Here is a 144,179-nt window from a genome sequence, read left to right as displayed (position 1 = left end):
TTTTTAAAATCCCTAATGTCTTTGCTTCTCTGCTGTGGGACATCAAGTTTGGATTCATTTATTCATTCATTCAACAAACATTTATTCAGTGCCTAACATATGCTGGATGTTATATATAAAAGATGGAAAAAATAGACAAATCTCTTTCCTTGTAGAATGTATATTCTAGTGAATGGGGACAGATAATAACTAAATATGAAACAGTGACAACGCTAGAAAGAAAATAAAGTGAAGTAGAGGATGGGCGTGCTGAGTGTGCGTGCACTCATTTAAAGAAGCTGGTGGGGGCCGGCCAGGTGGCACCGCAGTTCAGCGCCTGAGCTCCACTTTGGCAGCCCGGGGTTCACAGGTTCGGATCCCGGGCGCGCACCGACGCACCGCTTGTGAGGCCATGCTGTGGCAGTGTCCCATATAAAAGGGAGGAAGATGTGCATGGATGTTAGCTCAGGGCTGATCTTCCTCACACACACACACAAAAAAGAAGCTGGTGGAGAAAGTGGGCTGATAATCCACCCCTTGAGTAGACCCGAAGGAGGAGGAGGGAGCCATGCGGATATTTGAAGGAAGACCATTTCAGGCAGAGGGAACCACCGAGTACAAAGGCATGAGGTAGGAGCACGCTGCTTTTGTCAAAGGAATGTCAGAGATAGTGTAGCTGGCATGGAGTGGGGGTGGGGGTGTTAGGATATGAAACAGGAAGCATGGGGGAGGCGGGTTTATTCAGGGCTTCGTAGGTGATGGATAGCTCTTTGAATTTTACTCTGAGTGAGATGGGAAGCCAGTGGATGTGTTGAGTAAAGAGGTAACATGATCTTAAGTTTTTGCAAAGATCTTTCTGGCTGCCGTGGGAAGAGACTGTACCAGGGGCAAGGGAGAGCATGAGACCATTCACTAACCCAGGCGAGAGATGAGGCTGGCTTGGCTAGGACGGTAGTGGTGCACATAATGAGGAGTGGTTGGGTTCTGGATATATCTTAAAATAGATTCAAAAGAATTTGATTATGGATGAATTTGAGTGTGAGAGAGGGAGAGATGTCAAAGATAACATCAAGGTTTTGCCATTATTTTTTAAACACCATAGAAGATCACCAGCGATTGCTAAAGTATCAGCCTTTATAAATAACCCTGAATTAGTCATTTTACCTCTCTAATCTTAGTTTCCTAATTAGAAAACATTTTGTCATTGGTCCAGAGGAACTTCAGCATCCCTTCCCTCCCACATCTCTTCACTTCAGCATCCTTTCATGCCAGCCAATTTAATTTGAGGATGGTGTTTCCTCTTCCCAATTCCGAGTTCCTCTTCCTCTCCCTCTCCATGCATTATTCTATTTCCCTCTTATTTTCTTCTTCTTCACTTCCCTTTTCCTGTTCTATCTTCCTTTTCCTGAGTAAATGGTTGCTGAGGAGACACAGTCACATCTTGGAAGAGAAGCGTTCCTCTTCCTCTGGATTATGCTGGCCACGCCCTCTCAATCCATCAAGGGCTAAGTCTTGAACATCTACAATTAATTGGGTATCCTAGGAAGACAGCCCATGTCCTCAGGAACCAGTTGCTTCTCCTTGCATTAATATCTTCTTGTGGATCCTCCGAAAGAAAGTAAAGGAAACAGAGAGCTGAACCTTAAATCTGATAAGTTTGAGTCTAGCTACAAAGCTTGATATTTCAGTTTTGCCTGTTGCCTCCCTCAAACCTATTCCCAGCAGCACTCCTAAAGTGTAGACACTCAACTGATTTGAAAGCTAGACAAGTAGACATTCTACTGGACGAGTAGAAATTCCTCCTATGTGCTTAGCACTGATTGGCTTAACGAGCCCTCTCATATTCCCTCCTCCTTTAATCCTTCAGACAGCCCTATGAGAAAGGAAGGCAGGACAGGAATTATTTCCCCCATTTTACTGGTAAGGAAATTGAAATTCAAGTGATTATTATTTGCCCAAGGAAACAGCTGTTAAATGCAAGATCTACTCTAAAATCACTAGAATGTGGGTCTTCTGGTTTCTAAACATAATGCTATTTCACAATAATAGCTGCCCTTTATTGAGCACCGTATACCTAGTATTCTCTGAATAGTTTACATAAATTATCTTATTCAATGTTTACAAATGCCTATGAGTGCCTGTATTGCCTCTATTTTACAAATGAGGAAACTAACACTCAGAGAGTTTGAATCATTCAATTATACCTTAATAAAGCCGAAATTTAAAAAATAATAAAGTTCCTATACTGATTTCAAAAAAGAAAAAGGTTAAATAAATTTCACCTCTGACCCTCGTAAGATATTTAGTCAAGATCAACCTCGCCCCGAGGGGTGTTGTTGACCATCATATAAAGAAGTTTGGGGTTACAAATGGATTTTGACACAGTTGACTACTCCTTCATTCCTACATCACTTACATCTCCTAGGTTTTTTATTTCCTACAGTCATGACTTTTGATTTTCTTTCTACCTCACGGTCACAGCTTTTTGGTTTCCTCTTCTAATTCCTTTCCCTCTACAATCGTCTTAATTTTGGAGTCCCCAAGGGCGGATCCTGGGCCCTGTTTTCTTCTTCCTCTCCCTATAGATTTTATCCATCCCCTTGGATTCAAATACAAAGCAATTTTTGAAGATTGTCAAACTTCTGTCTCCAGCTTAGCAGTCTCCTCTGAGCTTAGACTTTCTTCTGTATCCAACTGACTTTTTGACATATCTGCTTGCCTGTCTAGCTGACATCTCAAACTTAATATTTCCAAAGAGGGAACATGTAATTCCCTCACCCAACTCCTAAGCTGATCATATCACAGTCCTCCCTTTCTCTGAAAATGACAGAACCACCTGAACAGTTGTTAAAGCCAGAAACCATGATTCTTTCCTTCCTCTTACTCCTCACAACCTATCAGCAAGTCCTGTTGGCTCTGCCTCCAAAATATATCCCGAAGCTCTCTGGTCCTCTCTGTTCTCCGCCTCCGTCCGTTTCCCTCTCTGCCTCCTCACAGCTGCCCCACTGTACTCACTCTCACCCCTCTCCCATCAGCCCTCTCTACAGTGATTTTTTTTGAAAACATAAACCAGCTGGAGTCACTCCTCTCCTTCAACGCCCTCAATGGGAAATCTTCAAATACTTTATCGCGATTACAAAGGCCTGTGTGATGTGGTTTCTGCCGTCCTTTCTTCTTCTTTCCTTCATTAGACTCCAGTCATGCTGGCTTTCTAGAAGTTCTTAGAACTTTCCCAGCTGTTTTCCAACTCAGGCCCTTGCTGTTGCCTCTGTCTGCAAAGCTCCTCTCTTGACTCTCCACCTGGCTGGCATTTGGTCTCACCTTGAACTCCTCCTCCTGTGAGAAGCCTTCTCTAACTCCTGCTGTTAGTCTGTCACAGCACCGTACTTACTTTCTTCATCACACTTATTTATTTATGTATTTATTTATCGTCTGACCTCACATGAGGGCAGAGTCTTGTCTGTCTTGTCATTGTCACGATACAGTGTCGGTACATATGTATTCTCGGTACACAGAGCTCAGTAAATACTTAGCAAATGAATGAATGAATCTCAGTTTCAATTATGCAGACTCCCATTTCCATAAATATGACGTCCTGGTTATGTTTATCCTCTGTGTTCTGTGCTCTGCAAACTCAGGGAGGTGTCCCAGTGATGAAGTAATGTAGAAATGAGCTGTGGTCAGGACCTAACTTCTATTGAATAACAACAAAGAGGACAAACTATATCGATGCAAAAGAATCCAGGCCGTTAGGCCAGGTGCCAGAAATGTTTGGCTTTTTCATTTTCTTAGGTGCATAACAGACTTGAATTTCTGAGAGTCATCCAAAGTATAGCCATGTATTGCAAAATCCATTTCATTTAGCCCTTAAACACATGACATGCTCCATTTCAATATCAGCCAGACCTCTCATCAGCATTTATAGGGTTGGAGGCATATCTGACCCAGGTCATCATCTTATTGTGTGTGTGTGTGTGTGTATGAGGAAGACTAGCCCTGAGCTAACATCCAATGCCAATCCCCCTCTTTTTTGCTAAGGAAGACTGGCCCTGGGCTAACATCTGTGCCCATCTTCCTCCACTTTATATAGGACACCGCCACAGCATGGCTTGACAAGTGGTGCGTCATTGTGCACCTGGGATCCGAACCTGTGAACCTCGGACCGCCGCAGCAGAGCGCACGCACTTAACCGCTACGCCACCGGGCTGGCCCCCAGGCCTTCATCTTTGTCACCAAAAGTAGGCCAATGTATAAACATGATAACTATCTGTCTTATGTTAAGAGCCTGCTGTATGACACGTACTGCCAGGTACCGGGTGCTCTGCATGTTATTTCTATTCAATCTGTACAACAAACCTACAAGGAAGATTTTATGCCCAACTAATAGATGAAGAACCTGGGGCTCAGAGAAGTTACATTACTCTTCTGTCAGGCTTGTAGCTGGTAAGACGTAGAGCAGAGACTGAACTCAAGTTTTCCGATTCCAAAGTGAGCATTACTTAAACTACATTACATTGCCTTCTGAAAAAAATCACACCAATTTTTTTTATTAAATTATTTAAACTAAGAGATATATCATATTTTCTGATCAACTAATGAAATGTGATGCTCTTTAAAAAGCAATCTGTGTAAGCTCTCTGGCTCTCTGCTATTCCTTTAGGGTAGAATCCTATCAGAGATCCTGTCACAGGGAATAATCTTAATTTGCCTTCTCTGGGAAAACAACTGGCTCATAGACATTAGAGATTTCTCTTCCCTGATGTCTCCTCAAAGAGGAAATGAATCCACTTCAGTACTGATTTGTGGAGCCCTAGAATTTCATGCAGTTGCTACTGCGGTCCCCACAAAGCGAAAGGAAGGGTACCATTACTCCATTGTGTATTTTCTCTTTGAGACTTTAACTTAAAATTTCATTTGAGGTTTGAAAACCACTGCCCTTAAGAAAGGGACAAAAAAAGGAAGGAAGGAAGAGAGAGAGAGAGAAGGAAGGAAGGAAGGAAGAGAGAGAAAAGGAAGGAAGAGAGAGAGAAGGAAGAAAGGAAAAAAGAGAGGGAAGGACGGAAAGAAAAGAAGGAAGGAAGGAAAGAAGGAAGGACACAAAGAAAGAAAGAAGGACGGGAAAGAAAGAAAGAAGGAAGGAAGGGGAAGAAAGAGAGAGAGAAGAAAGGAAGGGGAAGGAAGGAAGGAAGAAAGAAAGAAGGGAGGGGAAGGAAGGAAGGAAGGAAGGAAGGAAGGAAGGAAGGAAGGAAGGAAGGAAGGAAGAGAGTGAAGAGTCTTCTGTTTCTCAGAAATGCTTACCCAGTTAAGACATCCTGCCTGGAAGAAAGCGAGATGGAAGACCAAGGTTGGAGTGTTCTCACCAAGGAAGGTGAAAACAGATGTGTTCCAGAGCCAGAAAGAAAAGCTAGATTGAATGAGAACAGACTCCTTCAGCTAGAACATCTAACATAGATGTGAGAAAGAGCATTGCTTTATTTTTTTTTTTTAAGATTTATTTATTTATTTTCCCCCCAAAGCCCCAGTAGACAGTTGTATGTCATAGCTGCACATCCTTCTAGTTGCTGTATGTGGGACGCGGCTTCAGCATGGCCGGAGAAGTGGTGCGTCGGTGCGCACCCGGGATCCGAACCCGGGCGCCAGCAGTGGAGCGCGCGCACTTAACCGCTAAGCCACGCGGCCGGCCCAAGAGCATTGCTTTAAATAGAGTCAAAGAATAAGTTCTCCTACACAGACAGTCTCCCACTTTTGTAAAGAACTCCTAAATAAATGGCACGAAAGTTCTGCAGGTCAAAGTTCAACAGAAGGTCATGCAAACAATGGGAGAGGTGTTCTATCCCCAGAAAGTTAAATATACTATAAAATTCCTAATTATACTTTAGGTGATTCACCGCCAGCATTTCACATATACTCTTAGATTTAGTTTTTCTTCTGTAATTTAACACACAGTTGTCCACCTTAAGTCCAACAGATGATTACTTGAGACTTTCAGTGTATCTAATGATTTTTCATATTCCATTCTGTTTCAGGAAGCACCAATTTCAGAATAGAAGGACCCACCGCACTATTAGACCTATTAACGTTGGTGTGGTCCAGAAAGTGGTCCTAAGCCTACCGCTCTTCTCTAGACACACACTCTCTCTAGGTAAATACCTGCAATCCCACAGCTTTAAATAATATCCTTGTGCCACCACCACTTATAGCTTCATGCCAGCCCTGATCTTCCACCAAAGCTCCCTTACTAACTCTATCCCTTGTGTAACTCCCTACCTAACATCTTCAATAAGATACGTAGTGAATAGAGGTATCCTGAACTGGAACAATGTACCCATTCCCCAAAACTTGATCGTCACCCAATTTTTCATCTCAGCAAATGACTACACCAGTCATTGCTAAAAACCAACAAACAACCAACTCTTGGAGTCCTCCTTGCCTCCTCTCTCTTCTTCATACCCCACATCCAATGCTGGCATTACCTTCAAAATGTATAGTATTCGTGCACTTCTCTCAACCTCTCTGCTACTGCTCTATTCCCAGCCACCATCATTTCACCTCCAGAAGAAATGCAACAGCTCCTTAGCTGGTCTCCCCAGGCTGCTCTCACCACTCTCATGCGATTTGCTCTTAGACAGCAGTCCAAGTGAGTTTTTAAAAAGGTAAATCAGATCATGTTACTCCTCTGCTTACAACTTTCTGAAGGTTTCCAATTATACTGAAAATAAAATCCAAACTCCTTAACTATGGTTGGGGACAGACCTTCCCAAACCAAGCCATTTACTAGGTTGTGAAATCAATGCACTAGGTAAGGATTAGCATTTTAAAATAAAATAAAATAAAAATATCAGAGTTAATTGTATGTAATAAAGATAGGGATTATTTCCCGAAACTTCTCTTTCAGATGTGTGTGCAAGTCATGAAAATGCAGATGTGCTGACATTGAGCATCGGATAGTTAGGCCATGCTGAAACCACTGTCATGGTTTTTGCCTAGTGCCCTGGGGGTCCTGGCAACAAAAACACATAAAAACCAAAGTGTTCATCTTGAACGCCCTTCGGATATTGTAGAACCAGAAGTAAAATCAGCATCTAACGCCTTCCGTCTGAAGGGAGGAAGGGGGACCCAGGAAGGCAAGCAGATAGTGACAACTGCCCAGAGTGAGAAGATGGGAGTGGGTCAGAGTGGAAACTGCCCTCAGGGAGCCAGGCCCAGAAGTAGACCCCAGAGGCCAGGAGAAAGGGGCCCTGGTTCCCTTCACAGCCCTTCCAGCACACTACTCAAAGGGGTCGTTGGGATTATCGCCTCCATCTTTCTTTAATTCTTTCCAGGTGCCTGACCATAAAGAGGCTTGTGTGCTAAGCTGAGGAGTCTGAACTTGCTTCTAAGTGCTGTGGGGAACCTCTGATGTCCTGAAGCAGAGCAGAGATGGGCTGGGGCTTCTCTCAGAGAGATCCCCCTGGGTGCAGGGTGGAGGGGGTGAGGGTCTGCCAGTGGGAGGCAGGAAGCTGTGTGGCAGCCGCTCCTGGTGAGAAGCAACACGAGCTGAACAAAGGCAGGGGCTGTGGGAGCCAGAGGTTGTGTGAGGGAGAGACTCTCCTCGGGATCCGACTCCAGCTACTGACCAGTCACCACTTCCGGTCTGTAACCCCAGGCCGGGCCTTAGGAAAGCCTAAGTCCCTCAGTCCTCTCTGTAAACAAAGTTGAGGATGGCCCCTACTCCCGATCACCGTGAGAATTAAAAGTGAGGATGCACATAAACTCTCAGTGCCTAGAACACAGCGAGTGCTCAGCAAACACTAGTTATGCGTTTTGAGTGGGGCACTACGGGAGGCACTGAAGTGGGCCGAGACAGACCCACAGCCAGCAACACAGAACACACGCTGCATTGTCACGAATGCTTTGACATGGAGGAGCCACAGTGTATTCTTGCTGGTGGGGAAGGCTTCGCAGAGGTGAACCTGGAGCTGTGCATGGAAAATAAACAGCGTTTTGAGAGGCAGTGGTCTTAGACTGAAAACCGCAATTCTGTCGCATGCAAACACCGAGCTGAACCCTGGTCGCGACTGGAGTGAGCCTGTGATGAGGCCAGGCCGGGGTTAGAATCCCGCCTCCGTCACCTCTGCGTCTCGGACAGTGGTCTCGGGCGCCTCCTTTCCGAGACGAGGCTCCGAATCTTAAACCAGTGGGAGAGGCGGCAGCGATCCGGGCACAAAGGGTCTGGGGTTGAGGGCCCCTCAGCACTGCTTTTTGTCTGCAAACCCAGTTTCCGAGGTGCCTAAAAGTGTACAAATAGTGCAGCCAGGCCCAGCCGCGCCAATTCATCACCTCGCCTCCGCCTGCACGCTGATTATTTGCTCTCCATATCACCTCTCCACAGGGGCTCAAAGGAATCAGCAAATCCCCCGCATCAGAGCCACGAATCCCCAGCACAACCCATTCACGCACAGCGGGGCGGCTGGGGATTAATTGGAGGGGGAATGCTGTGAATTCCAGAGAGTTCTTTCTCTCTGCCTCACAGCCGGTGGCCGGGGATATTGCTACATGAAAGCTCCCCTGTCAGTATCAATCATCATTGCCGGGCTGCTACATTCCAGAGAATGAATTGGCCTCATTTGGTAACTCAACTGGGGTGGGGGCGGGGGTCATTCCTGAAGGGTCCACATTTGTGGGCCCCACTTCTTGCTCCATAAGTGGTTTCCAAAGACAAACAGAAAGCCAAGCCGGAGGGCCCAGCGTTCCTTTTCTGGGTTCCCTACTTGAGTGACGTTCGGATGGGAGAGGATCTGGAAGAAAGGTGGGAAAGGGCTGGGGCCCGGGCGGGAGATTAGTCGGGGCAAAGCCTTGGCTGAGAGGAGGCGGCAGCGCCGTAGGCCCAGGGTTCTCTTATTGCTTTGCTGTGCGGCGACTTGCCCCTTCCCGTCCTGGGCTTCTCGGCAGGAGGCCTGCGGCCCCCCACCTCCGCCGAAGGAGCCCAGACTCCTCGTGGCTCAGGGGCCGGTGCTGCAGCCAGGCAGAGGAGGAGAGCAGCCGACGCCGAACCTTCCCCTCGAGGAAGAGTTACTGGGAGCCCCGAGAAAGGGCAACAGGGAGCCTCCTCCTGGGATTTCACCCCTGAAGTCTGCAGACTCAACCCTTTCACTAATTCTTACCTTTTTAAATGCAACACTTGCCGACCGCCTTCCCCTCCCCGGCGCCTTCTGAGCATTTCCCTCCGATTCCCCCAGTCCCTCCCTCTGCCTTTTGCAGAATTTCCTGAAACTCGCACAAGTCGCGAGTTCAGAAGATGTACCCGGGGGAATCCATCAGTGAGGGCTCTGCTGCCGTGAGAGGTGCCGACCTGACGGTCCCGGGGCTGAAGCCCGAGCCGGCCCTGTCCGCTGCCCCGCGGCCGCGCGCTCTCTGCCGCGCTCGGGGCATCCCTGAGACGGACCGTGGTCGTAACCGCTCTATCTCCTCACGGGAATGCGTCGGGAGAGGGAGGAAGACATTAGAAAGTGCTTTGTGATTTGTAAAGCGCTCAATGTCAGGTATTATGATGATAAGTTCTTTCATTGGGCGCAGTATTGGGTGCATTAGTGATCTTAATAAAAACCTCATTCTGCACCTACCTGCCCCGTCCAGGAGAGTCTTGGTGAGTGTGCCCTGGGAGGGACAGAGATGAAAAGATAAACCAAGATACACAAAGAGAAACCAAAACAAACAGCAGGATCGTTATTATTATTTTCAAACGTAGAAACAATAGTGATTTCCTTGCAGCATTTCAAACTACAGAGCCCAGAAGGTCATGTGAGCTCATGGGGGCACTATTCTAGGCCAGGTGTCCATTTTCTGGGGGCTCTTGGGCATGGCAACAGGCGACCCCGCTGGCTTGAAAAGCAGAAGACTCTGTGTAATATCCAGCAAGTCTCTTTGGGCCTCAGTTTCCCCATCTCTGAAGTAAGTGCGTAGGACTGGACTCCTTTAAGATCTTACCCAGCCCCCTGTAAGGATCCCCGGGGCCTCGTCAGGCATTCTAACTTAGCGACAGCTGGGGCTCCAAGGTCATTTCATACTTGATAGAATATCAGAGAGTTTTACTAATCCTCATCCTGGGATGAGGGACTGAGTGAGGGAACAATCCAAAATCATGCCAGCCACTTAGGGACCCTTAATTCTATCTAATCATAATGAGAATTTTTCAACATTTGGGAATTAATATGGGGAGAAGCATGACATCATGCCTTAGAACACTCCAGAGCAACTGGCACAGGATCTCCATCGCAATTAGCAGTTTCCCCACCCGCAAATGCTTTAATACTAAAAGTGCCTGCCTTGCTTAGTAAATGCACTCTAAAACTGACACCTGAAAACCCGGACCCTGGCGATGCAAGAATCCTGAAGCACACAAGGTCAGCATTCCATCTCACCTTTGCGTCTGGCCCCATCTGAGCTCCCGTCTGGTTTCCCACCCAGGGTCTTTATCTCCCAGCTGCACATGGCTGCCTAGAGAGACGCTTTTCTTTTCTTCCCAGCTGCTGTCAGCTGGCCCGGCTGTCCTCAGTGGGAGCCTTCAGGTTCAAGGCTCCGTCTGGGGAGTTCACATACAGCCTTGACTATTATTCTGATGGGTCGTTTTAATTCTCCCCACTTTGATCATGTCAGTTTCCACAACAAACAAGGCTCGCCAGCAGCGTTCCTGGGCTCACAAAGGCAAACACGCTTGGCTTTGCATCACACACCAGAGGCCAGGATTCTTCTTTGGCTTTCACTTCAAGGCTATTTTAACCCTTGGTTGCAAAGTTTCGCAGTTAACACTTTTTACCTTCTTTCCCTGCAACCGTAGGCACGTTAGGCTCCTCCGGAGAAATGCGGTGGTTTCTAGCCTTTAATTAAGGATCCAAGTGGCAGATGCAGTTCACACACACTGGAGCCAAGCCCTGGCTGAGAAGATTCGTTTGCTCCAAATGCTCTGCAGTTCACTAAGAGTAACTTCAGCTAATAAAAATAGCTGTCTGTTGAGTGCCAGGAGCCATTTTAAACCATTTAAAATATTATCTCATTTAACACTGGCAAAATATTAAGATGAAATAGGGATTATGTCAATTTCATAAATGAAGAAACTGAGGAGATAGAAGCTAAGCAGTCTGCCCAAGATGGCAGGGGGAGCCCGAAACGGCGCAGGGATTGTAACATGGATGTGTCTGGCTTCGGGGGCAGGTCCTAACGCTGAAATGTGAAATGTGAGACATTAGCACCCAGTATGCTCTTCATGGAGAGTCAGGAGGCCAGAGTCTGAGGCTCTGACTGTGGCTGCCTCAAGCAAGTCAATTTTTTCTATGCCTTGATTTCCCTACCTATAAACTTAGCATAGAATTAAATGAATTTTTTTCCAAACCTCCGTCACTTGCTTTATTACTCATATCATTCATATTATTATTTAACAACTATTTAAATCAATAAACTTTTAAAAAATCAGATGTTTTAAAATCCAACTTTATTAAATGAAAAACCAAAATGACTTACTCTAAATAGATGGTAATGAAAAAAATAAGATGATAAAAATAGTATCATTAAATTCTAGCTAGAAACTCTTGCCTGCCTAAGGCACTAAGACAGGCTAACCTTATGTTAAATTGGAAAACATGCAAGTTAGTTAAAGACACCCAAGTTAGTCAAGGTATACTGAATTCCTACTGGCAAACACAAGCTGAGACTTTCTCCTCCATGTAACCAGGTAGGAAGAGACTCCGACAGGAAGCAGCTGTCTCCCTACCTTCCTCCATGTTACTTAGCATCCTAGCTGTGCACTACCTGAAGTTAGCTCACCTAAAATGATTTTGTATACAACCGGTGGCCCGCATCTCATAGCTGACCAGATGATATTATGGGTCTCTCTTTCAGCATTTCCAACTCTAAAATACTTCGATTCTAATTAGAAAAGTTAATATTAATGACTATTACATTTGAAACTTAATTCACTAGCATCCAGTGAGAATTTCCTGACCTGAAGAGAAAGTAAAATACAGAGAGACCTTGACAATAAATAATCACCATTATCAGTTTCTGTGATCAGCAAAATCAATGAAGACTCTTCTCTGGGAAGGGTCTTTGAGAACTGCAGACCACGTTGCCCTAGAGTCATGTGATAATTTTGCACACTTACCGTGGTGTGCACCAGTGGGTTTTCTAAGTGTGGTTGAAGCCCCTGGGGATAATCAATACCCTTTCGGGTCAAAACTATTTTTGTGATGACACTAAGATGTTCATGCCTTTTTTACTCAGTTTTCCAGAGACAGCGTGAAGTGAGATACTTCTGCAACAGATGGAATGCAGAAGTAGGTATGGGAATCCAGCTGTCTTCCATTGACACAGACATGAAAGAGATTTGCAAAATGTTAAACAATGCCGCTCTTCTCACTAATTTTTTTTTTATTTGGGAAAATATAGTTATTTTCCGTAAAAATTATGTTAACATAAAATGAATTTGTTATTGTTATTTTAAAACAAATATTTTTTAAATGTCTCAGTTTAACTTCTAATGTGGTAAATATTGGTAGGTATAATCCACATAAGCAAAAGCTCTTTAGATCCTCTATAATTCTTAAGAGTATAAAAATGTCCAGCAGCAAAATGTTTGAGAATGTCTGAGGCATTATAAACAGCAGGTCTAGAGAACATCAGCTGGTATCTGAAGTGAGTGAAGTCAAAAGTAGTTCATTATAGAACTACCTAAAATGAGAGGAGCAGAAAAAAGTTCACAGTTAGTGATAATGTATTATTACAGTTAGTAATAATGAACAGTTAGCATTTCTGAAATGATCATCAACTCAGTAACATCATTTGTGATCATGACAAAGGAAAATCAAGAAATTAAGAAGAAATGTAGTAACCAGAAAATGTTTACATTATATATATTTAAAAAGCAGAAGCAGAACATTGAATTCCAAACATGGTGACTGAGGCAACATAAAACATGTCTGCCCGTGCACAGGCCTAGAACGGAATGTGGAAAACGGAGACTTTTCTTGGGAAGTTCACTTAGGAAAATTTATTCTTTTACAAATTATTTTTAATGATGTCCCCAAATTGCTTATATAATCACTATAGAGTGGTAGTTGAAGTTTAATTTCTTATGTGGTCAAGAAACTGCTGGAAGGTTAAGACAGTATAGCAATGGTTCTCTGATTACACACTTGATTAAATCAGCAGGTTGGGCCAACGTGTCTTAGCTCTTTTACTAGCTGAATCCCAGCAACTATATGGCCATAAATTGATTGTGACTATCAGCTGAGACAATGGCCAAAAAAATTATAATTGTCCGTTAGTGTGTTTCATGTAGATAAGGCCAAAGTGTATTTGCACCTACACTAAATGTCTCACTCTCATTTTGATTCTGGGAGATTAGTTTACGAAGAGAATTAATATTTCTCTTTATTTTAAGTGGTTTCTATGGATACCTTCTATGAAGCATTTCATTCACATCTATCCAATTTAAGCTTCTCATTTTAATTTAAATACATTTTCCATTCCTCCAGAATCTGTATGATATCCATAGTTAATTTTCTGAAAATAACCTATGGAAAGCATCTATGCACACAAAATTTTATATTAATATATTTAAAGGTTTAAAAAGAGAGAGAGGGGCCCAGCCCAGTGGCACAAGCGGATAAGTGTGCGCGCTCCACTGCGGCGGCCCAGGGTTTACCTGTTCTGACCCCGGGCGTGCACGGACACACCGTTTGTCAAGCCATGCTGTGGCGGCATCCCATATAAAGTGGAGGAAGGTGGGCATGGATGTTAGCCCAGGGCCAGTTTTCCTCAGCAAAAAGAGGAGGATTGGAAGATGTTAGCTCAGGGCCAATCTTCCTCACAAAAAATAAAAATAATAAATAAATAAATAAATAAAAAGAGAGAGAAACTCCTATGATACGGAAATTCATAATCTCAGAGTTGGAAATCTATTTTCATTTGCCTCATACTCACTCAAAACCTGACCTGCAATCTAGAGAATCATGTTTTCTGATTTCAATATTTTTGGTTATTTTTGGGTGAGTTTTTTCCCCCCTTTCTCTATCTTATTTACTGTTATGTTGTAGTTTTCTTACTTAGCAGAGTTGGGATTGAAACTTTTTAGATTCTAATGCTGTTAAATTTCAATAATAATTTAATTAATAACTTTTAGGTTTCTACTGAGTGTCGAAAAATTGAAAAAAAAATGTTTTTTTTAAAGAACACAACCTGAGATAACTGTTATAATATTGCTAGCATTTGCTAATCTAATAAGCACTTTTATTTTTTTAAAGTTCCTTTTTCCAAGAAAAACTATAATAAACTTGTTAGAGATGAGATCTGATGTCATCTCCAGCTACAATCTTTCATTTTTTTATCTACTATGCAAACTTTATTTGCCTCAGCCTAGAAACCAAGGTCTTCCACATTGTGACTCCAGACTCCTGCCAACTTTACCCATCACCCTTCCCTGCGCAGACCCACTGTGCCACACAGGCCTACCGACTTCCCCAGGGGGGCAGTGCCCTTGCTAACCTCTGGCCTTTGCTCTCACCATTCTGTCTCCCCTTGGAATGTTCCTCACCATCTGTTAACTGAAATCCTATTCAGGCCCCAAGACAGATGACCAATGCCGCTTCCCTTAGAACACCTTTCCTGATCCTCCCAGAGCGGCCACTCTTCTCTGAACGGCCGAAGCACTCTCATCACCCTATACGGGACACTGTGTTTTTTAAGATACACTTGTATACATTTGTGCGTTTGCTTTCTCCTCTACTTCAAAGTAAAAACTCCTTTAAATTTTTTATTTTATTTTTAGTAAGTAATGCACACATACAATAATTATACAATTCGGAAAGCACCAAAGGATATTCAAGGAAACATGTCTGCTTCTCACCCTCCTCACCCAGATCTCCTCGCCAGAGGCACCCAATGTTACCAATTCCTTGCACATCTTTTCAGAGATAGTCTACGCATGTGTGTGCGTGTGTGTGTGTACACAAATGGCAGCGTATTTTCATGTTATTCTGCAGGGTGGGCACACAATGTTGGGCAGATTGTGCATTATACAAGGGCGCCCAGTGGAGAGAATATGAGGCCAGCCCATGATTCTCTTGCCAAGCTGTATGCTCTGTGGCCTTGCCATGTACATCCTGAAGAAAAAGGGCTTTCTTCAAATTTCCACAAATGCTCCTTAGACTCTTACAGTGGTCCTACTGTGTATTTTTATTTCATTTTTAATTTTCACTTTATTGTAAAATATCTTTGTTGTTTTCTTCATTTTGCCCTATTACAAGACAGGACTTGTGTTACAAATTCATGTTTAAACACCGTCATCGGGAAAAAGATTAATTTGCAAAACCTATTTTCAAGCACTGGCCTATTTCTTTAGACTTGCCAATTTACAAATCACCAGTGGATATACTAAGTTCATGTTGTTGTTTTCAAATTAAATATCCATGAAAAGACTTTTCAGAAGTCATGAAAACATCAATAATGGTTATTATTTGAAGTAAGAATTTTAAGAACATTTAATAGGCTAGGTTATTTGGAGGTTATTAAAACTAAAAACAACTTTTTAATGTAATAATTATGCCATTTTCTTTTTCCCAAATTAGTCTAAGATACTTAAAAAAATAAAGTACTGTTTCCATACCCTGAGGGCGTTGGGTGTCAGTTGCAGAACATGTCAAAATCCAAGGCTCTTATAATTCCAGAAAAAATTTATCTTTAATGCCTCTCACTCCAGGGGTCCTCTTTTGATGTGATTCTGCCCTCATTTTCCACTAGTTAAATCTAAACCTGTGTGTCTTCTTAGAAAATTCATCATTGCTCTGAGGAGCCTGAGATGGACAAGCCAGAACCACGGCTCCTGGAGATGAGAACTCCAAGATTGCTTCTTACCTCCAACCACCTATTTGTATTTTATAAACATGTCTAGATTACAAGCCTTAGATTCATCCCTCTAAGAATTTTATTTTAAGTGGCCCTGACCCTCTGCTGGGGCATATTACATTGAGTTCAGAATCTCTGGAAGACAATGAGACATTTCCCCATGGCCCATAAAGTGGGTACCTGCATATTTTTAATGCTGTAGATATTTAGTACTTACTCCTATTTTATGACCTTAAAAAACTAATCTTTTTGATTTTTAACATAGAAATCAAGTAATGTGCCAATCAGCATTTGCAATCCCATGCTGACCTTTATGCCTCTTCCTCTCACTCAGTTCACCTCTGACTTCAGGCTCAGGGAAGAGTGAGCAAGATGATGATGAGGAAGGTAATGGACAGAAGGAGAAGGAGAAGCTATAAGCTGCATGGTTGGCTTTTTGGGTCTCCAAATGCCAGGGAGTCAAAAGTACCCTATCCAAATGTCCTGCTTCATTTAGGTAAGGTATATTCCTAGAATATTTTTCACAAATCAGTAATGCATATTAAGACATCATCTCCTTTCTCTGCATTGAAGGGACCCAGAATACTCTACTGTGGCATTAAAAATTATGATGACCTGAAGGCATTTGAAAAGGCTTTTTTCCTTAACTTCCTCGTCTGCCTAAGAGCATAGCCTCCCCAAAAGAGCTCAAGAGAACTCCCCAGGAGCAACCAGGAAAGCTTGACTCTTATCACTGGTGAATAGAAATCAGCACCGCACCTAAACAGACGTTGTCACGAAACTATCATGTCTCCTATCTATTCCCTATTCTCCTACGGGTCTATTTCTCTCTCCTAAAAGTCATTTGTTTTCCAATAAGTGTCTTTCTCCCCTTCCCCTTCTCCTATTAGTACATAAGCCCCAAATTCTGACCACCTCCTTAAGTCACATTTTTTTGTCAACTCTCATATACGTTGTATGTATGTGAATAAAAATCTGTCTTTACTCTTGCTAATCTGTCTTTTGTCAGTTTACCTTGCAGACCTCCAATAATACAATATAAGAGGAGAGAGGAGAAGGTTTTTCTCCTTGATGGTTTGGCAACAAGGATCGGCTGGTGGGGACTCCCCTCCCTGTTTGCTCCAGAGACTGAAGCTGAGACCTCAGGACCTCTCATGAAGCTGGCAATGGTAAGCTTTCCGTACCAGTCTGTCTCCCAGATCTCTGCTTGGAGCCTAGTTGAACAAGAGTGGTAAGACCTTCTTTTGGTCTTTTCTTTGTAAATGTAGATCGGCAGGAGAAAACACTTGAAGGAACTAATTTTTAGAAATTATGACTCTTGGGTGACTCTCAGTTTTGACTACTCTTGGCCATAGACCCTTTCCCTCCCAGGGATAGCCATTGCATCCTGTTTGTCTCACTTTGTGTCCTGAGAGCTCAGCTAGGATTCAGTGACAACATCTCTCTGAGTTTCCACCTGCCAGGGGTGCAGATTGTTGGGCCTGCATCTGCAGACAGTCAACCATCAGCTGGGGTCTTTGGGAATCTGTAGTCTGCTGAACAGAAATGTGGGAGCCTGGGTACCCCATTTGCGGCCTGCACCCTACTGACCACTGCCAGCTCTCATGGGGTTTATCTATCTTTCCTCATTGCCTTGCTAGTGCTGAGATTGCCTGTGGCAATGAAGTTCTTTCCTTTCTTTCTCTTTGGCTATTGTTGGGGTGACTTTGGATCATGGGGGCTGCATCTTCTGTACCCTTTTTGGGGATACCTCTTGCATCCATGGTTAAGCCATTGGTTTTGAGTCACATTTTTCTGTGAACTCCCATGTATACGTATGTGAATAAAAATCTGTTTTTTCTTATGCTCATCTGTCTTTTGCCAGTTCAATTCACAGGCCTCCAATTACTGAACATAAGAGGGCAGAAGAAAAGTTCTTCCTCGCTGACAGCATCATGCCATCCTTGAGAAATAATACCCTTTCAGGCCCAGCTCAAATGCTGCATTTTTCTGCAATAGGGAGTGTTCTCTCCTTCTGACTTTCCCAGAAATTTGGTTATACTTCTTGTAGAGCATTTCTGCAGGTGTCATAATGATGTATGTACTTGTATTACTCCCTCATGTTCTAATATATGTGTTCTAAAGGCAAAGAGTGGATCTACTCTATCTTTGGATTCCCAGTGACACTAAGGACAGTATTTTGTGTATGTAATAGATATGAGGTAAGAAAGAAAACTTATCCAGTGGCCCATCGTTATAAATCCGCATAGTTCCTAAGGTGGTCGGTTCTTAACTGTTAGCCTAGGGCAAGTCCCTTTCTATTCTCAGGCTTGGCTTCCTCAGCTGCAAAATGAGAATTATAGCACCTCTGTGGAAACTTTCATTTTCGTGGTGATTAGATGAATGTCTAGGACATCAGAGACACCCTGTAAGGTTGGTTCCTCAGCTCCCTCACACCTTCCTGCATGCACACCTGCACACCGAGGAAGCTGGGCGGTCTTCACTTCTGGATCCTGAGTCTCTCAGGAGCCCACCGCCCTCTCTCCCGCCCAGGTGAAAAGCCCCCAAGTAAGAGTTTCTCCTAATAGAGAATAAATGCTGGGCAAAATCCCTTCCATGGCCACATAGAGTCAAATTGCTAGGACTTCTGGAAGCTGCCGTGGTCTTGTTCCAGGCAGATTGTTAGATTAGCTTGCCTAACCTCTTAGATAAGCTTAGTGTGTCCTGTGTCAGCTGAGAGGGAGAGGTCTGGATGGTGGTGGTGTGAGGGGATGGAGCTGGCAGAACTGGGCTTGGAAGAGGAGTGGGATGGAAGAAGTGGCCACACGAGATGGTGGGCCAGCGAAGGGAGGATGTCGGTCACGAGAACAGTGTTCCTCTCTCTGGGAACCTATATGAGTGTGTGGGATTTGGTCCTCTCTGTGAATCTGTTTGTCCACACTTATGTGTGTAGAAGAATCACCCAAGAGGAATCCATGCATCCATTTGTTCATTCATCTGTTTATTTTAATCAAATTAAATGAGCTTTTTAAAATACTCCAGGTACTGGAGAAAAAGGATAAATAAGAGACCCTCCACCTCGAAGGAGTCTGACTACATTCGTCTACAGTCTGCTGGAGATGGATAGGGAAGCGCTTTCCGAGGGCTCTTCTGTGATGGGTTCCAGGAAGCACTAGGACACAGGAAAGAGCAGTGGGAAGAGGACAGAAGCGCTGAGCTGGAGTTTCTCCTCCGCAGGGTCTACAAACACATTCAGCTTCATATATTCTCTGTCCGGTCCCTCCCGCTCCAGGAGCTTGTTTGGAAATAGAAACAGATTTCGTAAGACTTTTTTTTATTTCTTTTGACATGAGCTGAAAAGCCAGTACTAGGCAGCGTTTCCTCTCTGGTTCAGGGGCCACCCTTTTCCTCCACGGATTTCACGTGAGCAGAAGGAAAATGTGACTTTTAGCTGTAGCGTTTCCCCTTGTGAGTTGCGGTGGATTGTAAACTCGCTGAGGGACCAGCACAGGGCCCAGCACGTAGAAAGGGCTCCGCAAATGTTCTCCGACTGGTGAGGAGTCAATGGGGAGCCTCCTCCTGACTCCTCTGCTGATGTGAGAGCAGCCTGACACTGGGCCTGGCCCTGGGGAAGCACTTAATACGTGGTAGGTAGTATTGTTATTATTATTAATATCAATAATTACAGTTTAGTGGATTATACCAAAACATTTAAAATATTTATTTTTGCTTTTAAAGTAAAGAGAGAGAGAGAGAAAGAAAAAATATTCAGGACATAATTAAAATCACGTGGGCCCTCCACTGCTGTTTTCCAGACCTCTGCAAGAGCACCACATATTGCTTCCTCTGTTAACCAAATTCCAAGATCTGAGAGTTACCCCCTGGAGGGAGGGAACATGCCATTCCAGCAGTGGCCATTATCTTGCAACCTCTGTTATCTAAACAAATTGTCTCCTTGGCTCCACTGGATGAGTAGATAACCACACCTGAGGACAGTCCCCCTGCTGTCTGCACCTGCCATCTACATAAGATTCCAGTCCCTCGGGACACAGCCTCAGGCCTGGGGATCCAAGCGATGCCGGCTTCCAAGGGCTGCCTCACTTGGGGCTCAAGATTTTCACTCCTTTGTCTCCTGGGCATTTGCCAACCACAGAATTCTCCACTGCCAGGACACTTGGCCAGTGTGCAAACCAGTGTGGTTCCCAGGTCTGATCCTAAACCAGCAGCTCACACCTTCCTTCGCTGAGATCTGTATTCTAAAGATGAAAGGACTGAGTCATCTGCAAATGGCACCACTGGATTTGCTATTAGCAGGGAAAGTGGGTTATTCATTAGTATTTGTGAGAAACATCTGGAATGCCACCTCAGGCATGGAGACTGACACCAGAACTCTTTCACAAAGGGGGTAGTGGCATCTGCTGACTCTTTAAAAACATAGGCAGGGTGCTACATCTCTCAAAACAGCCTTAGTGTCAGGTATTGCAATACTCAATTTACAAATGAAAAAAAAGTGAGGCATAGAGAGCTTCCTTAACTAGCTCAAGATCACACAGCTGTATAGGGTTGAACTGGGCTGCAAACGAAGCAGCCTGTCTTCAGAGCCCTTCTCTTGGCCCGCTGTCAGGGTGAACTGGAGCCACTTCTCTAGGGGAGCAGCAGGAATAGTCCCAGCCCCTGTCTTCTTCCCGGAGTCAAAAACTGAGCTGGACAACTTTATATGCTCTCTAAGGCAGTGTTTCTCAACCTCTTTTCTTCTGCATTATTACTTCCCTTAATGAGCCTTTTTAGACATTGGTTTTCCTAATCGCCCCCTCCCCATCAACTTTTAATACCACAGATAGACTGTACATCAATTTAGGTTCTGTGAAGGGCCCCCAAAAACCATTAGAGTGTGGTTTTTCTCACCCTCTAATAACCGATTCTCGCCTCCTTGGTGGTAATATTGTCCTCCGTGAAGAATGCATGTTCTAAAGAAGCCAATATCAAGGATTTCTATAAGACCTTTTATACTGCCATTGTTTATCCACACATTACAAAAATATGGTCTGAAACAAAAGCTCCCACAATCACAGGAAATATAGTAATGGAAGAATTTCAGTTCTTTCTCCCCAACTTCTGAGGTTGTGTGTATGAGGGGTGGCCATTGGTGGGTTTGAGAGAATGGGGAGTGAGTAACCCCAGAGACTGCCTCCGAGCTGGGCCTTGCAGTGGTCCTTCTTATCCAGAGTAAGTTTTCAACTCCGTGCGATAATGAGGTCCAGCAGTAGGAGGGCTCACTGAAAGCCACAAAAAATTCATTCAGAAAACTATTTCAAGCTGCTTCTTGAGGCTGTGAACATGAAGAGCCAGACTGGGATAACTGTTCATTTTCTTCTATTGTTTCCAGCCTCGGATGGAGCGGGAATAACAGTTATTCCGTGTTCCACCTGTATTCGTTTACTCAGCCCTACTCTTTACCAGAACTTCATGTGTCTCATTCCCCGAAGTGTCTAGTTCAATCCCATAGGCTCCACAAGTGGTAGGTATCATCCTTTCTATTTCAAAGATGTGAAAACTGACTTGCTCCAAGTGCTGCCAGTAGGAAATGCAGATCAGGGTTCAAACTCAGGTATTTCTAATTCCAAGAACACTCTTTTGTGGTACCTTCAAAGCCTTATGAAAAAGCTAAAAAGACCTGGAAAATGTTCAATTCAGTTGAGTTCTGTGCTTTTTGACTCAATTCAAATGTTAATTCTTTGAGCTCTAAAGTTAGACAAACTGTATTTATTTCTTTCTAAGCATGTGTCCATAAGCAAGCTTCTTAACGGCTCTTGTGTTTCACTCCTCATTCTGATCAGTAAGACTGTTGTAGGGAGGATTCAAGAAGACTGTTTTCAAGCACCTAGTACCTCACCTGCATCAAAACATCCTGCCTCCTGCCCCATCCATTCATTTAGTCCTCATGTCATTTATTTCCCTTTTGTCCTATGCTGCCCTGTATTGTTCCCTGCCATTTTACAGGATCTGTCTGGCCTTCTTAGCTGAATTGTAAGAACTTCAGGTTCACAAGCTGTTCTCATAAAGGTGGTTCTCAATTTTTCATATTTGAATCCTTTTAATGTACAAAACTGTATACACTGCACATTGACGCTCCTAAAATGGCAGTTCTCAGCTAATTTTAGACTTGTACACATCACCCAGTGAGCAAGAATTTGAGCTCTCAAATGGTAGTCCTCCTGCCAGGAGGGCAACAATTTTGTTTGTTCTATTATGTGAATAGTTTATTGCATCTGCCCTTCTAATTTTATGATGAGTGAAAAACAGTAACAGAAAAGTGATAGATAAAATTGTGAGATGATAGAAGATATCCCCTAAATGGCAGATCTATAGCTTCAAATGAATGTTTACTGGACTTCAGCCTGTATCTGTGTTCAGCTTTGAAGGGTAAGAAGAAAATGAAAAGTCATCCATGAAACATTGGGAGATCCAATGTTTCAATGGGATCCAATGGGATCTCGCACAGATCCCTCACTCGGGGAGAGTGCCAGGGTTCAATTGCCTTTGACAAAAATTTCAAAACACCCCCTGATAATACTATAAAATCATTATAAGCTCTTGCTCAATCTCCATAATCGCATTTGCAAATCCTTTTTTCCACAATGAAGTGATCTGTTTTTTCTGTTTACAAGATGCTGTTTTCAGAAAGCAAGCTCTTCACCGGCAGGAACAAGTGTTCTGTTCACTGGGGTGCTCGGGGCACACAGGTCAGTACCTGGCACAGGGTCATCACTTCGCAAATGTTTACTGAACTTAATTCAAGTAAACTGAAGTTGAAATGAGATATTACTTCATAACATTATTTGCTATATTCAACGTCTCTGTGTTTAATAATCATGTGAGCCTTGTGTAACCCACGAGTTTAAGAAAACCTAAAATGGAGACTACAATTAGGACTTTATTATTTTAGCTCTCTCAGGTCCAGAGAAGTTAAGTATTTGGTTAGTTTCTGTCTTGCAGTAAGTGCATAATATTGATCAAGTCACTAAACCTCCCCAAATCTGATTTAAATTAGGTAAATAGTAACATATTTATGTGGCAAACTATTTATCTATATATCCACTTCATAGAATTATGACAGCTTATAAGAATACACACAATGAACAAAACTAAATAAATAAATTGAATAAAGAAATATACAAATATGTATAAGTTCCAAAGAAAATATTGGTTAAATGAGAAGAAGATATGGCAAAGAAAAAAGCCTCAGCTTTTTCAGCTGTAAGTGAAGAAATAGCACCAACCTTGCAGGTTGATGCATCGAATGATTTAATGTGATATTAACTTGTTAAGGTTGACACATTTTAGACCTTTTAGCTGTGGAATTGTTGTAATCATAATCTTAAAGGTGAGTGGGGTAACTTCATGTTTCCTACCTGCACAGCCTTTGTGGCAATAATCTACCCCCTCACTGTAATCTTCACGATGGTGTGGATGCTCACACGTGTCACTAAGGGTGACACGCAGTGTGTGACATATCATATGCAAAGATGGCCACCGACAACCCTCCTCGTCCCACACGTCTGTTGGCCTCTCGTCTGGAAATGGTATCTATCTTCCTTTCCCTTAAAGCTGGGATGGCCTTGTGACTTGTTTTGACCAAGAGAATGGAGCAGAAATAACACTGTACCAAGCTTTGTGAAGCATTGACACGTATTTTCACTCTGTTGGGAGCCTTTTGGAGACACCGTATAAAGGAGTCCATCTACCCTGCTGGACAGAGTGGCCATATGGAGTGAAACAGGCCCCGTCATCCCCAGCCATTCCAGCCACCTCCTCTGGAGCTCCAGACATGGCGTGAAGCCATCTGAGATCCTCCGGCCCAGGTGAGCCACCCCAGCCAAGACCATATGGAGCAAAGAGCTGCCCCCACCAAGCCCTGCCCAAAGTGAAGAATCGTGGGCAAAAATATGGCTGTTGTTGTTTTAAGCCACTAATTTTGGGGATGGTTCCTTATGTAGCAATAGACCAACAGTGTGGTTTTCCTGGGCAGAACCCCACCCAATAGCAGTTTGTGTTGTTTGCCTTGCCTTTTATATCACTCCACTGTCTGATCTATCCACTGTTCGTGGATTTTCAAGGAAGATCAGTGATGGTGTGAAAAAGGCCGTGACCTTTGATTGATGCCCTCAGAGAAGACTACCAGGTGTGAGTACTAGATGAAGATAATATATAAAACTCAGAGTTGTTTGGCAATAGAGAAATGGAAATCTGGGCCCTCTATAGACCAAATACCAGAAGTTGGATGTTGCAGTGGCTTGTTTGCATTAGGCAGGCAGGAAGGAAAATGATATCAGTCAGTCCCAGTGGACCCCAATGAGATATTGGTATTGCGCAGGAAATGCAACCTCACTTCCCTTATAAAGTGATAAAGAAGATCACCACACACCCAAACATGCCCTTTTTATTCCCAATTTTAATGCGTTGTACAATCAATATTTTAATGACAAGGAAAAGAATAAAATAAGCCACAATCTTACCACCAAATGCAACTATTTTCATTTTGCCAAGTTCCAGTCATTTTCCGTGTGCATTAACTGTAAGCCCTTATTTTTAGCTGATTAATTATCCAGCTTCTCTTGGACAAGAACAAAGACCAATGTGAACCCAAGGCAATGAAGGAGGCAGGAAAGGGAAAATAAGGGAACTGTGCTCCTATCTCCATGGAGGCTTAGAGAGGTGTTAATGGTTAATTTATTTCTTCATTTATTCAGTCAAAGAGCATTATTGCAAGTATTTAAAGTACTTTTCATTTCTTAACAATCTTCAGCTGTGTAATTACTTGTTCATTGGTCTTCTGACCAACTAGACTGTAAGCTGTATATGGACAGATCTGTTTTATCTTATTCACTACTATTTTTCTAGCATTTAATATAATGCCTAGCACTTCAGAGGCATTAAGTAAACATTTGTTGAATTGAAGCAGGGGAATTACAAGTGCAGAGAATACATTTACCAAACTAGAGATGGAAAGGAAGAAGTAAGGAGAAATGGTTCTTATTAAATTAAATCATGGGTGAGAGTCTATACATTAAAAGAAGAACGTGCATGCCCTAATGTACTTTAAAATAAATGTGATCTATTTGATTAATGTTGCCAGTTAGGATTTGGGTCTTCTGGAAAAAGAAATGATGAAACCATCTCTGGAGACATTGTGTCTTCAGCTCATTTAATATTTATATCCAGCTTCTTAACTCAGCATCCTCATGGAGACCAAAAACCATCGTTGGAATGTGCAGAGTGATACTCAACAGGAATGGGCAAGAGCACTCCCCACTCTCACAGCCCCAGATAAATCGATACAGTTTGGGTTAAATTAGGTTCTCTCCTAAAAGGTGGAGGGAATACTCCAGAATATTCAGAAAGAAAATATCCTTTCTAGTCTTTCTCCACAAGACTCTGGCAGAGATTTTAAAATTACGTTTGCTATTACAAGGCATAAAAACCTTTAAGTTAGGGTAGAGGTCAAAAAGAGACACCAAAATTCAATGGATTAAATAAGATAAAATTGCATTGTGCTCTCTTATAATTGTCTACAGATGGGCAGACCAGGCTGGCAGACAGCTCTGCTCGACAGAATAATTGAGACCTGGATTACTTCCATTCTATTGATCCATCATCCCCTACAAAGGCAGCACTTCTCAAATGTTAGTGTGCATTCAGATCGGCTGAAGATCTTGCTAAAATGTGGATTCCGGTTCAGTGGGCTTAGAATGGGACCCAAGAGTCTATATGTCTAAAAAGCATCCCAAGGATGCTGATGCTCCTGGTCCCAGGACCGCACTCCGCACAGCAAGGCCTAGGGCATGGTCATTATCTGCACGGTCAGAGCTAGGGGCTGGCAGATCTTGATTCCAGTCCTCAGGAAGGGAAAAGAGAACAAGTCAAGGGCAGGAAGTTTCCTTTAAGCAAATGTAGAAATAATGTTCACATTCAAAAGTCAAAGATGTAATAAGATGGCTGTGCCTGGCTTCCAGGGGGCTGGCAAATGTGCTTAGTCTCTAGCTGGCAACCATGTTACCAGCAGAAAAGTATGGAATAGAGGGGAAAAGCACTATTATCATAGGAAAAGAGAGAATGGATGTTGGAGAACAGTTAGCAGTCTGCACCACAAAAGCTAGGGAGGCAGGAGCTTATAATTAGGCAACAGAGATGAAATGAAACACCAAGAAGTAGGAAGTATGAGCTAGATATTACTCTGAAACCTTTGAAGACAGCTTTAGCAAAAAGCTGTTGGATAGCATTCCATTTTCAGTTTCAACCCCGGCATGCTTTGCTTGCATGTCCTCTGTGACTTGTTCTTGGGGGGTGCTGACAATGTGACAGGTGACTGAGAATGACTCAGAGACTATTTTAGAGACACTGAATGGGCTCTGACATCTGCTTATGGTTTGAGAAAGTAAATGTAAACAAAAATCAAGAACATAGCTAAGATTTCATTAAAGATGTTAGGCCAAATATTAAGATAATCTCAGCATAAATTAGAAACTTGTGGACGTATTTAACAGAATTTATATCGCTGTGACCATCAGTTTACCCAGGACATATTTTGAAATTTGTGTGTTTCTGATGGTATCAGAAACAAAATTGGTTGTCCATCCCCTTGGATGTGGACACATTTTCTTAGAACATTTAGTTGAGTAATAAATTTTAGGAGCTTCCAGCAAAGAAAATTGCATAACTTTTTCTGGTATCCCCACCCCCTTTCAGTGTTTAATTATCCTACACCTTGCATAAGATCCCTTTTGCAACTAATTTGGTTAGAGTGACCATATTGGAATACTTCTGAGATTGAAAGGGGCTTTGTTGATTATGCCAGGACAATAGGTGTAGAGCAGGACTATCCTGGTAACCCAAAGGATATGTAACTAAGTCTAGGTAATACTTGTCATATTTTCTCTCTTTATATACATATATTTTTATATAAAATAATATATTACATAATATTTTATATAAAATAATATTACAATTTATATTTTATATAAAATAATATTACATTTTATATAAAATAATATTACAATATTACAATAAATTACAATATTATATAAAATATATTATTTATATAAAATAATATTATATAAAATAATATCAAGTATGCATAATATATATGTTATTTCTTAGGTAGAAGTAGGGAACATCAACTGTACTAGGAAGGCTCTTTAAGATTGCAATGAATAGTCAGTTGCAGATTTCCTTGGGTAATGAGAGTTTGTTCCAAGTATTTTGGGTAATAAAAGTAACATGGAGTTATGACTAGAGAGCTGGGCAATTGGTCACTGTGAAGTCTAATCCTGTACTGTCAAGAACGGGAGGCACAACAGGTTAGAGTTCAACATCATTCAAGATGTAGTCTGGGTTCCACTGTCTCCCCCTCCCCCTGTGCCCTTGTTGGGCAGAGACATTGCCAAGTCCTCTCAAGGCACTTAGCCTCCCTCACATCCAGCCCATTCATATTTGCCTTGTTGCATCAGCAGTACCCAGGGAACAAGGATGGTTTACCTCATTGAAAATGTCGTGAACCTTATGTAAACTCTTTGTAGGGGAGAAAAAACTTCTTGAGGATCATTTGCTCTGAAGTCACAGCATGCACATAGAGTGTTGTGGGCATTTCTCTAGTGAAACAAACTTGGTACGTTGTATATCTCCCCTTGTGCTTTTTGCTTTAAATGAAGGAAGCATACAATTGATTGAGATATTCAGAAAGGAAATAACATCCTTTCTTATCTCTTTCTCCACATGACTCTGGCAGAGGTTAAAAAAGTAGATTGTGGATTGTGGTCCATTATGACCATAAAACTTATTTGGTCATTTGATTATTCTTATGTAGGATTCTGTTACCAGAAGAAGGGGGGAGAGTGAGTGTGATGGGCAGACAAAAATACAAATACTATCACACTGGACAAGAGATAAAAACTGATAGAGTGATGGAGAATGTTTGTGGAACTCACCCCTGTGATCCTGGCAGTCTGAGCAGGAGCTGCTCTCCGAGATGTGAGTTTGGGTTGTGCCTGGAAAGGAATGTTACATGGAAGGTGTTGACTCAGAATCACATAGCCTAGAGAAGTATCAAAGAAAGCCTTAGGTAGGAAAGAGAGCTAACATGGATAGACCTGGAGGGTACTATGCTGAGCAAAATAATTCAGACAGAGAAAGACAAATACCTATATTTCAGTCATATGTGGAAGATAAACAAACACATAGATAAGGAGAACAGATTAGTGGTTACCAGAGAAGGGGGTGTAGGGAGGGTGAAAGGGGTAAAGGGGCACACATGTATGGTGACAGATAAAAACTGGACTGTTGTTGGTGAGCACAGTGCAGTCTACACAGAACCTGAAATATAGTGATGTACACTTGAAATTTCCACAACGTTGTAAGCCAATATGACCCCAATAAAGTAATTTTTTAAAAAATCAAATGCTGGGGGCCGGCCCCGTGGCTTAGCGGTTAAGTGCGCTCGCTCCACTACTGGCGGCCAGGTTCGGATCCCTGGCGCGCACCCACGCACCGCTTCTCCGGCCATGCTGAGGCCTCGTCCCACATACAGCAACTAGAAGGATGTGCAGCTATGACATACAACTGTCTACTGGGGCTTTGGGGGGGAAAAAATCAAATGCTGCCTTAAGCCACAGAGACTCAAATGGAGGTGTAAACATGGTGACCCATGAGATAAAGACAGTGGAGTGAGGCATGTGGGGCTGGGTGGTCAAGGGCAGGCATTTCTGCATATGACTTCTCCAATATTGCATATCTGGTAGAGGATTTTTATTTTAAATATGAGTCCTGGCATGTTTCACCATAGAAGGAAATAATCCTTAAACAAGTTGAAAGGAACCAAATAAGATAAATTTCTCATTTCAAGGAAGAACAAAGCACGTCTTGAGACAGGAGGTCCTTCCATCGCCTCCTCACTGCCTGGGCAAGAGGCATGAAGCCAGCAAGGAGGCCACAAGCAGGCAAGAGTGGTGGTAGTTTGGAGTAGTTGACTATCCGGCCCTTTCCTTGCCACACCAAGTGCTCTAACGCTGTCGATAGCGTTTAAACGTGCTGCTCCCCAGTAGAGTGGAGACATGCAATAAGGCTTTGAAGGATGGATGGAGGATTGGTGTTTTTCTATCCTTTTCCCCCTCCAAATGCAAACACAGCCTGAAAGTTCAACCACTCTCTTACCCCTGTGAAGAAACCAAGCCTAGAAGTACAAGCAAACCTAAGGAACTCCTTTCAGTATTTTCCACAAGCAAAGTGAACTTTCGTCTATTCAACTTGCTAATGTCTAGACCCAACGAGTTCTCTTAATTGTAACCCTTTCAGGGCCAACAGCACCAGTTGCTGGGACATAAGAAGGAGCACATGTAGTTAACCAACTTGAATCAGGGATACAGAACTCAGCTCCGAAGCGTGGGTCAAGGGCTTATGATGGCAGAGACTGAGTAGCTATTCACCAGATCTATTTTTCCTTCTTCCTGGAACATATTCCAGTCTTGTTTGCAATTAATGTGATCATGTTTTAGCTAAAAGAGTGTGAAGAAAAGTGATATATACTCATTGTAGACCTGCTCAAAAACCTTCTATCCCTCCGTAACATGCAATCTTCATTTTCTTTTCTATTCTCCTGGCTTAGCAACAATAAGCATGGTGACCTGGGAGGCCACAGGTTGAAAATAGCATAATCATGAGATAAAAGAAGCCATAAATCTTCACTTGGAGGAAAGCCACCTGCCAATCAGATACCTATTGTGGACTTTATATGAGAGAAATAAACATCTTTTCTATTATGTCACTGAGATGCTGGTATCTATCTGCTACAGCAACTAGCACTACCTTAACTGACTCATATACTCATGAAGAGAGAATCAAGGAAATTAGAGCTGGAAAGGGCCTTAGAAATCATCAAATCCAATTCTCTTAACATTCAGAATTGTCCCAGAGAGGTGAAATGATTCCCCAAGACTAACGATCTAGTGCTAGAACCCATGTGTTATTTATTAGTCAGGATAAACTGAACCATACTAAACAAAAAAGAGTAATGTATTGGCTCACTTAACTGAAAAAGTCATGAGTAGGGCTAGATCCAGAGGCTGAGACATGTCATCAGAATTTGGCCTTGCCGTCTCTCTGCTGTTCCTTCCACTAGGTGTTCTCAGAAAGGCCCTCCACTTCTGGGAGCAGAATGTCTGCTGGCACCTCCAAGACACAACCCCAACAGAATGTTCTTTACCTACACTTCAAACAAAAATCCTGCAATAATTGCTTCTGACTGACCTAGCCTTAGTCACATGCCCATCTCGGAACTAATTGCTGTGGCTGCTACCCTGACTGACTAGCTAGGTGGCGTCAACCCCAATCATAAGATCTGTGAAAGCCAGAGGTCAGGATTCTTACCTTACTTAGCTAGATACGCCATCTCTCTCTCACCAGAGCGTTGACCACGCATTTCTTCACTGGACATTTGCAATATGCCAGGCTCTGTGCGGGATGCTGTTGTGAATAAAAAGATCAACAAGACACAGATTCTTCTCTCAAAACACTCTTAGCCCTGTGTATTTGATAAAATATGTATGCAAATAATTACCTGGCCACCAAACAACCTTAGGAGCAAGCTGAGTATCAGTCATGATATGCTTAGAGTTTATGATTGTGATTTCCTACTATGGGACCACATCGTGTTTAAATCCCCAGAGAATTAAAGAAAGGCCAATAAAAACAGAGTTGGGGAAAGTAGAATAAACCTGGTCCTCCTTTGCAATTCCAAATTCCAACTTCAATTGTTAAAACAAAAGCTCAACTTATCAAAGGTAGTTTAAACAAGGTAGAAGTATATTTGTCTCTCATAGAACATTCTAGCAATAAGGGATAATAAGGCAGCTTCATAGTGTAAAGGTCCAAGTTCCTTCTCTCTCTGCCGTGCTCGATGGTGTTGCCCTCTCCTTGTGGTTGAAGGTGGATTACCAGTACATCTCTGGTCAGCATCCAGCAAGCAGAAAGGGGGAAAGGTTCAGGGGAAAGACATGCTTTTTTCTTCTAAGGGTGCAACCCAGAAGTTGCAAACATCACTTCTGCTCAGCTCCCATTGATAACAAGGGAGGCTGGGAGTTCTAGTAAAGGGCAAATAGAATGGACATCAAGGGACTACTAGCAACCATGCCACACAATAGAAATGATGGTTTAATCTATCAATGAATGATTAGGGAGAACATGTAGGCATTATCTAGTCAAGTTGTATTAGAGGAAACCAAGATTCAGAGAGGTTGAGTGTTTTACCTAAGGTCATACAGCAAGTTATTGAGGGAGCCTGGACAGAATTCCGTGTCAGTTGACTTCAGATGGTAGACTGTTCCCATACCCTGTGCTGCCTTTCAAAGTGCTTTTTCGCATAAACTTGCAAAAAGGGAAGTAATAGTAGAAGATGTCAATGAGAGTTTTTACAAGAAATATCAAAAGGCAGAAATACTGATTTTTTTCATTGTGTAATTGATAGAGTTTATATAGATTTTAAGGTATTTACTTGTGTTATTTAACACAAACTGATATACAATTGTAAAAATTGAAATACTGCAAAAGTGTTTAAAAGTGAAAATCTTCCTCTTCCCAGGAGTAACCACTGCCAACAGTTTGTGCAGATTTTCCTATTTAGATTTTCAGAGGTTCTTTTGTCCATTCTCAAAGTGATGGGGTTCCCACAACATTTTTTCAGTAGGACCCAGATAAGAGGAAAGGCAAGTAGAGCAGCAGAAACATCCTCAGCGACTGCAAACGGGGGGATTCTTTGGTGAGAACTTTGAGGGCACCTGGGGCCAGCAGCAGAGAGTAAGGAAGGAGCCAGCTCTGGATAAGAGGTGGACACACCTATACTTGTCATCCTACCAAGCCCAGGACTGGCTGCTTGGGACCAATTCCTTCTCCACCTCCACAGCCCGACTCCCCCACCCAAGCTGATATTATCCCTAATGCACGGCCTTATTTCCTCCCAAAGACTGGCTTCCACGGTCAAGTTCACCAGGTAGAAATGCTAAAGGTGGGGACATGGGGAGAGAAGGAGCATGATTTCCTACCGATGCAGAGCCAATGGCCCCAGGAGGTTCCCTGTGTTCCCGGTTCACTCTGCCTCCCCATGAGATGGTGTGTGCTGAAAGGCAGGAGAGCTGAGTTCGAGCCCTTGCGCCACCATTTAGTACATGTGCCTTGTAACAAGTCACATAGCTCTCTGAGCTTAAACTTCTTCATGGTGACTGGGGACAATTCATCTCATAGGGTTTAGAAATTAGTGCAATGCTGCGTATGAACACGATTGTAACTACGAGCCTATGTGGAAGAGAGGGTTTAAGGCCCTGCTATCAGTGGGCTAGAATACCTTTTATTCTTGATTCAAGCGATTCCTAGAATAAAAAAAAAGAGTAAACAAATTCATACACCATTAACATTAGTGCTGACAATCCCATAAATTCTGATTTATAAAAAGATCTTGAGAAATGAGGACAGAACAACAAATAATACTTCACCAAAGCCTAATATTCATAATTCTTTAGGGACTTAGCAAGCCCCAGGTTATAGATTTGAAGTGCCCTGGATATTTTTAGCATGAATAATAGGATTCTTCTTCATGAGGAGGCAATGATTCTATAACGTTATCTTGATCTCAGATCCAGTTCAGAGGGGCTAGTCCTTTTGTTTTTTGTTTTTATTATGACTTCTATTATTATTTCTATTTTAAGTTCTGAACTTCATATGAAGATTCTCTTGACCGTTACTATGTTGGCAAAAAGAGAAAAGGATGGAGGAAGCCTAACAGGTAAAGAGAAATGCATGGAGGAAGCCTAACAGGTAAAGAGAAATGCATGGAGGAAGCCTAACAGGTAAAGAGAAATGCATGGAGGAAGCCTAACAGGTAGGGCTGATAGTCAGCAGGTACGGTTAATTTAGCCTACAGGCTGGCCTCTTTTCTGATAGATGGATACCTGTACAGTGCTAACAGGAAACTTTGCATTAAAAAAGCAAATGTCAACTTGGAAAACCAACTCATTCTTGAGGAGGGTAGGGTAAATTTAAAACATCTTCATTTTATTTTGGTGAGAGTTTCAAATCAAAGGCAGATATGTTTTTCAACTCCCCAAACGAACGTCATTTACAAGTTGACTAAATTGCATAGACTTCCCCTTGAGTTTTGGTGATGTTTTAAGTATAGTTTGGGGTCGCTTATAAAACAAACAAACAAATGAATCAAGCTCCTCCACTGCTCCCCTCCCCACAAAGGAATCCAACAAACAAACCCAGTGGGTGTCATGAATGCACTAACTCTGTCGCTCACAGACTTAGGTGGCGTGTATCTCTCTTCCCAAGGTCCATTTTCAACGGAGAATCCAAACAGATGTATACACCTAATCCCTTCCATTCCTTTGAAGATATTTCTGAATCTACACTGTCTGTTTAGATATGAAAAGCTCTAAACAGAGACAATATGTATATATTGACCCCAAAGTGTTTGAAGAAAGCAATTTGTGAACTGGTATATTAGTTTTCTTTTTTGGGATTTTGAAACATTTTAAGCTAGTGACTAATAAAACTAAAATTTTCCAGCTTTTTCAGCCAAACATTAGACACCCTGCCCATTTCCTGGCCTCTGATAATTTCCCTTCCGTTTATAGGACACAAGGAAAAGACAGCATGGAGAAAGCAGCTAGTTCAGAAATTATTTCTCTGTCATTTGTATATATAGAAACCAGATATACAGAAACATAGAAACCAAATTGTGAGGAAAACAAGACATTCAGAGAACTCAACCATTTTTATCACGACTGAATCAAAACAATAAACCGTTTAAGTCACTATGTCTTTCAAGTGTAGGCATAACTTAAAGGAAGAATAAAGTTTGATTTCCTCCACACAATCAGGTTATTCTCCTATTGATGTTTTCCTACAATACACTGAAATATTGACTTCTTATATTTCAGACGTAAGATTTTGGGTGATCAATTGCTTTCTTTTTACTTCAAAAAAATTTCTGACTCACATATACTGCTAAGATTGGTATTACTTTTTTAATTAGAAAAATTAATAAAATATTACAATCATTTTTTATCATTAGACTGCTCATTTATATACTAAAATGTTGATTCCACTACTTTGCAAATTTCAAAGAAATATGAAATGTAAGAATAAATAGTTGTTGACTTTGCTGTTGTCCTCTACTGTTCAATTCAATCAATCTTAGAACTTTTTGATGGAATCTATTTTTGTTGGCAAGATACCATAATTCTGAAATCAGTGTACTTTCCTAAAATTGGATATTTCTCTTATGCCTCTCAAGTCTCAGGGAGGTAAAAAGAGCCAAATTATTCAACCTAGAAAGAACCTGAATCACCTCTAGTGGAAGCTAAAATTCATAATTTTGTTTAATTTTTGTATAAAAGTCATAATTTTTCTTTAATTTTGCTTATTTTATGCACTCTCTTTCCACCTAAAGAAGAGTCAGGTACCTGACTCTGGCCAAGAAATGAAACAAAGACTTAGGCACATTTGCTTTAAACAACATAAAGTTTCAAATTTCTGACAGTAGTATAGCCATTAATATAATTTATTATTTTTGATATTTAACAACCAGATAATTTCTAAAAAAGATTGACTAATGACTAACATTATTCAGAGGAAATCTAATAGTCAATGAGCATCCCCAAAAGGAAATACCACAACAGTCTTCCTCAGTTTAATTCATGAAATCAATCGATGAGACTGACATCAAAATCTGCCTTCATGAAAGAGATGGGTGGTTTATTGTGAACTCTGAATATTAACAGTCAATCCCTAGCAACATTAGACAAGAAACAGTTAAAACGTGTTAGCTTTCAGAGATTTAATTTATTTCCACCATTGAAATGATTATTTCAAACTAGCATTCCTGCTAATGTTTCAATCTCTTAGAGAAAAAAGCCTGTATTGACTAACTCACAAATGTAAAATGTTCATGATTTTTTTCCCAAGAATTGAGGGCAGAAGTTATTAGAAAATTTTTAACAGTAAAAATAATAGGCATGACTGCGATGAAATCATGGTTTTTGTGTGTTGCATGTTTTTACTAGAAATTAGTACCATCGGTGAAAAACAGAATAGTCTAAGGTTTGAGAATATAGTCCTGTGTCCAAATCCAGAAATCAAATCTTGGCTCTTCCAATTACTACTGGTAAAACCTTCAACAAGTTATAAACTCATTTGAGACTCAGTTTCCTTATCTGTTAAATGGGACTACCTCATTAGAGTGTTGTAAGAATTATATAAAATGCAAACCTCCAATTTCTTATCCAAAACAAGGCCTAATATGTTTCAAAATTTAGAGAGCATGTTTACAAAGGAAATATTGTGTACATACTGTATATTATGCAACACCCCCAACAGAGAGAGTCTGGGGTAGTTCTCCAAAATCAAATACGTTGTATTAGTCAGCTATTGCTTCAATAATCCCTCAGAGCAAAACACTCCAGAACTCAACAAAAGCAAACATATCTTCTTCTTACTTATAGGTCTGTGGGTCAGCTGGGCTCGGCTAGAATTGGCTGGGTTTGCTCTAGATTGTAGTTTGGGGAGGCTGGTCTGCACTTCTCATTCCTCTTGGATCAGCGGTTTCTGGGGGCAGGCTTTCTCAGGGTGAATCAGAGGAAGGCCAGAGGCAAGCACAACTCATACCTCACAAGCACATTTAAAGCCGCTGCTCCCATCACCTCCATTCACATTCCATCAGCCAAAGCAGGTCATATGGCAAGTCCAAAGTTAGGGAAACATACTTCAGGAGGAAGTACGTGAATTACTTCTGGAAAAGACTCAAATCTGTTGTAGATATTAACATTTCTTCAGTAAAATATATGAATATATTCATATTAAGTGGGATAAGCACAAATTATAAATAACCACATGATAGCTTGGCTTTCAGAACTTTTTGAATTTCACATTTGAAGATGAGACATTGTGGATCAGTGATGTAGGCAAAGCCCTCAGCACAGTGCTTGGTAATAGTCTTTTTCTGTGCTCAGGGATGTTTTACAATCTTTATGGTACCTAGAGGTTTAACTATTAGAAGCTTTTCCCCATGTCATGCCAAACGTATTAAAATGCATCTCTATTCTCTCTTGAGTATGTGAATGAAATCTAATTGCAATTGACTAGATGACATAATTCTAGATTGTAATGATGCCTAATTTTAATTAATTCATTTTACAGTTTTCTTTTTGAATGTTGAAGCTGGTAATATTTCTTTAAATTTGAAATACATAAATGTAAATATAACACAGTCCTTACTATCAGCCAGGCACTATTAAACTTCACATGCGTAGCCAATTTAATCCTCATAACCATTCTGTGAATTAAGCCCTATCGTTCTCCTCAGTTTGATACCCTCAGATAAAGAAACTGGAGCACAGACGGTCTAAAATTTTAATCACATTCACATACCTAAGAAGCTGCAGAATTGGGATTCGAATCCAGGGGGCCCCCACTCTCTTCTCCTTTCTCTTCACCTTGTGCTAAGCATTTTTGTAAACACAAAGAAGCTCATAGTTTCTCAACAATGGACCAAGAATCCATTGTGGATTAAAAAAAAATTCCCTGTTGTGTATAAATCTAGGACTTCTCCAGCCACATTTTAAGATTTGGAAAACCTAGTCAGTACCTTACTTTTTGTCAATGCCCTTTATTCGTGAGCTCTTGAAAGTCAGGAAGGCCATGTGATATATCATTATACTCCAAGTGTCTGGCATAATGCCTGGCATATAATAGGAGCCAAATAAATATTTGTTGAACAAAATAAATGACCAAATGAGGAAGCTACTCATAAGTATCTAACGCATCCTAAACATGGATCTTTAAGGTAATAGTTTGTAAAATTTCCATCAAGTCCATGGTAATTCCTCTCTTGGCCTTTTACTCTGCAATTCCTACTTCTGAGACCAAGGGCTGCAGTAAAGATGGCCTCCGCTCTGCTCAAGGCAAGCGAAAGCTTCTGCTGGTGCTTGATTCCTAATGCTCTCCATGATGCCTTGGCTGTTTCAGATTTCATCTACTTCTTTTGCTGCCCTCACAGGAGGTAACAGAAGCTCCAGCCCCATAGGAGGCCCATAAGAAAAAATGCTTATTCAATTAGATCGTAACATCAGTGAAGTCCCTAGACCGATGCCAGCCAATTGTGAGAAGGCTTGAGGAGTTAAGCCCCAAGGACTTTCCTGCCATTCAGTTAGTGCCTCTCATCCACTCCTACTCTGTAATCTCTGCTTAAAGAATATCCGAAGTGGGCCGGCCCCGTGGCTTAGCGGTTAAGTGCGTGCGCTCCGCTGCTGGAGGCGGGGGTTCAGATCCCGGGCGCGCACCGACGCACCGCTTCTTCGGCCATGCTGAGGCTGTGTCCCACATACAGCAACTAGAAGGATGTGCAGCTATGACATACAACTATCTACTGGGGCTTTGGGGGAATAAATAAATAAATTAATTAAATTAAAAAAAAAAGAATATCCGAACAATTTTCAGGTGTGTTAATTAAACTTCATATTCTCCATTTATCAACTAATTCATATTACCATGTTTTTAACCAAAGTGAGATACTTAGATTTCAATAATATTCTCTAAAATAAAAAAAAAAATGTTGGCATTAGAGTTATACTAACATCTAAGGCCAACTAATAATTAGTGACTGTGCCATTTTTCTGTTCCCTTAGTTATCTAAGAATCACGTTTCTAAGGAGATTTGAAGTAGGGCTGTGGACTTGTGTTTAAAGTGAAATATTGCCCAATAACAGTGCTGTCTCCTGTGTATTTAGCCCTAACCCTTCTGGCCTGGATTGTAATTAAAAGAGAAGATTATTACATCTGCCTGGTTATTACTTGTCTCATGTTACAGTACGTTGACTGATGTCTTCTTGAAAAATAAAAAACTCAACTTTAAGCTGAGGGATTTTTCTAAATACCCCAGTGCAATTCTTGAGTGCACAAAATTATAATTTCTCAAGTTTTGGAAGAATATGAAATCAATCCAAAGATTTATGAAAGAAAAACAATAGAAAACAATACTACTAAATTACTAGCAATTGAACCAAAGAGTCAAAATGAATTGCATTTATTTTTAAACTATACCATGAAGAAATAGCAAATCAAAAATGAATAAAATGAGAAACTTTTTATGCTCTCCAAGGAGATTTCTTGGCATTTTTCTGGGACTTTAAAAACTGACACACACACATACATACAAAATTGACACAAATTCTCCATTGCTTTTAAAAATTAACTATTTTATTATAACGGTGATACAAATTCAATATCTAAAAAATTGACGAAATAGAAAGGTATAAGGTAAAACAAGATTTACCTGCCTTCTATCCCCCCACTTTGTAATCCCACTTTCTGGAGATAACCACTGGGAACTCTGTCTTCTTTTTATAGCCAATGGAAAAGATCTCACATTTACTATCTGCATTGGTTGGCTCAGGCTGCCATAACACAAGACCACAGACTGGGTGGCTTAAACAACAGAAATTCATTTTCTCACAGTTCTGGAAGCCAGAAGCCAGAGAGCAAGGTGTTCTTAGGGTTGGTTTCTCCTGAGGCCTCTTTCCTTGGGTTATAGGTGTCTGTTTTCTCCCTCTGTCTTCATGTGGTCTTTCCTCTGTGCATCTCTCTTGTCCTCATCTCCTCTTCTTATGGGGATACCAGTCAGATCGGATTAGGGGCCACCCTAACAGCCTCATCTTAACTTAATCACCTCTTTAAAATATCTCCAAATCCAGTCACATTCTAGGGTACTGAATGTGCCCTAGATTTTGTGGAAATCTACAGATTTTGTGGAAACACAATTTAGCCCATAACACTATTAAAAGCAATACTACAACAACATTGTGGAATTCCTGTACATATATCTCTGAAAACTTTTTCAGGTATGAGTTGGAAAAATTTGAATTTCTTACATACATTTTTCATACGAATTTTAGCATCATTTAGTTCAAGTTTCAAAAAACTCCAAAAGCCTTGTTCATAGTTTTGATTGATTCAAAGATAACTGATGTCTTTTTACATATTGAGCCTTCTATTCAAATTAAGGATGTCTTTTCATTTATTTAACTCTTCTTTTATGTACCTCAGAGAAATTTTAAATTTCTGTGCTTTCTTCTTACATTCATTCCTAGAATTTCAACTTTTCCTAGTAATTGTGAATGAGACTTTTCCTTCCATTCTAATTTCTGACAGATGATCATTATTCTAAAGTAAAGTAATTGCCTTTTACATTAAATTTGTGATTAGCCATATTAATGAATTCTTTTATTGCTTGAAATAGTTTTTTATTTGAATTGTTTGTATTTTTAGGTTTATAATTATATCAATTACAAATAATTGCAAGTTTGTTTCCTTCTTGCTTCTCTTTTTATTCTCTTGTCCAATTGCACTGGCTAGCATTTCCAAAATAAATATCAAATAATAATGGTGACTTTTCAATTCCACATTATACTGGAGGAACTAGCCATTACAACAAGGCAAGAAAACAAAATAAAAGCAACAAAGTTTGGAAAGCAAGAAGTAACATTATCATTACATGTGACATGATTGTTCATGTAAAAAAATCAAAAGAATCTACAAACAAATTATAAGAATAAATTAATTTTGCAAGGTCACTGGAGAGAATCCAATATAGAAAATCAATTGTGTTTCTATATGTCAGTACCAAACTAGAAAATAAAATTTTTAAAATTACCATTTATAATAGCACAAAAAAATCTAAATATTTAGGAATAATTTAACAAAAGAAGTGCAAGGCTTCTCTCCTAAAAATTATAAAATATGACTGAGAGGATCTAAAGAAGACCCAAATCAGTAGAAGAAATCCTACGTTTATTGATTGGAAAGCTTAATATATTAAAATGTCAATTCTTGCCAAAGAATAATAAATAGATAGATTGATAAATAAATAAATCAAAAATCTTCTTCTGGCAAACAACCCAACTTATCCCCAACACATCCATCCTACTCCTCATCACAAACCTGTCTCATAGTTCATCCAACATTTTCTGCATGGCCCATGGCTATTTCCAATTGTCTTTAACTACACCCTAGCCTTTTCGGCTACAGCATTTTGCTCTATTTTTCCATGACACGGAGAGAAACGGGGAGGGTGTGGAATTAGTGTGATCTTGTTATTTTGGACACTTCGGTGAGCTGTAAATTAGAGTCCCATTTCTAGATCCACCAGTACCTTTCCGAGCTACCCCAGATTTCTGCCTTCCCTTCCTTTTACTTCTGCTTTCCCATATGGAAAATGGCAGCAATTATAATTGACCAGACCTCCAAGGTTGGGAAGATTACTGAGATATTATCTCACAATTGTACAGAATTGGGGCTATACAAACACAGGAGAAGGTGTTATCATTCCCAGTCTGGTGATAAACATGGTTTCAAATGATAGCTTTCAAAGATCTATAATCATAATGAGAACATCACTTCTCCATCCTTGCTTTATTCCTATCTCCCACAGCTACAGGTCTCCAGAATAATATGCTGAAGACAAAATGACCTATCATACCACCTCTTTGGCCAGATGTATGAGCTTCTGGAGTTACTGTTCCCTGATTTTAACCTTGCCCATCTATATTTTTCCTTTTTATCTACCTAGAGAACACTGACTCATCTTTTAAAGCATCTAGAGGTGTCTTTTTCTCTAAAGACTTATCTGAACTCCTTTCTTTCTCCGATATAAAATAAGCACTCTCTCTTTGTCTCTGCTTTGCCATGCCAGTGTACCCTTTTGTGGTAACATGATGACAACGACAAATTCTACCACTGCTAACTATAGCTTCCCTTTCCTTAGAGTTATCATGTTCCAGGCACTGGAACAGATCAAAGTCCTTTGTATATGAAAACTTAAAATCTTGATGGCAATCATATAATGTTGGTACTATGAAAGAAAATGAGGCATAAATAGTTTAAATGAATTTCCTAAGGTCACACGGAAGTAAGTGGCAAAGCCAGGCTTTGAACAAAGTCTGTCTGGCTCTAGAGTCTGTTCTCTTAACCTCTCTGCTATTCTACCTGTCACACTTTGTACTCATTTGTTTTAATGTCCTTTTCATTTTCTGAATTTTTATTTTCTTGAGAGAAGAAATATTCTCTGAAGTGTTTAGTGTCTTGCACACAGTAGGTGCTCGGTAAATGTTTGCTGAATGAGTGGATGATTGAATGAATAAAGAGACCCTCATTCTTGTACTGGAATGGTACCTGAAAGTTTGTGTTAAATAATCTGAGAAATCTAAAATTTCAAAGAGTTCTGAAACAAGGCTTTTTGAAGAGTAAATGCATACTCTTTTGAGGTGAGTATTCACTTCCAGATTTTTCTGGGTTTCCAGTTTCAATTTGTATTTGGCTTTCTTTAAGCAAGGTTTATTTGCATAGGTAATCAAGGAGAAAAATAGCACCTACCTCTTAGAGGGTGTTGTGAAGACTGAATGAGGTAATACATGTAATATATTCAGAGCAGTGCTTGCTACATAGAAAACCTTCCGGGATGTTACTGTTCATGCTATTTGAATCAAACACAGAAGAGAGTAACTTAAGTGCATGGACTTCGGTGCTGCACTGAGTGGGTCAAAGCCCAGCTCCAGAGTTTATTAGCTGTGTGATCTTGGGTAAATTACTAACTCTCTCTAAACCAAAGTTCCCCAGTATCTAAAATAGAAGGATAGTCTGTAGCTCAAATGATTGTGGTGAGGAGAAAATGTTCTAAGTGATGTATACAAGAGTACATTTAGAACAGTTAATCCACATCACGACTATTTGAGGTACATATTTTTATTTTACTATTTTAGTTCCATGTGTTATATATTTATATATTCTATCTGTCTATCTATCTCATTTAAACAGTGCCTGTCACATAGTAAGTATAAGTGTTTGGTGCTATCATGATGATGTATTATTTATGATGTCTGGCAGATAATATTCTCAGTATCTATTGACGACGTTTATAAAGGAGAAGTCTAGGGGGCTTTCTAGATTCCATTTGGGTCCTGGAGAGCCAGAACTTTGAAATAGGTAGTACAAGAGGAGGAATACCTCAGAGTCACAGCTTGGTGACACCACCTTAGGGGTCAACTGGTCTAATCCAATGATTATGTTACAAGGAGAAAGACATGGGCTAGACTGTGAATTATACACAATGAGGTACAAAGAAGTGCCTTGGTGAGTCTGGGAACAAAAGGTAGTCCAAAGCAGCTAGATCTTAGAGTACTCAGTGAGATTTTGCTAGATATGGGCTTAAAAAGATAGGCTTTATTTGTAGGCAGTGGGAAGATATAGCACTTATATTCAGAAAGTGAGGACAAACAGACCTGTGTTTTATAATGATCACGCTTTGGAAACTGTGTGCAGACTGGATTATCTATAGTAAGAAACCTTAGATTAGAGACTTGATTGGGAAGCTCTTCAACTGTCCAAGTTGGAGAGGTGATGAGGGTCTGGACTTGCAGAGCGGTGGGGAGGATGGAGAGGAGAGGCTAGCTCATTATGAACAAGGGAGGTAGAATCTGGTCTGGATAACTGGTTGGATGTATGGATAATGAATCAAGAATCAAGGATGGCTTTGAGATATGTAACCTGGGAAGGTAACTAATAATAATAGGTAACATTTACTGAGTGTATACCATGTGCTAAGTACTCTATCTAGTAGGTACTTTTCACATGCTAACTCATTTCATCATTATTCTCACCCTGGGGGCAGGGGCTAAACAGAACACATGTTCTTAACCATTAGGCTGTGCTGGCCAGCTCTCTGAAGTAGGTCTGAGAGCGTAAGTAAAGGCGGATGTGCACAAGCAAGTGTACACTTTGCTCAGGAGGCGGCTCACTGCTTCCTTGGAGATCAGGCATAGGAACGTGTTGATCTGTTGGGAGACTGAAAATGTTTATACCTGATGTCTCCTTCCTCTAACTTCTCCAACAAAATAGAACACCCGTTTTGAGAGGGAGATGAAGAAACAAAGATCTAGAAGAATCACTACAGAGCCTGAGATACTACTAGAATTAAATAAATAGACTTCTGAGGAAAACACAATCTTTATGTCTTAAAGAATTTGTGATCTACTGGAGTAGATATGACAAGTGCCCAAGTAACTGCAATATCGGGTAGCATGTGAAGGGACATAACAGACATAGCTGTATGAGGGTTCACCCAAGGGAGACACTGTGTCTGCTTATGAGGCAGGAGAACCAAAAAGTATCTCAAAGTGTTTGTGATACTCACAGTGTGTGTGATACCTGAAAGACAGAGTTTCAACCGGCAGTCCTGGAGGCTTAATATCCCGGGTTGTTCAGTGAGAGAGAGTTGTCAAGAAGGATTACAGGAAACTGGAGTTGAGGGGAACATGGCATAGAGGAGGGGGCAGAATGGGAAGGCAGGGATTGAGGGCATCGAACCTCATTTTTCTAACTAAATAATGGCAGCCGCCTCTAAGATTATCCCACTCCTTTTTCTCCTCTAGTCCCCCGTTATTGAATGCTTATCAAATGCCTGACACTTTGCTAAGCTCTTTATTCATTGTTTTTGTTAGAGCTAGAGCCCCCTGTGTACGGCAGGGCTGAACCCTGCTTGGTCTCTTTGTGCCAACTCTTTGGGTCACCTTCTATACCAGACAATGCTCCACTGCTATTCATGGGGTTTTCATGGCCAATTTTTTTGGAAATGGATGGCCGGGTCCTTCTTCCTAGTCTGTCTTAGTCTGGAAGCTCCACTGAAAAATGTCCACCGTGAGTGACCCTGCTGGTGTGTGAAATACTGGTCACATCGCTTGCAGCATCACAGCAACACGTAGCCACCACAGTATGACAACTGACAGATGGTGGTGTGGTTCCCTGACCGGGAATCGAACCAGGGCCATGGTGGTGAGAGCACCAAATCTTAACCACTAGACCACCAGGGCTACCGAGCCTCTTTATACATTGAATGTATCAATCTTCACCACAGTTTTTGTGAAGTTGCCATCATCTCCATTTTAAGGAGACTTAGCTCAGGCTCTGAGAGGTCAAGTTACTTGTCCAAGGTCCCAGAATTCCACCCAGATCTCTTTGATCCTTATCTTGCTTCTCACACTGCCTCCAATAATTATAACAGCACCTGGCATATAGGAGATGCCCAATAAATTAATAATAGATAATAATAAAATAGAAATTGCTAATGGATAGATATCCAAGAACAGGTGGTGCTTTGGGGATTTATCAAGATGTTTAAAGTGAACAGAATCCAAGGGACCCTTGTGGGAGTGATAGAAGAGGAAAAAACTTTTTTTTTTTTTTTAGCAAACACATTGACTTACTGTGTTTCAGGCACTGTTTGAAATACTTTACACAGATTATCGCATTTAATCTTCATATTTAGGGAGGGTATTATTATTTCCATTTTGCAGATGAGGATACTATGTGATGAAGCAGTTGCCCTAACTGGCCCGGGCACGCTAGAAGCAAGTAGGGAAGCCAGGATTCAGACCCCGTGGAGTCTGGCTCCAGGGCCCAGGCTCTTCACCAGCAGGTCAACGGAGCCGGACTGCGGAGGGCGTGTGGCACACCCAGCCGAGGAGAGCACTGCCGTCCTTCCCCTTTCTCAGATCTGAGGTCTCTTCTGTGCCTCCTAACCGGTGATTCTTTAGGGCTTACGATCTTGGCTAATACAGTCATTGCATCACCAAGACCCTTTTACACACCTGAGATTATGAGCTTTGTGAGAGCAAGGATGTGTCTGTCCTTTTGTGTTTGTATCTCAGCACGTGCCGGACACCTGGCATATGGTAAACACGTAATAAATATTTACGAAGTAAATGAAGGAAAGCGTCATTGAATCATTCAGGTTTCAGGTATCAGATTTCTTAGAAAGGTAACACATATATCAGAAATTGGGAAATTTTACCCTCATAAATTGTTACATTAAAATGAATAATAGTGATGAAGCAACTTGAAATCTTTGGTAAAGAGAGTCTATTAGGGATTCATATCATGACAACAAAATTAACAATCACAGATATTTTAGGAATCCAATTTGCAGGCTGGCTAAGCCAAAATTAATTTGTGCACTGAATGTCTTTTGCTAACGTGTGTTATTCAAGAATGTCCTCCAAACACTCTGAAATAATACTTGACAATTACTTTCATGAGTCATTTGACTTGAAAATTGATCTTGAACTTGGAAAAGCCTTAGTGGCAAATGCCAGCAGAGGAGGAAGTGCAAAGATTTAAGGCTTCACTGGAGGGAGTTTGATCTGAGTAGGAGTAAGGTGCTTGGGAAGGAAACAGTTGAATGCAGGAACAAAGGAGCAGGCAGACAACACTGACACAGCGCTGTCTCAGAACTGGGGAGAAGGGGCTTCTGAAAGAACGTCCCTGAGGGCTGCTGGGAAAGCAGGAGTGAGGCCCCTCAGCACACCAAGGACTTGGTGTCTACTGGCTCCCACAGCTGTGCGGGGGGTCTTTCTTTGGTGAGTTCAAAGGGCACAGCTGACATAGGGGAGATAGGAACCAAGGCTCTGAGTGAGCTTTCTAAGTAGGCTGCATGAGGGCAAGCCCATGTGGAGCCCACTGCTCTTCCCCACATCTAGATAAGTTCCTGGTACTTACAGGAGCTCAATATATACTTGGTGATTCAATGAACGGTGTATTGCATCTACTTTAGAATCTCAGATCCCCGGTTTACCAGCAGTGTGGCCAAGGGAATACTCCTTAACCTCTTTGAACCAGCTTTCCTCTTTTTAAAATGATGAAAACAGTACCTACCTCATGGGACTTTGGTGTGGATTAGTGGTGACAATACAGGTGAAGCATTTAGCAGAGTGTTTGGTACATAGGAAGCAATCAGTATAAGATCTTGTTGTTGTTGTTGTAATTATTGACATTATTATCAGGGCTATCAGCTGCCATTGGATCTGATGTCTGGGGGATTACCTGCCCTGCCTCACTCCCAGCCATCCCAGTTTTCTTTGGCTAATGCAAAGAAGAAATATTAGAGATTCTTGACTTGCGTGAATTTTATCCTCATATGAACTTTCCTTTCCCGCGTCACATAGAGACACTTGGAGGTGTTTTTATTGGAGATCATCCTTCATGCCGAGCTACTTAGTGATGATTCTGAGCTAATTTGCAATTAGCATGGGGTAAGGATTGGGTTGGGCCCATGTCAGGGCCTATTCTCACCCCAGAGTGTCTAGGACTGAGGTTAAATTTGAGCCACCTTTCCTGCCATTGGCCATCTGTGGGGGTCTTCCTGAACCTCAGGACAGCCAGGGACAGGAACGTGTTCATTCCTCAGTCATTCATTCATTTATTCAACAGAATGTGTGTGCTGACTCTGTGCCACGGTGTTGAGGGTTGTGTACGTACCACAGGGTCACTGTCCAGGGCAGGTGTGTCTTGGTCTGTCTGGGCTCTCCTTGCACTGCCACTCTCCACGAGGAGGGGCAGATGGAGAGGAGCTTGTGAGCTGACAGAGTACATAGTGAGATGGGGAGGGAGAGCAGGCACGAGGGAGGGCAGGGAGTGGGGGAGCAGTCAGCTCAGACCCCATGAGGCTTATGCTATGGAACCTGGAGAGGAGAAACAGCCCATTCCCCCACCTCTGCTCCAGAAACCCAGCACACACCATCTCAGAAGTTGAAATGCTGGAGGCATCCCAGCCCTCAGCTGTAGCCTCTGTCAGCCTGGGAGACAACAGGAGGCCAGCTGCTGCTTCCAGTTGTCAGCTGCCTCCCACCAGAGGCCTCTGGAAACCTATCAAGTTTTTACCTGCCCCTTCCAAATCGCCTGGGTTCAAAGAGGCAATTTCATGAGAGATAATAATTAGGGGTTTTATAGTTTTTTGTTTTGTTTGGTGTTTTTTGCTATCTTGGAACAGAAACCTCCTCCCTTATAACATGCAAAAATATTTGTCAAGTGTCCACTTGTGTCAGGCTCTGTGCTGGGCGCTTGGTAACATTCTTTTGTTTAATGCTCACCACAACCTATGAGGTTGGTATTATCTTTTTATATTTTTTTTTAAGAAATAAGGAAAGCAAATCTCAAAAAGGTAAGTAATTTTCTCAAGTTTATTACACAGCTAGTAAGACTGAAAGCTGGAACTGAATAAGCCTAATGTCTGAAATGTTCAGCGAATGTAAAATAAAAGGAGAAATGGAGATTTTCACGGGAGCGCTGATGGGTAAAAAGAGAGAGGCTGGTGGGGTGTTTATTAAACAATTTTATCTAATGATCAGGGTGAAGTATGGTCTTCTGAATTGTTCCTACCCAAGGTCAGAGTGTGGAAGGAGATGCTAGAAAAGGTCTTGTATTTACATACAAAACAAGACGACCGGGGCTCTTAGACAAAGACGGGAAGGGTGGTTCTGTTTGAAAAAAAAAAAAAAGAAGAAACATTTTCAAAGAAGCTGTGAATATATATATCAGCTATATATATGAATATATATATACACTGAGTGAAAAGTAACACTGAATAATAGAGTGTGAGCCCAAAGTGCCTGCTCACAGTCACAGGCAATAACTATGAGCAAATACCAACAACAGAAGAGCCACAGGGACGCCCTTTATGAGCATGAGAAGCCTCCGAGTGGGATTCTTATTCTTACTAGGTCCCTCTGGGAAGTAAATTAGGTGTTTGAGGAGGTATATGCAATTCTTTTAAATCTCTACATTACATTTACTGCAATGACAATAATAATATGCTGCCCTTGGCTTCCGAAGGGGGCTTTCTCAACTCCGAGAACGGAGCTCTCCTCTCTGCAAGGTGCAGTACTGAGGCTGAGAGAGAGACAAAGGCTCAGGTCACACTCTCCTTGTTTTCAAGCAGCTTACAAGCCAGGGATGACAACACAGCACATACATAGATATATGTGCCAGATAGCCTAGGATATACGTGCCAGACAGGCATTTAGTCAGTGAATGCTAGACGGAAATTGGCGGGGCGGGGGGAAGGGGGAGTTACAGATAATCCACCTTCAGTTAGACATTCATTTATTCATTTATTCATCCATTCAATAAATATGCATTGAACATCAATATGACCTTCTATATGCCAAATCCTTCAAACAAAACGATGGATAACTCAGGATCTCCAACTTAAAGTCTAGTGAAATGAGCTGGAATGATCGATTTCTGTTGGCAGAGTTGGATTGCACCTCTGGGTTACCCCAGTCTCTGGGACGAACTACCTAATGACCCCAAACAAGTGTTTTATTGTGATTGGGAGCAGTTTTTAGAATAGAATGTTTCTGTGTTTAAAGTTCACTGAATGTCGCTCAGAGTTCAATACTAGATGTTGGCCTTATCAGCACCCCTGTCAAGTAGAGTTAATCACCCAGACTGCTCCTAAAATATGCTTCAAGAACTCATTACAACGTGACAAAATTTTAGAGCTGAGAAAGAACTAATTAATGATCAGTTTTACTAGTTTTTAGCACAAGGTTATTGATTTCCCTTAAGGGTTCCTAAATATAATCACTATCGTCACCATCATCCTATCTTGCAAGAATACCACGAGATAGATACTATTATTATCTCCATTTTACAGATGAGAAAACTAAGCCTCAGCATGGGTAGGTGACTGAGTGATGGCCCACAATCACATACAGCAAGGGGTAGAGCTGGGACCTGGGCTCCATCCCAGATCTGACCAACTCAAACCCTCATGCTCTTTCCTACTTGTCTGTGATATTGTTTTGGGGAATAAGGATCCAACAATCCCTTCTAATATTTAAGAAGACATAATAGAAACTGTAAATTTTTAAAAGTAGTTCATGGTAATGAATACTGCAGGTGTCTGCCCCACACTCAGTTTGGCAATATTGGTAATCTCATGCAAGTTAGAAGCATTGATTAGTAATTAGAAATATCTCTTTTTAATTAAAATGGTTATATAACAAGTGCCCTTTCAAAATAGGGGATCACCTTGGTGGAGGACTAGCATTTTTTCCCAAGCTTCTCATTTCCAGATGAGGAAACTGGAACCTTAGGAGTTAGGCCTGAAGTTACTTAAAGTCAGTTACGCTGAAGAGGTGCATTTGGAAGCCGAGGGGGTAGGGTGTGTATAGCAGTTGATAGGAAAATGAGTTGAGGAGCTCACTAATCTTAAATAAACCAAATCAACTAGCCAAGAATTTCTTGTGGATCCAATTCATATTTAAAGAGAATGGGACACCATTTCTTTCTTCTTAAATAGTGAAACGTAGTATCAAATGGAGAGTAAATCTTGATATTGAATACTATCAACCTCATTAAAAAAAAATCCCTTGGTATTAAAAAAGAAATTCTAACCCAAAGGCATCATTATTATTCAAATGTGTGGTAGTTGGCAGCTTGCTGAGATGAGAACACAGAATGTGGAGTTAACTAGCCACAGAGGTGAGAAGGGCATTCTTACTCCTTTTAAGATGTCTTGGAACTTACTCAGGAAAAAAAAAATGAGGTAAGCTTCTGAAAGGTAAAGAAGGAAGGAAATAACCCACACTGGTCTATGTATGTTTGGGGACCAGTCAAACACTTCTGACCACCACTGTTGCCAACAATTCTGCCTGCTTCTTCCCACCTGATCTAGTGTTCTCCCAGGTAAAGGTCGTTAACCACTACACACTGAATATCAGCTAGACCAGGGCTCCTCAGGGACAGGGGCCAGTGTCCTCACACCTTGGTACCCTCAAGTGCTGAGAAAGAAAGCCTGGAACGGGTTAAGGGCTCAGTACGTAACTACTGGTTAGAGGGTTGAAGGAAAGAAGAGATAGACAGCAACTACACCCTCAGAATTAAGATCTGTTAGACTCCAAGGAGTTTTATATACATAAAGTTTGGTACCTGTCTTTAAGGAGTGTCTGGTCTAGTTGGAGATGAGAAGTGAACACCTCTATTAAGTGTAACTTGCATGGAATCTTCCAGAAGGGCACTGAAAGTTTAGGAACAGAGTAGAGGAGGAGACAGGACTTGGGCTATTCCCTTGGCGTGAAGAGAGTGTAGGTGGAGGGGAGAGCAAGAAACCCGGTGCGTAAGGTGTGGTGGGTGGTGGAAACTGTGTATGTGTGAAAGTGGGGGTCTACTGGGCAATGTAAGTTGTGCTGGCCAAGTGACCAGTTTATGAAACATGAAGAAACCAGGCCCAGGAATGCAAGGTTTCCTAGAGCAGGACATCTCTAATGAGTCCCACATGCCTTTCCCCTTGGAAGGTAAGTACTAATATAAACATATCCTCACAAAGGGCCCACAAACACTGCAACTGAATATGTGCACCACTGAAATCACATAAGGTCTCTTCCAGGCTTTTGAAATGCAAACCGCGGGCTTGCTTTCACATTCACTTATTTACTCATTCCACAAAAGTTTACCAGGACCTGCTAGAGCTGGAATTTTGTTAGGCACCAGCGGAGACACAAAGATGAATAAAACTCGGTCCCTATCCCCCCCACCCAGCCCCCCGGAGTTTACGGCTCGATGGTGGAGACAAACCTGTACACACGAGTCCCTACAGTTGGAGGTAAGAATGTAAACACAGGAATCGTAGGGGCTCAGTTCCCGGAGATATTACATGGAGGTGGTTTGGAAAATTAGAAACGTTTTTCAGACAAGTTGATTTTTAAATAAGGTTTAAAACTCCCATGGAGTAGAATATATTTTCTTTTAAGGCAAGAGCCAGGTCAAGGCTCTGGAAACCTTCGAGTGGGCAATAACGTGATAACGCACAATGGTCTGATCTGGCTGGAGCGCAGGGTTCCTCCAGGGGCGCAGAGGGGATTTAGCAGGTACATGCCCAGTAACCGAGGCTGGGATCGGCAGAAGGAAGCAGAGCTGAGACTTTATTCCGCATCTGTGTGCTTTGACTTAAGCATCTATTGGGTCCCTTTAAAAATTCTCCTCTTTCCTAAAGAGAGCTCTAGCTTTTGGGGTTGGGGACCATTTCCTAAAGTCAACGCGTAAGTTAAAGGTCTGCAAAGCTGCCCACGGGTGATTTTAAATCTCGCACCAGAAAAGGAAACGTGTGCGAGGCGGAGTAGGGGGAACCGACTTGACAACATCAGCCCCCAAAGGACACCAGCCTTGGCGGGACAGGCTGCCTGCCAGCCCCGGGAGCGGGACGCCAGCCCCGCCAGAGCTCCGAGCCCCGCACGCGCGGGCCAGGGGGAGAGGAAGAGAGGGAGGTGGGGAGGGAGGGAGGAAGCGCGAGAGGGAGGGAGGAAGAAAGGGAGGGAGGCGGCGTCATGTGATCCGCTTCCCTGCTCCTTTAAGCGTCCACAGGCGGCGGAGCGGCCACAATCACAGCTCCGGGCATTGGGGGAGCCCGAGCCGGCTGCGCCGGGGGAATCCGTGCGGGCGCCTGGCGTCCGGGTCCGTCCCGTCCTCGCCGCGCTCCCGCACCCCTGAAGTTTTGCAGCGCCCAGAAAGGAGGCGAGGGAGGAGGGAGCGTGAGAGGAGAAGCAGCAAAAAGCCCACCATAAAACATTTATTTCAAGGAGGAAAGAAAAAGGGGGGCGCAAAAATGGCTGGGGCAATTATAGAAAACATGAGCACCAAGAAGCTGTGCATTGTTGGTGGGATTCTGCTCGTGTTCCAAATCATCGCCTTTCTGGTGGGAGGCTTGATTGGTAAGTGCGAGAGCTGCAAACTTTTCCCCCTTTCTCTCTTTTCGGGCCCCTTCCCTCCTTGCCTCTCGGGCTACTTGTTACAGTATCACTGCCTTGCTTCTATGATCTAATTAGTCCGGCTATTGTGCTTAAGAAAGCAGAGCTCCACGGGGCTCCGTGGGGCACAATCCAGTCTAGTGGCTAAGAGAAAAGGAGGGGAAAAAGTTTTGGCCTAGTTTCAGTATCCACTTGAAAGGAAGGAGGGGGGTGGCGGGGGTGGGAATCTTAAGCATGGCGACGGATCGCGCGAGGAAGCGCTGGGTTACAAAGTTGATTGCTGCTTCCCCCCGCTTTTTCCCGCGTTCCCCCCTTTTCCTCTCCGTTCCCTCCCAATCAGCTCCCGGAGGGCAAAGCAGTCGACTTTATTAGGAACAAGAGAAGAGTCGGGGAGCTGCGCCCGGCGCAAAGCCGAGCCCTGTTACCGGGCTGCGATCGCCGCCTGTGCAAACGCCTTTGGTCGTCTCAGCTGGGGGGGTGCGAGTTTGCATTTTGGGTCCCGAGCTTCGCGCCCTCTGCTTCCGCGCCGCACGCCCCCTCTCCCCGCCGTTTTGGTCGCCAGGTCCGAGCGGTGGGCCGGGAGGCGGGACGGGGTGTGGTGGGAGAAAGTCCTTGGCTGGCGCTGCGGCAAGTTGGAGAGGTCGGAGGGGAAAAGCGTATCCGAAAGGTGTTGCTTTTGGCCTTCTGCCCTCTCGAGAATCTCCCCTCCCCCACATCTTAGAGCCCCGACAGCCGGAAAGTCTGGAGCCCCCGGTCCTCCCGCGGCGCCTAGGAGAGCGGCCCCCGCCCCCGCGCCGCCCCCCGCAGGTGACAGCTCCGGCCCCCAGGCGACGGCGCCCGCCCTGGGAGACCTTCCCTGGCGTGCAGCGCCCGGACCTCTCGGAGCCAAACAGGCTTCCGGGTGAAGAAGATGGTCTCACGGACCTTCCACTCGGAAAAACTCCCTTCCTCTCGCTGTCGCCCCATCTCCGTCCGTCCTCCCGTCTCTCCGCACACTCGTGTTCCCCTCCCCCTCGAGATTTAGGACCTCCCGGCACAAACTTCAGCGCCAACTTTGCAAGGCGCGCGGATGGGAGGTTTTGCTTCCTTATTTCACCGATTCGTAGAACTTTGCGGAGTGAAGAGAACGCGGAGGGGCTTTCTCCGCCCGTCCCTTTGCCAGAGCCGGCGCCGCGCGCGCATCGTCGTGTTCGTGGTGGTGGTGAGAGCTGCACAGGCTTGGGCACCTCGAGTCTTCTGTGTGGCGTTTTGTCTCCTGACTCGGGTTTGATGGGAACAAATTAAAGGGAGTCTGGTTCTGTAAATCACTGTAACATCGAAGCTGATTGTTTAAACAAAGGAGAGTGGGTGAAGCTTCACCGAGGAGAGAAATTTCTGGAGGAGCTCATGCCTTTCTCTGTGTATGTATCCATAAAGCAGAAAGAGGTTCAGAGTTTTCCAAGCTCATATCCTCAATTTGGGCCAAACACTTGCATCTTTTTCTTCCTGGCAGCCTCACGCGCCCAAAGACACACACGCACACACACTCCGGTTGGGCTTTCCTGCTATGAGCTCCTGTTTGGCTCTGTGCATTCTCCATGTTTCCCTGTATTGAATTTTTCGAGGCTCTTAATACATTGTCTGCTGGGAGCTGAAGGCAGCCTTCCCTGCGCCCTCACAGTGATTATGCAGCGGTTACAATTACACCTCTTGTCTCCCTTGATGAGCAGTTGCAGTTAGATGCCATTGGATCTTGTGTGATTTCGGTGGCAGACCATAATTAAAATTTCTTGCACCTTGTGCTTTCAGAATTAAATTGGCCTATTATCCCTGTCTGACCTTCATCCTCTTTGAGGTTTTTGCACAAGCAGCGAATCATTACACATAGTTCCCTGGTGTTTTTGGTGTATGTTTCTTTTTGTTTTCTAAAGCTGATCTGCTAGCCTTGAAGAGCCCATTATCCACTGCTGCAGGTTTCTTAGGGCACTTCTGGAACTAGTATAATTTCTGGATTCTTAGTACTGTGGAGAAGGTCAGAGGGCACTGGTGAGTGGCTGCTGGAGGTTAGAGTTGCTGTAGGATCAGGACAGTTATATGTTCAAAGAGGGGTTTGTCTGCAATAAGTGGTGCCCGGGGTTGTTTTTCCCAGAGAACTTGGTTCGTGACCATACTGGATAACAATCTCTAAAAGTTAGTGATAGGGCCTAACTGCAACTAGATTTCCTTCAATCAATAAACTGCTTTAGTTCCAACTTTCCTGGAAAAAGAAAATGTCTATGTATAACACTTTTTGGGGGAAATTGTTGTAAAAGTTTACAGGTTAGCTCCCCTCCTTCCTCCCATGCCAAGGCTGTGTCCCGGGTTCCAGCCAGAAGACCGAAAAGAGCAGATCCAGTCCACATTAAACACTTTGAACAGCGACTTAGCCTTTATCTCGTCCATTTAGAGAATAAATTTTTTTTGCGGTTAAAGAACTCCAGGAATGTGGGTATGCTACAAGCCCCAAACATGGGAAATAAAGGTCAACAAAAGGTAAGTGATATGTTTTCCCACCAAACTTCCCTAAATTGGAAGTAGATGAAACTGAGCAAAAAATAGAACTTCCACAGAGTAGGCGAGTGGAGTCAGGAGGGGAAGGAGCAGTTTGTAGGCTGGGAAGTCGAAATCAAGTTCAGCAAGTCCTCTCCTGCCCTTCCCAGCGAGAAGAGGACTCCTCCACTGGTCAGTTCCACTGCTGCTTAAGAAGTAACGAGTGCTGGGTATGAAGTTCTTCCTAATACATCTGCAGAGGCCGAGTGAGAAAGTGTAATCTTCACTGTGAATTGGCCATAGTATATGTTCCTTTTTGATCACTTTGTCCTGGATGAAAGAAAATATGGCTTCCTAGGAAGGGGAGGATCTGCATGGCAAAACTCCTGGTTATAAGGACATGGGTACTGCACACACGTATACACAAAACAAAAATACTCGACCCCCCCAACAAGAGACCTACCATGCGCCCCCAAGTGACCTGGCAAAGCAGCTAACCCCAGGCCTCAGTCTCCTCATTGGTAGATCCATGAGCTTAAAGTCCCTTACAGTGAAAAAATTGTATGAATTTTCACTACTTAAAGAGTTTTATATGATGTTAAGACTGATGTTTGGTTACAGCCTTCTAGAATTGATGGGGAAAATTTAAACAGATAGCAAAGCAAATAGGAGGGATTGGGTTTTGGTTTAGTCAGCTTAAATACTCCCCTACCCCAATGGCCTTCTTAGAACCAAGTTTTTTTGTGTGTGCTTGTTTTGTTTGTTTGTTTGTTTGTTTTTCTGTGCCAGTGTCTGCTAAACTTTTAATGAGATCTGGAAAGCAATATCTTATACGCTAGAACTTGGGGTATTTAAAAATTCACTGAATTATGCCATGCTTTTGTAAAAACTTTCAGCCATTATAAAAGCATGCATCTGATTGTTTTCTTATGTCTTGAGAAGGTTTCTCAAGTGGCTAGCTTCTTTAGTATTTAGAATTCATTTAAAAGTTTAAGAACCCCTGAAGGAAAAGAAAATATTTTTAAAGATACAGCTTAATCTTTATCCTCCTTAAAAATAAGCCTGCAGAAAATTTAAAAAATAATTTTCCTTTGATTTCACGTTTGGTGAATTTAGTTCATGGAGAGGCAGCTGCAGGGGTGGTGGAAGGAGGGGGGAGGAGACCATGTGCCCTGAAACAAGAGTGCAGCCGACTCAAAATCATGAACTTGAATCCCTGGCCCATTATGTGCAATTTGCTCAGCTTCAAATTAGTCATGTCTGGGAGAGATAATGGTTGAAAAAGCAGGTCACTGTTCCCACCTGTTCTAAAACTGTTAAGAGTATGAAGATCAGGACCGGATGAAGGGGAAATTATTGCATTGTTTTGAGCATACCCGTGAATGAGAATATTCCACCCATAAACTCCGAATAAGTTTCGACAAATTGCCAATTATTATTTCTTTAGGCAGGATTGCTCTTTCTTTCAAAAGCTCACTATGTGAGCAGCCTATTTTTGATTTTTTAATGCTGAGCATATTGTGTGTGTATAAATATAATACATATAGACATACACACATATGTAATCAGTTTTCTCAATTTTTATATGGCCTTATTTACTGCCTTTCAATGGTATAGCCCATACTATTGTGCTATTATTGTTTAAATGGGAACTAGTGATGGTTTTGATTGTGGTCCATTCGTGTGAGTTTTTGTTTCTGCTACTATAGTTTATTTGGAAGTTGCAGGGTTTTAAGGAATTAAATAGAATTACAGGCATGCAGAGTACATAAGGGTTTGCTTCATAGTACGTTAGGTTTTAAGCTTGTTGTGGTATTTATTATATTTTAGCATATATTAATAATGCAATACTTATAATCCTGCAGTGTTTGGATATCTGGTGAGAATCTTGAAAAGAACTAATTAATTGGCTTTTGGTTGATGTTAGCCACATTTTTCTGTATTTGATTCTGCTTTTTATTTTGTAAAATTTCGTATCTGACTAAACCATGGCATTTTTTTCTCTTTGTTAACTACCAGAGTATATGATGTGGTCGGTAGGAGTACTGTGCAACCTCAGAAGTTCTTCTCGAGAATTTTTGTGAAGGGTGGGAAATCTTTTATAATTGAAATTACATTATATGACTTTTAGAAAACTAAACTGTCTACTTGGTTATTGCAACAAAATCACACTTGTGCTAGCAATGTCTTATCATGTTTTCATCTAATTGTTCAGTACAGCCTGTCTCACCTTCTATTGGAACTTTCCCTTTTCCCTGTTCAAAGTAAGAAATATTTCCTTGAGATCATACGGTGATGTGAGGCTCTGTAAGGTTTTCAAGTCTCCTGCCTGGAACCCAGATCTAGATGGAAAGCCTTTCCTAGCTAGTTGACATTTTGCAATAATTTGGCCTTTAAAATTTTTTTTAAATCCATGTACACTGAGGAGAGATTCTTAACTTATCTTCTCCTCATAAAGGTGTTTCTATGGAGATTTAGAATTTGAGATTGTATGAAGGTCCTTAGCTCAGAGCTCGTGTGTGTCACCTGCCTGATGTGCACAATATTGATTAGAGCCGATGGTGCGCCCAGGATAGGGAAGCCTGAGTGACCTTGGGAAGCCAGAGGTAGAAAAGAGCCCCTCTTCATCCAAGTTCACCAGCAAAAGACTTCTTATGATGAGGTTTCTAGCATCAAGATGATGCTCACTCATTTACTGGGAATTTGAGCACATGTGAAATGAGAAGCCCTGTTATATACCATCAAATCTAATAAAAATCTAGTAAAAAAAATAATATCTCATGTTGAAATAAATATATTAATAAAATAATATCAATAATGTTTAACATGTGTTAAGTGTGTACTGCGTGCCAGACCTTATCTAATTTAATCCGCGCAAAGGCTTGCCAAGTTGGTACTGTTGTACCCATTTTACACGTAAGTAACCCGAGGTGCAGAAAGGTCTAGTAAAATTGCTGAAGATACCTAGCTAGCCAGGGTCAAAGCTGGGATTGGACTCCAGTCAATCTGAGATTAGAGCCAGAATTCTCAGCCGTTAGGTAATCCTGCCCCACGTCCCAAAGCTGTGACTTTTAGGACCAAATAAAAATGATTTGAATGCAGAAAGACATGGTGAGGAACACTACAAATGCATTTTCTCATTTTTAATCATTGGGTAACATATCAAAAGGAAAAACCATCGAATAGTCTGATAAAGGAAATGGAGCTCAGCTCTACGTAGCAGAGCAGTGCCCTACCCAGGCTAAGAGAGGATGCCTTTCGAGAAGACTGCACATGCCAGTCCAACCAATGTCGTACAAGGTCAACCCAGTCCTTGTAATTGGAGGAATCGTTCAATTGGCCGAGCAGCCAAGTTCATTACCCATAATGTGTTTGACTTCTGCTACTTTAAGGAAGGCTACTCGATTTTGTTTTCTCTAGTTTGTGGTTTTAACGTATTTATATAGTTATATGAGCCTGGACTTTTTCAAAGGAAGAGGAGAGAAGCAATCAGCCGAAGTTGGAGAGGATTTTAGAGGGTGTGGATTGTCAGTGACGGGAGAGCAATTGAAAGGAGAACCTTTGTTGAAAGTTGAAAATCCTGTTCCCCAAAGGATAACTTTTGTTTTATAAACACACCCATGCATAATAATGAAGGCATTTCAAACTGGAGGCTTCCGTGCTGATGCTGTGAATAGGTACATTTGGTTCTTTGGAAAAAATGCTGATAGACTTTCTCTCTTGAAAGATTTGCTGCCCTCAATTTTGATAGACTGTAAGAAATGGTGGGAGATGACAGCATCAAGACATGAAATGATCATGTGTGTATGATTTAGGTCTTACATCTTCTCTGAGGTGCTAGTGGTGGCCTGATAGACAAATGTGCTAGATATGGTGCCCACATGAGGATGGAGATGGGACTGGAGAGGAGGAACTTTAGGCATTGAAGTTCTCAAACTTGACGAAATGTTTTGTTAGTTCCCTCTTCATAATAGGGCTAATCTAAAACGATTGCTAAATAACTGAAAAGAGCACCTCATATGTTTTAGAATAAAAAAGTACTAAGGTTCTTTAGCCTTGTACCACCTCTCCCTCCCACCCCCCAACACCTCTAATGAAATCTTGTAGGGGAGCAATAGCAGTACTCAGATTGTCATCTGACCCCTAGGGAGAGAGTTGGTTTATCATGATTGGTTGCTTTTTGAGGATTTCCTGGTTGACTGTGGAAAGCATTTTACATGTATTGATCCGTTTAATGATCATAACAACTTAGAGAAGCAGGCACTTTCTCCAGTTTTCAGATGAATCTGAGGCTCACTGAAGGAACTTTTCAGAGGTCACAGAGATAGTAAATGAGAGGGCTGGCACTCAAGCCCACGATCCTTGACTGAGCGCTAAGCCATGCTCTGTAGTCTAAGCCTCTTTCCTCCTATTATCCCTTCAATTTCTACGGGAAGCAAAGGGTTGAGTTTGATGAAACTGATTTTACATGATTCTGATTCTATGTAGATTCAATAGAAAATGAAAGCTCGGTCTCCACTTTTTCTGCTTTTCCCCCTTTCCCAAACCACATACCCCTATCACTGCATGGGCACTAATCCGTGACCTCGTTACTTCATGAACAAATGATCCCAATTCTGAATATGTATTAACTGCTTACACTAGCCATTGTAAAGGTTGACCAGTGCTTGCGGGACATGCTGGGGAGGGCTGAACCTGAGAAAATTATACCCCAGCTCCCTGCAAAAAGAAGTTATTACACACAGTGAAGAGTGACTGAAAGTTGTAATTGAAAACGTGTCAAAATAACCGACCTCCTGAATGGTGCCTGGACGTGGCCTACACAATAGGTCCTGAATATAGCTGTGAGCACAGGAGAGGGGAATGTGGGTGTGCAGAAGGGAGGTGGGAGTAGAATATGGACTCAGGAAAGAAAAACTAAGGCCTTTGTAAGCATATGAGACCGTCTGTTTGAGACACAGCTTGTACCTGGATTTCTAAAACCTATTTCTGATGCCGTCCACCTCCCCCAGCCTGAGATATGCCTGTTTAAATCCTGGGCCTTCAAGTATAATTTTCTGCTCCGTCTTTTTCTTCCCTACTCTGTTCTCTTAATATTCCCTGGTAAAGGAGTGTTCTTTCTTTGCTGGCCCACAGGAATTATAGGGCCTTCTTAAACGTCTGTTAATTCTCTGGGTTAACTCAGAGGCTTTATCCACAAAACACATTTCCAAGAAAGCAGAGGTAATTGAAAGAAGGGGCCAAGTTATTACATTTGTTTTGGCAAGGCATTGTGATTTTTCTTTAGAAAGAAGGTCTCTAAATGATTGGCTCAGTTTTTTTTCAAGCCCTAGATTCATAAGGCTAAGCTCATGAGAGCTGGTTAGGGGGCAGTCAACTGCTGCCTAGTCCTGGCTGAGCCCCTCCCAAAGAGAGAGCTCCCGGTCCCAAGGCTGCATCATGTAGTGGAGAGAAAGTTGACGACTGCCGATGACTTGTGCTCTCAGTGATTCAAATAAGTCACAAAAGCTCCTTGGCTCCCGCCCTCGACTGGGATGTGGGACAGAGCCCCGCCGGGTCACGGATGATGGTTGTGAGGAATCCACTATCTTGAGGAGATGGCACCTGTTGAGGCATGTCGTTGAACCAGGCCCACCAGAGATGCGATTCCCAGAGGACTTTTCCCTGAAACTATCTGCTTAACCCCATATCCATCTTTCCTACTCTTCCTTCCCTGTCTCTCTCTGTTCTTAGATCTGGGGGAACTTAACCATGACGTTGTTTATTTTCTATTCATTTTCTTTCTTGAGTCACCACCACTTTGTCGAACACCTCCAGATTCATGGGCCTGTTGAGCCAGAAGGAATGGGAATGACCCAAAGCACTACTCAGTTTGGGTTTGAAAGTGCACAGAAAAGTCATCCTGCTTTCTGACATTGATTCTCATGTTATAAACGCATGTGTCATAATGTGCTTTCCTCAAATAGTAGATATTAATATTGTTGCTGAGAACTAGTAAATAAGAACGCAAGTCTAAATCATTCTCCCAAGGCAGGCACATTTTGCTCCCAAGAAAATCCTTCAAGCTTTTACTCAAGGTCTATCTATTACTTTTGCTTTATACACACTTTTACTAGAGCTTGGTGATGCCATTTTCTAAGTCTACAACAGTTGGGCCGATTTACCACAGAAACTCACTGGCAGTAGAGAGATGTAGGAGTGTGGTAGGTAACATGAGGACAAGGAAGAGAAAGGGAAGAATGCCCAGGATTCTGGGGTCTCTGTGCTATAGATGGGTATTTTCCCATCTCAGCAGCCTCCTTGGCACCATTGTGACATGATAGGCTGACAAGATAATTGATTCCACTCTGCAGCTCTGTGATCTTTTTACTTGTCGTGAGCATGGCTTTTTGAGTCCACTGTATCCAGACGCTTTGGTGTGGTTTGGCCTGAATGGAAGTGTGGAGCTTGTTGCTATTAAATTGTAAAGATGCAAGGGCCTTGGAGACATCCTGTCCTCCCTCCTTTGAGGAGGAATCAGAGGCCCAGGAAAGGGAAGGGACTCAGTTTACACAATTAGAGGCAGAGCCGTGGCTTGCACTCAGGTTCTGATGCCAGTCAGCACTCCAAACATGTTATCTCCTCTGAGTTTCAGCATGAAGATCATCTGATTTCTCTCCGAGGCCGTGGAGTTAATGTGCAGAAAATTCCCAACGTGTGGTTCCTATAGCTCTATTGACTTTTCTCTTAAAAATAAAATACCAATAACTTTGTCTTCTCCTTCTTGCCTTTGTATACTTAATATTCTTAGCTACTTTCTTGTGGAACAATAGAATTATATACGGTGTCAAGAAGCTGTTCTATGTGGAAGAACACCACAGAATTAAAAAAACACACACACAACTAAATTCCTTCTTTGCTTGCTGAGGGTGTGGTACATTCTCTTCCTCTTGCTTGAGAAAACTGTTGTAAATTTAAAACTTAAAAAAAAAAAAAATTCCTAGACTGTGGTCCTTATAATCCAACCAAAGTACCATCCTCATGTTTAGTTTTAAGACGTCATCAATCTGAGGCGTCTTTGACTCAAATTCTGAAACTTTTGAGCTTTCAGGGGCTGTTTGTGGCAAGCATAATTCCGAAGTTGTAGTGAGTTTAAGGGAAATGACATGCCTTATATTTTTTTGGTCTGATTTACATACAAAAGAAGCAATAGCATTGCTCATCCTTCGTTTCTACCATTTCTTCACTCTGAGGGTAATTGCAAACAGAAAATTCAAATCGCCAAAATAGGACTTAAAACGTTGAGGGCCCCATGCGGTTGTGACTCAAAAGCATGTTTTTGTGATTCCAGAGGTGCAGATATTACACTGTAAATTCTTTCTCCTCTGGCTTTCTTTTTGTTGAAACTACGCAGAGTCATGAAGCACGATGTTTTTCTGCATTCTCTGATTTAGCCGTCACGAATCTGGACTTTTAAGTCGCTGTTAAACATGCTTGCCTTTGGGTGATCACAACCAAAAAGTTGGATTCCATGTTTATTAAATCCGGCCTCTCTCAAGGTGGATCAGGTCTTTTTGAGGCCCTGTTCCTTTAACTCTGGGTTCTTATATATTTTATCTGTTCTCATTTAGGGTGTAACTCGCCCGAGAACGGAATGCCTCAAATGTAGAAAAGACACGTCCGTCCCACATTCCTTTCTTTTCTCTGTTCTGTTGAGCTAGTTCTGGCTTGTGTGAAATGGGCTCCAACTTTAGTCGCTGCGTGCCTGGGCTGAGGGGAATTGTAGATAAAATTTTTACTGCACCAGGGGTCTTGTGTCACTGTAACCTGCCTCTACTTAGAGAGGATCAGCTTCCTCAGGATTGTGAGGTGGGGTGGGCGGAGTAGGGGGGTGTTGGCTGTGCTGGGTAACTCTGGGGCCTTAGAAATCCTTCTAGCCCCCATTCCTCCTAATTTTACAGAATTGGCAGGTATCGAGAGAGGCCATGTTAAATCCCCAGCACCATTCATTGAACATGCCCAGACAGAACAGAGTTTTGCTCTATGAGTACGTGGTGTTTCTGGATAATACTTGATGAAAGAGAAAGAAACAGGATAATTTGTAGACACCCAAGATTTGTAATCTAAAAGGATACTAAGGTCACCTTTCAATTCGCATTTGTTTCTTTTTTTTACAGATATCGAAAGAATTCCCCCAATCCACACCTTGGGAGAAGGATAACCAGCGTGTTTGGGATTTGAGCAAAATCAGCATTAGTATAGATTTGAGGCAACAATATTTCTGGGTCGAGACTTGGGTTAGGTGCTGATATCAGCTCTGCTCAGGGAAGCCGTCCGTTCTCCCCTCAGCTCACTTTAGAATAACTCTGCTAGCTAAGCAGAACTGCTACAGGAGTTTTGAAAGTTGCTTTGATGATTTGGGCTTCTTAGAGGATTCTTAGGAAGCAGTCACACTGTAAAACAACATGGTGCTGGCTCAAGGTTCTCCATACGATGTTTCTGTTCAATGATAAACTTACTGATCCTTCCATGCAAAACAATCAGATTTCTAACTGATGACGTGTGGTTTTATGGTTGATCAAGGGATGGGATATGGTTTGTTACCAAACTTGCTTTGTAACCTGGACAAACCATTTACACATTGTGAGCCTCAGTTTCCTCATCTGAAAATTTCTCTTTTACGGGGAGTTGTGGGATGTAAATGAAAGAACGTAAGTGACCTGCACATACGTTGTAGGTCAGCCAATATGTGTTAGCCATTTCCGTGAATTTGAAGTTGTCACTAATTAATTTTTTGAGTTTTTTTTTTTTTTTTTTGTCATCTATGTCTGGTTAGGCCTATAGCAGGTTATTTCTGCCTCTTAGTGGATTACATAAAATTAGAAATCCAGCCACTCTGGCTGATAGCCTTCTGTTAGACATAATCCCTGCTAGCCCAGAGTTCAAGAATCATGTCATTTACACATTTGATGAATTAGAGCGATTAATTTACTTTTTAATCCAGTTAGTGATGTTTGTCACTAATTTTCACAGATTTTAATTTGAATCTTAAATTTTGCTTTTTACAATGCTGGGCCAGTATTCATGGCTCTGTATAGCAGAGGTAAGCCCAGGTAGCAGGACTGTTAAATGGATCTCTCTCAGTACGTGGAAGAGAGAGAGTCCGTCCGTACTTGTTGCAAAGTGAATCCCAGTGGTTCTTCTGTTTTACATTATAGAATTGAAGCCATCATCCCTTGGAAAATTTTGTTTGCTTCTAGATATAATGTAAATGACAAAGAGCTTTGCAAGTCAAGCTTTGAGGAAAAAAATGATGATGTTTTATAAAATATTAACTACTTCTGAAACATTAGCTAGAATTGTAGTGCTTTATTATAAGAAATTATAAATAAAAGATGAAGATGAAAATATAACCCCTATAAGACTCTAAGCTACATGAGAGCAAGGATGGTCTAATCTGCTCACCCTTATCTCCCATGGTTACCACAGGGTGGTGCAATATGGGGGCCCAGTTATACTTCTTGAAGAAATAGGTAGATAAATGCCTTGCATTTTGGACCTAGTGCAGAGGTAGCTAAAATGCTTCAACTTTAAGGTTTGCCCCAAGACTTGTAGCATTAATTCTGGGCTATTCTTTTATAATTTATGTTCATTACTTCCTAAGAGGTTTTATCTTTTTTGAGGAAGATTGGCCCTGAGCTAACATCTGTTGCCGACCTTCCTCTTTTTCTTTTTTCTCCCCAAAGCCTCAGTACATAGTTGTATATCCTAGTTGTAGGTCCTTCTAGTTCTTTTATGTGGGGCACCACCTCAGTGTGGCTTGATGAGCAATGAGTAGGTCCCCGCCCGGGATCTGAACCAGCGAGCCCCGGGCCACCAAAGAGGAAGATGCGAACTTAACCATTATGCCACTGGGCCGGCCCTGTATTCTTTTATAATTTAAATGAGAGGAGATTTCTTACTATTCACTTGAACTTAAAAGATTGTGCACCTTCATGGTTTGTATGCTTATAAAAGTGTATAATTTTTGGAGTTTTGGAAAGGTACCCTCTCCTACTGTATTGTGGAAACTAAGGCTCAGAAAAGTTCACAGTGAGAGAATAAGGTTTGAACCACGTTTCCTGACCACTGGTGGAGTGTTTCATTACCTCTGCCTACCATTCACTGATTACTATTACTTCTAATCTATATATTTCGTCTTTATTTAGCCATAAAGGCAGAGAATTGACTGTGACTAGTTGTCTACACTGGTTGATAAAGTTTGCTGGGAGGAAGGGGACACACGTTAATATATGTATTTCCAAATTTGGAATATGCAAATGAGAATGTTGAATGATAATTGAAATTTTATGACTTGTCTTTAAGAAATAAATGTGTGTCTTCTGCTTCATGAGGTCTATTTTTTAGGGGCTTCTTTGGGAAAGTCACATAGTTTGCTTAATTTTCTCTATACTTTTAAAGATGGAAAATTTGTCTTTTAAAATTTCACTTCTAAGAATTTTGCAGATGTATTTATGGTTCCTTTAGAGATCAATAATTTATTTATGATGCCAACGTTTATAACTACCCTGACAAGAAAGCATAATACGTTCTAATAACCACCTCTGCGTTCCGTTGTGTTCAGCTTGTGGATCCGGTGGGTGGGAATGAGTGCATCCACACATTCTTCCAGGTTCTGGAAGGTACTGCAGCATGCTGTGCTGAGTATGTGCCTGCAGGCCAAGAGGAACCTGGGCACGCTGACTGCCTAGTGGAGCCAGGTGGAGACGCGGGAACAGAGATTTAAGAAGCAGATGTAAGCTCAAACGGAAGGAAGCAAAAGCCAAGGAGGAAGCCACACAAAGGCTGGCCTTGGACTTCTCTAGGCCAGACCTTCCAGCTAGAGGTGGGAGTATTGGAGGGAGGGGACACCGAGCTGGCGTTGAGTAAGGGGAGAGGGCGTGGTGTTAGAGAGAAACAGGGGCTTGGAAGAAAGGCGAGGGGCTGGCCCCATGGCTTAGCGGTTAAGTGCGCGCACTGCTACTGGTGGCCCGGTGGGATCCCAGGCGCCCACCAGACGCACCGCTTGTCGGGCCATGCTGAGGCCGCATCCCACATACAGCAACTAGAAGGTTGTGCAGCTATGACATACAACTATCTACTGGGGCTTTGGGGAAAAAAGGAGGAGGATTGGCAATAGATGTTAGCTCAGAGCTGGTCTTCCTCAGCAAAAAGAGGAGGATTAGCTCAGGGCTGATCTTCCTCACAAAAAAAAAAAAAAAGAAAGGCGAGAGGGGGTCCTCCTCGGCAGGGTCATCACGTCATCGTATACTCCCTCCCTGTACAATAATGACACTTTTTTTTTTTTTTTTTTACTGTTCTAAATGTAAGCAAGAGCTTTGGGGTCAGAAGGACTGGATACAAATCCAGGCTCCACCACTTGCTGGCTGTGTGATCTCGAACAAATGACTTAATCTCAGAGTTCATCTTAACGTCATCTCTGAGTCTCTTCATCTCTCAGATGGGTAAAGTGGAGTCATGATGCTCATCTCCTGACCTTGCTGTGAGGATTAAATGACATAATATGTGAAGAGATTAAACAAGATAATATGTGTACAGTGCCTGGCATATGGTAAACACTCTGAATATGCTAGGTACTATTTTATTATTAGTCTTATCCTTTTAGCCCAGGAATGAGTTCCTTGAGTTAAATCCCCACCCAGAGTCCTTTGAGAAGCTGGCCTATGAGGTTTTCTGCCTGCTCTGAACCTGGCTAACTGGTTCAGAGAGCTGTAGATGGTGCTAGAATCAGGTTTAGATTGCTTCTGTGAATTTAAAATCTAGTGACTAGAAACATGAATTTTGTCCCCTCCCAATTTTTATTTATATTTTTGAACAAGAATACAATGATGTTAAAAGAATTAAAAACAAAGAAAAAAATCCTCCTGAAATCCACCATTTTAGTACAATTCTGTGTTAGTTTTTTATTCTTTCACCTTCTGTGACTGAATATTTCCAATGTTATGTAAAAGAAACGTAAAAGCCTTGTTATCAGAGGCTCAGAAGTTTACTGTTTGTGCCTCTACCAACTGTGTATTTACTCTGGAAATTCAGCAGTCAGTGCCCCCTCCCCTCCTTCTAAACTCTTCTCTCACACTGAACTCAAGACTGCTTGTTGAGCCATTGAACCATGGGAAATTCATTTTCAAAATCTGCTTAATTGCTGTGAGACTTTTAATTTGTTCTGGATGATGGTGCTAATGTCTGGGAACTGGGACTGAAGCCCTCCAAAGTTGTTAATTCAATCAGCGCTGTGCCCCTGCCATGCCGAATGAAGGGGGGCGTCCAGATCCCTCTCACAAAGAGGGTGGGTCCCTCCTGACCACCTCGTCAAAGATGAATGAGAGGGGCCCCACAGTTAGGTCGAACACTTGGGGCAAATTACCAGGGTGTCAGTCCACATTATCCAAAGCTCTGGGTTGTGCTTCCCCAAATAATTATTCAGTAGGTTTTATGTAGGACCCCAGAGTTTTGTGCATGTTGTTCACACCTGCTAATCTGCAAAATTCTTTAATCACCGCGGTTCTGTTGCGGCTCTGTCTATAATCTGTAAGATCATAAACATCACCCTCAGACTATTGATATTCACGTTAACCAGTGAAGTTTTCCATGGCGAGACTGGTGAAAGCTTGCTCTGTCCTCATGATAAATTAGCTTGTTTATTCCTCTTCTGCTTATTTCTATCCTGCTGTTGGTTAGTGTAATGAAGCAGAAGTCCATTGTGTGTGTTCATTGGGTAGCGATCCTCTGGCACCAAAGGGGGTAATTGAGTAGAAAGGCAGAATGCTGTTGGTGCATGGGAGAAGTTAACACCACATGAGGTCACCAGGCTTCAAGCTTTAATCAATGTGGACACAATGCAATTGAGATTTTGAAAAGGGTTTGTTTATAGTGTGAGAGTAAGGGTCAGTAGTTAATTTGAAATGCTGTAGGTGTGTTTTCCTTGAACCAAGAAGGTACAGAGCATGTGTCATAGAGGATTGTAAATATCCTCAAGGGAGGGATGTAATTGGGATGGGGGTTTAAAAAGAAGAAGGGCATTTAAGAACTTTAATGTACTTGTTATTGACCCATCCATGTTTAAACTTTTACCATTCTTCAAAATGAGAAGACTGTAGAAGAAACACATAGTATAGAGGCACAGCCCTGCCAAGAAATAACCTTTTTATTTTAAAATAGGGATTTCCTTTGGGAAGATATTTGGAATGCAACGAAATATTGCTAATAGTAGTACTGTGTGCTAATTCTAAAAGAATTCTCACTCTCAGAAGTTCACATCTTCTAGGAGTTTTAATTGCCATGGCTTGAATGAGATATTAGGAAAACCATTAACCCCCTCCCTGTTCATTCTGCTGCCCTTTTCCATTTCAGCCTTAGGCTATACCAGGCATGTCTGTCTGCTTTTTGGATTATCTTTGGCGTTTTCCCCCATTATTTAATTACCTAAATTTCAGCAGCTAGAAATACCACGCTTTTATAATCACTCTTCGTTCAGCCAATTTAAAAGTAGAGAAGGTCCTGCCCTTTTGTTGCATGGAAACTTTGCTGGCCAACATCTGGTTTTCAGAAATGACTGCGGGAAACGAACGCGAAGGTTATGGCGGAGCCAAGGCTTGACATGGACTCTGAGATGCTTTGTCGAGTGTATATTAAATTTAGATGATGAGTTCATACTCTTGATTCCACACGTAGTGCTTTTATCCTTCTTCAAAGCACTTGCATAGAAATCATCTCACTTGATCTTACCAACAACCCCCTAAGACAGGCCAGTCCACTAAGGATATTCACATTTTAAAGTTTTGGAAACTGAGATGGAGAATAACTGTGTTTGTGGTGAGTTTTCTTTGAGAAGATTTGATTTGGTGACACTTAGTTATGGTAGGAATTACTCTAGGTATTTGAAGATTAATTGTTATGTGATGATAGGACGAAGAACAGGAAAAAAGCTTAGTTTTTTTATATAGAGAATTGTTTGTTATAGAAGTCACTGTATATTAACCAAACATTACTTTCCAACCTATCTTCCGGGACAAGTATATGCCATCTGTGGTTCATCTTCTTCACCTTCCCCCATGTAGCACTAAACAATTGTTAAACAAATATGTAAAGAATATCTCTTTGAAAGAAAAACAAATTTTAGCTTGCTGAGGGTGTCCAGATGTTTCGATCTTTCCCTAGGAAGAATCTGGGTCATCTTAAAGAAGAAGTCAGGGAGTGCCTAGGAGATGAGGGTGAAACTTGTTCACTAGTTTTAGCTAGTGAATGGTGCTGTGGTGTGGTCGCCTACTGCGTGAGCTCTTCTGTGGTGTGCCTTTCTCCCTTATTTAAGTCATGCCAGTAAATTTGCATTGAAAGGCCATTTTTGGTGTCGGTATGATATCCCATAGAATGGATGTACCATAATTAAATTACCCAATCTCGTATTTGTTGGACATTGACCATATTTCCGGTTTGGGGGCTATGTAATAGCAATACTGGGAAAACCTTCCTTGTAGTTAAATACTTATTCATACTCTTAATTTCCTTAGCGCTTTCACTTTGTGAATTTATCTTAGGTCAAAAGGCACGTCCATTTTTAAAGATTTTGATAATAATTGCCAACTTGCCCTTCAGTCATCAGTGATGACCACCATATAACCTATTAGTCAAGTCTGGAAGTGTCCATCTGCCTACATCTTGGCCAGTACTGGGCATTACTTTTATTAAAAATTTTTTGCCAGTGTGCCAAGAATATCTTTTCTTTTAGTGTACATTTCTTTAATTACTAGTGAGGGTGAACCTATTATCATATGCTTATGGGCTATTTATATTCTTTGGTGACTTGCCTGGTTATTTCCTTCCTTTAGTATGCTATTTTCAAAGTTGATCATCCCTATAATACAACTTCTTAGAGATTAGGGGAAGAGGGAAGACTTATTGGGGAGGATGGTTCAGCTGGATTCTGTTGATAAGAGAACCTGAGTTTCCTCTGTGGCGCTTTCCTTTTGCCACTCTCAGTCCATGTGGTTTAAGAGAATCTTCACCTCTGACTCCAGTGATGGGCATGTGACAAGCCACAGTGGACTGCGGCTCAAGTTAGTCCAATCAAAGTGAATTCTGAGGCTTGTGTGGAGGCTACCAGGAAGAGATTGCTTCTTTTCTTACTAAACTTGAACCCAAATAATAAGAGCCTGAAACTGCTGGAATCCTTCCAATGAAGCCTGAGAATGAAGCTGATAATATGCAAGGTGGAATTCAGTGGCTGTAGAGAAGTGAGATCTGTTGACATAATTTGATTTCTCAAAACGACCACTATCTAAAGACCATTCTGTCTCTGGACATTTTTCAGCTTACTAATTGATTGATTAATCAATTTTTGCTCAAGCAACTTAGAGTAGGATTTCTTGTCTTTTGCAACCAAAAGAGCCCAGACTGATGCCTCTACTATGTCTTTGATTTCAGGATAGGTTGATGGAGACTACTACTGTATTGCAGAAGGTGTATGTGGAGAGTTTGCTCATGTTTGATGGTATGGGTCTTCTGTAACAATTAAAAAATAAAATCAGGTATGGAACCAACCTCTGTTAGGCATAGCTCTTCCAACTAGAGCAGTAGTTGAAATGATCTGTGTGTGTGTGTGTTGTACCACTGTTGGAGCACCAAGTGGTTTGTGAAGATCATTAGCGACAATTCCTGGAACTTGGCCAGCCTGCTGGCTTTGAAGCGAAGCTCATTGCAACACGTGCTCCTGCTGGGCTGGATGTCTGTGTGAAACGGATGGCAAAAGGATGTCCCAGCAGCTAAAATGAGGTTCTTGAGGACACAGGAGAAGCTTTAATGACTGTCCAAGCAGAGCAGTATTTCTGGGGAGGGTTGGGAAGCTTCGTAGATGTTATGATGCCTCGAGGTTTCTTTGGGACATCTAGGAGTCTGTGAGGCAGAACAATGAACGAGCCAGCACATGCTCCTGTAGTCTCTGAACTGGGTTAGTCATGGGCTACAGGAGTGTGCACGTAGATCTCGCCTTTGAGCAGCTTAAAATTGTTTAGAGAGACAAGATCAGTAAAATAATGCAGTTTGTTATTAAGGTCAAAGTTGGGTGAAATAGAGTAAGTATACTAAGCATTTTTTAGATCAGATAAAAAGATTTTTTTGAAGAATTAGGGCATTTGACCTGGGCCTTTGAAGTATGGGGTGGTCATGTGAAGTACAACTTGCTATGCGTAATCCAAGACAAGATAAAAATATCGTTAATAAAACAGAGGAGCATATGATAAAAATAGTAGGTAATATTAATTGAGCATTTAATGTGCCAAGCCATGTGCTGAGTGTTTTATATGCCTTTTCTCAACCCACTGAGGTGGGTGAGCTCGAACTAGAATCTTTGTCTAACTTGCTGTTTTCATGTTTAAAGGTCTAGAGAGACTGAAGGATCCTTAAAACAGTGGTTTGGACTTCCTTAACTTGTTGATTTTCTTTGGAAACCCTCTGTTCTAAAAGCAATGGAGTTTGGGGGACAAAACGTGGAGGTGGCTGTAAACTGACCAGAAGGTTTATAAATACCCATAGGACGGGCATTGTGTTAGACATTGTGGGCAAATCCATTCAGCCCAGGGCCTTCCATCTGTATTTTCCTTTGTGAACTCTTTTGCTGAATGTCCCATCATCCTTTGTGAGATGAGGTCCTGTTCATCCTGTCTGCTTTCACGACGTAAATGTTTTAGGAACTCTCCACAGACTGGCTGGATTGTCTCTTTGGGCTATGAACAGATTGTGTGGGTGATGAGACAAGTAGGAAGAGACTTGGCAGTTGAAAAAGGGGGGTGGAAAGCTCTTTCTCTCGCTCTCAGAATGGAGCTGGGACACAAAGGGAACTTCGTTAATCATGGCTCCTTTGTCATCAGAATGGTGGAGGCATTTGTTTAAAACCACTCTTATTTTGTCCTCTGTCTCGTCTGAGTTAAACCAATTGTTAATGGCTAATCGAGGGGTTAAAAAGTTCCCAGACATGGCCAGGCAGAATCTGCTTCACTTGATAAAGGAGTGGGTCGATTCTTACTGGAAAGCCAAGTCAGGTGTGGTGGCAGGCTTCTTGCAGACGTGGGGCTGGTCTGGTAGGAGACCCTTGTCCAAGATCTCCATGCTGGTAGATATGTGCTTAGATGATGAAAATTGCACATGTGTATGAGAAACGGGGAAGACATGGGTAAGACTTGGAGGTTTTGGTGAGTTTACAAGATTCAGTCACTTTGTGGTACCAAGTCCCTAAACAAACACTGAGTGGAAAACTCGAACATCTCAATTTACTGAGCAACCTTGGACAACTGGTTTAATCTCTCTGTAGTTACTTTCTTAGAAGTCAAAAGAGGATAATAATCTTTGGTACCCACTTAACGGGTGTTGTGTAAAATAATGAGACAGTAAATGCTTTGAGTGCCCTGGAGATGAAGAGATAGGGAAAATTCTCTTAAGTATTATTCATGTTTAATATGGAAAGACGGATCAGTGTAGTTGTTTTTTTTTCTTTTTTTTTTTTTTTGAAAACCTGTTATTCTTTTAGGTTTAGCAGAGGTGCTTTAACAGAGGTTGACTGTAACAATTTTATTTTCCAAGACAGGTCCTGCAAATTTACAGTGTGGTTGGTTTTCCAAGAGGAGAGCTTCAGGTTAGCCCTGTTCTGTCCAATCCCTGAATCTCGTGGTGAGATGTTTTATAATGAATTGCTGGTTGAGGGCAAATCAAGGGTAGTGAAACCTCAGGCAAAGTTAGTGTTTGGAAGAGAGCTCATCAGATATTACTCTAGTATCCCCTAGCTGCATGTCTGTGTGTTTTCTTTTAAAAATTAAATGGGGTTTTGAAGCCAAAATAGTGAGAGGTGGCTGTAAATTCCAAGAAACAGGCATCGCAGTGTCTTAGGGTTGGAAGACAGAAGAAAGAGTTGCTTGATTCTTGGTCTTCTTTACCCATACTGCCCTGTCCTTGATCACCTATTCAGAACAGAGGGAAGAATCCCTTACAAGGTCTTACCCTCTTGTCTCTGGTCTCACCTCAATGATATTTCCTTCCCAGACAAGATTGGAGTTTACTTCTCCTACGATGGTGACGAGCTGGTTCTCTCTGCCCAGTGGAGACCCCACCGCTCCCACCCTCCATTTGTCTGTTTTCAACAGGAATTCACCATTCCCCAATTCTTTAGAAAAACAGATTCTTGTTTTGTAAGGGGCCTGGGAATTTGTCTAGTCCAACCTCACCCATGGTGACGACAGAGATGACCTTCCTGCCAGCACCTTTCCGTTCCGTTGACGAGCTGCTCACTAGACAGTTTGTTTAATTTTTCAATCCAGTTGAAACACTGGGATGGTTAAATATTCTTTCTTATCATTCAGTGGAAAACTGGCTTCCATTACCACATTGTAATTTCCACTCATGAATCCTGGATTTTCCTTTTGGAATAATCTAGAACATGTGCTTCCCTTCTGTTAGATGGTGGCCTTTCAAATGATTGAGGGTGACGATTATTTTTCTCCTTTGAATTTCTCTTTTCCAGGTGAAAAACACCCCTTGTCTGGTTTAGACTCCTTACCATACTTGCTGTCCCTGTCTGGCGATTGTATTCTCAGTCAAGATTAAGTTTACCTCTGCTGTCATGGCAACCAGCTACTGCTTGTGGTTTCTCCTTAGAGCAAACCACCATTTTCCTGTTTTCAGTAGAAAATCCATAATTCAAAAATCAACTTGCTAGTGTCCTTAGAACAAAAACATCGATATTACCTGTGGTCAGCATATTGCAGAGAACACCAAGTTCTACAACAATCGATGCACTGGCCTCGCCATTGTACTCGTGTAACTTATATGCATTTCCCATATGTCAGCACGGGTTTTTTTCATTAGGAGAAATAGTGTGGCCTAAGACCAAGAGAGACTCTGAGCTCAGATGGATTTAGGTTCAGACCCCAGTTCAACCACTTATTAGCTATGGCTTGGTTGAGTTACTTACATTTCAAAGCCTCATTTTACTTATCTTGAAATATAGATAGTAATATCTACCACTTACTGCTGTATAAGAATGAAAATCAATCCAGTTAATTCCCCTAGCACACTGCCTGGCACATAAGAAATATCCAGCAATTGGTAGCTGTTATAATCATTTGTCATTTGTAGGTGACAGCTTGACACAGCCAGTCCAGCATGAGGGCAGCTGTTGTGAGTATGGACTGTTGAGAACTTGGAATCCCTGTAGTAGCCGCAGTATCTGAGAAGGGAGTGTCACAGAATAGCTTAGTGGGGTATGAATTTTTTTTCTAAGCCTGGGCGATTGAGGTAAAGCAGTTCTCAGCCAGGAGTGGTTTTGTGCCCAGGGGATATTTGGCAATGTCTGGAGACGTTTTTGATTTTCACAACTTGCTGGGGAGGAAGATAGGTGCTACTGGCAACTATACTGGCAACGAGTGGGTAGAAACCAGGGCTGCTGCTGCATATCCTACAAGGCACAGGCCAGCCCCCTCTGCCCCACCATTAATCCACCCAAATGTCGACAGTGCCGGCATTGAGCACCCTGGGTAGAGGGATGGGCAGGGCAGCCCGGGGGACCGAGGGGACATCGGCAAGTGTAGCTTTCTGACTGTGAGGAGCCCAGTCTTTGGACAAAACATTGAAATAAGATGATGATCGAGGCTGGCCTGCTGGCCTAGTGGTTAAGTTCGTGCATTCTGCTTTGCTGGCCCGGGGTTCGCCGGTTTGCATCCTGGGCACGGACCTACTCACCGCTCATCAAGCCATGCTGAGGCAGCGTCCCACATAGAAGAACTAGAAGGACCTACGACTAGGATATACAACAATGTACTGGGGCTTTGGGGAGAAGAAAGAAAAAAGAAAAAGAGGAAGATTGGCAACAGATGTTAGCTCAGGGCCAATCTTCCTCAAAAAAAAAAAAAGATGATGATCTGGTGTTGCTGTAAAGCTAACCTCAGGTTAGCTAGGACTCTAGCCCACAGTCCTAACGTGCCTTTATAAGATGTTAGTCCTTTCAGTCTTTCCAATGTCGTGTGCTAATGGTTTTTGCACCTGCTATCTTATTTCCTCATATTACCCCTATTAAAGATGTGACTGATCTACTAGGTCCATTGTTGAGGTAGTAACAATGTCAAAGAAATGGGCAATCAACCAAAAATGAATTTAAAATGATATAATAACTTTCGTTCTTTATTCATACTGTTGAAACATGGTAAAGAAGATATATAATCTGTAGCAACACTTCTAGAAATCCCTGTTTTCTTTCCCATCCACACTGATGCTTCTAGCCTCTCTTCTAAAATCCCCCAAAGACCTCCCCTGATAAAACTCCTCCCCAGCCCAAGCCCATCTCTTCTACTGTCCCCTTTCTCTTGATTGTGTATCATGAAAACCCAAAGAATCCATCTAGCAGTAGTTGAACCCTCGTTGGGGGGCAGGTGAGGACATGCAACAGAGCAGGCAAAACCAGCATTCTCTTTATCTGCAGGGAGAAGGGAAGGGGTAGGGAAGACCCATGTTAATACTTTGGGCTATAATTATTTTCTAATAATTTGTGAAAATACTTATGAAAAAAGATGTTATGATCCCATTTCACTGAGGAGAAAACCAAGGGCTGATTCTCTGTTCCCTCAAACAACAGGCTGCTGAGGGTATCCCTGGAATGTTTCTCAGGGAAAGACATGTTAGATGTTCAAGTTAAAATTCTGATAGAATCATCTCTGATTGCTGGGGCTGTTCACCGAGAGACAAGGAAAACTCTTATTTTTAATGACCCAAGATCCAGACCTTCTAGTTCCTTGAATGTTGATTAACACATCCCTTGGGAGGAATACAGGATAGAGAGCAAGGAGCATATCACCATCTCCCACCAGACTCTTCTTCTCCTTCTGCGGGCAGCATTGTTACTATCAATAGTTAACATTTATCAAAGCCTCACTGTGTGCAAGGGGCTGTAATAGGCTCTTTCTATTAATTATTTGATCTTCACAACAAACCTGTGAGGTGGGTACTTACTCTTAGTAAAATTTTACAAGCGGGGAAACCGGCTGTAGAAATTGCCCAGCTAAATTGCCAGGAAGTAAAGGAGCTGGGATTTGAACCCGTTTTTCTGAGTCTAGCGCCCTTCCTTTTAATTCTTCTCACTCTGTTTTTGTAGATGCTACAGCAACGTAAGGAACCCTTCCTGTGTACGAGTTCCCTTGCTGCACTGTAATCGTTGTTTTCTCTCATGGAATTTTTCTGTAGAGGGTAATCTGGGTAAATTTTGAAATATTAAGAACCCACAGTTAAAATGAAAATCATTCAGAATGAATGTTGTGAATTGATGTCTCATTAGCAAATTTTGTCAATGATCTTTTGGCTTACGGCAGGGTATGCCACGACTTCCATTTCTTCTGAATAATAGACTCAGCTCTGTTGAGCTTATTTCTATCATCCTGAAAAATAGAGGTTGGACATGCTCCAAATTATTTCATTGTATTGGAATGTCTTTGTGTTGTTTTATACTGTGAGCATGTAGGCTATTGGCTGAAAGCTGGAATGGTGTTTTGTTTTTTTCCTTAAACATTTTTATTATGACTGGATTGGACCACTTTCCCATAGTATATATTATGGAGGGTGTATTTCATCATGCTGAATACATCAGTATGAAGTTTTACATATACAGTCGGCTGTAACTTACCCTTGCGTTCTGGAATAGTTTATTGGTCTCACCAGTTGCTGGAAGATAGAAAACACCCCTTCCAACCCCTAACTGTAACAGAATAGAGCTGGATGATTAAGGTCTCTTCCTTTAACAGATGTGAAAATACAAGGAAAATGTAAGAGAAGGGCCCTCGAGGGGCAAGGTTTGGCAGCCTGTACTCGTGACATATAAAACTGACCCTAATTTAAAAGGATTTTTCTTTAACTTAAAACAATGACTTTCATCATAACATGGAGTACGTAAATTCCCTTTTAGAGTCATAGTAAGTTAGAAGTGTCTAGTAGTTAAAATACTGCCTTTTACAGTTGTGAGAACTGGGGTCCAGGATTGGTTGAATAATTTGCCTGGTTAGTGGCATATCCAGTACTAGAACTTGACAATCCTGATTCCTGGGATGATTCATTCCTCCAAGATTCTTCTCCTCAAATGTGCAGTAGTTCAGGAATAGCAGACTAATTTGTGGCCCAGAATTGAAGCTTAAATGAATGAAGAGTGCTCATGGAATGTTAATGATGGAGAAGGCCCTAAAGCTGTCTTTCCATCCCCGCCCAGTGCTCATAGGTCCTCTGCACTGTAACTTACCACGTGTCACCAGCGGGAGCACTTCCACTCACACAGTTGTGGGTAGCTCATTGTCTTCAATCGGTCAACGGACCTCTGGATCCTCTGATGTTATTGACCTCAGATTTCCTTCCTTAGAATTTGCAACTTTGGAACCACCTAGAATAAATCTAATTCCTCTTCCAAATCTTAGTCATTCACATATTTCGCCGTTTATCTGTAACCCCTCTCCCCAACATTCAAACTGAGCTCTTTAATTTAACGAGCTCTACACCTCCAGCTTCTCCATATTCTACCTGAGATGTGACACATCACTCATTTTCCTTTGATTTCTCTCCTAGCAAATGACATTGTCATCCATCTACTGCCCGTGAAAGAAACTTGGGGACATCCTTGATTTCTTTCTCTCACCTACATCCCACATGAATCAACAGCGCCTGCAAATTCTTCCTCCTAAATAGTTTTTCCTTCCAGTCACAATGGCTTCTGCCTGTCAGCATTCAGAAGCTCTGCGTGTCATCCCAAGGCTTCTGCTCCACAGTTCTTTCACCACCAGAAGTCCCCCATTGCTTTCCCTTGCTAGTTCTTTGAGAACTTTCACATGTGATTCGTTGGACCAGAAAGGAAAATTCATTTCAAGCTGCTGGGTAAATAGAACATAGATGCAGCGCAGATTTCTTTTCCCAGGTTTCTGTCTGAGCCTGTTTTGTAGATTTGATCTCAAAAGTCGGATGTGATGCCTTTATAAGGGGGTGTTTGCTTTTCTCTCTGGTAGGACTTGTTAGGAGGATGTTAATGAAGTGGCCAAAATTTTTTCTATGTATAATCTTAAGAAGATAGATTGTTATAAAATCTTCAAATATGCAGCTATTAATTATATACATTTAGGGCTAAGATTGAACATTTTATCTCATTTTGTCTCCTATTTTCTTTTCATCGTTCAGGCCTTGATCCCTCAGGGCAATGCTGGGATAGCATAAATAACTTAAGTCCTGCCTTTGAGAACCTCAGTTGCCAGGAAATACGCTAAAGAGAGGTTATCTAAACATGCTCCCACAATTTGAATATTGGCTACAAACCCTTTGGGAGAAATTTTTCAAAAATTACCGTGTTTTTGCTTGCCTGTTGTCTGTCTCATACACATTCTTTTGATGTGTAAATTTGCTTTCTTTCCTGTGGATTGGAGTGATAGTGTTCCAGTTTAGGACAAGTTCATTTTGATCCTCAAAATTCAGTATTCATTTTATATCTAGGTTGACACAGATCTGCAAGAAGCGTCATAAGTGGAAATGAGCACATGTGGGCACTGGGGCACATGTGTAACATGGCATCATGTTGGCATCATGGAAGACAGCCATGGTCTCTTCCCAAACTCTCTCTGAATGCTAGTCTTAATTGTGCTTTCATGTAGGCAGGCCATGGATCCAATCCACTAGGGCATTTTTTTAATGATGTCTAATAGGTGTTTGATAAAAGCTTGTTAGGTGAGTCAAGTGTAACTTAACATTATTGTGTTTATTATGACATAGAGACCCTTTCATGTAAATATAGTTCAATTCGGGTTTGGAGGACTTACGTGTCCAAATCTCTATGCTTGGTACCATAAGGAGGGTCCCTCCCCTCCAAGCTTATAATTTTGTAGTTTTCAGAAGCTATGTTGGCAAATACAAGGATAATGCTATAGTAAAGACATAGACCAGGTGATGCTGGCATCAGAGGAAGCAAGGATCATTCGTTACTGAAGGGAAGTTGGTGGCAGCCTCAGATGCTGGCCCATTGTAGGCATTTAACAGATTGAATGGAGGAGGTGGCACTGGAGCTAGCGCCTAGCACTGATGAAAATATTCAGATATTTAACAATTACATAGTGATTTTACTTAATTTTGTTATTTCAATATTTTAAAAAACCCAATTCCTAAGAATGTGAGTGTTAAAACTGCAGTTTACCCCTAACATTTGCATCTACCTCCAGTTCTAGGGAATTCACGAATTATAAGGTCCTACTTTTTCTTTGAATAACAGGGAAGGGGAGATGATGATGATTGGCATTTGTGAAATTCCAGTTGAAGTCGTTTACAGACCTGGGCCTCAGCTTGCACTGTCCAGCACTACATTTTTGGCCCTTCAGAATGCCCTGTTCTTTTCATTGCTTTTATCTGTTTTTCTAAAATGGGTCAGAATATGGAGAAAAATAAAGCAATAAACTGCATGAAGCTCTGTAGTGGGCCTTAACCTCTCCATTCCCAAGTATCCCACATGTGTGACTAGGAGACTTTCTCCATCTGTTGTCACCGAGAAAAGCTTGTTCAGTCCAGGCTCTTCTCTGTTCAGTTACTTCCTGAATGTCTCCACGGACGCAGCGCACCCTTTCCTGAGTCAGGTTGTGCCATTGTTTGCCTACCCGAATTGTCGGTGAGTTCTTCCTTGGGTTGCTCTGAAGCAGCCTACCTCTGACTTGCATCCTTGGCCCTCATTCTGCCTACAAGGTCTGTCGTAGACCGTCCATGGCAGCTGTCTCGTGTTCTGAGTTGGAGCCTCTCTAGGCTAACATCCCAGACTGCTGGCCCAGAATTTGAAGTTACAACCAAAATGCCCGTAAAATATGGGCGAGTGGCCGTTAGTTTCAAGTGAGTTCAGTGCATTTTTGGGAGCCTGTTATTCCGCCCTCCCTTTATGGAACCCTGTGGGGGTCGTCTGTCACCGACTGTAGTCTCCCGGGTAAGCTGTGCTGCTGCTTCCCTCTGTGTGGTGTCCAGCCCAGTGCTAGCTAGAGCCTTGTCTTTGGAGCTCCATGTGGCCCCATATCCATCCCTCTGCTCTAGAGTTACCTCTCAGGTAATTTGGGAGCGCTAATCAATAAACGATTGAGAGGCAGTGTGGTGCACGGGAAGGAGCAGCAGATATGAAGAGAGCTGGGGACTGTAGTCCTAGCTCTGCCACTTACTGGTGGGACAAAACCCACCAACCTTCTGCCTGTGCAATAGGCATCATTATGATGACTTTACCTGTTCACTGTGAGGATTAGATGATCTACGTGTGTGAAAGTGCTCTGTAAAATGTAACGTGCAATCCACATATGAGTTAGTATTCATGTTTAGTATTAACATTGATACTATTGATAGAAGTAAAATATCTGTAATTTATAAATAATAAATGTCTGATAATAAATTATAAATAACAAATGTGTGAAATTATTATAGAATGTAACACATACTTCAGAACAAAGCAGCTCTTTCTCCCAGAAGATTTTTAATTTTGAGGTTCTCTAACCCTAAAATTGCAATACAAAAGCGTGCCTGTGGCGAGCTCGCCAGCTTCTAGAGGCAGTTATCCCCCTTTGTGTCACCCCTACCCCCAGAGCTCTGCCAGAGCAGCTTTGGGGGCTCTCCGGGGGCTCTGAGAGATTTCCCACACAACAGCTGGATGGTCCTCCACACTGGGTTTATGAGATCATAGCTAAGGTAGGAAATTATAAGATGCTATAATTCACTTTCCATAGGTGGTCTTGGCTGCATTCCACAGCCATTTTGGCTGAAAGGTGGCTGGTTTTGAAGCGCTGGCACAAAGTCAGAAATTCCGCCCAGATGACTGGTGTGCCGAGCAATGAGCAATAGCGTCAACAGATGAGCCATTTGGTTTTTCTGTGGAGCTCTTTTGTGTTCACTTCACGTGTATTTAATTTTTACTGTTTTGAGTATTTCTTGGAGTAATGCAGAAACAGTAATTGCAGGTATTTTTCAGAGATAGAGGTTAGAATTAGTGATTTGCTGTATTTCTGTCAAGCTTCTTGATTTGGTCTCTCTTTGCTGCTAGACACCAAAAGGGAAGGTCAGGTTTTTAATCTGAATTCAGGATTCAGGATTGCTCCCCCAATTAGCACGTCCAATGGGTGGCAGATTTTATGTGCTAAATCTCTGGCAGGGCCCTTTCTGTGCATTTTATTATTTTTTCAAAAAGAGGAAAAAAAACCTGGCACCAGTCTTGAGCCTAAAGTAATTTCATGTTTGCCACAGCATTTCAGTACTATGGATGAGTTTGGCTCGGTGTCCCAAAGCACTCTAATTTTTTTCCTCTTGGTTCCAACGCTCCTCAAGTCCGTGGGATCCAAGCCAGGCCAATAATGGAAGCCAAGCGGCGCTGCTTGTTTCCGTAGATCCTAACAAATGTAGAGGAATTCTTCTATTCTTCAAAGCTGCTACGTCTTTGGCTACGGAACAATTGAGGTTGCAGGCCAAACATTTAAAATCCTCATCAGCCTAAGGTGTAAACATAGAATATTGTTCAATATTTTTTTAAGTCGGAATGAATTACAAGTGTTTGCCACAGTTTCTGAAACTTTGCTGTCAAAATGTCGTTTATTCATAAGTTTATGTTGTATTTTTAACTAAGTGCTTGACTTTTGTGTGTACAGTACAGATTACTTTGCATTCAACTCTGCTGTGTGGTGTGTGTGTGTTTGTGTGTTTTGGTGGTAGTAGTTTAATGTAGAGGAATGTTCTGCTGTGTTTAAAAATTTAGCTTTCCTAGAACAGATGTTAGCATGATTAACTACTCACTGAAAATTACTGGCAAGAATGAATTACATTGCACTTAGTGTACCCCATTACACGCTAGGGCATAGCTAGGATAATTCCAAAAATCGCTTCTCCAAGTCTGGCCCCGCAGACCCACTTTCAGGTCTCCAGTAATTCAGAGTGAATTGTGAAATAATGTTTCACTTAGTAATCTAGTAAGATTTAATTGGTAGGGTTGACATGTAGGAGAATTTCATCTTCAAAGCCAGTGGCAGAGGTGGAGTGAGTGTCTGACCATTATAACTTCAGAGCAAGTTCAGTAAAGGAATTAACAGACTGAGTCAGTCAATTCTGAAGCACTAAGTCAGTTTAACACAAGTATTTACACTTTCTTTAGCTGAAAAACTTAAAGCTGTCATTATAATGAGACATTCTAAAACGTAGATACGTGCTGGGGCAGATACTAAGAGATCTTTTTAGGAACTGACCTGGAGGGAACGGTAAGCAGATGTGGCTCAAAGAGTTGCTCGTTGTCTAAGACCTCACAACTCAACCGGAGAACGTGGTTTGGCTACGTCGGCTGTACAGTGTAGCCCACGTGTTTCCTTTTAACTAGAATTAAAGTGGGAGATTTTTGAGCTTGAGAAAGGCAGGCAGAATCCCTGAAGGAATTCAATTGAGTAGATTTAAAAGCTAATTTCTAAGTTTAGTTGAAGATTCTTTTATGTTAAGTGAGTGCTTTGGGGGGCCTTTGAATAAAAATTCTTGTTGTATAAATAACAGGAATTCATCTGGTCTCCTTGGTTTCTGTCACCGCCTGTATTCCTCTTCCCCTCTTCTCCTCCTCCCCTCTTTGAGGCACATCAAAAAATCCTAAGCAAACCCTGGAATTAGCCAAGGGCCTAAATGCCCAATACATTCCATATAAATTCTTATTAAAGAAGCATAGATGGATTCAGATAGGCAAAGCTTAGGACCAATGTGAGTATATAATCTTTTGTGAACTCCTTATAAACACCGTTCACGGCCAGGCAGTGGAAGTTGTCTCTACATTACAAAGTGGAATGGATGTTGAGCCATTTGGCTTTATAGGTCAAGTGAAAGTCGTGGGGTTTACCTTATCTGCCTGTTGCTTTTGTTCTCTACTCTTGTAGATGTAGACACAGGCCGAGTAATTCTTAGTGCCCCCAAACAGTGATTCTGTCCTTTTAAATCAGCCTCAATTGTTTTTCTAAAATAAAGTCTAATATTCACTTTCTAGTAACCCAGAATCTTTTAGGGAACAAGATAGAGAATAAATAAATTAAATTCTAAAAAATGGATAAATAAACCAAGCATTCACATTTTTGCAGGTGCAGAAATCGTGACGACAGATTTTTAACTGAGATTAGGTTTCAAGAGTTAAATCAACCTCCCTCTTGAGTCAGGAGAAGAGAGCATCTGCTCACAATTGTCTGTAGGTTTTTAAATCAGTGTGTAGAGTTTTGTTTTCGTTTTTGTTAGCTACTTGCTGTCGTAAAAATAAAATTCTCTAACATTTCTGAAATGTTTGACCATTTTTACCTAAAGCCATTACTGTTTCAAATTGAGGGGTACCACTTGTGAATGCTTGTAAACGTGAATTACCCTTTTAACTGGTCTCTTCTCCACTCCTCCTTGTAGCCCAACGCAGATTAATCTTTAAATATCGTCTTTGTTGCAAGACAGACGTTCTTCCTCTCATTGAGGTGAAGGCTATTACCTGGTGATGGAGACTTCAGAGGCTCTGTGGAGGCTTCTCCATTCCCTCCTCACTTCTCCTGCTCCTCCTCCTCCCAGCAGAGCTCAGGTCTGGCTTTGCAGCTATCTACAGGACAGAGATAAGTGTCTTAGAAGGAAAGATCCCCCCACATGAAAATTCTCTTATTTGTGGGGCTCTTTATTGTTGCTTCTTTATTCTCTATAGAGTGGAGCAGAGACTGTTGGGCGCGGAAGCCAAGGCACCCTAGCAGAACGCTGCCGCTGGTTAGGGAAAGTGAAGCGCTGAAACAAATGCTGCCTTTTCACCTGCTCAACGGTCTCTTTTTAGATTTTCTTACTAAACACGGACACCTGCAGAACATACTGTGATTCTCTAGCTATCCTGTGACCCAGCACGTGCTCTTCTTCAGTGCCTGCCCCACTCGGCTGGCCCCTTTCTCCCCTGGCTAACGAACACCTGCTCTCTTTCCAGGTGAAGGCTAGGCCTCCTGCATACAGCCTCCTCAGCCCTCTTTACAACTGATTCATCCTGTGCAAACCTCTGTCAGAGCAGGTTTCAATCAGGATGTACTTCCCTGCCAACTTCTCAGCCTCCCACACTAGAGCGTGAGCAACTCGGGGTCTGGGACTGTCATTTGTCTCTATCTTTAGTTAGCACAGTGCCCGCATAATATAATACTCCTAGATAATTGCTAAAGGAATCTTCTTTACTTGTAATAAAGCAAAGAAATAAATAGTCTGTGTTGGCTTAAACGGAGACCATGTGTCATGTCAGCATGTTGTTTTAATTTTATTTTAACTTTTCTAGGAGGCAACCAAGTCTTGTATCTCTGTCCAGCTCTTTAATTACAGGTTCTGGAGGGAGTAGGGGCTAATGATTTGGTGTTGACTCAGCTTTGAGCATGATAGCAGTAGTGGTTGGCTGGATGGTAATTTGTGACCTGGACAGCCATTTGAGATGCCATAACAGGAAGCTGACTGGAGTCAATGAATTTTCTTCCCAAAGAAGTACAGGCTTAGTCATTGTTCACTTAAATTTTTATTCAAGGTTACACTGTGATGATGAATGGAATTTTTGCCTCATTCTAGTGCATTCACTTCCCCTACCTCCCAAGTATCTGACTGTTGCCCTTTCTCAGGTAATGTCAGGATAAATATAGCACCCACCACAGTGATAATTACTTTTCCCTGTAATTATTTGTTTATTGTCTGTTTTCTTCATTATTTGTACATTCCACATGGCTAGTATCTATTTCGTTCACTCCAGCACCTAATAGTGCCTAGCGCATAGTAGGTACTCAAGACATGTTTGGTGAATGTAGTATGAGCTTTAGGAATGTATGTAATTGAGGGGCCACTGAATTTTCCTAGAGGCTTCAAGTTGTGTTTGTGCAGTTTTTCAAAAGCTTGTATTGGAAGTCTTATTGATTTCATATCACTTTAAAATTAAATGTCGCATAGTATCACATTTCACAATTCTCTACTATAGTGGAGAGGTGGAGGCCAAAAACACTGTGTTGAAATACAGATGAGAGGAGAAAAAATAGCCTATGTTTGACATGGTAAAGAGAACTGAACTCGAAATAGGCCAGAGTTTTCAGTGAGTAGCTCATGGCTTTGTGACTTCTGTGCCTACTCTAAATGATGTCTTAACCTACCATAAGTTAACCAGTCCATAGTGCCTGGACGTGTTCGTTTTTGGCCAGATTGCTCTGTCTGCTAAATTGTACTGGTAGAAGTAGCTTTGGGCCCACTTTGTTTCCACTAAACGCTATGGTTCGTAGAGGGGCCATTTATACTGTGTGCGGAGGCAGCTGAGTGATATTGCATTACTATCCTAGGAATACTGAGGAGTGGTTATTTTTAGCTTTCACCTGAGCAAACATGACTCAGTTTGTTGACCTGAATCCATCCAGCCCCTTCTTAAATATACAAACTCTATTAATCCCTAGAACCACGCTGGCGACTGTGTAAGGACTTCATTATGTATACCTGTTAGTTAGTTGATTGTGGCTTCTTCAAAGGTTGCAGATAATTTCCTCTTCTTCTATTTCACTCTTTTCTCTTACAATAAAATCCCTTACACTTTTTTTTTTCAATTTAAAGACAGAAATCAAACTTCTTTTGATTTTAGACAGTTTTGTGATCCATGTAGTCACAATTTTGGCCATAGCTAATGAAAACACCTTCTACTAGCTATCAGCTTTGTTTTTGGTTTACTTTGGTAGGCTTTCTACATAAAGAAACACCAGGGAGTTGCTTTTAGCTGGCGTAGGAAATTGTCTTGAGCTGCAAATATATTACTGGGGGAATATTACCTGTCTGTGTTTGAAGATCAGAATGTCTGTTTACTTTCTTCAACAATACGAGTATTTTGCCTTTTGAGCACTACTAGAAACATTGAAAATGTTGAATTATTTTTAGGTTTTTAAGTTATGCAAAAGGTTTTTGAGACTGGAGGACTAATTTATTCAAATGAAGAAAATATTTGTGATTCTCATAGTATAGCTTGGGATGCCCTTGAGGCTTCTCCAAGTTCATTACGATGATCTTTATGAAAATGTTAGTGTTCCTGGGATTTTTTTCCTTTATGAAAGAAACACTAAGCTAATGAAAGAATGAAAATAATTCAGGCCGCTACAAAGGAAGGCGTTCACTGTGTCCATTAAAAATGCAGCCTTTGTGCCCGTAAAGTGTTCAGCTTCTCTGTTATTAAGTTTGGAATGTGGTTTTGGAGCTTAGCTGAGGAGCTCAGCTAGTTATTTTTCATTTTGGTCTGAGGAGGAAAAGACTTGTTTTTCAAAAGAAAAAAAAAAAAGAAATGAAAAAAGGTTGGGTTCGTTTTGGAAGAATAGAAGTTTTAAAATGTAGTAACTATTTTCTGCAGCAAATAGTCAGTTTGAGTACGTTAGCCAAAAATAGAATTCGTGAGTTTTGTCTCCCTGTTTATTTCTCCAACCACATTAAAAAGGGGTCAGTTAAATGTGCCAGTTTGTCTTTCTAGTGTCAGAGGGCTATTTAGCTGAGTCAGGATAACCAAAGTTTGATTGATTCATATTTCTAATAATAAGTCAGATGTCTGGTTTTAGATGGATTAGGTGTGACACAGTTTTGAGTTTTAGAGAAAACCTTCCCTGGCATGGATTAGTGGTGACTCGGTGTTGTGGTGTTCAGGATACCATGCTGAAGGACATTCAGTTGGAGTTTAGTGGTGCTGTGTTCTCTGGTACATTTTAGTAGGCATTGTCACAACTTTGTGCAAACAAAGGATTTTACTACTCAAAATTTACCATGAGGATAGATATTTAGGGATAGAAAAAAATGTGTATTTGAGCATTAGGGTTAAGGCAAGATATTAGTAATACACATTTCTGCCTCCTAAGTGACTTTCCCCTTGCTTTTTATGTTCCTCTCGTTGTTGTCTGGTTTCTATTAGGTAAGAGATGATTTCTGCTTATAAAAGGTCTGAAAGCACAGCATGCCAGGTATCGTATGTGTAGAATTAAACATATTTAAACCATGCACATAAACTATAATTTATAGTGTTTTCCTTTCAGTACTGACTTTCAGAGAACAAGTTTTATAAATTGACTTAAAAAACATATTGTACTAGCAGGACCCACATGAAGAAACTTATGAAAATTTTCAAACAGATAAAAATGGTCTTCAGTTAATGGAAAACCAATCACTTGGGGAAGGATGCTGATTTTTTCCCCATTAATTTCTAGATTTAATGTAATTTCAATGAAAATCCCAGAAAAAGGATATAAATTTGAAATGGGTTGAGGGAGAGGATTGACTCTTTCAGATATTGATACAAACCATCAGTTACAGGATTCAAAACAATGTTGTGTTGGGCCGTGAACTGACAGTCCAATACATGGAATAGAGCAGATTGTCCAGAAACGTCTATTGGTACACATAAGATAAAGGTGATGTCATAAATCAATAAGAAAGGAGAGGCTGTTGAGTAAAGAGTAATTTAAATATTTAGAAAAAATAAAACTAGAACCTCACCTCATCTCTTTTATCAAAACAAATCCCAGATGGATCAACTATTTAAATATTTTAAAAAATGAAATTGTAAAGAGTAACTAGAAGTTAATAAAGGTGGCTGTTTATTGAATTTTGAATGAAATAGTTCTCTCTAAGGACAAAAGCATAGAAAAAACATAAAGGAAAAGAAAGATTCTATATAAAATCTGGAACTTCTCTATATTAAAATGTGCCATAAACAAATTTAGACAGCAGATGGAAAAGTTAAGGTAAATTACTAACAAAAAATATTAGACAAAGAATTATTCTTATCTATAGACAACTTTTACAAACCAAGGGGGTGTGTAGATAAATTAGACTTGGTATATCATGTGATTGATTATTTTGTAACCACTAGTGAAAAATTTTAATTATATAGAAAATATTTATCATATAATAGCTAATATTAATTTTATACTTTTTATGTACTCAAGCACTGTTCTGAGTAGTTTTCATAAATTAGCTTGTTTAATGGTATACAATGACTCAGAGTGGTAGGTACTATTATTATTCCCATTTAAGAGATGGTGAAACTAATATACAGACAGGTTTAGTAATTCACCCAAACTTTCTAGCATGGATTAGTGGTGACACGACTAGAAATGAGAGAGCCAGGATTTGACACCAGGCAAGCTGGCTCCAGGCTGGTGTTATGTAACACTCTGCTTCTCTAAGTGAATAAAAAGAAAAAGCTAAAAACTATGTATGGTAGCATCGTATTTTGTAAAAGTATACGTTAATATTAGTATGGATTTTAAAGTTATACAATTTAATACATGTTTAAATTTTTATCTGATTACACACTCATAGAAGAGACAGATAGTATTTTGATATTTTTCCAATAGTAGTTACTTCCCTCTAGTAGGATTTTGGGTAAATGTTGTTTTGAACTTTAAAATTTCTAAATTTTGCAGATTTTCTATTATAATCATTTAACCATTTTATAATCACAAAATAGTGTTTTTTAACGTTATATCATTCAAATGTGATGCTCTCTGTTGAAATGCATGGAGTCATATTTCAGCACATACACCTCTGCAGTATCAGACAATGTTTGAGTTCTTGCCCTCTCATAGGTACCACCCTAGATGAGGGCTGGAGGTCAGCCTAGCTCTATCTCTCAATCAAAAGCAGGGTTGTAGAATTTTAGAGTGAAGAAGAATCTTAGAAAACAGCCCTCTTGGTTGAATCTTAGAAACCAACCATTTTGATTTTCTGATGAGGGTCCTGAATTTAACCGACTGACCCAAGATGAACTGAGAGAGAGTCAGTTGTTCAACCAGGCTTCAGACCCAGGTCTTGTGACCTCAGGCACTGTGCTCTGTCAAGCTCCAGAGCCCTCTAGGCCCTCAGGCAGGTGGGAACTGAAGCAAAGTTGATTTTTGAGACATTTGTTTGGTGTGAGGAGGTAACTGAACCAAACTGGTTACAAATATATTCTTTCAATAAATAATAGTGATTGAAAACACAATGGGAAGGCTCTCGGGAATACTCACCTGAATTTGGGAGATACTTACGTATTACTGATCCCAAGTTATAAAAGGCAGGACGAAAAATGGAGAGAAGACAGGAGTGGAAAGAATGTTAGCCAGAAATGAACACTTAAGTGGATGATTTTTCTAAAACAGGAAAACATTCTCTTTTCAGCCCCGGGGCCCACGACGGCCGTGTCCTACATGTCAGTGAAATGTGTGGATGTCCGCAAAAACCATCACAAGACAAAATGGTTAATGCCCTGGGGGCCCAACCAGTGTGACAAGATCCGAGACATCGAGGAGGCAATTCCAAGGGAAATAGAAGCCAATGACATCGTGTTCTCTGTCCACATCCCCCTCCCCTCCATGGAGATGAGTCCTTGGTTCCAGTTCATGCTCTTTATCCTACAGCTGGACATTGCATTCAAGCTGAACAACCAAATCAGTAAGTACACCCGGCTCTCAGCCCTCTCCTGCCTTGGGGAGTTTCTCTCTTCAGGTTCTTTCAGAGCCAGTTCTAATAACAGTAAAGTGATAATGTTAATAGCAGACAATTATTGACTGCTTACTACTTACTAGGCACTTTTCTGAGCACTCTACCTGTATTAACCCATTTCATCTTCCCACCAATTCCTAGAGGTAGGTCTCGTTATTTCATTTTACAGATGGAAAAGTTGGGCACCAGCAAGGTTGCCCAAAGTCAGAAGGCTAGAGAGTGGAAGAGCTGGGATTCAAACCAGGCAGCCTGGCCTCAGAGCCCTGCCCTAACCACCCAGCCTCATCACCTCGCTAGTGCCACGAGGAAGCCCACCCCACTAGAGGGATTTGAGGATTTCTGAAAGGTCTCATGTTTCAAAATGCTTTTTCCCACTGGGCTTATAGTCACGTGGAACTGATGGATTGATAACCAACCTTTACAGTATGGTGTGCTGGGTGCTGCCACCCACATATGCCCAGGAGGCTGTGGGAGCGTAAAGAACAGCCTTAGAGCAGGGAAAGGAAAGGTTTTCTTGGTGTGTGTGTGTGCATGTATGTATATGTGTGTGTGTGTATGTATGTTCATGTGTGTCTGTGTGTATGTATGTTATGTTCGTGTATGTGTGTGCGTCTGTGTGCTTGTGTGTGTGTAGAGGTGAGCAGACAGTTATTTGAGGTGACTGTTAAAGAGTGAACGCCCTGACATGAGTTGGGGGTAAGGTGGGGGCAAACAGAAAAGCATTCTAGATAGAAGGAACGGCTGATAGGAGGTTCCAGATTTACACAACAGCTGAAGCCTTTATGTGGTATTTCCCAGGTCCCCCTTCTTTTGGCTGTTGACTTATTCCTTGGTTCATAACACGTTTATTCATTCGCTCATTTAGACTTTGTTAAGTCCCGACCATGTGTCAGGGCACTAGTACTGGGGGTACAAGATTGAACAAAACATGTTCTTGTAAGGGGTTAGGGAAGACGGTGGCTGGGAAACAGACGCTTACACGTACCAAGAAGAAAGATGCTATAATGAGAGGAATATGCAATGTTGCAATACTGTGATTCATAAGAAATATATATATTTGGTCATTCAGATGACCACAATATATTTCACATATATGTTTGGTCTTCATACACAGTTCCTGACTCACAGCTCCCAAAACCTTTGGAATTTCCTGAGGTATAAGAGCAATGCATTTATCTTTTGTTATAATATTTGGTCTCGTGTCGTCAGTTCCTGAAAAGGCTTCAGAGCATTAGGGTGAAAAGGGTGTCATTATTGATAACAAGCCTCTTTCCCCCACAACTGGATTTATGTTAGCAGATGACTTTTGGGAAACACCTAGGATAGCAGCTGGTTGCCAAGGGAACTAGCCAGGAATAGAGGGTTGGAACTCTCAGTCTCACCCCCGATTTCCAGGGAGGAGAGAGGGGAAGGGCTGTAGGTTGAATCAATCACCAATGGCCAGCGATTTAATCAACCATGCCTATGTAATGAAGCTTCCATAAAAACCCAAAAGGAGGGGTTTGGAGAGCTTCCAGATTGGGGAACCAGAACACTTCCACGTGCCACCATGCTGGGTCCCAAAGTCCACGAGGACAGATGCTCCCTCGTTAGGGACCTCGCCCTATGTATCTCTTCATCTGGTTGTTGATTCATATCCTGTAATATGCTTTGTAATAAATTGGTAATCTAGTGAGTAAACAGGTTTTCAGAGTTCTGTGAGCCACTCTAGCAAATTAATCAAACCCAGGAGGGGGTCGTGGGAACCTCTGATTTATAGCCAGTCGGTCAGAGGTACAGGTAACAACCTGACCTGCGATTGGCATCTGAAGTGGAGGGTGATCTTGTGGGACTGAGATCTTTACCTGTGGGATCTGATGCTGTCTCCAGGTAGATAGTGTCAGAATTGAGTTGACTTGTAGGACACCCTGCTGGTGTCCAAGAATTGCTGGATGTGTGGGGACCCCCTCCCCCGCCACACACATCCTAATTGGTGGTCAGAACTTATTACTTATATATCTTAATAACTGCAAAGATGAATTCCTTCCCAGCAAATATTAATCCTAAACATAAAAATGCCCATGTTGGTGAGGCTGTAACTAAAACACTTCTATATGTAAATGGAGTGTGAATGTGTCTTATGTTTTTTCTCTCTCAAGCATGTATTCAGGCTTCAAAATATATTTTATCTTCATCTAGAAAAAGATTGTACTAAAGATTCTTATCTTTAAAAAAATCGCTCAATTTCTTGGAACATGAGGGCTTGCACTTAATAGGAGCACACTAAAATATTAACAAGATAGACAACTAACAGTTCCTTCAATAAATGTATAAAATAACTGCAAGCATACAGCCAACAAGAAAAACAGATCAAAAAATACTTTGAGCAGTAGCAGTGGGTGGGGGTTGTTGACTTAATTATGAGAAAGTTGCATATTAGGTTTATGGGAATATTTTTTCCTTAAATGTATTTGTCATACTTTTGTTTATGGACTCTGAGGAAGGCTTCGATTAAAGAGTGATAGTATGTCTTTGCTCACTGATAGATATAGATATATACATATATACATGTATTTTAATTACGATAATATTTATAAGACACTATGGGTCTGTGTTTTCCTCTGATCCTTATATTAAGAATGCATGAGACTGCCTGTCTATTTTTTTATTTTATCATTAGTTTGGATGCCTTTCTGACAGCAATAAATGGGACAGGAGAAAAGAGATTGGGGGTGTGGTGAACAAGATCCTATTATATGTGGGTAACTTCCTGTTTATCAAATATTCAGCTGTAACAACATTACCTCAAATGTAAGGAAAAATCAGGACCAGTCCTGTTTTTCCTTTAAACTTTCCTAGGCAGTCTATGAAATGAGTTTCAGATTTCAAATAATGAGGAGAGATTTTATATTTGGACTATAAAATTAAAGTTGGGATTTCCAACATATGGTCAGAGTTTTCACCTACCTTTGAAGGGTCTTTGAGCAGATAAGATAATCAAAGGACTATGTATTTTAAATTACTTTTACTCATTTGGTGTTAAATGTTTATTCTTTTTAAACTTTTCGATTTAAGGTAATACAGGTTTTAGCTAGGATTTGAGATCTTAACAAACCCTCAGAAACCAGGAAAGCATTGACTTACACTTTAAAACCTGGTCATTGTTTGATCAGTTCCAAGATTTAATCAGACTGATGCCGTGGGGTGTGTGTGTGTGTGTGTGTGTGTGTGTGTGTGTGTGATGACATTATAGAGTAATTTATAGTAATAAAAGTGATTAGAGAATGTGTATATTTATATTTGATTATTGAGAAAGAAGATACTCCATACATCTTATGCAAAAAAGTAATTCACACTTGAAAAAGTAATTTTAAACAGAACCCGTACTTTTCACCTGTTAAACATAACCATTTTTAAAACCGACAATGGTCATTCAGTGATAAGTATGAAAAGTAGTAGGCAGTTCAACTTTTAAGTGGTGATAGTTTTAAAACAAGAGTCTACAAAGGCTGGGAGGGCAGGCCAACTGAAGAGAATCTGGAGACTTATTGATGCTTGGAAACAGGAGTAATTGACTGTTCAGTGAATACTAGTTACAAATTCTGAGCAAACCTAACTGTCAAAGTCTGTTTGGGTCAGTGCTGACTTTTTCCTGAACGTTTCAGAGGCCTGGAGTTAACCTGTTTGTCAGGGCACAAACGTGGTGCTTCTGTAGAGTTGTAAGGGATACGGGACTTCTTCAGTTTTTACTCCAAAGAGTTAGGAAATAGAGGGAGTATGTGTAGACAGAAAAGGGTGTCAGAAAAAAGCCAGTCTAAACGTCTGGTGTCTGGATATGTGGTTAATCATTGGGAAAAATGCATGGTTATCTATGTGATGGGCTTAGATTTTTCTGTTAACACCAAATTCTATTTGCAAATATCCTCTAGAGTGGGTGTACCTCATTCTTTTGAAAGTGTATTATCAGTTACTCAATTTATATATGTATTTGTGAGGTATAGGTTTGGATTGCTAAAATGGTGCCCACTTGTAAAGAATCAGTCATTCTACCGATTACAACTGCAAGTAACCTCAGACTCTCCGTGGGGCTTCTTTTGAGGAACGTGGGTGCAGAGATCAAAGAAGGAGGGGATTTTTTTGACTTGTTTCTACCCAGCTTTCAAATCTACAGGTTGTTGAAATAGAAGCACTGAGATTCATTGGCAGAAAGCCTCAAGATGGATTGATCTGTCTTGACTAGTAAATCTAGGATTTTCAGCGGTCTAAAAATCCCTTCAGCTGAAGAAATACTGGTAAATGGTGTGCAGTGGGAAGAGCAGGACGTCTGTTCTCTTCTTAGGTAATGAAGTCATTCTGTTTGCCTTAAGCCCTGTGCTGTATGCTGCAATTGTGTGTTAAGTCTTACTTGCTTGTTTCATTGTTGCAGATGACTATGTGAAACAATGGAATTATTTCCATAACTGACAAGTGATTTTTCTTCTTTCAAACTGAAAACATTTCTGTAGAACATATTTCTAGTCAAAAGAATAATGAGAGTGATATTATTATACCCAGACAGTTTTCAAGTTTGATGGCTGAGTGTCCTGGGAGAAAATTGTCTGACTTTTTATGAAGTGATTGTGCTCAGCCACTTGGGCATCTATTATGGAATGTTGGATAGACACCACATGAAGACAACTAGAATAAAAGAACAATCGGCTGACTATAAAAAATAAACTGTCACATTCTCCAAAATGATTAGGGGTGAATTTATAGAAGGAAGAAAGTCAGAGACTCCTTCTGTGAACTTACTGTTGGCCATTAGCAAGAGTCCTGGTTCTTAATTCTATGTTTTCAGATGGCTCTTGGGAAGTGTCTACAAAGAGAGCTTAATGGGCAGAGGATTCCATATATCCTAAAACTACACTGCCATGGTGGAACCGGCCATTGGTAATCTGATATTCACACGACTGGATTCCAGGCTTCATTAGATAGTCCTCTTTAGCAAGTAGGTTGAAGCAACTACCAAAAAGAAATCTAATTCTATCCTCCCACTCCCACTCCCACTCCCCCCAAAAAGAGACCTTCTTTGATTCATGAGCATGTGACGGCCTCTGTTTATAAGAAACATTTCTGATTGGATACTTTTTAGTGCAGGCTGGTGTCACCAAGATTTTTCAAGTTACCTTTCAGGGGCCGGCCCTGTGGCATAGTGGTTAAATTCACGCCCCCTGCTTTGGTGGCCCAGGGTTTACAAGTTCAGATCTTGGGCATGGACTCACACACTGCTTATCAGGCCATGCTGTGGTGGCGTCCCACATATAAAGTAGAGGAAGATGGGCATGGATGTTAGCCCAGGGCCAGTCTTCCTCAGCAGAAAGAGGAGGATTGGTGACAGATGTTAGCTCAGAGCTAATCTTCCTCACCAAAAAAAAAAAGTTACCTTTTAAATATCTTTACCTACCTCAATTAGAGTCAATGTGAGGAGAAATAAAAACTTCAGATTTTCCCTCCTCCCTCTCCTCCTTCCTCCCAAGAAAAGATAAGCTGAGAACGCTCAAAATACACCAGTAAGATCCAGGAAACTTAAATGGAGTGGGGTTTGTGGTGATGGGTAAAAGGTAGGCAGGTCGTCGGCATCGGAGATGGCTTACGTGGCCAGTCCTCTGTCTTCTTGTGGAGTCGTGTGCCCCTTTCAAAACAAGGCTAGAACCTAGAATTTACTGGTATGAATCAGTCTTACTTACTAACTTGGGATAGGAAAAAACTGAAATCCTGGGAGAAGACTGTATTTTGATGATTAACCAAGGATAGTAAAGATTAAGGATGTCATGTTTGTTCCTTTCATTGGTGGATGATCTCTCCCTTTGAGGGACCCTTCAGGCACAACTTGGGAATCAACCATTGTGAACATGTTTGTATTGGCAGAAGCGTGGGAACTTTTGGCTTTGTTTTCTTTGAGTGTGATGATTGGTAAGCTCATTGCTTAGACAGCATCCCTCTAAAGCTCTCTAGATCTCTTTATCTGTCTCAATGGTTTTGTGTTATGTTATGTATTTCCAAATAAAAAAAATCCAATTGAGAAACAGTTGGGGTCCTCTAAAACCTTCCCAAGATTTTTTATTAATGTTTATAGTTTGTTATATCCAGTCCCTCCTACTTCCCTCCAGCCTCCGTTGGCATCCTGGTTAATTTAGCATTGGAAAGTAGATTGTGTTGGGTTGGTCTCTAGTCTTAACAAAGCACTAATCTGTGGTGTTGAATAATTTGGAGTAATTGTTACTAAACATCAACTGTGTGATTGCAGACTTTGGACGCTGGAAGGAATGTTAGAATGCTGCTGGTCTAATACTCTTCAACCAGGAAGCCTATGGGTAGAGTTCAAGGACCAAATGAACCCCCTGATATTCTATGTAAAATTTCAGTCATATTTACTTAAACGCATTTTTGGAGTAAGAGAGTTTGTGGCTTTTGTAAAGTTTTCAAATGGGTGTTTGACTCAAAAATGTTAAAAGACTAATCCTTTAATTCGGCGGATGAAGAAACCCTATACCTAGTGATGCTGGCCCACTGTAGCACAGCTGACTGAAGACAGAGCAGGCTCTCCTTGTACATCAACTGTGTAAGTAGGTGAGTGGTACATAGCAGCAAGTACACTACCATAAACAGCTTAGCGAACCTTCTACCAAACAGCAGCCTCCAATATTCCTGGACAGAAGTTGCACTGGTCTTTCTAAAATGGTGTATTTTCTATTTTTTAAAAAATCTCCCAATCTGTAGTTCAGGGAATGTGGTGCAGTCTAGAATCGAGACTGAGGAGGTAGGCTGCTCCTGTTTATAGCGCCACAGCTGCAGATCACCCACGTGTCTCACTTCCTGCTCTGAGTTTAGAATATAAATGAGGAGATTCTCTTTGCATCCATAACAAGTATATCCTGGTTACTAAAATAAAAGCTTGGTGACATCAATGAAAATGTCAACAGCACAGCAGCAGCAGATTCCTTGACAGCGCCCCCAATACATGTAAGGTGTTTTTACCTCCTCTTCTACCTTTGGGGATTCTCGTCAGTGTTTAAATGCCAGTCAGTCATCACATAGCTCATGTGAGGTTATTTTATGGGGAATCATACCTTTATTTTGGGTAGCCTAAGAAAATATGAAGTAAAATTATTTTCTGGATTATGTTTTTTAAAGCAAAAGAGAGTTAGTTGAGGAAGGAAAATCCTTTGTTAAGCAAGGCAGAATTCTACTTGCAAAAGTGCCTACAGGGACTTCACGCTGGAAAAAACCATTTCCTTTTGCACCTACCTACTGTCTACTCACTGAGCCTAGAAATGGTTCCAGTTCCTCTTTGACTTCAGTAAGTTAGTGCTAATGGTGTTAGTAGGAGGCAGCAGTAATTCTTTAAAGGAAGAAGGTTTTTTGAATTGTTCTGGTCTAGGTTGTTTCCTAAAATAATTGTCCAATGAATCTGTCTTTCCTGCCTTACTGGTTATTCATATTATGACCACAAGGGAAAGCCCAGTCCCAACCTAACAGGGAAGATTCTGCCTTCTTTGACGGTAAGGGTTGGGGGAAGATTGAAAAGGTTTAAATTTAGTATCTTAAAAAAAGTTGCTATCACATAGAAAAGAGTTCTAATAGTTGGAGTTGTTCAGCAATGAAAAGCCTGTCTCTTCGAGTAGTGAGCAGCCTGTCACTGATAGTAATCAAACAGAAGCTGGTTGGGGGGAATCATAATGATGACGACCACAGTGATAGCTTGGTTTGGCTGGTGATTTCTTTTCAAAGGACTTTTGTACCAGAGATGCTGGTGGTTGTCTTTGTTGTCAGCCATTTGCTTTGGCCTCGTATCATTTTTCTTGTAGAAAACCTCAGGGTGTGGGCTTCCACCACACCTGCTGAATGGGCAGCTGGCCACGTGATCAGTCCCCTGGCCACAAATGATTGGATTAGGATGGGCCCTTGACCCAAGGGGGAACAATCAGACTCTCTCTTATAGGAAATTGGGATTCAATATTTCTAGGCCCACTTTCACTGGCATTTAAACCGGAAAGTTCTGAGGGCTGCCTGAGCAGCCATCATTCACTACGTGCATGGAGAAGCAGAGAAAGTTGTTTGGCAGAGTGGGAAAACCAGATGCAAAGAGAAAAGTGGAGATGAAGGACCATGGGGTGTAATTATGATTGACTGCAAGTGACAACTTTCTTCCTGACGGCTTTCTCTTCCTGGTTCCTGTCCCTCGGGCTTGTCCTCACTTTCTGCCCTTGAGTTTCTTGAGATACCCTGTATCCTTCCAGCTAATTTCTGCTTAAGCTAGTGTGAGTGAAATTCTGTTACTTGCAACTAAATCATCTCTGATTAAGACAACTTCACTGTTATTTCATCTGATCATCTCAACAATTCTCCCTGGCAGAATGAGGAAACTGAGGAAGAGAGAGTTAAATGGTTTGTCCAGAGTCTCCTGGTGGGAAATAGAGGGTTTGTAAGGGAAGGTGATCTTGGGACTCCAGTGCTGTGATCCCACCATGAGTCTATGGGTAGCGCTATAGAGTGGCTTCCTGTTCTGGGTGGGAAATAATGCTCGAAGACTACTAAGGTCCCATCCATTCTTTCTTTGCTGAGAGTCCATGACTCACTTAAGATTCTTTGGCTCTATAAAAATCTCATGAGTGTCTCTTCCGCTTTGTAAATACGTGACTTCAGAGACCCTCAGGTGTGAATCATCTTACAAGATGCCGTTCTGTGGGGAGGGACGCCTCTTTGTTAGTGGGTGAGCTTAGTATTGAAATGAGTGAGTTCTCTTGTATTTTATTTTGTCATGTGTTACCTTGTGTTCATTTCTAGTCCTTGGGTAGGCAGACAGGGTTGGTGTACTGGAAGTGTATTTTTAGTCTGACATTAAAAAATGTATCATAGACACCAACACAGGAAGCAGTTTTTAGGTGAGTCAGTGTAGAAATAACCTCAAAGAGTTTTCATAAAGGGATGGCAGATCTTTTAATTTAACAGTCCAGCTCCTGAGGCCCCTTCCCCATCACCTTCCTTGGCGCAGTAGTCGTTTATTAGGCTTCTACTCTGTGCTGGCATTTTTTTTCACTCGGGATTTAAGATACAAAGGTAAGTCCCTATCCTTAATAACACAATTTCAGAAAACCTCATGGTCCTTCTTCGTTTACTTCTCTCTATCCTGCAAGACTGAATGCAGGTGCGGTATCTTGTTCATCTTTGCGACCCCATACTTAGCACAGTAAAGACTCGACATACTCAGAGTAATGAGTTAGGGGCTCACAGTCCAGTTCAGAGAGAAAGAAACTAAAAACTCCACCAACGTGTTCAGTGCTAAGTGCCCAGGGTCTTCCATGAACACAGAGGGGAAATGAATAACTCACTGAGAAGGTAGTTTTTTGAGTCTTGAAGGGTGGAGTCTTAAAGGAGATGCTGGAATTTGTGACTGTCTGCTGTCGATGGCAAAGACACAGCCCCAGGGGCAACCTGATTTTGTTCTGGGAAGCCAGAGTGTTTAGGCTGAAGCCCTGACCTGCCACTTATAAACCATGTGACACCTTTGCTAAGTTTCTGAACTTCCTTGTACTTCATGTTCTTCATCTATAAAATAGAGATAATAGTTGCACCACCCTCATAGGATTGTTTTAAGGATGAAACTGGAATAATACAGATGAGACTTTTGCATAGTAAGTGCTTGGTGCATAGTAAATGCTTAATGAAGGTGAGTTATTATTATTCTTGGGCTTGAGCAGAGAGGAGGAATGTGAGTTCTGGAGACAATGTAGAAGCCCAGAAAGGGAGGCCGCAGGGCCAGGTGTGCAAAACAAGGACCTCGGTGGATGCTGGGCACAGGCCTTTCATTTCTTCAGGACAGTGGTTCTTAACTTTGGATCAAGGACCTTGACCTTGGGAGAAAAATGTGTGTAGGCCCCATTCACATATTTTGTATTCATATTTCAACTGAAGCTCTGAAGGTCATCTGTGGAATTCAGAGGTGTCTGAATTTCCAGTAAGAGCTGCAACTTCATGGTGTAGGTAGACCCACGAGTTACCTACCTTTGAGTAGACCCAAATTCATGTTGATCAGCACTTAAGCAATTGGAGAACACCCTAAAAGAGAAGACGAGGGAACTTTTCAGCATCCTTAGGAGGATATGCCCACAAGGCAGGATTTAATTATATTTGACTGTAAACATATTAACATGTAAATTAGAATGTTTTGGAATAGATTAAGAACTCAAGATGAGAGCAGAAGTACCTGGGAGACAATCTCTTCGAGCTCTGCAAACTGAAATTATGGAAGTTAAGTGATTTCTCCAAGGTCACCTGGTTTGCAGGTGAGAAAGTCAGGACTGAGACCCATATTTTTCCAATATGAAAACACTGTGAAATAGCATGTTGTATGCAAAGGGCAGCGAGCCCATTCGTTAGTTAGAAGCATTCCATATTGGAGAAAAGACAAGCTCCTGAAAGATAGACGGGGCAGTCGGTGAGTTGCCTTGATGGCCAGGCTGAGAAATTAGGAGTTTGAGCCTTAAGAAGAGGAATGGAAAATCACATATCTAGTGCTGAAATGAGGTGTGGAATTCAGGGTTTGAGACTCGCAGCTTGTCGTTTGAATTATACAGCGGCTGGAAATCGCGTTTCTTTTCTTTCCGTCTGGACTCCTCGCCTGGTGGTATTCCCGACGGGAGGGCACCTGTGAACTTTTTAATGGGAGAAGTCGTGAAGCTGGGTTAGGGCTGTGCTTGCACAAGGCCGGCTTCGGAGGCAGGTAAAATCTGACTCGTCTTTTGCTTTTCAGCTACAGACACAGCCGTCGCTGCCACCACCAGCTGAGTGACTCGGAATCTAGGGGTTGCCAGTAATTGTGAGTTTAAGTCACAGAGGAAAAAGATAAGAGGAGAGCAAGGCTGGTTCTTCCACAATTAAATGCTGCCTCTCGGGCTTCTCTGACAGCAGGACTCCAAGAGGTCAGGAACCACCAGCCGTATTATTTTTCTCCCTGGCTGCAGGCTCTCGTTTGTATCCCCTCCTCATTCATGGGAATGAAGAAAAGGGGGTTGAAAATAAAAAGCTTGTTCTAGCCTACTTTTTCCTCCACGAAACTTGTCGGAAACAAAGCTTTCTCGTGAAACAGACGGGATCCCTTCTGGTAGCCTGCACTTCCTGCCGGCAGCACAAAGATATTTTTGCAGGGAAGAAACCCATTGTGGAAATGGACTGTTGTCCTTTTATAATTATGATGGTATTTTTTCTCATAGACTGCCATGTCCTCTGGTATTTTTGTATTTGTTACTGTTTTATATTAGTCGAACTCAAGTTTTCATCCCTTGTCACTCCAACACCCTTATAAGTGCCCTGAGGGCAGGGATTGTTTGATTGTTCTTTGTTTTGGCCACAGTGCCTCAAATGTGGAAGGCAGTTAAGCAGCTGGTGGTGTTTCGGATGTCTACAGTCATGAAATGTTAGAACTGGGAGGACCTCATTCATCGCATGATCTGACTTCGGTATTTAATGAAAGAATACAACATGTAAAGCAACGGACTCAAATTGTACAGCTAATTAGTGGCTTTCCTAGAGCAAGAAATGGATCTCCTAACTCTCCTGACTTGTGACATAATGGGAAAGAACTCGAGCTGCGGAGTCAGGCATACCTAGGTTTATATTTGCCTCCGTCCCACACGAGCAGGATGACCACCGGCCTCAGTTTCCCCATTCTGAGGTTGCAGATGATCATTTGTATCTGGCCAGCATCTGTGTGTGGCTGAAAATGTCTGCACATAGTAGGCACTCCAAAATGTGAGCTTTTGAGAATCATTGTTTTATTTCTTTCTAAAACACAAGACCCCCTTCATGACAAAACTCACATTTCTGTGATCTCTTCAATATCAGAAAATATAGCCCGATTGCTGTTGATGAGAAGAACTTAGGAGGGAGAGCAGGCTAATAGGGCTCGAAGGGGGATGCAGCCTAGCATGGACTAGAAATAGAAAGTGGTCCAGCCCACAGGAAATAAGGGTCACAAATGCAATGCCTTTGCCCGTCAGACACCCCTCAATGTGAAGGAGTTGGGCTGGTTAAGCAGTTGGCAGCTAAGCACCTACCATCCTGGGCAGGAGGCTAGAGATGTGGAGTGGGGGTGGAGGTGAACAAGTCAACAGCCCCCGCTTGCTTCAGAAGTGATGGGAACATAAATGATGGTAAGCATGCGATGAGAGGGGGGAAGGCAGGCCTGAGGGAGGAGCACACAGGAGGCTGCGGCCAGACTTCGTGTTCAGGGGCAGGTTTGTGGAGAGATGCATGGAGAGACAGGCAGAGGCAAAGGGGTGCCAACAACACCTGAGAGGAAAGAGAAGTCATGTGGAAGGGAAGACTGAGGGAGAGGGCTGGAGGGAAAGAGGGTGAGGGAACAGCCCAACACTCCTGTGAGTGCGGGGGGCTTTCATCTGGGGAGGGGCAGTGGAGGTCCTCTAGGACTCAGCCAAAGGTTGTGGTTTTCAGTTGTGCTTCCTTCTCTCTCTCACACAGACACACGTGCCCTCTGCCTGCTCTTTGTGGTATTATGAATCTATCCATCCCTGGAAGCCCGAGCGGCAGCCCAGTATTGTCCCATTGCTGCCCGGAGTGCGAGTTCAGGGAACGCCCTGGCTGATTGATCTAGGGGAGGACCTGATCTGCAAATAGAACCCCCAATCCCACGTGCAATAATTCCCCACATAAGCTGTATGAAACAAATACTCTGTGTGAATAACACTGGCCCAACTCCAGCAATAACACAGCTGTTGAAACAGCTTAGTCACCAGGGCGATGGAGGTGGTGGTGCGCGGGAATGCTGGGCTGCAGCGATCTGACATTTAGCTGGCTGGCAGCAGCCCTGAGAGCAAGCCCTGATCTGTGGGAGAGCTGCAGAGAGAATCTGCTTCTCATCCACAAGCATTCCCTTGTTCCTTTTGAAGCCCAACCGTAATCCCCTCCCTGGGCAGAGCAGACTGAGGAGGGAAGCTAAAACATTTTAGGACCCGGGAGAGGAAAAGAAATGGTTCACTCCTTTCAGACACCTGGTTTCTCCCCCTTAATGATCCATGTGTATTTCCTGGATAAGTTTTTTTTTTTCCTGCTCCACGCTAGGCAGAGTGTAATTTAGACGTGGTGAAGGGGGAGAAAAAAAAACTCGTATATCTTATCTAGAAAATGTAGTGACTTTCTTAGCATGCAGGTGTCCAGGTGATGTATGAAGTTAAGAGGGCAAGTCTTGGCCCTTCTGCCTGATCTTACGTGGAGCCTTTAGCAGCCCAGAGCTCTTGTCTGAAGGACTCGGGCAGATCTGGGCAAATCCTTAGCTGGTTACATCAGCATTTGGGGAGGACTGATAACGTGCCTGCCGCAGAGTGACCCCGTCCTCTTCCAGCTCTTTGAAGAACTGCCCTTTGTGTTTTCCCTTTCTCCTGGACTTCTGCACGGTTTGTTTGGGAAGTTGTTAAGTTAAATTAGCCATCCCCTTCCTCTCCTGGTTATTGTATGGGAATGCAGCTGTCAGTCTGTGAACTCACCATCATCTATTTTCAGATTCAGTGTGAATTAAGCTCTCTTCTCTAATTGCATTTGGAGAGAGAGAGAGGCAGGTAGATTTTTGTAACCATCAAATCATCTATTCCGAATGCTGTGTGCACTGCCGGGGTCCTGGGGAGAGAGCAGAGAAGCCGGCTGTGCATTCTCCCCCCATAGCTGTTAGGTTTGTTTCCTCTCCACATTTACCTTGATTATGGTCAGATAGGAAAGAGCTGTTACCACATTGGCTTTCCAGTGTTCTAACACTTGCCAGCTTGGATGGTTCCGATTTCTCTAGCTTTGTGAATTAGGAAAAGATTGGTTCTTGTTGAGTTCAGATTCCTTGGAAAACAGGAAATGTCCTTTTGGTGATATTTTCTGTGAGATTAAATAATCTAAAGCATGATGAGAACTGTGTGAGTGCCGTGGGCCTCAGTTTCCTCTAGATCTCTGCCCCCTCCCCCCAATCCCAGTCTGCCTTTCATACAGCAGCCAGATCTCCTTGCTTAAACATCCTCCTCAATAAAATGCTACAGCATCCGGAGCAAGCTTCTTCCCTTCGTCACCAGAGCCTTCCTGCTCTCCAGCCTTGCCTCTTCCCTCCACTCCTTCTCCCGTTCCCCGCCATATTGAATTAGTTGATTTCTCTGACTACACTATGCTATTTTGTGCTTCTGTGACTTTTTATGCATGCAGCTTCCTCTGCTCGTAATTCCTTCTCCTACTTTGTTACCTAGTGAACTCTTGCTCATCCTGTGATTCACAGTTAAACATCATCTCTTCTGGATGAGGTGATCCAGAAGATCATGCATTCTATGCTACATTCCTTGTCCCCCTTCCTAGCACTCTTGGTGTTTTCATGTTGACTACATACTGTATATGTACTTCCCCCTCATGGGATTATAGTTATTTATGAATATGCGTGCCTTTCCCACATTAGTGTGAACAATTGAGGATAATGACTTTGCTTTGTATGTCTCTTTTATCCCTATTATTGTGCATGGAAACTAGTCGGTGCTTAAAGGTGACAAGTGCCAGGTCTCCCAGGGGCAGATGAGACCCCTCTGGGCGAGTGTGCCGAGTTGGAAGGGGAGAGAGCTGCTCTACAACCTGGTGGACACCAGGAGAGGTGGCTGTTCTATATTCTGTGGTCCTTGGGTTCATGTGTTTACAAAACAGTTGATGTCCTGTCTACTTTTCCAAATGCATAACCTTTAAGCAGCACAGTAGGGTACCACAGGGATGAGTGGATATTTTCTAACTGAGGAGATGTCACTTTGCAAAGGGCCTGATGTGAGGAATGTTCTCCCTTGTCCTAGTCATGTTTCACAGACAGCTTACTTCAACCAGGAGATGCTGCTTCAGAATACAGAAAGGGACCATTTTGACGATGCTTGGAAAAATGTCTTACATGTGGAAAGCATTTCTCCACAGTGCAAATGCTTGACGTGATGGGGAAAAATGAGAGAGGTAATATGAACTAAACTGAGGCTGGTTTGCAAAATAATTGTATGCATTCATTTTGTAACTGCTCACACCCAGGCCTGGAGGGCATCTTCAGAAAACAGCCAGGACCAAATTTATAATTAGCTGAGTCCATTTTTGCCAGACCTCACTGTGGATATAGGACAGGGTTGGCTTTGTTATTTTCTTAATTGAAAGCATCAAGTAAATACAAGCCAGGTCAGAGAGGTTTTGATCGGGGAAGGAATGCTGGCATAAATAACCCCAGATTATATGTCTGCTGGAGGCTGGGAGGAGCAGGTCTGCCGGCCTCCTTCTGAGGTTACCCAGGCAAGCCCCGGTGACTGGCTGCTCCCCTATGGAACGTGGGAATGCGTATGAGCACTTTGAAATCTCTAATTTTTTCCCAGGGCAAGGGCCCAGGAAAATCAAGGTTTCTCAGGGAACCTAAAAGCTTTTGACAGCCATAAAATAATTCTTTTTTCCTCTTAGTGTAACTTGCCCTCCTCCTTTTCCCCATTATTTCCAGTTAATTGGTCAACAATATAACCTAACAGTCCTGGGACTGTTTGGAAGAGAGCTAGTATTTTTAAGGCCCCCAAACTCTTTGTACTATCCTGCCTGGCAAATACTATTTCAAAAAGCGTAAGTGAGAAGCATTCTGATGACTTCCTCAGGGAAGCCTCATCTTTCATCCCTTCACCTCCCTCAGGGGCTGTTCTTACATTAAGCAGCTGCCATAGGTTTCTTGGGGGTGCTCAGCGTCTTTTGTAGCTATTTGTTCCCCCACCATTTTTGGCTTTTGCAAAGGACTTGCTCTCCTCCCTGGCTTTCCACTTGTCTTCAGAGCACTGATTAGCAAAGGCTTCTCTCAGGCAGGACAGGGCGGTTGAATTAGTACAGAAATAAATGCTTCCTAAGGGTATGATTTGTCCGTGCTTCCCCATACGGAAAGGCACAGATCTTTCCACCTGTAATGATGCTCTGCAGTCTGGGTCTGCTCCTACAGAACCCTGGAGTGCAGGTTTCCGTCCTCAGAACAGGAAGGAAATAAGTGTAAAGAACCACAGTGCCCTTCCACACCTCCCTTCTGGGGATTCCCAGTGAATTTTCCACCCAACCAAAATGTGTTTCCGCTGACATTTGAGAAATGTGAAGCTTGGACAGCCCACAGGATAGCAGGGACAGGTGTGGGAAGCCGTGCATTTCAAATCCGTAAATGCCCTATGCTGATACCTTACAACTTTACCCACGGAACTGGTGTAACTAGTGTCCTTGTTTTATAGGGAGTGTTCTCCAGGTGCCAGGGGTAGTCTTGGCCTTCCTGCCGTTCTCCCAGGGAGTTCAGACTGGATTCTTCACTTTCATTATCTCCGGGGGTGGCGGTGGGGTTGGGGGAGTATTGCCCACGCAGTATCCCAGGAGTCATGAAGGTGGTGTTTTATTACATGCAACGTAGTCATTCAAGGTGAACTTTATTTCCGAGTCCATGGGAGGCAGAAGAGAAAATGATTCAGGTTGCTGGCTTCACAGCTCCGCTGGGTTCCTCTGCCCAGTGCTTCCTTGTTTCTGAGTTTTGTGCTCCGGGTTTGGATAGGGGTTCATAGTGCGAAGTCCCATCTTCCTGAAACCTGGAAATTATTCTGAATTAGAGGTAGGTGTAAGACTTTAACTTCTCTAGTAAAATGATAAAAACAATAACTAACCCGTCATGCTTTCTGCATTGTTCTAAGCATTTTTCATGTGGTAACTAATCTAATGATCACAAAATCCTAGGAGGCAAGTCCATTCCAACAGAGTGAGGAATCTGAGTGTCTGTCCAGGGGGCGATGTCACAAAGTCCAATGAGAAAAGGCGAGAGGGCCACTTGAAGTGGCCAGTCTCCCTGTGGTTTCTATTTTTTAAGTACACTACACCATGAAAGACAGCAAAAGGCCTTAAGACTACAGGCCATGAAGCCCTAGAAGCTTGAGTCTGATGTTTCTCAGGTGAGGCTCCCCAAGTCTTGACTTCTCCACGTCACAAACAGGAATGAGTGCACCTGCCCAGGAAGTAAGTAGGTGATGGTGAGGGTTAGGCAGAACATGGGATAAAGTTCACGAACGAGCACAGAAAGCTGAAGCAAGAACTTCACTTGATGGTGAAATGGAAAGAAGAGAATGGTGGTGTGGTGAGCACTTTAAAAAGTGTCCCCTCCATGGAGTGACTCAGGTTGCCTGATGTTTTATTAGCCGACCTGCACAGAGATTTTGTTTCGTTTGTTCTAGTTCAGTTTTTCTGGTTAGTGAATTAGTTACTGACATTTCAAAATCAAGAGATGTTTTATAACAATCTGAATTTCTAGCTTCTCTTGCAAAGAGCAGAAGGTCTGGCTGTGGCTGCCTCCTGATGGCTGTGGGCCACAGCTAAAGGCAGCTGTCCTCACACCCAGCCTGCCCCTGACCCCACCTGCACTTTGGGCAGAACCGTGACCCGAGCCCGGGCTCTCCGGGCTTCCCGCTCCGTGCTGTTGATCAGACCACACTTCTCCAGTCAGCTTTCTGAAATGTGTAGGTGTCGGCAGTTCTTCCCCCAAAGCTCAGATGAGAGAGTTCCAGACATATTACCAGCCATGCCCGCAGCCTCCCAGGAGCACTGCGTATCTCTCTCCTGTGGGGAGCTGTGCAGGGTGTTTGGTCAGCGTTGAGGGGCCCCTTGCATGCGGTGTGCTTGATTCTTTTGAATTTTACTGTTTGTTTTCTACCAACAAAGGCAGTAGAGGGGAGTGGAGGTCTGGGGTGATCCAGACCAAGCTTGAAGTCCCAGCCGTGTGTTCTTGAGTGATTTCTAGAACCTCCTCTTCATGGGATGGGCGTGAGGTCTGAGGGAGAGAATGTTTACACGGCGTCTTGGTTTTCATTAAAGACTTACGTATTCATTTGTGACTAGTTTGAGGGGCTTTTGTCACAAGTTCGCCAGGTTTCTTTAAGCAATACAAAAGAGATGATTGTCTTTTAAGATGATGTCAAAGTAGTTGTCACTCTCATGTTACCAACAACGATATGACTTACGACAAGTTTCTTAATATCTGAGGACCTCAGTTTACTCATTAATCCAAAGGAAATGTCCACGCCCACTTCATAGGGGTGTTGGGAAAATTGAATGACAGCACAGAAGTCACAGGGGATTCATACAGAGTGGTTATACTTGAAAACAGTCTTCAAAATGTGTGTCTGTTTTTAACAGCATTTTTTAAAACAGCTTAGGGATGGGATTCCCAACGCGTGAGAATCACTCCTGAAGCTGGGAGCAGGCCAGGAGGGAGCCTGTCCGGTTTCTCTCTCCCCAAGGCACCTGCTCTGAAGCAGCCCCACCCCTAACATGTGTGGGGCCCAGGGCAAGTGTACCTATGAAGGCCTGGCTGCCATCTGTCTGAATATTTAAAGGTGATCAATCGGGCCAACAAATTGTTAAACCAAACAAGTTCTATCATTGTAACATTGTAACATTGTAACAAATTTACCTTCATCATGGACTGGAAGGCTAGGTCCGAAGTTAGGATTCTTGGACTTCTGTGCCAACATGTGACTGAGCAAGGAGTGTGGACCTCTAGATGCCTTTCTCCCCACCCCTGGCTCCATCTTCTACAGAGAGGGGCCTCCGTGCTTGTGTGGGGGCACCCTAACCTCCAAGCCAACTCTGTTCATATCCTCTTACAAACAGCAGCCTTTTGACCACTGCTGTGCCCACGAGGGCGCAAGTGGTTGTGTAGTTCTCCTGGAGAGACCAGATCTGGGGAAGAGGCCCCCAGGCTGTGGGAGCAGGCTCAGAGCCATCTGTTCTGGGGTCCCGAGTTCCTGGAGCATGGTCCTGAAGTTGGGGGAGGGGTTAGGCTCTGGGTGAGCACGGCCCCTTCACTTCAGGGTCTTCTTGTCCTGTGAAGAAGGGAGCAGTGGGAAAAGGCCCAGACAGACCCTTTAAAAGTGTGGCACCCAGTTTAAGGGCCCATCCTGCCTGTGGCTAAGGCCAGTGCTGCTCTGAGCCCTAGTGCTCTAAGGAGCACACTTTGTGAACTGGTAACTTCTTTTACAGCTTTTCAGATTTGTACTCTTGAGTCCTGTGGTTCTGGAAGTGCCCTTTCAACAGAGTTCAAAGTCCCAATTCCTAATCCCGGTATTAGAAATAAAAAGGATGTACCCTGGTGCCTAATGCTGGAGCTCTGGCTAGTTCTTTCTATTGATCACTGCGGACGCCGAGCCAGCAACAATTGGAGCCATCCTGGCCCCTGGCCAAGAGGATATACAAACTCCGAGCATGGCTCCTGCCAGGCCAGGTGTCCACGGCTTCTCATACAGACCCTTCTACACTTTCAGCCCTGGGTCTCTGCACTCTCTGGTGTCCTCAAGTCCAGAGTCTCCCCTCAGCCTGTGCAGAGATGGAGAGAGGTACAAGAACTGGGGGTTCACTGATTCTGCATACAGACTTTGCCCCAGTCGCCCTGTTGTCAGCGCCGTGCCTCACCTCTGTCTTCTGCAACACCTGGTGCTTTCACATTCTGAGTGGCTTGGGGGCCTACTGGACATGTTGGCTCACTTTTCCAGAATATCCCTCTCTGGGAGTTTAGGCTGTGCCCATCTCTGTGGCTGTCAGGAAACCCTACTTCATCTCTTTTTCGTCTGTAAGAAAATTGTTGAAATCTCTGGTCTGCTCATGTGTCTACAATTTTGTCCACTTGTGATTTAATACCCTTGGTTTTCCTTTTCTGTCTTTTTTGTGGAGTTTCACGAGGGAGAGGAGGAAAACATGAGTGGTCGGTTCACCGTGTTTAACGGAGGATTTAACTAGTACTGATCAAGTAGCAGGTGCTGATGGTCACTGAGGGCTTTCTCTACATCAGAGTGGCCTCAGATCCCTTCTCTGTGCATCATTTCTTTCCCTTCCTGGATTTCCTCAGAGCACCGGGGATTCACCACGCTGTCCAATCGGCTTCAAGCCACACTGGGTCAGTGAGTAGAAAAGCCCTAATTTCCTGGACAGCAGTTATTTTTACCTATTCTGCTGGTAGCCTGTATGTGTTCACAGGTTCCAGAGCCTAGAATTGAGTGCAGCCTCATAACCCCAGCGGGAGCTGGCTCTCTGATGATTTTAGAAATGTGGTCTGTGCTTTTTTTATTCCACATTAGGACCCCTGTGTTCTTGAACTTGCTCAACATAGTATAAAACAGAAAAATGGATGGATGCAATTTTTATTAATCTAATCTCCTTAATGAGTTCTGTGGTGAGTTAAACCCATTCATGGTTCTCACTGATATGGAAGAATGTGTGAACATTCATTTGTACAATTATGTGCTCAGTATTGTATTCCTATCTGTGTATAAGTCTTTAATTTGGGAAAAGCCCTCATCTTTTACATTAACATTGTCAACAATATGAAGAAGGGTTTTGAGTTTTAGAGAAGTAGCAGATCCTATATTTGAGAGCTTCTTGGGGGTAATTTTAAGAAGGGTGCGTTCAGACGAGAGTGTGTCCGGATGAGAGCACCACAGCTACTGAATTTGGGACTCTGAGGGGTGGTTCAAAAACCTGGTCATGTTTCTCAAAGAGGAGAGAAAACATAGGCGGATGAGGTATGGGTTTTAGTACCTAAGGTACTTTTATGGAAGAAAGACCCCACCTTCCATGTGACTCCTGTGGACAGACCTAAGACCAGTGGTACAAGTCAGTGGAGGGTGAGTGCTGACCGTGAGTCAGAACCTGACCATCTGAGCTGCCTCAGAGAGAGTGAGGCCCCCATCTCTGGGGGAGTTTAAGTGGAAGCTGTTTGACTCCATGGTGGAGTGGTTATAGGAGGGGGCCCAGCATCCAGCTTAGACATTCATCCTATGACTTTTATGCCTTCAGATTTGGAGTTTGATAGGAGCTATTATATTTATTTTGTCTTGTTGATTTCCATGCAAGAATTTTTGAACTGTTTCCAAAGATTCTTCCCAGAAGCCATTTCTGAATTGTGCATCCTTTCTCTTGCAGGAGAAAATGCAGAAGTTTCCATGGACGTTTCCCTGGCTTACCGTGATGATACGTTGGCTGAATGGACTGAAATGGCCCGTGAGAGAGTACCCCGGAAACTCAAATGTACCTTCACATCCCCCAAGGTAGGACACCTTCATGTCTAGGTTGATGGAGTTTTATTTGCTTTCCGGGTATGTGGGAAGATCTGCTCTACAATTAACAGACATGTTCCTTATTTCTTAGCATGCAGGACCCACAAATGTTGGTCATTATCTTTTGTCTCAGTAGAAAAAAAGGGCAATGTAGATATTTCATGTACCTGCAAAGGAGGCAAGAACAGAAGAAGGAATGTCTGTGTGAAGTGATGGAGTTGTTTCTCTGAAATACTTCCATAAAAATAAACTCTTTGTTCTTTGCTTAATAGTCGAAGGTGTCTGAAGAACGTTGCTAAGTTATTCTGAGGTGTGAGAATCTGTTCATGTTGGATCAGTGCTTGTGTCTGCCTCTGTGTTTCTTAGGCATCTCTTTGTTACCAAAGTTAATGTGCAGGTATGAAGACTAGAAGGCCCAGTGGACGTCACAGACAAAACAAGCACCTGAGGGAGGAAATCTGGTCTCATCTGAGACGTCAGTCTTCTAATCCATCTTTAAGACTCTCCCTCCTCTGCCTCTTCCAGAGGATTCGTTCCACCACCCATGGGAGGGAGGTTATTATCCTGCACTGAAAATAAGGAGACGTTTTCTTTTGGGCAAAGGCCTTAGATTCCTCATAGATGAAAATGCAGGGTTGACTCAGTGCCCCTCAGAGGACAGTGGGATTTGATGGTATAAGGACCAAATCAGAATTAGCTGGAGGCTCTTTTCAAATGCCAAGTGCTGCCCTCTCACGTGCCCCCCTGAGACTGGTATCCCCACCCCGACTTACCCACCCACCCTTGAAAGTCTCTGTGAAGGTGAAATGGAGCCGTGGTTACTGTTCCTCATGGCTGCTCTCCTCAAGTGTGGTGACGTGGAGCACCATCGGCTAGGTGACGTCTGATGTGCCTTCAGGGACAGAGATGGTCTCATTCTCTTTGTGTGAGGTGGAGGAGGCCACGCTGCACAGAAGCACATTCTTGATTGTGTGGTTTGTCACTTGACGTCTTCAGATCCGTTGCCCCTGAAGGATCTGGGCAGCTTCGTAGTGCCCACTCCGTCAATCGATTTAGTTCCTCTCCTCGCCTAGCGCTGGCCTCTCCTGACTTTGCTCTTGCCTATCACTGCAAAGTTAGGGTTCCCTGTGGAATGGTAAGAATGGCAATTGAAGCCTCTGAGGACCATGCTCCAGCCACTCCAGCCTACCCTGAAGAGGAGTAAGATGGAGGGCGGCAGGTTCACAATGTTAACGTTAGTTAAAAGTATAGATTTGGAGCAAAACAGACTTGGCTGCAATTCCAGGATGTATCACTGACTGACTGCATGGCCTTTGGCAAGCTTACTTAATCTGTCCGAGCTTCAGTTTCTCTTCTGCAAAATGGGACAATAATACCTGCCTTGGGAGTCTTTAACAGGACTAGAAGAGATAATGAATGTAAGCAGGGTGACCTTATCCTTGAACATCTAGTCTGGGATGTGTCTGAGAATGAAAGGCGATGTTAACCAGACGGGCCACCAGGATCTCAGGGGCGAACCACACACCCTACACATCAGCAACTATTGGGGCACCTGGAGTTTAAGTCTCTCTTCCCCAGGTTCCCTAAACAGGAGCTGCAGAGAGTGTGGTCTGAGGACCAGCAGCATCAGCGTCACCTGGGAGCTTGTAGGAAGTACACATTCTTAGGTAACACCCAAAACCTACTGAATCAGACTCTCAGAGGGTAGGACCAGGAATCTGTGTTTTAATAGGATTTCAATTCCTTCCCTTAAGCTTGATAAAGTTTGAGAGTCACTGCCATAGACCCTCTACTGAGAGTCAAATATAGCCCCCCCACAAAAGAAAGCCATCTGGAATTGTTTTGGGTAGGCCCTTAGGGGCAATCTGTGGGTGAAAATGAATGGTAGAGAGAAACTGGAGGTAGCAGGAGAGAGAAATAGCTAACTTTTTCAGATCTTTGTGTGCAATGGAGGAAATTAATTAAAACCTTTCTAGCTGTCGTTGCAGGTTGATTGCATCTTTCGGAGGTGAGACTGGTTGGATAGCTAAGCTAAAGTATATAAAGCTTTGGGATATGGAATTTCATCCTCAGAAAAGGGAAAAGTCATTTCTCACCTTACTTATACACTCGGAGGGCACCGAGAAGCAGAGTGAGGGGGAGGTCATTAAGGAGACTGCAACTGCTTCTTAATGATGGCGGCTTAATTATCTTTAGGATGTGTTGATTCCTTTCAAGAAAGATATTAAACCTTGAAAAGTGTGAAGGAAATGAATCATCAAATCTCTGCTTTTTGATTGCAGTGAGATTGCATCTTGAGTCTGAAGATTAAATGAGAAATTGCTTTAAAGCTTTTTAGTCCCTGGGGGATTGTGAAGTTAAAAAAAAAAAAAAGACAAGCTGCCACCTGCTGTAATTTGTCCTAATTAGCCAGTCTCATGCTGGAGTGGGGGAGGCTGAGAGGGATGGGGGAGAGGCAAGGGAGAGGGGTGAGTGTCTTTCTTCCTAAATGCCCTAAATACTGGCAGAGGCAGAACCTCGATGCGTGAGGAAAAGGCCCGACAGGATACAGTGAGTTTGTCTCTGAGACTCGTGGGCCAGTCAGGATCCCTGAATCCAGTGTGTCTAATTTGTTGAACTTGGACAGATTCATCCCATGGGGTGGTGGTGTTCCCCTCTCTGTAGGGGCAGGGAAGTGGAAGACACCCAGAGACCCATGATGGGGAATTAGAAGGAACTGCGGAGACCATCTTATTTAGCCCTCTTGTTTTATTTAGGAGGAAAGTGAGGCCAGATGAGGTGGGTGACCTTCCTGAGGTGCCCACAAGGGGCAAAGTCGGGACTAGAATCTGTCCCCTGGCTGGTCGTTCAGTTCCCTCCTTGTCACGGCACAGCGCCTGCCTTCGGGCAGGTCTGAGGCAACCTCAGTGTTTGCTTCCTGCTGTGCTCGAGCGCCCTCCTCCCCGTCAGAGCTGGAGGCTGGACTTGAAGGCCATGTCCTCAACCCCATGCTGCTATTATTTTTGGGACCTTGGGCAAGACGCATAATCAAGTCAGTGGCATTAGACTAAATAGGTTTTGTTCTCTTCCCCCTCAGACTCTCAATTTCTAGAAATAAAACAAGACCCTGACTGGAAACACATCAGAAAACCCTCCTCTTGCTGTTACCACAGAGGGTAATCAGCTTCCGCAGGGCAGCTTAATCTGCGGCTGAACTAGGTCCCATCACGTATTTTCAGGAGTTTCTGCAGAGCCTAAGACTAGCCCTGACTGTAAGGATAAGAGAGGAAGGAGCAGAGGGGAGAGAGAGACAATCTGGACAGGAAGAATCATCCAGCCTGCAGCTGAGGTTTGGAAAAGAAGCAGGATTCTTTCCACAGAAGAATTTTTTAAATCTCACAAGCCAAGTCTAATCTACTGGTAGTTCTGAAAAGAGCCCCTCAAACCTTAGAGGATGAAAAACTGTCATGATTGATTAGTAATGTCTGCCGTGGCTGGCGAAGGGAAGAGTGGAAGCGCATAAGCCAGATACATGCCTGCTCTCCCTCTGCTTTTGTCATGGATGTCTTTTGTCTCTATACAAAGACTCTCTGTTTACTGTACTCTGACCTCTGACTGACCAGTAAAGAACTCTCTAAGATCACAGAAGGGGCAGAGACCCTTCATACACTAGTTAGACTGTAGACTCCTTGTTATCTTCCTTCTGATTTCTCCACCAGACTTTTTACTCTGAAAATATACAAAAAAAGTGTGGAGGTCCTGAGAATTCAGGCTTAGGAACAGCAAATTAGATCTCCCCTATCACTTGATCAGGAGGTGTATACCAAGCAAACATTGAAGCTGGCATATAAACCCAACACTGGTAGCAGACACTCATCTCTTTTATCAGAGAAGAGTCCCTAGCTGCTAAAGCTCATGGCTGTACGTGCCCATATTTACCCCCTTCCCCTTCCCTCAACAGGGACTCATCGCCAGGAGTCCTGGTGAGGAAGAGCAGAATTTAGTGTTCAAAAGCAACCTGTGCCCCTACTCTCCAGTCTCCTACCACCATGCTCTGAGCGGTACCTCTTCAGTCACTGGACAGGAAGTCTAAGAGACTTTTCTAGAAACTGTGCTAAATTTTCATTTAATTAAAATTTCTGGGGGCTGGCCCAGTGTCATAGTGGTTAAGTTCACACGCTCCACTTCAGCAGCCCGGGGTTCACAGGTTCGGATCCCAGGCGTGGACGCACGCCTGCTTATCAAGCCATGCTGTGGCAGGCATCCCACATATAAAACAGAGGAGGATTGGCACAGATGTTAGCTCAGGGCCAATCTTCCTCACCAAAAAAAATAAATAAAAATAAATTTCTGCTCCCTTCTGCCATCTTGCTTCTTGGTCAGTTAGGAAGCTTTGTAGGCAGAAAATTCTGAGTGGGTGTCTCTAACAAACTAATCCCATCGTTACCTTTCATCCCTTTCTGTCTGCCCCAAATTCCAAGGACTCCTTGAGTTGCTTCTTTTTCTACTAGATCAATAAAAAGAAGATATTTTCAGCTTCTTGTAGTTTCTCCTGCAGGCCAAAACCATGAAAAGAATTAGCCATCATCCAAGAGTGTGATGAATATTAGCAAGGGCTTCCTCCTGAACATTTCAGAAGTTGACTGTTCCACTGAGCCCTAGAGGTCTCCAATGATATGCTGCAAATAAAAAGCTCTTATTGCCCTGGGAGACCAGATTAGTTTGAGGCGAAGCTCAAACGAGGATTGAAAAGCTGAGAAAGGTATTAAGAGAAGACATTTCCACGTTTTACCAAAGATTTCTGGTTCTACCTGAAATGTGGCTGGTTTGCGTGGGGAAGGGGCTGGCAGCAGCTGGTGGGCACCGCAGCTCCAGTGTGGCCTGTTGTCTGTGCCTCTAAAGTACACTTTTAAGCATTTGCTTTTTAGAATTGGTGATATGAAGCAAAGGTGAGACAATTCAGACAGAGTCTATTGGAAACAGTGCCCCTACCTCAAACATCTTCTCTTCTTCCAGACCCCAGAGCATGAGGGCCGTTACTATGAGTGTGATGTCCTTCCTTTCATGGAAATTGGGTCTGTGGCTCATAAGTACTACCTTCTAAACATCCGGCTGCCTGTGAATGAGAAGAAGAAAATCAACGTTGGGATTGGGGAGATAAAGGATATTCGGCTGGTGGTGAGTGAATCTAATTGATCCAGGAACCCTGTGACTTTAGAGCACTTGCTAAGAACCCTGGTCCTTGAGCACATGCATTGGAAGGGAACTCCATCTCACTCTGGGTGTCTCTGTGCCTCAATTGTCTCATCTGAGAAATAGGAATAATAACATACTCATGACGACTGACATCATAAATTTGTGTGAGAGATTACAGAAATGGAAAATGGTGTAATTACTGTGCCCATTTAAGATTTGATTGTAATGACCATGATTGCATAATGAATAACACCAAGAAAAGAATAATTTTTTTTTACATGTTTCACTTTGCAAGCACAAATGTCAAAGGGAGCAGTGGTGTTTCAGTTTCTTTCCATTTTATTTGTTTAAAAGGGGAAAAATGAGGACATGGAGTAAGGAGACCATTTTCTTTAATCCCCCAAAAAAAATCACACAAGAAATATATATTTATTGTAGAAAATTAGGAAGCACAAGTAAACACACAGAAGAACATAAAAATTACCTGTCATATCCTAGAGAAATAACCACTGTTGAGGTTTTGATTCTAGATTTTTTTCTATACATATTTACATGTATAATCCTTTACTTACGAAAAACGGGATCTTAATTGACGCTTCTGTTCCCTGCTTTTTTCATTTAATGGTATATTTTGAATATAATGTATATATACTTTGTAATACTGGTTAGATTCCACTGCATAGATTTAGCTTAACACATTTTACCAATCTCAACCTTTTGGGAATCTAAGATGTCTGCCATTTTTCAATGAAAACCTTACAGAAAGATCGTTGATCGTGTTCTCAATCATTCCCTTAGTATGGAGTGGGTCCATTTTATGCCTTTTGATTTATTTTTCTGCACTGCCTGAGGAGGGGCTGGGGGGAGTGTGAGCACAGCACATGCTGTGAACGTGAAAGCTCTTGATCTTGAAAGTTCAGCAGATAAGGTCCCCCTCACCTCTCTCCAAAATGCATTGGCTGGTAGAAAATAACACTTAAGATATATTCACCCTCAAAATTATGATTGGTCTCTGTCTAGGGAATCCACCAAAATGGAGGCTTCACCAAGGTGTGGTTTGCCATGAAGACCTTCCTCACGCCCAGCATCTTCATCATTATGGTGTGGTATTGGAGGAGGATCACCATGATGTCCCGACCCCCAGTCCTTCTGGAAAAGTAAGAGCTGATCTCAGAGCACTCTTAAGGAACACCGGCATTGCGTGATCTACCTGCTGTGGTCCTGGTTTTGCTGGGGTCTAGTTCGAGTGGTCAGTGTGCTCCTTGGGCTGGGGATTTAACCAGGAATCATCCTGGACTCTTTTTTCTCCTTCAGCTTTCACATCAAATTATCACTAAATCCTGGGGGTTCTGCCTCGCTCTCATGTCTGGCTCTCTCCTCTGTCTTTGCTCTTCATTCCCATGGTCTGAATCAGATACTTCTCTGGACAAGCCACCTTGCTCCTAACTGAGCCCAACCCCTCTCACCTCCAGAAGGACAGTGCTCCTGTAGATATATCCCCTTTCTCTCCCCTGTTATTGCCTTTTCTCTTTTTACTGGATTACTCCCATTAATACATAAACACGCCATACTATCTCCCATTCTTAAACAAAACTCTTCCTTTTCCCACTTCCCCCTGAAGCTACCACACTATTTTTCTGCTCTGCTTCACAACAAAACTCCTCAGAAAACTTGTCCATATAGTCTCTCCTCCTGTTCTTTCTTGAGCCCGTTTCACTCCCCTTGTGACTGCTCTCGACCGGGTCACCAGTGGCTTCCACACTCCAGACCCAGTGGTCGTTTCTCAGTCCTCACTTCTCTTGACTCGTCACCAGCGTTTCGCGTCTTGGATCACTCCGTTTTTCTTCACGGAGCCTCCTCCCCCTTTCTCATGGTTATCCTCCTCCTTCACTGACCGTCACTCAGTCTCCATTGCTGTTTCAACCATCTTTCCAACCTCTTACACTTGGGAGCCAGGCTCAATCTCTGGACCTCTTCTCTTCACTGGCTGCACTTACTCACCAGCTGATCTCATCTACTCTCGTGGTCTTAAAAATCATCTACACTCTGAAGACTCTTAATTTATGTCCTCAACTTCAGCCTTTCCCAACTCTAGACCCACATATTCCAGCTGTTTACTTAACATCTTCACTTGCACAGAAATGTAGCCCGTACAAAGAGCAATGCTAGGTTCCCTCCCACGTCAAACTCACTCCTCTCCCGGGCGTTCCCATCTTAGGAAACGGCGGCTCTGTCCGTTCAACTGCTCAGACTACACGTGTAGGCATCATCGTTTACTTCTCTTTTTTTCACACCCTCATCCATCCCACCAGGAAATCTCACCATTTCCATTGCTACCCCCAAATCTAACTCACCATCATTTCTCATTTCTCACCTGGATTATTGGAAATAGCCTCTCAACGGCTCTCCATGCGTCCACCTTGCATCCACCGTTTTCCTTCCTATGGTCTATTCACACAGCAGCCAGAGTGGTCCCTGTTAAGTGTAAGTCAGGTCATGTCACTCCTCTGCTCACGGCTCTCTTGGCTTTTCATTTCCTTTGCCCTGGCATATAAAACCCTCGATGATCTGGACCCCGGCCACCTCTGATTTCATCTCCTGTCCTCTCCACCACCCGCCATCCCCCTTGATGGTGTTCAGACATGCCTGGCATGCTCTCATCTCAGGGCCTTTGCACTTGCTGTTCTCTTTGTCTGAAATACTCTTTCCCAGGTGTCTCTGTGCTCAAGTTCTTTTTTCCTTCAGGCCCTGCTGTAATGTCTCATCTTAGAGGCTTTTTCCTGTCCACCTTATATAAAATAGCACCCCATTGCTCTCCATTCTCTTACCGTGCTTTCTTTTTCTTCATAATAAATAAATTTATTTATTATCTCTCCTCACCCCGTCTGAATGCAAGCATCGCTAGAGCAGGATCCTTGCTGCTCTGTTTACTGCTAGAGCCCCAGCATCTAGATTAGTGACTGGCACATAGTAGGAGCTCAGTAAATGGAAATTTGTGGAGTGAAGGAAGGAATGAATCGTGTCACTCCATTGTTTAACCTTCTTGTGGGATCCTTAGTCGCTTCAAGGTAAATTTCAGCTTCTTGAGGTATGCAGGTCTCTTCCCGAGCTCGGCCTTTCTTACTTCTCTGATATCATGTCCTTTCGTTTCCTCATGCGTGCTCCATGCAGATCCCCAAATGCTTCAGGCTGTTCTGGGCTTCTGTGCCTCCATCTAGGCTCTTCCCTTTGCCTGGAGTGCCCTTCCATCTCCCTAACCTTGACTCAGCTCAGCTCAGTTTCTGTGTGTCAAAGTTAGCAGTCCCGTAGCAACCTGTGTGCACTCCTGTCCCATTGCTCATGACACTTGATCTGGCCCAGCCGCTGACCATGTATCCACGAGTGACAGAACTGGGCCTGTCCATTTAGGTGTCTGCGGCCCTAACGAAACGCCTGGGATGTGATCCGTGCTTAATAAACATGTATATTTCATGTGTGTGAGTGAAAGTATGAATAAATCAGTGATAAAATGAATGGTATTTTGATAGAGAAGTGGCAATTAATAGTGTGATAGGGAAAAGGAAATTAAAAACAAGACTAAAAGAATTTATATTTCATACTGTTCGGAGTCATTTATTATTGAAATAAATGTGCTTATGTAATTCGTAGTTGCTGAGGATATCATAATAATAATGAGTGTCCTTAATGATCAGGTTAATGATAACCTGAAGAGGTGAGAGGGGATAATTATATTCAGTGAGGTCTGTTTAAGAAGGCAAGGGAGGGTGAAAACATTGTGGGAAGCTCTTAATCTGAGGTGGTTTAAAGTTCAGAGCACTGAGGGGGTTAGGTCTAATTATATAGAAAGGTTAATTCCTTCTTTCTGCAGTGGTGCCAACAAAGTAAGACATTTTGTGTCTCTGTGTGGAAACCCATGATGAGAGCTAAGAAACTGACCATACTGCTCCAGTCCCAGTTTGTAACATCTCGGTTCCCAAAACTGGGTTCTGGTTTTTGAAAATCTGCCTTCCAGTTGAATAATGTGGTTTTCCTGATATTTTCTCACCATCAGAGTCATCTTTGCCCTTGGGATTTCCATGACTTTTATCAACATCCCAGTGGAATGGTTTTCCATTGGGTTTGACTGGACCTGGATGCTGCTGTTTGGTGATATCCGACAGGGCATCTTCTATGCAATGCTTCTCTCCTTCTGGATCATCTTCTGTGGCGAGCACATGATGGTAAAAGCCCCCTGGGGAAGGGATGCTGGGCGAGGCAGAATAAACTAGGAGTGAGCTCTGGACTCAGACCCTTGGTTCAAATTCCTGCTTCGTCACTTACTAACCAGCTGAGTGGCCTTGGGCAAGTGACTTGTTGCTCTGAATCTCAGCTTCTCCGCCTATAAAATGGGATTTAAAGACTAATGTATAGGGTTTTTGTGAGATTTAAATGTGAGTAACATGCTTAGCAGAAAGTAAACACACCAGTGTTAATGATTATCATTATTTCTTGCCCTTCGGCTTCAGCTCTGCTTGTCCCCAGGACCAAGGTAACCACCAGGGAATGTGTGCCCGGCTCTTTCCAGCTAACGATCTGTCCAGGTGGCCTAGTAACTCCTATTCCCCTGAAACACTGACCTCCCTGGTCTCAGTTTGCACAGACACCAAATCATATTTCCAGAGGGACTGAGGTACCATGGATGAAAATAAGAGTGGTGCCCTCGTTGTGCTGTGGCTAAGATGATATGCCAGCTGGAGCTTGGGCCTCATGTCAGGCACATGTGCTTGGTGGTTGAGTAGACTGTTTTTAAATTCCATTATGATTTGATCATTGCTTCTGAAGCCTTGCAGCCCTTCCAGGAGAGAGTGAGAGGAGAAAGCAGCCTTTGCTTGTCATGGGGTGGGCATGAGGGGTCCTCCAGCAGTGACGCACTGAGAATGAGCCCTCTGCTGCAGGGACTGGGAGTGGAGGGGACTCAGCTACAGCAGCAGGACAGCTAGCCCAGTGATTGCTCAGTGTGAGCTGGTGTGTACTGTCTTGTCTGGGTCCCAGCCTGGAAGCTAAGATCCGTCTTTTACTTTCCCCATTTTCTTACTTTACATTCCTTCATTTTCTGTCTCTTAGTGTCTTTGTATATGTATCAAGAGGTACCATTTTGTTTTTAATGCAGATAAGGGGAACATACATCTGTTTTCCTAACCATAAGAGACCTCTTACACTGTACATATTTTAATGCCTTAGAGTCCTCATTTTGTCCTGTGGGGACCACCCCACCTTAACAAACAGAAGTGATAAGTCTCATAGGGATTTAATTCTGAATGAGGTATTTTGTGGACCACGAAACTTGCATGGCCTAGGGTACAAGGCCTTTCCTGGTGTTCCCACAGCATCCTGTCCTTATTACTGTGAGAGCCCTTAGAGATGGGCCCACAAAAGTGAGCTCCTTAGGAACAGATTTGGGTCTTCCTCATTCTTGGAGCCTGGAGTTGAGCACGATGCTTGATACACAACAGGTGGTCAGCAAGGAGTGTCTGAATGGCTGACTCGCCTATAGAATGGCTTTGCTCTCCCTGTGTTTATCTCATTTCTCAATTTGATTTTCCTCAGGATCAGCATGAACGGAATCACATAGCAGGGTATTGGAAGCAAGTCGGACCAATTGCTGTTGGCTCTTTCTGCCTCTTCATATTTGACATGTGTGAGAGGTGAGCAGGTGCCGGTGGGACTCTGGGCGGAAATATGCGTCACCATATCTACTCCCAGCTCTTTAGGAGGAGGATTCAAAAAGGAGAAGGGTGGTCGGGAGCCCGTGGGCTGAAAGCATTGGACATGGTGACATCCTCAGATAAGGACTGGAATTAAATCAAAGACTAAGCTCATTATAGATGCAAAATATTAGGGCTGATCGTATTCTTCAAACTCCATATCTCTTGAAGTCCTTTGTGACTTTTCTTAGTCTAGATAGAGCCCCCACTCCTCCAGTTAAAATGCTAAGAACATGTAAAAAGGAAAGTTCCCCTTTGCCTATGTATTGTGTCTTGCCTTTCCATCTTGTTTCTCTTTGCAGAGGCGTACAACTCACGAATCCCTTCTACAGTATCTGGACTACAGATGTTGGAACAGAGCTGGCTGTATCCTTCCGTGATGGGCTCAGGGTTTTATTTCTTCCCATAGCCACCCTGTCCCCAAGATCATTTTCTAAGTCGTGCTCATGTTCTCCATATGTGCTCAGCCAGAGCTTTGATCCTTAGACCAATGATAACAGCAGAACTAAGGCAAATAATGAGAGAATTAATCCTTGCTTTCAAGACCGGGTGAGAGCAGGCAAAGCGAGGAGGCTGCAGCGCGTCCCCATGGCAGAGGGATCAGAGTTGCAGGTCTTTCCGCAGCCTTTCTGAATTATCTGTTCTACACTTGTTTACCGCAAACTGACGCATGACTCGCTTTTCTCTGGAGCCACGGAGATTCATCTCCTGGCCCCTGGGGGAGAGCCTGTTTCTGAAGCGAGACTTCTTACAGTGACCTTGGTGTGCTGGCGTACCATGCTGCTGCTATTCATTTCTGAGACCAAGTGGAGATAAGGATAAGGTGATTAGTTCCAGAGGAGTCGCTGAGGCCTCTGGTTGGTTGGCATAAACTCTGTCTGAGTCATCTTCGTGAAGCAGAAGTGACAGTCTTAGCTTATCCCTTTAGGATGCTGGATTTAAATGTTTTATCTTCCTGAATACGTTATGTGCTTTGGGAGAAAAAGCCTCTCCTCTGGAATGGAGAGAAAGGCTTGAGTTGTATTCTTTCTTGATGGGTAATGTCTTGTCCTGTGCTTGATGGATGGTATCTTTGTCTGGCCGTGATGTGTCTTCTTAGTGTCCCAAGAACTTTGTGAGCACACAAAATCAGTAGTATCATTACCTTAGAGGTGAGGAGTTGGGCTCCCCTCTCCCCATCTCTCACCGAAAAATGTTAGCTGCCCAACATGGGGAATATTTATAACGTTAAGTCTACCGCAGCCCTTTCGTTCTGCAGATACGATGGAGGTCCAGGGAGGCACACCCGGTTTCAAGTCCTGCAGCAAATAACTATACTCCCTTCATTCCAGAGTACTGTTGGTTTTAGGAAAGGAGGAGAAACTGCATTAAATACATTATTTTATGAAATATATGTGCTGAATTCACACTTGTTAAAATCTTGTAAAATATGCAACTTGGGGCAGAGTTGTAGCAGAAAGGAATGGAGTCGGGTCGCCTGCCTCCCAGGCCGGCTCCTTCTACCCCATGCGTTGTTCTCACACTGAGCTTTCAAGATAGGTCTCCGAGGCCCCTGGTGGGTCTCAAAGTATGTTGGCCACCACCACCACTCCCACGCTGGCCACCTGTCCTTCTGCTCCCTGTTCCATTTGACAAAACTTTTCTTGTGGCTACAGAAGATTGCAAACAGAACTCCCTCCCTGGTTTTGCTTCAGGACCTTCGATCCCCAGAAACTCAGCGTTCCTTGCAGCTGCTGCTGCACCCACCCCCCTCTGTCCCTCCCGATTCCGGGGTGTCTCCGTCTCCTTCTCATAGAAGTCCAGGAACTAGCCCAGTGGGTCCCAAACGTGGTTATACTGGGTTTCCTAGCCCTTGGAGAATGTGAGTCCGTATATCTGCAGTGGGACCTCGGCACCTGTATTTTAACCCTTCTGGTGATTTTAATGCAGCTTTCTACTTGATGAGTATTTTGCAACCAATATCCAATATTTTAATGCTTTTCAAATTTATTGTGCATATGAATCTCCTGAGGACTTGGTTAAAAGGACGATTCTGATTCGGTAGGTCTAGGGGCCCTAGAGTCTGCATTTCTAACACACAAGGCTCTGTTCCTCTTCTTACTTGGCTTAGAAAGCAATTTGGCATATTCCTCTCCGTGGTACTTTTGTGTCAGAAAACCTCTCTAGCACTGGGATTAGAATGACCGGTTTTAATATTTTATCCCCCTGAAAATTGCCCAAATACTTGGAGACAAAGAGTATTGCCGACAGAACTGAGGAGATGCGCTGCCATTTCCTTTACTGGGTACCATCAGATGGCCTTCATCATTGTGGCTGGGATCTGCCTCTGCCTCTACTTCCTCTTTCTGTGCTTCATGGTGTTCCAGGTGTTTCGGAACATCAGTGGGAAGCAGTCCAGCCTGCCAGCCATGAGCAAAGTCCGGCGGCTGCACTATGAGGTAAGCAAATCTCCCAGCTCATTCAGGAACTCCTGATTGCTTATGTAAACACACATACAGACCAACACCTGGAGAGTGGAAGCCTTTATTCCAAATACATATTGAGAGAGTCTCATGTAATGTGGGCTCTCTGGGCAAAATAAGAGGCTCAAGACTATTCTGAGAAACATCTAGCTGGCCTGTCTCAGTCTTGGCGTTTTCTGTGGTCTAAATGTCTTTCTGTCCCCAGTAAGAAGTAAACTTGCTCAGCAGGTTCTTCAGTTTGGGGATGGAATGTAGGTGCATACTGACTAGTTGGGAGATGTGACTCTGCTCCAACTGGGATGTGGCTTTAGTCAAGGTTCCCTCCTGAGAATCAGCCTTAAGACTGGGGTTCAGCCCAGGTAATTTGCTTTCCAGACTCCAGTAGAGGCCACATTTCCCCTAAAATATCCAGCAGCTGCTCAGATAGAGTTCAGTGATCTCTGTTTATAGATCATGTGCCTCATTCAAGAGAAACACTCAACATCCTCAAATCACTAATGCAGGCAACACATTCTTAATTTTCCAAGGATCCCTTGGGCTCATGCGTAAATGGCTGTCCTTGGAGAGACGGGCCTAATTCCTCTGTGAAAAGAGAGACAGAAACTGCAGCACCCCAGGGATTTTACACGCAGTAGATCTGCAAGTCAGAGCCCCTGAATAAGAGGCGTCCCTCCCTGAAACAGGTTCCCTCACATCCTGCGATTGGGAAGCCCGGGCACTGTCTGCAGCTTTGCCTGTCTCTGGAGCTGGAGTGACACATGAGAAAATTCCACCAGATCCACTTCATGTTGATTAATGTGCACATTTCTTTTTGTTCACTGGAGCAGAATTTTATTACAACCACAGAAAACTTGGATTTGCCAACGTTGAACCCTTGCAGAGAAGCAGAACCAGCTTAGCAGGGAAATTAGCAGCCTCTAATCGTGCTGTGAATCTAATCTCGCAGGCTCCGCGCCCACTGTTTCAGGAGAGATAAGAACCTAGGAAATATTTAGCCTAATAACTTTTCAGCCACATTCACCTCTGCAGGAGAAACGTTCCTGTGGGAGATTATTTTACCACCAGTCTTAGGGATTTGGTTTTATAGATTTCTTTAAAATTAGATTCGTGTGGATTTCTATATTGATAAGAAGATTGGTGGGTGCTGGTGGAGTGTTAAACTACTTTTTCTCTCCTTCCTGCTAGGGGCTGATTTTCAGATTCAAGTTCCTCATGCTGATCACCTTGGCCTGTGCTGCCATGACTGTCATCTTCTTCATCGTTAGTCAGGTAAATGGACCCCGAGAGGTCAGAGTGAGGCTGTCCCTGGAGAGCTGCCTCTACTCTGCACGGAAAATTTTGTAGAGCTACTGAGAAAGGAACAGCGAGGCTATGACAGTGGGCAGCTGATCAAGCCATGTATTTTTAGGCTGCTCCAATCTGGGACTTGTTATCACCTGGCCAGAAGTGGACTGAATTTTCCCTTTCAGCACAGCCTCTGGGAGGAAAAAGTTGCTAAGTAAATTAAAAGCCTGCAGCTAGATTGAAGGGCGCGTGTTTCATTTACTTAAGAGGAATAAATTTTTCAAGCTCTGTAGCAGAACACCAACAAGCAAGTACTAATTTGATTTGATCCCTGTCTAGCGTTAACACAGATCGTTTTACATAATCCATCAGCCATTCTTTGTGATAATTATATTGCCCCTTATATCTTTCTGCTGGTTATTCCCAAAATTCAAAATTCTTCTATACAGTCAGCCCCTCTGTGTCCGTGGGTTCTGCGTCTGTGGATTCAACCAACCACGGATCGTGTACTATGCTTACCATCCACGGTTGGTTGAATCCATGGATGCGGAACCTGTGGATACAGAGGCTGACTAAGGGACTTAAGCGTCCCGGGATTTTGGTATCCAAGGGGGTCCTGGAGCCAATCCCCCCTGGATACTGAGGGACAACTGTACTACAAAATCTCAATAATGGTAATGATAGTAGTTTTAGAATATTGGTAACTTGTTTTAGAAAATGTAAAGTACTGTTTAAATCTGATGTATTAAGTATCATTCATTTGAGCTTCACAAAAATCCTATGGGTAAGTAGGATAGGAATTATTAGCCCAGTTTGGTAGAATATGAAATCTAATGGCCTTAGAAACATTTCCCATTTTTGTGCTTTTTACCAGCTGAGTGGGACTGTGGATGCATTAGTTAACAGTTCTAAGGTTTAATTTTCTTATCTGTAAAATAGACATAATAATAGTGCCACCGCAGAAGGTGGCTGTAAGGATCACAGGAAGTAATGACTTGATTTGTGGAGATCTGGTGCATTGTGAGCGTGAATGGCTGTGCCAAAGGACGTGTAATAAGTCAGGGACCAGAACCCCGTCGTTCTGACTTTTTTTGCTGGTTGTTCTGTCATCCCTGTGTTTGGCTGACATTGAGAATGTTAGTAGTGCAGACAGACCCTTAGGACAAGACTTGCCCCCTTTTGCTGTCAAGTTTCCTGCTAGTAGAGGGACCACTAAGCTTTTTGTGCCATGGACCCCTTGGGCAACCTGGTGAAGGCTATGGGCCTCTTCTTTGAACGTTTTACATGAGTAAAATAAAATACTTTGGATTTCAAAGTGAATCATATGAACAGATAGGCAGGTAGATGATATATATTTGTAATTATACATACTACAGATGTTACAGATATATATCTATAACTGTAATAGACATGAAAATGTCATGATGTCTCGGTGACAAAATTACAGGTAGTACCAATATTATGGGGATTTGTTTAATAACATTCATACTTGAAAGAAACGGTAACTTTCAGTTAGAGACTGGTGAAAATAAAGACGCAATTTTTTCCCTTTCCAGTGCATGGACCTGTTGAGTTCTATCCAAGGACACCCGAGGTTGCCTCCAAACCAAGTTGGAGCCCCCAGAGCACTGTTGGCCATGCCCCCTGGGCAGTGTTAGTGTTGGAAAAAATAAAACCAATGCACGTATATATCTTCTTAAGATCTGTCCACCACGTTGCTTTTGACCTACAACAGTGCTGTGTTTGTCTCAGACTGTTTGTTTATAAAACCTTGGAAACTTCACTCTCCACTCCAAATGCAGTGAAAATATTTCAAATTCTGAATGAGTTTTTTATTCAGCCAGCTGAGGCTCTATCGAGGGTGTCTGAGGCCTGACTTAACCCTTGCCCGATTCCCTCATGTGACCAAATGCATTCCAGTCCTCTAGTCCCTAGCTAATGTGCTGTGACACTGCGTACAGCCGGTTCTGCGAGGCCAAGAGAGCAGGGCACACTGCTTGGAGATCAGAGCCTCAGGGAGGGTGGGCTGAGGAGTCAGAGGCCATATTGAGATGCTGCGTCCTCAGGAAGGCAGGAAGAAGGGGCACTTTGTGTCCTAACACATGCTTCTGCCTCTTGAGTAAGCGGAAGCCATTCTCCCACTTACTCTCTTGTCTATGCAGAGTCCATGCTACCTGAAGTCAAGAAGGGACATTTGTCTGAGCTTTAAGGTGGCTACATGTTGCCCGAATTTAACCTTGTACATATTTAATCAGTGCACCTTTTTAAAGCAAAGGAGGACAGTCTTCCAAGGAGCAGAGTTTGTGGCTTTTTTTTTGGAGAAAAAGATTAATGTTCCACTGCCCCCGTGTTTTCTAACATGGCTCCAGCCCGTGGCTGGCTTTTTATATCTGCTGCGACAGGCGGCCTGGAGTGGATTTCAGCTCTAAGGGGGTAGCAGTGAGGTCTTTTGGATTCCATTAGCTCCTCACATTCCTCCTGCTGGGTTATTTTTTTTTAAGGTTTATTTATAGATATCTAAGACATTCTCAGGCATAGCTCTCAGTGTCTCAGGTACTGTATTAATATAGTCATCAGAGGATTTAGTTTTTAATGTCCTTTTGGAATGTCTCAGCAATGAGTTTGCCTGAAAGAAAACCTATTGGGTAACTTTTTGAAATAGATCCCAGCCTTAGGTAAAAGGAAGGTATTAAAACTCCCATTATAGTCTCGGGCTTGCTGGGAGAGCTCGCATTTAAGCCCCATGAAATATAATGCGAGGGGATCTCGCCAGGATATTGAAGCTCAGAGGCCAGGAATGAAAGGCCAACGGGAAGCTCTGGAATGCAGTGACCTTGAGGTTTTGTAGCTGGATAGCGAGGTGCCGTCTTTTAATGCCTGCCATTTTCATGGCCTCAGTCCTAGCAACCAAGGGATGGTACATCGCAGTCTGGTATTTGAGCCCCTTCCCCCTGGAAGGGAGAGAAGCATTCCATTTAGAGGTGGCGGGCAGGAGGGAACAGAAGTGCAGTGCAGGGGAGAAGGTCGCCGACCTTCACTAAGGGGACCCCCAGGTGCCTGACATTCAGGTCAAGCCACATGCAGCAACCTCCCAGAGAGCCTATCCCCAGCTCTTTTTGTGTGTGTAATCACTTCATTCTGTTACTTACAGAGGAAATGTTTCCAGTAAGGGAGCCTGTGTCTGGGATTTGGAAATCTTGTTGTTAAGTGGAATGTTGGTTGTCAAGACTACTGGGTGTAAAGAGATTTGACCTTCACTTGGCTCCAGGGGTATAATTGGGTGGTTTCACACAAAAGTAAATTGTTCAAATGTTAAATCAGGAAAAACCAGGACTTTTAGAAATAAGACTTATGCAGAGGGGAGATGATTTTCTTTCTTTTTTGAGAGGCAGGGAGAGCTACCTGATTTTTCTTTCTTAAAATTAAGAGGGGGTGACTGTCACCTCTCTGCCTTGGCATTAATAAGATTTTGGATTTACAAGGCCTGCTCTGTTGAGACTGCTTATTGTGGGACATGTTGGTGGGAATGTGCTTGAGCTCAGGATGTCTCGGGCATGATTAATTAAGAGAGGAGAGGGGAAAACACAGTCGGGTCTCCAAACCGCAGAGTGACACTATATGTACAGTTTATGCAAATTCAACTCCTTGCCCTCAGCAGGGTATGATACATTTGGAGATTGCAAATTAAACAGTATGGGTAATTCTGCATCTCCATTCTAAACAACGTGCATGTGTCCCAAAGTAAACTTGATACGGGGGCATGGATCTGCTGTGTCCCCAGTCAGTCTCAGTCCTGTGTGCCCTTCATAGTATAAGTATCTCATTTCAGTGGTTCTGCTGTAAAATTGTATTTTGTATATATATCCAGTTTATTATATACTATACATTGCCATGTCTAGGAGATATAGTGTATATATATTACTATACAGATTTGAATATACACACCTGTGTGTGTGTGTATATATATGTATATACTGTATAAGTAATGTGCGTTATAGTCAGTTAAGTGAATTTTCAAAGGAAATTTGACCTTACACAATAGTGTCTTCATATGCTAACTTAAGAGACTCACCTCTGTTTAGGATAGTATTCTTACTGTTGTGTTGTAAACGGTTAAGAACACCTTTTGGAGTCAGAGCCCCGACTTGCTGGCTGAGCAATTGTGGGGAAGATACTGCACTTCTCTGTGTCACAGTTTACCCATGTGTTGAGTGGAAATATTACCTACCTACCTCATGGAGTTATTATGAAGAGTAAATAATATCTTCTGTGTAAATTTCTTATTATAGTGCCTGACACATCATAAGTATTGAATAAATGTTAACTATTGTTATCTTTGTTATTATTACAAAAGAATCTTAGCTTTGCTAGTATCTTTAACTACTTGTTTTAAGTGATAATAAAGGAATACAATAGAGAGCAATATTTAAATGAATAACACTTATTACCCATTGACGTTAGTGTTAAGTGCAATTATTATGATTTACTGTGGACTGCAATATTTTCTCTCCTAAGAGTGACTGTTCCTATCCCCCCATCTACCTCCATGTATGTGCACTGGCTTCCTGCACATCCCTGTACTTGTGACCACAGTCACTCAACAAACAGCTCTCTGTTGAGCACCATTGTGTTCCAGGCGTGCATGTGGGTGTTTCCTACATGGATCAGGTCATGCCAATCCCAGGGAGAATCAGTTCTACCAAAATTGTCAGTAGTGAGTGTTCGCAGCTTACATCATAGGCAGTGGAGTTTCTTTCAGGCCCTTCCCCTAGCTGAGGGGCCTACTGCCTTAACAGGTAGAAGAGAATAAGAACTGCCTGTCTCTGTCTTACCTATGGCTCACCCAGCCTAGCCTCCCTCCTTAATCACATAAGGAAGAGTTCCCTGTGTTATGACTGCAGGTACATAAATTTCCAGGAACTATCTTAAGGCTTCCTCTCTCCTTCCATTATATGCATTAAAAATCATCTTAAGAGCCAGCCCTGATGGCCTAGCAGTTAAAGTTCGGCATACTCCACTTCGGCGGCCCGGGTTTGGTTCCCAGGCACCAAACCACACCACTAGTCTGTCAGTAGCCATGTTGTGGCAGCGGTTCACATAGAAGAACTAACGACTATATACTACTATGTACTGGGGCTTTGAGGGGGAAAGGGAAGAAAAAAGGAGGAAGATTGGCAACACATGTTAGCTTAGGGTGGATCTCCCACTGCGGAAAAAAAAAAAAAACAAATTGGGTCTGGCCCAGTGGCACAGTGGTTAAGTTCGCATGCTCCGCTTCAGCGGCCCCGGGGTTCACCAGTTCGGATCCTGGGCACAGACCTACGTACTGCTCATCAAGCCATGCTGAGGCAGCGTCCCACATAGAGCAACTAGAAGCATGTAAACTATGACATGCAACTATCTACTGGGGGCTTTGGGGAGAAAAGAGGGAAAAAAAAAGGAGGAAGATTGGCAACAGATGTTAGCTTAGGGCCAATGTTCCTCAAAAAAAACACAAAAAACAAAAACAAACAAAAAAATCATCTTAAGGTGTTCTAAGTACTGTAATTTTTATGAAGTTAGGATATTCTGTACTTAAAAGTAAGAAAAGTGACATTTGGAGACATTTCTAAGAAGTCCTAAGTAGCTTGAGTGCTGGTACATTGTTCTAAAATCAGCAATGGTTATGAAATCCTTCATTGCCAAAAAACATTGTTGAGCATGTCATAGAGTGCATTATTTTCCAAAATAAATAAGAGTTCATGGTGGTGCTTTGTTTATGAATAACGAAAATGAAAAATTATTACCCCAGGCCAAACAAAAACTGGTAAGTCTATAATCAGTTAACCTGGTTAACTGACACTCTAGGTCTTGCAAACAGAAATGCCTTAGACCTTGATTATGCCTGGGGCCCCCATGGGTCATGGGTTATAAAGAGGGTAACCAAATGAATATAGCCCCCCTGCCTCATACAGGAGGTGAAATCAACCTGCTGAGTATAGGCATTAAAGTTTAGATATAGCTTGCCATCATATGGTTTAGATGGGGCTTTAGAAGGGGCTCCTGGAGACAGTTTGTGTAACTCAGCCTCATTAAGCTATCCCAGGAACATTGGCCCAATGCTTTCTTTTACCCCCATTTAGAATTTCGTGTATCAAGCAGAAGTGGTCAAAATCATTTCATTGATTTCAGAGCTGGCACAAATTATTTGTCCTCAGCTCTCTAGTTCTGTTGACAGGTCTTAGGGTAATCCGTATGTCATCAGACAGCCCTTCAAACAATCACCAAGTCATTAACACAGACAAAAGCAGCTTCAAAACATTCTTACAGAATTGTACAGCATAGGAAGGTTTCCTAATTACCTTCGTGAGTGACTTACATGGAGTGACATTGTATGAATAGCTAAGATTTATTGACTGTTTACTGTGTGCTAAGAAATTTCTAGAAATATTTTTACTTAATTCTCCTCAGCAGCCCTGTAAGTTTTTATTTTGCGCTTAAGGAAACTGCAGTTCAGAGTTTTATCTACTTGTCTTACGTTAAACGGAGAGTGAGTGGTGGGGCCTGGACTTGAACCCAGGTTTCTGACTCCAAGTCCAGGCCTTTCTGCCTCCCCACACTGCTCCACAGGAAATCTGCCCACTCAAAGGGTTCATCTGTTTATTTAATCAGCCTGTCTTCACTGAGCCCCTGGGTGCATCAGGCACTGAAGATAGAGCCGCAGACGAAGCAGAACTGGTCCCTGCCTGCAGGGCGTTCACATCGAGCTGGGAAGACAGCAGAGAAGGAATTATAGTTGTGGAGACGGGTTAGACTCAAACACAACTTCTTTATATTCAGGATAGCAATGTGCTGCTGTTCTAGGAAGACGCACGCCCCAGGTGATTCTAATGTGCAGACAAGACGAGAGCCACTGACTTTGTGCCTGACACATAGTAAGCCCTCCATTAATTCATCCTAGTATGATTCAGATCAAAAGATGGAGTCTGACATGGTGCTTCGCTTTTCCCATATGTGAAGGAGACTTGGTTTTTGTGTTGGTTGGTTCCTAGGTTGATGTTATGTTTCTTCTCAGTTCCAGTGGAATGTCACTGTCCTTTTTCCATAGGTGACTGAAGGCCATTGGAAATGGGGCGGCGTCACAGTCCAAGTGAACAGTGCCTTTTTCACCGGCATCTATGGGATGTGGAACCTGTATGTCTTTGCTTTGATGTTCTTGTATGCGCCATCCCATAAGAACTATGGAGAAGACCAGTCCAATGGTGAGTTCCCGTCTCTTTAGCCCAGCTTAATTCAGATGAGTGGGCTGCCATCTCGACAAGACTTACACAGCAAAGGCTCTGGGTTCCCCAGTCAAACTTGTTCTCTGAATGTCTCCTAATACCAGGAGACAGTGAATGAGCACCCCCAGGGCTCTGGAGCCATAAGACAAGAAGCCAGCACAGGCCATGTATTTCTTTGTCTTCATTTGTTTATCTTTAAAATACATTGGGAATATTGCATTCTAGTCTAAAATATGCCCTGGTTTTAGTACAAAAATTAAATTTGCTTAGGGCTGGCCCCAGGGCCAAGTGGTTAAAGTTCCACATGCTCTGCTTCGACGGCCCGAGTTTGCAGGTTCAGATCCTGGGCACAGACCTACACCACTCATCAAGCCATGCTGTGGTGGTGACCCACATACAAAGTAGAGGAAGATTGGCACAGATGTTAGCTCAGGGCTAATCTTCCTCAAGCAAAAGAAAAGAGGAAATAAGCAAAATTGACCTTTGGAAAGTATGCCACGTTGATTCGTCTAGTTTGAGAATGCTGATCTTCAGACATCAGATGGAGTGGGGGTGGGCCCTGAGACTTGAAGATGGAGCTGGCTTCCTTTTTCTCCTGCTCATTTTTCTGCAAGGGTGTTTGTTGACACACATCCAAACCACTAGCTGTCCCCTGTCCCCTGTCCTGTCCTAAGTCCTATCCTATGTGCTGTCTTTGATGTTGATGCTGCAAGGAGCCTTAGAGAACTCAGCCAGTCTGCTCATTTTATAGACGAAGAAACTGAGGCCCAGAGAAGGAAAAGGCTTGCTGGGTTTCTCTCCAGCCACGAGAGAGGAACGTGCACACCCCTGCCTGGCCAGTGCTGTCAACAGGGATGAGGTGGCCTGGTAAACAGCCCATCTGATCGCTCTTTTCTCTTTGGATGCTAGTCCTACCTCCGCCCTCACTCTTCTTCTCTTTTTCACACCTGCTGTACCCTAGCCACATACTTACTGTCCTCCAAATATAAGCTGCTCTTTCTCAAATCAGAGCCAGCCTTGGAGCAGAGACCAGGGCTTTAACGTCTGCGTGTCCCCTGTGGCACCGAGGGTGGGCCTTGCTCATAGGAAGTGCTCAGCGAGTGTGTGTTGAGTGAATGGATTCCTATCCAGCCTCCCTCTGGGCCTGATGGCACCCTGCCCTCTTTTGGGGCCCATTCAAAATGCTTCCTCCTCCTTGAAACCAACTCCTACCCACCCCACTTGGAGTCCAGCAAAGTACATTCAATAGAATAATGTTGCTACGGGACGTTGATAGGTTTCAGAAGTCAAATAAGTTTGAGAATATTGGGTTTTTAATCAGCATTAATGAGGTTTTTACTGCGGGACGTCTTAATGCCTTTATACATTAATTTGTACTGTAAATCTCTTAAAATGGGTGAGGGTAACAGCATTTTCCAAAATGATTAAATCCTTTGGCCCTGGAACCCTTTTCCCAGACACTGTCTTTTGGAACTAGTGTTCTAAGGACGGGCCAGGGGAATACGCTTACACTTTTCACGTGACACTCACTGTGTAGATGTGGTAGATGAGTTTGCTGTCCCTTCTCTCTCCTGCTGGAACATTAACTCCTTAAGGGCAAGGACCGGTTCTTAAGGATGCTTTGAAAATGTTGAGTGAATTAGTGCTTTAGAAATACGAGTTCTAGATTAGCTTTCACATTTCACAGATGGGCCAACGATCTTGAGAGGGAGGTACAAGAAGCAGGGTGATGACGTGAGAGAAGGAGCGGGGAGAGAGGGCATCTGTGCTGAGGGGCAGGGCTAGTAGGATGGTCTCAGTCACCATCTGTCTCTGGTACTACGCCTGCCGCTGCTGTGCAAGAGCCTCCCAGACATCAGGCCCCTTTGACTTCTTGTCACACTCACCTTCAGGTCCATCTCTGGCCGTGGGTCTTGGGCAAGAATACAGACTTTTGGCTTACCTACCCACCTGCCCAAGTCTTGGTTTGATTGACTTCCTTTCTAGAAAGCTTGTGAGCTAGGCAGCCTTCAGCTTCCTTTTGTGGCAGCTCTCAGTGCTTGACTGTATGCATGGAAAATGGGAGCAGATGGCCTCTCCGACTTGGACCTCCATAACGCCAGCAGGAAGGGATTCCGGGCTTGTGAACAAGAGTCTTGATTTCATTTCATGGTCATCCTCTTGTACTTTCACAGAAATCACAGGTCCTGTCCTTGACTTGAGAGTATTAAGCCGGACGCCAGTAGGTGGAGTTCCTGCCTTCCAGGGAAATACCACACGGGCAATTGCGGGGCATCCTGGGATGTGGGCTGATAAGACTAGTGGGTAAGGTCTGGAGTACTGACCATGTGCCGCAGCACTGTATGTACGTAAATTCTTCTCGTTGTTTCTGCTTTGTGACTCTTGGTAAACTGCTTAACCTCTCTGTGCACCACTTCTCCCCACTGTGAGTGATTTCTGAAAGTCCTTTTGAACCATGAAATCTCTGGTTCTCTTTCTTCTTGTTAGCAAGCAAAGGGCAGAAGAGCACTTCCTGTCACAAAGCGGCAGCCCGGGGGTGATTCTGTCCCAGGTAAGGGGTTCCCAAACACTGATGAAAATTTTCCTAACTCCAGCACTCTCAGGAACGTGGGAGGCCAGAGCCGTGGCCAGCCCTGCAGAGGCAGGAGGACAGCCTGCCTCCCTCTTGGGCCGGATGCTTGAGTTGCGAACCAAAGTGTTAGGCAGCTCCCATTAGGACTTCTTACTCTGCATGGCAGCCCCTCCTGGGCTTGAAACCTTGCAATTGAGAATAGCACTTGATCTATTCCCTATCAGACTTTTTTGTTGAAAACAGCTTGATCTGTAATTTCACAGAAAGCTCAAAAGCTAGTTCTCAGCAGGAGGTCATATCCCCGAATCCCATGCCAAGCAGTGTTTGGAAGTGTTCGTGGTTGTTTTAGATTGTCACTATGGACTGGGACATGCCACTGTCACTTAGTGGCCAAATCCCAGGGATGCTAAATGCCCTGCAGTGAGCAAGACGGTCCCTTGTCGTAAAGAATTGTCCTTGCCAAAATGCCAATAGGGCCCCAGTTGAAAAACATTCTTCAAGCAGTTTAGTGGACAGACTCTTTTGGGACCCTGTCCTGATCATAAACACAAAGTCACATGATTTAGCAGTTCTGCGATGATGACATGATCAGCTGTGACTTCACAGCAGCCCATGAGCCCCTGATGGCTTGTTGTGCCTTTCACTTCCCTGCCGCGTGGTGTGTGACCTTTGCGTTTGGAAGGGGGCTCTTCTGTGTTGGGTTCTCTGATTATTTTCTTCCTCTGCTTTCTTTGACTTTTCAACTCTTCATCTGCCGCCAGAGCACACAATGTATCCTAGGAATTATGGAGCATTTGCCAAGATTTTGAATCTCTTTGGAAGGAACTAGTTTGGAATATTATACAGAAACCTAGAAAATGAACTCTAGGGGGCATACACTGAACTTTTAAATTCTCTGGGTCTCTAGATGGCATTCCTTCTCCTCTCCCAGGCTTCCCGTGCTCCTTTTCCTTTCTCATGGAAAGTTTTTATTTTTAAATTGGCTTGGACCTCCTCCTCCCCTTGCTGGTAAGGTCCAGAGCCAAGAATTCAGATCTCTTGCTGTGGAGAGTGAACCCCAGGTGTGTGGTACTTCTTGCCTTCGTGAGGTGGATCCTGGATGGACCTCTGGAAAAAGCTCATTTTCAGGAGCTTGGCAAGCAGTTTCTGATGCTGCAGAAGTCAGAGGGGATAAGGAGAGAGAACCATTGAGAAGAGTTGTTTTGTTTGGGAGGTGGAGAGAGATGCTAAGAAGCATCAGGAGGGAGTGGGCTGGAAGGCAATGAAGGCAGAGAACATAGACTTTGCTTCTCCTTTTGGTCAAGGACTGGACAGAGAGAACCAAAGTGGACGGCAGGTTCAAGAGAGGGTGGGTTTCCAAAGAGCATTTCCCCTCGTGTATTTCTGCTTCTCTTTTATCGTGTGGATCAGAAAGTGACCCTTAGAACCACTGAACCACTGAGCACCTTGGTACGTAGCACTGTGCTAGGTGTAATAAGATGGAGCAACGTGAAGCCCAGAGGAATGACGGAGACACAGTCCATGCTCTCTTGGAGCTGATAGCCCTGTCTGAGAGACAGGCTCTCCCCGCTGCCTCCTGAGACACGATACGTGGCAGGACGGCTCCAACCAGACGTTTTCATGTTTGGGCAACTGAATGGTGCAGCAGGGGTGTGGCGCCCTGGCTTCCTTCTTGTTGGTTGATTGACTATAGCTGCAGTGATGGCATAAACACGTGCACATCAGTCGTTATATCTATATGATTATATGTGTGTATATATAATCATTTTATGTGTATACATATATCCACACACCTACACACGCATACATATAGTTTTTTTTAATTTAGCAAAGCTATTTTAGACCTCTTTCTTTTGAGGACCGTTCACATTTTCTGCCCTGCTCCTGCTGCCCTTTCATTCAAGTTGTTCTTTTCACCTGTTTCCATAACCAATCTGTGAATCATTCTGGATGTCTTCCCAGGCAGAAGGAACTTGCCGCAGGCCGATGTTAACCCTTAGCTCGGAGCGAAGGCACAATCTCCCAGGGATGCAGCATCGATGCCCACACACGGCCAGCGTCCAGGCCCCATCAGTCACCGACTCATGTGGAAAAAAAAGTTGGGAGCTGCTTATGAATCAGACAATTCTTGATAATAGCTTTCATTTTCATGTTCTTTCATCTATAGAATTCTTGTCAGAAGGTTTTAGGAAAAAAGTGAGAAACGGAATTCCTGACTGGATGACGGTGATGAAGGGAACAGGAGACACTGTAATTGCAAGCCGGCTCCTTTCTATTTCTATTCGCACTAAATGTCTTCCGTCTGGTACACTCATTCTGCTGGAAGCCACAGCAGCAACCCCGGGTCCCCTGTCTTGGTGGCTAGCTACCACTCTGCGTCGGTTTTACTTCTGGAGGCTTCTAAGGTCTCCTGCTGCTTGTTTCGCAGGAAAGGTGGCTTTGGCTCTTGTCGCCTCAATAAATGTTTGGTCTGAGTCACGAGGCTTCGACAGTGGCTGCCTTTTATTGAGGTCTTTGCCCTGGTTGCATGTTTGTTAGATGGCATACCCATGGCCATCCTGGCTTCCTGGTGTCTGCGAGCAGTGATGGAGTTGGTCTCACCACAGGGGTGGACTCAGACCCTGAAGTGGGTCTCAACAGCCTTTTCCCATTACCTGATGAAGATGGGAAGCAGGTGACAGGCCGTCACCAGACTGGCACCTCCTGCTCTGCTATTTGTAGTCGGGCACTTTCTGCCCCCTGCCTTTCCCAGGGCTGCTGTCCTTCCGGTGACCTGATCTCTCCTTGTGGAGCCAATAAAATCATTCGAATTACTGTCACCCCACCTTGATAGGAGGTACCTCAGTCACCTTTTTGGGAGGAACGTTCGGCTTTCTGAATATATTAGTTTTGTAGGGCCGCTGTAAGAAATACCACAGACTGGGCTGCTTAAACAACAGATATGTATTTATTTTCTCACAGTTCTGGAGGCTGGAGGTCCAAGATCAAGGTGTTGGCAGGGTTGCTTCTTCTGAGGCCTCTCCTTGGCTTGTCTTCTCCTTGTGTCTTCACGTAGGCTTCCTCTGCGTATATCTGTATCTTAATCTCCTTTTCTTATAAGGACGTAGGTCAGATTGGATTAGGGGCCACCCCAAGGACCTCGTTTTAGCTTAATTACCTCTTTAAAGACCCTGTCTCCAAATACAGTCACATTCTTAGGCAGTGGGGGGTTAGGGCTTCAACAAATGAGTTTGGGAGGAATATCATTCAGCCCACAACACTAAGATTCCACTCAAAACTTCTAGGTTTTATTGTGTTCAGCTCCTTGCAGCAGCCTGGCACTGGCTTTGTGGAGGTGTGGGAAATGGTTCACCCCAAGCCTCCTCCAAACCACCTCGATGGTTGAAAGGGATTGAGATTGCTGGACCCAAGTTTCTGGAACACTGGTCCATCAAGGCCACTCTGCCCCATCCCCCAGAAGGGATCACAAAAGCCAAGCATCGCAAGGCACACCCATTTTCTAGCTGAGGGTTTGTCCCTAAACCCCAGTGGGGACACCAATGCTGGTGCGCTGGGCTAGACCTAGCTGTGGGGTGTGGAGTAGGAGGAGCTGGACTGACCTGTCCCGGGCAGGTCTTGATGGGTCTTGCATGAGCACTTATGTACCAGAGCCTGTTGCTTAGAGTCAACAAGAGTCCTTTGCATGGAAATAATTGAGCTTTAGAAATACTACACTCTCCTTGATTTTTCTCATTCTGCCGTGAACCAGGGATTTCATTACAGAGAGATATCATTTGAGCTTAGCTTTGAAGGTGAATAGGAAGGAGATCAGTGAGGGAGTAGAAAAAATTAAGAGAAAAAAATGAAGTTGAGAGTGTTATGAAAGAACATAAGCTTTGGAGGTAGACACACCTGGTTTGGAATCCTGGCTCCGATATACACTGTGATGACCTCGAGAAACAAATATGAACTCGTGGGGTGGGAGCTGTCTGGCTTCCACACCTGGGTGATGGGGTGTTAATTTGCCTTAGTGGTTGTGAGGGCAGGATGAGGTAGCCCCTCTTAATATTAGAAGGCTGCTGGTCTCTCCCAAATTCTGTGAAACAATTTTGGAATTGTCTTAGCAATTTTCCTTCTTTTTACTAAAGTAGCCACAGATACACAAATGATTGTCATTAAAATGCTGCTAGTCTTAGGAAGCTGTGCTTCTCATTATATTATCTCTGTCATTATATCATTATAGTGTAGCTTTCTGTGTCCCCAGGATGCATTCCAGCAGTTAAAATCAAGTAGCAGCCGCATACCTGTGGATGAGACACTATAGATGTGCATCTGTGATAGTCCTTTAAGATTAAATCTGAAGCCAGATATTGGTCTCATTTTGCAATGGTTGGAAAGAAGCAAACCTTCCTCTTATTGTTAATTTGCTGATGAATTGACATCATAACCGAGGAAAGAGACTTACTGCAAACTGAAAAATTCTTTTCTTGACTTAATTTTTCCTTTTAGTCTTCTCCCCCCACCCAATAAGAAACGTGTCACATTTTCAGAAGGGTTTTTTTTATCTTAGATGGGAAGAGACTTTGAGTGTGTTTGTGTCCTGAGCAGCAGGAGCCAAGAGAGGGAGAATGACAGATGGAGCAGGACCTTGGCAGAAGTGGGAGTCGATGGAGTGTGGAGACAAGTGGAGGGATCCCCACTCCTGCTGTGTTACTGCCTTGTTCCCATACCCATTCCCCAAGGGGAAAAGGTTGGCCTTCAAGGTACAATAACACCACACACTGAATCGTAGATTTTGCTAGCCAGAGTCCCAGCGATCTGGATCCTCATCCCAGCTTTGCTGGGAGCAAGCTGGGTCACATTAGAGACATTAACTGCCAATTTGAGCCTCAGTATCTTCACATCTTATAAGAAAATACAGGCATGTTAAGCCCCTAATACAGCAGATGGTAAATATTCATAAATAACAGCCCTCTTTACTATCAGGTACCCTGATATTGTGTGCTCTACGTTCTCTTTCATCAGATACAAAAGCAAAATTAATATGCTGAATTATTAATTTCATGATAATTTCAATTATCATTGTAACACATTGCCTGTGGACTCGTACTTCCCTGGCAGTCTCATTGGCTGCTGGAAACGTGAATATTTGTGAAGAGTGAGCATAGCCTAAAGGTTGAGAGCCTGGATCCTGCCGCCTCATTGCTCCAGCTTGAATCAGCATCACTGTTTACCAACTTGGGCTTTGGGCAAGTTACTGAACCTCGCTGGGCCTCAGTTTCTTCATCAACAGAATGGGAATGATGACAGTAGTACCTCTGTCAAAGGGCTGGAATGAAGATTAAATGCAGTAATATTTGCAAAGTGTTGAGAAGGGTGTCAGTTACGTGACAAGCACTGTGATATAGGTCCCTGTTAAAATAAAGAAGCCAAAGTGATGTGGGCTGTTTCTTTAAATGATCTGTAGGGTCATACACATTGTGTAGGACCTGCTAATTGGAATCACATTTTAAGCTTAAAGAATTAGCATCTTTGGTTCAAAACCTAAGGAGAATTACCTTCTAGTGTCAGTGGAAGGGATTCCTTAGGTAAACTCTTGGGGGTGCTAGTGGATCTACTGGGGTGGTCAGGACTCGCTTGGAAGTTTTGATGACTCAACAGACAGGCAGATCATGAAACTGGCTTTGAAGTTTTGATGGCTCACCCAGAGATGCAAACCCAGGACTAGCTTTGAGCAAGAAATTGGAGGCTCATGCATATATTGGGCTGAGTGGACCAGGAGTTGCAGCAGCGAGGATGCAAGTTCATGATGTGGGATATCTTGCTCGTTGTATAAGGAATGGTTCAGCGTGGCCACAGGCATCCCCCAGAAGAACATTTCAGCAGCCTTTGCACCCCATTGGCAGTGCCCTGGCCCAAGGGTGGATGAGGATGAGGCTGGACGTGCTGAAGGCTGGGCTGATAACCCTTTAGTACCTGCTCTTTCCAGTCCTGTGGATTGGACCTTTGCCCAAACAGTCCCAGAGGCCATTAGTCCTCCACAGCAGCTAGTGACCCTGCTTCTGAGACTAGGGCATCTCTCCGGTAGAGAGCTGCAGGCAGCATTTAATAATAAGACCGACGCTGCTGTGCAGCCACTGAGAAATGGGTCTACAAAGAAACATACCATGTGGCACACGTGAGGGGCCCCAGCCTGCAGGACCAGTGTGTGGGTGGCCCCTGGGATCCTAAGGCCATCAAACTCACTGATGCCCAGCAGTTCTCAAACTGGTGACAAGATATTAGTCGTAAGGGTAGGGCCAAAGCTTTCTTCTGAGTTATGGTATGGAATCCCAATTGAAACAGCACTTACTTATTTAATTCCATGCTTTGAACAAGGCAGAATTTCAGTCCCAGAAAATATGAAATCATATGTGCACAATAGAAATATAAAAACCACAGACATAACTTTAACCTCTTATCCTCCAGCACGCCGTTCTTCAAATATGCACAGACATGTGTATCCCCCCTCCCCCACAATTGGAGCATGCTAGGGGCCTGGCATTTTCCATTTTCCCTTTGCCAGATACACAGTCACTCAATTTCTTAAGGCAAGTTGCAGGCTTCAAGGGTTTAAGAAACGTATTTTTTTCCTGCTAGTTGAGAAAAGGCCACATTTTTCCATTTTCGCAGAGGAACACCTCTGTCCTCTGCTACTGAGTCCAAAACTCTGAGGTTGTGTCCAGAATCCTGGGGGCAGCAGAAAATTCAGAGCACATTTCTGTGCTCTGAAAAAATGTGCTCAGAGCACTTTTTTCCTCGAGAAGAAAACCCCGGTTCCTAAGCGTATTACACGCAGTACTTGCCCAGCCTGTTGGTAAATGCAGGCAGGTCTTCTTTGCCTTCACAGGGCGGAGCCACTCAGTAGGTTATTCCCAGGAGTGTGCACTGCCTGCCCTCCCATCACCGGGAGGGGTGCTGTGCTGGCTTAGCCCGTGCAGCTGTGGAGTAAGACCTTCCTTCCTCGCCCCTTCCCGCTCTGTCTCTCCCACTCTGTCTCGTGTCTGCTGCCCCTGGGGCAGTTACCTTCCTTCCATCCCAGTGTCCTCATCTGTGAAGCTGGCGTGATCAGAGTGCCTGCCTTGGGGGCTCTCATGAGGATTAAATACGGTCGCGTCTAAAGCATCCAGAATAGCGTCAGGCACAAAGTAAGTGCTCATTAAATGTTAATAATTACTACAAATGGTGTAAGCAGTGAGCTGACTCATCTGTCATGAATCTCTCTTCTCTGGGAGACAAAAATGCTATGAAATTACCGCAAAGTCCGAGGGCAAAGGTTGGGAGTTCACTCTGGTTTTCTCTATGAGCTCAGAATGTGAAAGAGAGGGCATTGTTACTGAGACGAATCCTGGCTCTCTTCTCCTTCCTCCTTGAATACGAGTAACACCAAAACCCCTGTTTCAGGCGATCTGGGTGTCCACAGCGGGGAAGAACTCCAGCTCACCACCACCATCACCCACGTGGACGGGCCCACCGAGATCTACAAGCTGACTCGCAAGGAGGCCCAGGAGTAGAGCTGCGACACCCGGCTGGGACTGGCCCCGCCTCCCAGCCCCTCGAACTAGAGTGGGGAGCATGCCAGAGAGAGCCCAGCGTGCAGACAGGTGCTCGTGTCTCTTAGCTGCAGTTTCTTGGACCAGCAGCATGGCCGTTCGTCAGTCTGCCTTCTGACCGTAGCTCTCGAAGGAAAATTCCTGCAGCCACTAATGCGTTGTGTATAATAACAAAACCTCTGGGATGACGCATTTTCTGTGCTCATTGTTAATTAGTGACATAGTAACATCTGTAGCAGGTGGTTAGTAAACCTCATGTGTTGGGGGTGTATTCCTTGGGGGATGGTTTGGGCCAGCTGGGGTCTATATGGAGCGGAATATTTGACTCTTCTTCCTGTTTTAGATTCTAGGATAGATTTTAACATCCTTTGCAGTCCAAGATAGTCTGGTGTCATAGTCTTCTCCACTAGTCCTAGTCCACGACCACTTTTTTTTCCTATTTATATCACCAAGTAGCCTATTGAGTTAATATTTAAGTTGTCAATAGAAATATGTCCCTATTTTTTTGGCCTAATTTAAAATAACTGCATTTTCTGAGAAGGTCTCTCACACCAGGGGCATTCCAGCTTTGAAACCAAATCTGTATATCCAATATTAACCACTCTGTTGGATGTGGGTTTTAAAAAATGTTTGCTAAATTACCCAAGTAGGATTTATTGTATTAAATGGCCTTTGGGTCTGAAAAGCTTTTTTAACCTCTTGCTTAAAATGTGTTTTCTTTTGATAAGATGCTTCAAACAGCCTCCAAAAGTGTAGATCTGATCATTTAAATAAACCTGTTATGTATATGCACATATGTATGTACACACATCACCCTGCTCCACCAGTAAGCATGCATGCAGTGCCTTTCCATGTTGAGTCTGTGGTGGGGAGTGGGTGGGGAAATAGCTTTATGAGAAATTAAAATATTTTGCCATCAAATTGGAGTGTTTGGGGGTGGTATCTGTTTCTGGAAGTAGGGTAACATTTTCTGCACTGGGTGATTAACCAACCTCCCTAGGCTGGCTTGTGTGGCATAGGGTGGGAAAAAGTTATATGATGTAGAAGCAGACATTGCCCCACCTTATTCCCACTTCCCCAAATAGCCTGTTTCATTGTATATTAACTCTTGTATTGGAGAGGCAGCATGGTAGAGCAGAGAGAAAGAACACTGGGTCTGAGGTTAGAAGGCACAGTTTCCTGTTGAAGGTCTGTTATTTGCTAGGGTGACCTTGTTGGAAGCCACCTGACCTTGCTGTCCCCTCACCTACAAACTTTAACTGCTTCATGGGGTTGCAGTGCAAATTAAATTAGTTAATGTATATGGAAATGCTTTTTAAACTCTAATGCCATATAAATGTGTTCTTCCTGGAGTCTGAAATCAATTTCATGAGTGTCCAGTTTTTCAGACACTGATGCCTGGACGTCTGGGGCACAGTCCACTTAATTCACCCACTCATCATCCCCCATCCTTTCTTTGCACTGATTTTGGCTAAAACCACGGTAAGCAGTGACGGAAAGAAATGCTTTGGCTCTGGCTGTTCTCTTAGGCCTTTTCCTGTCCTGGGGAACATGTGATGGTGTGTGATCCAATATACTCATCATCCACTTTTGATCAACCACTCTGGTGCCAGGACCTAAACATAGCCCATGCCCCACAGTCTAGAAGGGAAGATGAACTTAAAACATGGTGAGGGATCTCCTGACCCAGAGCATGGAGGGAGAGGTTCTCCTGAGGAGCTGGGGAAAGGGCCTGCGACAGGCCTTCCAGAAGAAGTGAGATTTCACCAGGTCCAAAGAGCAAAGGGAACAGAAGTCCAAAAATCACAGAGGAGATGAGGAACAGAGGCTGTCTGGACAAGGCTGGTCATCAGGCCTGGCTGACACACACAGTGAGGACCTAGCGGAAGATGCGCCCCATGCACCTGGCAGCCAGGATGAGAAGGGTCTTTAAAGCTATGGGAAGAGCTGTAAGCCTTAGCTTGGAGTTTTAGGCAGAGAAGTTCTCTGAATTAACACTGGAGCATGGAGATGCTAGACGGGCCCAGCAAAGAGATCCCGAAGGCTGGAACCAGGGCAGCAGCAGAGGACGTGGAGAGGAGGGGAGTTATTTGGAGATACAACTGACAAGGTTGGAGTGTTCTCAGTGTGGGCCTCAAGGAAAGCAGGAGCGGAGCCAAATTTCAGGCCCTTGCTGGGCGTGGGAATGGTAGGGCCCTTGACAGAACCAGAGATTTCTGGAGGAGAAGTGTTAGCGGGTCTGTTATGTAAAGGTCTATAAGTAGGAAAAGCCAACTCGAGAAAGCTTAGCCAAAAGAGGGACTTTACTAGAACTGGAGTACCTCATGGATCCACGAGAGAGTTGAATTAACCTGAAAGATTGGGAACCGGGACAGCCCTAAGGGATCCAGCACCAGGAATCCCAGGGCCTTTCCCCCAGAGCAGTACCAGCCAC

At 43.0% G+C, this 144,179-nt stretch overlaps 1 protein-coding gene across 3 annotated transcripts; it reads left to right on the top strand.

Moving 5' to 3' along the window:
* The first annotated feature begins 51,160 nt into the window (after positions 1–51,160).
* On the top strand, positions 51,161–142,539 carry WLS (Wnt ligand secretion mediator). 3 transcript variants are annotated; one of them, XM_058538272.1, is made up of 12 exons: positions 51,161–51,473; positions 88,230–88,502; positions 109,542–109,666; positions 114,671–114,832; positions 115,871–116,007; positions 118,902–119,070; positions 120,437–120,534; positions 120,897–120,960; positions 122,889–123,032; positions 124,242–124,325; positions 131,428–131,581; positions 136,137–136,655. In XM_058538272.1, the coding sequence occupies exons 1-12, from the start codon at positions 51,368–51,370 to the stop codon at positions 136,172–136,174; spliced, it is 1,554 nt and encodes a 517-aa protein (XP_058394255.1). In that variant the 5' UTR covers positions 51,161–51,367; the 3' UTR covers positions 136,175–136,655. The 3 variants fall into 3 exon arrangements, with proteins under 3 accessions (XP_058394255.1, XP_058394256.1, XP_058394254.1); XM_058538271.1 differs by lacking the exon at positions 136,137–136,655 and adding an exon at positions 141,597–142,539 and having other exon boundaries at positions 51,162–51,473; XM_058538273.1 differs by lacking the exons at positions 88,230–88,502; positions 136,137–136,655 and adding an exon at positions 141,597–142,539.
* Positions 142,540–144,179: the final 1,640 nt, after the last annotated feature.

Source organism: Diceros bicornis, chromosome 4, assembly GCF_020826845.1.
Source record: "Diceros bicornis minor isolate mBicDic1 chromosome 4, mDicBic1.mat.cur, whole genome shotgun sequence".
Classification (NCBI taxonomy): domain Eukaryota; kingdom Metazoa; phylum Chordata; class Mammalia; order Perissodactyla; family Rhinocerotidae; genus Diceros; species Diceros bicornis.
Note: the sequence above shows the minus strand (reverse complement) of the source record. Positions and strands in the feature narration are given on the sequence as shown.

Coding starts and splice junctions, on each gene's coding strand:
- WLS (XM_058538271.1), top strand. CDS start 51,368: ATGGCTGGGGCAATTATAGAAAACATGAGCACCAAGAAGCTGTGCATT. Junction 119,071..120,436: donor TCTGTGGCGAGCACATGATG/GTAAAAGCCCCC, acceptor GATTTTCCTCAG/GATCAGCATGAACGGAATCA. Junction 124,326..131,427: donor TCTTCTTCATCGTTAGTCAG/GTAAATGGACCC, acceptor CTTTTTCCATAG/GTGACTGAAGGCCATTGGAA.